The sequence below is a fragment of the Chenopodium album genome, chromosome 14 (genome assembly GCF_948465745.1).
Source record: "Chenopodium album chromosome 14, dcCheAlbu1.1, whole genome shotgun sequence".
In the NCBI taxonomy this organism is placed as follows: domain Eukaryota; kingdom Viridiplantae; phylum Streptophyta; class Magnoliopsida; order Caryophyllales; family Amaranthaceae; genus Chenopodium; species Chenopodium album.
In genome coordinates, this window is record NC_137847.1 from 41687096 (window position 1) to 41800493 (window position 113398).

The window sequence follows — 113398 nt, forward strand, 5'->3', positions numbered from 1 at the left end:
TGAATTATTATTCTTGATGATTTCAAATCATGCTAGTATTTGTTTAAAGATGAATTTCAGAAAATAAACCATTTGTTTTGTTAATTAAGTAGACGTGAAGAGAATTTATGAATTGTAGTTAGTAATTACAATGCTTATTATAATTTGTTAGTTTTATTCATATGACATTAACTTGGTACCATGGTCATAATATTAGTTGAGTTAATAATATTATAAAACATATATAATTTCATGATTTCTATATTAAATATAGATTTTGTGATTTCGTTCATTCAATTATAGGTGATATTATTCGCCTACATGAAAATGGAATATGTTTGAACGATGTGTTAGTTGAACATGGAACTCTTGTATACATAGACCTGAAGTTCCTTAAAATTATGAGCCAGAATATCTCAACTTTAGAAAAGTTGACATAATTTCTTTTAATTTGGTGGTTATTATAGATACCACATTTTGGGTGAGTATTAATAATTCATAGATTACAAGATTCCTACTACTCCCAAAAATGAATGAGAAATATTTGTAGGATTGAGATGATACGTGCATATTTCCGTGATGAATATAATTCATGCAAAAGTTATACGATGTGCAAATTAAACATGATTGCACAATATTTATTTAAACAATAGATAGATGACATTGTGGGAAACTTACTTGAAAAATGTATTACTACTTATGCCCATAGTTTTAAGAATTTGTAATATAGAGATTGTTTCGGGTAAAAACAATGGGACCTTGCCGAAGGTCCAATAAGGTGGTGAAGACTGGGCTCGGTCCAAGTGATGATGGACCGAGGATTTCCTGCACAGCAAACACACGTAAACTAGCCTCGGGGGTGTTGCCGAGGAAGGCCCCTCCGATGTTAAAGTTAGTACAATGTGTAGAGAGAGAAAGCTATGCAAGAGAATTAATTGCTTGAGGCTTTTTGTGAATGTGAATGAATGTACAAATGTAATATTGATGGCTTTTATACCTTTGCACATATGGGAGAAATGGGCTTGGGCCCAATTGACTTGCCTTGTAGACTGATCTTGACTTTAGCATCATTTGGAGAGTTGAACCTTGACCTTGGGCTTTTAATTGGATCATTTAATGACTAGGCCCAATTGGACTAAATTGGACCCAAACAACTTGCCCCCTAGACCCGATTTGGAAGAATGACGGGTCGGGTTTAATTAATCAGAAAAAGGAGGGAAGTAAATGATTTAATTAATCCAAAAGATTTAAATTTAAACCGCCATTAATGAGATAACGGCTGATGGATGAATAATTTGTGGAAGTTGGACGAATAATGGGTAGTTAATCATTGGGACGTGTGTTTAACGGTTACTTAGTGAGGTATTTAAGAAGAAATTAAAAGCGCGACCCCTCAAATTCCATTTCTGGAGATAAAACTAAAGAGGCGCACTATCTCTCCTCACTTCTTCACAAACACGAACCCAAAATTCTCGAGAGAACTCAAAAATCCGCATCAAAACTTCGCCAATTCCCCGAGCATTGAACCTGGAAACTGAAATCCGTCACTACCATCTTGTAGATCGGCAGATTCCGCTTCGGAACAAGGTAATTTATCTCGAACTTAGTTTGATTTTCTTCGATTTGAACTCTTTCCCCCTCTTTTTCGACTTTTTTCTTTAAAAAATCAACAATGGTGAGAGGAGTTAGAGGAAGGGCCCGTGCTCCAAGAAGGGCAAGGCAACTTCCCGACCCTAGGAACGGAACGGGAACATGAAATGGAGAGAGAATGGGACCTGACCCTGCTGAGGGGATTAGGGCGGTCCCAATATCATCGGCACCTCCCGAAGGATCGGAGGGGCCCAGCGTTTCTGGTCGGGACGAAGGAGTTCCCGCCAGTCTTTGGCCTGTTCTCCCTGGGTATCAGGAGTGGGAGGACCCCGAGGTTGCCTCGGCCATGATAAAGAATACCCCTTACTCTTGGTGGGTAAAGAGCGCCGAAACGTGTCGGTTCGCTGAGCAAATTGAGTTGCATTACGGCATTATGGAAGCTGATGGGTATTGGTGCCGAATGCCTGTCGCATCGGACGGGATTCATCGCCCACCCTCGGGGTATGTGGGGGTGTACACTAGACTGCTCCAGTATGGGCTAAGGTTCCCATTGGACTTATTCGTCCGAGACTTGCTGATACATTACAAGGTCTCCTTGTGTCAGCTAACTCCTGTCAGCATCCGAAGGGTGATGACATACCTCTGGGTCTGCAAGTTCATGAGATATAACCCCAACTTGCACTGTTTTAAGAAGATCCACAAGCTGGTGCCGAACATCCAGAGTGGACATGGGGATCACGGTCCTGGGTGGTTTAGAATCGAGTCTCGGCCAGGACATCTGACAATGTGGCCGAATGACTCTTCGGACAAAGAGTGGAGAGGCCAATGGATTTGGGTTAGGGCACCCACAGATCCTGACCATCCTCACGTCTTCACCACGCCGAGATACCTCTCCAACCCTGACCCAGAAATGCTCAGCCTGGGTCCCTTAGAGAACGATGGCCGAGGTGATTGTAACCTTGAGCAGGCCAACATTTTTGGGAAGGCTGAGAACCCAGCTAGGAGAGGTCTTCTGAAGACCATTCCAGCAACTTGGCTCCCTGATAACCACTACATCTTTCAGGAGCACATGCTTGCTGCTGTCGGCCTCAGCCGAAAGTTCGGAGATGGTAAGCTATTTCGGCTGAGGCTGAAGCCCTTTCTTTTTATTTTTCGCTTTCGCACTTAAACTTTATTCGCTACTTTGATGTTGCTGAACTAACTCGTGTTCATTTTCTTTGTTCAGTGCTGAATGAGGTCACTGCCAAGGTTGACTACAATCGCCTCGGCGTTGACCAAGCAAGGACCATCTTGGACCGAGCCCCTTCTATTACTCCGTCCAAAGATCGCCCTGTCCATCTGAGCTATACCCACTCCCAAATTGAGTCTTCAGACCACTATCTGCGGCAGAAGCCTTGGTGGAAGAAGAGAGATCCTTGGAGTCAGCTCCTAGACGAAGAACTTGAAGCTGCTCGTACTGCCGAAGAGGTTGCACGAGCTGTTGAAGCTTTGGAAGGCGGAGAAGGGTCCTCTAGAGCTACTGAAGAAGAAGACGAGGCTTTGCTGGAGACCTCGGTGAGTTACACTTAACTTTTTAGCTTTGAAATTTCTTTTCTTTTTTTTTTTTTTTTTTTTTTTTTACTCACACTCTTCTTGCCCCCCTGTTTTTTGCAGTCTGAAGGGAGCAAAAAACAGAGAGAAAGAAAAGCTCCTGTTCGTCCCGAAGATCAAATCCGGGAAGACTCCGAAGAGTCGGATATGGAAGAACAGCCCCTTCGGAAAAGGAGGAGACGGATGGCCATCATCGACCCTCACGACTTCCAAACGGGGCCGATGTCAATCGGCATCAGCATCAGGGAGCCTGAGGAAGGCGGCGAATTGCCGAGGGTTCCCCCACCACCACCACAATCTCCGCCGAAGACCCCTTCCCCACCTCCTGAAATGGAGGTGAACCAAAAGACTCCCGATCCCAAGGGAGGGGTCCCAGCTGAGGGGTTTGTAGATGGTGCCGAAGGGCACAATGTTGAAAGTGCTGAGAAGCCCTCTGCTGAGGGTTTCTCAGCTGATATTGCTAGGGAGGTTGAGGTTTTCGTCCTCAACCCCGAAGAGGAAGCAGAGGTCATCATCATCGACTCTGCTGAGAAGGAAGAGAAGACTGCTGAAGAAGAAGAAGTTGAACCTCAAAGGGTTCAGGATGCTCCTGAGTCTTCCTTCCCCTCCTTCCAGACGCTGCACTCTGGAGAGATGGGGTTCTCGGCCCCCCGAATTCCAATTCCAGATCATATTTGGGACATCATATGGGGCCAGAACCGAGAAGGTACAGAAGCCTACTTCGGCAATTTTGCTGGAATGTCCGAAGTAGACAGGGCAAGGGCCTGGTCGCTGAAGGCCACTGCTGGGATGGGTGAATCCAGCAAATCTGTCCCAGACCCTGTAAGGGCGAATCAACTGCTGATGATGCAGGTAAATCCTTACACTTGCTTCTATTTTTCTATTCAGCTCTTCAGCTCAAAGTTATTGTGTTTTTTTTTTAACTGAGTTGTGCCTCTGCTTTCAGTTTGTGCACAATCAGACTCTCACTGTAGAGCTGATAGACACCCTACAAGATAGGGTGGACGATGCTGAGCACGCCAAGAAGGTGGCTCTTGAAGAGCTGAAGCTTGCTCAGCTGAAGCAGGCAGCAGCTGAAGAAAAGCAGGAGGGAGAGGAATACGAAAAGAAAGCTGCTGAAGCCCTCCAGACCTTCTGCGCTGCTATGGAGAAGGAGTTTTTCCCCCCGCTAATAGAAGGGGAGAACTTTCTCCGAGAGCACATGGGAGTGGACGTTACCAAATTCAAGGCTGTCATTGAAAGCCGAATCAGGGATGGAGCTACTGCACAGGCTGAGGTGCAACAGAAATTGGAAGCTTTAGAAGCCAGTAGGATGGCTGCTGAAGAACAGCTCCAAGCCCAAAACATCCAACTCTCAGAGGCTGCTGCTGCTGTCGAAGCTGAGAGAGCCAAGCTTCAAGAGGCTGAGGATCAGCTAAGGGTCAAAAGTGACGAGCTGACCCAATTGAAGACTGAAGCTTCAGAGGTTCAGCAAGAGCTGAACAAGCAGAAGGGTGCCTTTTCCAAGCTCGCTGAAGAGCTAGATCAATCCAAGAAAAGCTTGGAGGAGGTACAGAAGAAGCTAGCAGATGCTGAAGGCCTGCTCAAGACCCGCATTTATACTCAAGAAGAGTATGAGATGGGATTCAAGAACGGGTTCAGAGTATGCCGAAGACTTTGTCTCCATGATGAGCCGAATCTGGACTGGTCCCATGTGCTGAGTGGGTCCAGGATCCAGAAGATCCCCATATGAAGTTCCCTACTCAAGCCAAAGCTGAGATTCTTGCAGCTGAAGAAGCTGAGGAAGAAGAAGAGAGGAGGGAACTCAAAGCTGAACAGCCAGAGAGGGAAGCTCAGCAGGGTGCACGACCTGCTTCATCTGATGGTGGAGATGAAGCCAGCGTTGCTGATCAGTCTGATCCTCAGGCTGAAGCATAGGAACTCGGGCAGTCGTCTTCAGAATCTTGCGGTTCATCATGCGCTCAACTTTAGACTTGCCACTTCTGAAATTTTTTGCCTTGTTTTTTGCTTCAGCTTGCCTTGATGTACAAACTGCTTTATTTTTTTTGTATTGTACTTCGGCAGCTGTATTTTCCGCTTGTGGGCGGCTGCCGATATTTCATTATGCCTTAGACAATTCTGAATTCTGTAGCTCATTTTCTGAGCATTTGAACTTTATCTGATGCATTTGTCTTCAATTACTTTGCCTTATTTTGAATGCTTTACTTTTTCTTCAAAAATTTGCTAAGTACAAAGCTTTCAGCTCGAAGACTTCTGCCGAAGATAAACTTGCACTGCTAGTGCTTCTTGCCCCCTTCAGTAATCTGAAGACTCGGGTCTTTGGATTACTGAATTGGGTTTCTGTCTATCTTTAAAAATGGATATCTGAAACACAAGGCCAACTGAAGGCAATGTTTTAGATCGTGGCTCTCTGGGATACGAGGCTCAGCTAAGGCAATATCCCAGACTTGTCCACAGATTCATGTCTTTGGAGAACAAGTCTTACTGAAGTTTAACTTCAGCTGAAAGACCAAAGTTCTTTAAAAAAGACAAGTTTGTCAGCAATCTGAAACCCAGTTACCCGAAGGCGAAGGTTTCAGACGAAGCTAAATAAAAATTTTCTAATATTTGTCGTTATCCTTGGTTTTCTTTCTATCTTTAAAAATGGATATCTGAAACACAGGGCCAACTGAAGGCAATGTTTCAAATAATGGCTCTCTGGGATACGAGGCTCAGCTAAGGCAATATCCCAAACTTGTCCATAGACTCATGTCTTTGGAGAACAAGTCTTACTGAAGTTTAACTTCAGCTGAAAGACCAGAGTTCTTTAAAAAGACGAGTTTGTCAGCAATCTGAAACCCAGTTACCCGAAGGCGAAGGTTTCAGACGAGGCTGAATGAAAACCCTTAAAGAGTAGATAGAATGAAGAAAACTTGAAAGAATAAAAAGTCCCAAAAATAATAGGAATGGTGGCTCTGAAGCCTTTCATTAATAACTCAAAATGTACTTACAAAGATTGTTATGCCCCGAAGGGTTTACACATGGTATTTCTTAAGCACATCAGCATTCCAGTGATTTTTCAGCTCAGTTCCATCTAACTGACGAACTCTGTATGTCCCTGGCTGAAGCTCATCATAAATTTCGTAGGGTCCCTCCCATGCAGCTGAGAGTTTCCCATGGATTCGGCCTTTCTGAATTGCAGCAGCATTCCGAAGGACAAGGTCTCCAATTTTAAGAGGCCTTGCATGGACCCTTCGGTTGTAAAACTTGCTGATTCTCTGCTTGTAGGCAGCCATTCTATCTCGGGCTGAGTATCTTACTTCATCAAGGAAGTCGAGGGATTCCTTCATAAGTTGCTCGTTCTCAGCTGAGAAGTGGTGCACTCTTAAACTTTCAGAACCGATTTCCACTGGAAGAACGGCTTCGGCACCATACACCAGCTCAAAAGGTGAATAGCCCGTTGCCTCTTTTTCAGTTGTCCGAAGTGACCAGAGGGTTCCTGGGAGTTCCTCTATCCACTTGGACTTTTGGTCTTCAACCCTTTTCTTCAAGGCGTTGAGGATTTGTTTATTTGCAGCTTCGGCTTGGCCGTTACTTTGTGGATGACACACTGCTGAATATGCCAGTTTGATGCCGAATTGATCTGTGTACCGCCTCAGCGGTAGATTATCAAATTGCCTTCCATGATCAAAGACAAAAACCCTCGGAATACCAAAGCGAGTAATAATATTCTGCCAGATAAATTTCCTGACAGTTTGCTCTGTGATACTCGAGGCTGCTTCAGCCTCAATCCATTTGCTGAAATAGTCGATGCCGACTATTAACCATCTTTTTTGGTAAGGTGCATCTGGGAAGGGTCCCAAAATATCCAGCCCCCACTGGGCAAATGGAAGCGGATTAAGGATCGGCTGAAGGTCTCTAGCTGGCTGATGGATGACTGGTGCGAATTTTTTGACATTTCTCGCACTTTCTGACCAGCTCCTTAGCGTCTGAGATCATGGTGGGCCAGTAATATCCGGCCCTCAATGCCTTATGGGCTAGGGTCCTTCCCCCGATGTGGTTCCCACAGATGTCGAGGTGAATCTCTCGAAGAATGTAATCCGCATCTGTTTGTCCCACGCATTTCAGCAATGGGGCTGAGAAGGATTTTTTCAGAAGCTCTCCTCTGAAGACGATGAACCTTGAGCTAGTTCTCTTCAGCTTGGAGGCCAAAATTTTGTCTTCGGGGATTTCTCCCTGAAGCTTGAAAGCTAGGATGGGGTCCATCCAGCTGGGCTCTGGGTCGGCGCAGCACACTTCAAGTGCTTCGTCGACACTTCTTTCTCGGCGCACTTCCACGTATACAGATCTGTTCAGCTCGGTGAGAGTTGAACTGGCAAGTTTGAAGAGTGCGTCGGCTTGACCATTCTGACCCCTTGGGATCAGCTGTATTTCGAAAGTTCTCAGCTTGGCAATAACTGACTTGATCTTGGCAAGATAAGCTATCATGGAGGGCTCTTTGGCCTCGTAGCTGCCACCGATCTGATATGCAACTAGCCGAGAGTCTATTTTGAGACAGACATGCTCGGCTTCCAGAGAGATGCACAATTCTAGGCCTGCAATTGCTGCCTCGTACTCAGCTTCGTTATTCGAAGCCTTGAAAGAAAATTTCAGTGCATACTCAAAGGATTTGCCTTCGGGAGAGGTTATCACTACCCCTGCCCCCGAACCATTTACGGTGGAGGATCCATCCGTAAATACGGTCTGGATTTTCTTTTCATCGTCTAGCGTCTCTTGGCACGAGCATTCGACCAAGAAGTCCGCTAGAGCCTGAGCCTTGATGGCTGCTCTCGGCTGGTAGCTGATGCTGAACTCAGTGAGCTCAAAAGCCCACTTGGCCAGCCTACCGGATTTTTCCACTTTGCCGAGAACTTTTTCCAGCGGCTGATCAGTAAAAACCACTATCTGATGGCAATCAAAATAGGGCCTCAACTTCCGAGCAGCTACCACTACTGCAAAGGCAATTTTCTCAAGCAGAGGGTAGCGAGTCTCGACATCCGTCAGAGTGTGGCTGACGAAGTAGATCGGTTGCTGAACTTTATTTTCTTCCCTCAGCAGCACCGCACTGATGGTAGCTGGGCTAACAGCCACGTACAGATACAAAGTTTCTCCCTCCACTGGACTAGCCGGAGTTGGGAGCTGAGCTAGATGCTCCCGAAGCTGCTTGAAGGCCTCTTTTTGCTCTTCTTTCCAAACGAGCTCTTTTGTTTTTGGGAGTTTCAAGGCTTTGAACAAAGGTAGTCCCTTGTCCGAAGCTCTAGAAATGAACCTCGAAAGGGCTGCCATTCTTCCGGTGAGCCGAACGTCCCTCTTTGTTTTCGGCTCAGGAAGATCAAGAGCTGCTTTGACTTTGGAGGGATTGGCGTCAATCCCCCTCTTGCTGACCATGAATCCAAGGAATTTCCCTGACTTCACGCCGAAGACACACTTCTTCGGATTCAGCTTCATTTGATGTTTTCTTAAGGTGGCGAAGGTTTCAGCCAAGTCCTTAACATGGTCTTCAGATTTCTTGCTTTTGACGATTGAATCGTCGACATAGACTTCCACGTTTCGGCCTTTTTTATCGGCAAAAACCTGATCCACCAGCCTTTGATATGTTGCCCCCGCATTTTTCAATCCAAAGGGCATCATTTTGTAATTGTACACCCCGGCGTTCGTGACGAATGCCGTCTTTGCTCGGTCGTGGGGTGCATGAAGATCTGATGATACCCCGAGAATGCGTCCATGAAACTAAGCAAGGCGTGGCCGCTCGTCGAGTCGACTAGCTGATCGATTCTCGGCAAGGGATAGAAATCCTTCGGACAAGCCTTATTTAGGTCCGTGAAGTCAACGCACATTCTCCAGGTACCATTGGCCTTCTGAACCATCACCACATTTGCCAGCCATTCTGGATATTGACAAGGCTCGATGAAACCTGCATCCAGTAATTTTTTGACCTCGGCTGCGATGTCTCGGTTCTTATTTACGGAGTAATTCCGCTTCTTTTGCTTAACTGGCCGACACGTTGGGTCGACGTTAAGCATATGGGAGATGAGGTCTGGACTTATCCCAGGCATATCAGCTGCCGAGAAAGCAAACACATCTCTGTTGTCCCGAAGGAGTTGAATAAGTTCACAACGGGTGTTCGGATCAAGGTCCATCCCGATTGTTACACATTTCTTAGCATCTCCTCCGGTCAACTCGACCATTTCAGTCTGGTGGTCCATGTCCATTGCTGATGGACTGGACCCTTCACAATCTGGCCTGCTGTCTATATCAGCAGGCGTCCCAGACTTTTTTTTCTTCGGCTGGCTCCCTGTGTCTTTCGGCTCAGATGAAGAGCTTGCCCTCTCTTTTTCTGACCCTTTTTCTTTGGGTACAGAACCTTGCGCCAAAGCACTTAGGTCTTTCGGCTTCTTCGTGCTCGGCTCTTTTTCTTTTTCTTTCTCCTCCTCATCCTCATCATCGTCCTCTGGCCGACTAGTGGATGGCTTGAGGTAGTTGCACCTTCGGGCTTCCTTTTGGCTGCCCTGGATCCTTTCGGGGAAGCCGTCGTCTAAAACGTATATCATCAGCTGGTGATAAGTTGAGACAACCCCTTGGATCTCGTGAATTATGGGTCTCCCCAAAATCACGTTGTACAATGAAGGAGCATCAATGACCAAAAAATCGGTCATGACATTCCTAGCTGCTTCGTCGCAGCCGATGGTGACAGGAAGTAGAACCTTCCCATCAGGATAAGTTGAAGCCCCATTGAATCCGGATACTAGGTAGGATACCGGCGTGAGGTGCTTGGGCTTCAACTTGATTTGATTATAGGCCTTTTGGAACAAAATATTTGCCCCGCTACCACCGTCAATTAAGACTTTGCTGACGTCGTGGTTGGCCACCGTGGCGATGATCACCAACGGGTCCTCGTGAGGGTACGTCACCCCCCGGCAGTCAACGGCTGTGAACGTCATGTTCGGCACCGGTGACTGGGGTGGCTGTATATCAGCATGATTCACCTGATGGGTCAAAGCCCTGAGGTGACGTTTGTCCCCCTCCGAGAGCATGCTCCTCCCGAGATAACATGGATTGGAGGGAATTTTCCTTCCGCAGTTTTGCTGTTCTTTCGGGGGAAGTCAATTTCTTGCCGAGAGTCTTTCTCAAGCTTCTCGGCTTCTTTTTTCTCGCGGTGATCCGCGATATATTTTTTCAAGTACCCTTTCCGGACCATATCCTCGATTTGGTCCTTCAGCTGGATACATTCTTCAGTGTTGTGTCCCGGTGATTCATGAAACTCACACCACTGATTTTTATTCTTGCGCTGATACCACTCTGGGAGCGGTCTCGGCTTTCTGTAACTCTGCTCCTCCTTCGTCACACTGTAGATCTTAGCGCGCGGAAGAGAGAGCGGAGTGTAAGATTCGTATCTGCCCGCGAAAGGAGCAGATTTTTCCTTCTTTGACTCGTTGGCCGAAGATTGTTCCGAGGCTTTCGCCTTTCCCTTTGCCTTCTAGCCTTGGCCTTCAGACGAGGGTACTTATTTTTGTTTCCCTCCTCCAGATTGAGGTTGGGTTTTTGCTTTGTTCTACTCCTCAGCTCGGATGAACTTGTCTGAGGCATTCAATGCCTCCTCCAAGGTCTGAGGTGAATTCATGACCATGAAGTCGGAGAACGGCCCAGTTCTGAGACCGTGCTGAAGGGCGAAAACTGCCAGCCCTTGATCCAGCTGAGAAATGCTGGATGACTCGTTGCTGAAGCGAGTCAGATAGTCTCGGAGGCTCTCGGCCTCACCTTGCTGCAGGCCCATGAGCTTTGCGGTAGTCTTCTCTCGGCGATTTGCCGTGGAAAACTTGCTCTTGAACTTGGAGGACAGATCGTCCCACCCAGTAATTGAGCCTTCTTTAACTCCCTTGGATATCCACGCTTGCGCGACCCCCTTGAGAGTGGTTGGAAAATATTTGCACCAAGTTGCTTCGGACCTGGGGCAAAGATGCATATGAGCCTCGTACGAGGCAATATGGTCCTTCGGATCCGAAGTTCCATCATAAGTAATGTGCGATGGGATTTTTACCGTCGGCACATGGGACTCCAATATTCATTGCTCGAATGGAGAACTGGAGGGCAGCATCACGGCTTTGCCCTTATTCCCAGCCAGAGGGACCGCGCTCCGCCCTCTCAGAGAGGTAGAAGTGGTTTTCGTCCCAGGCTGGGAGGTCTGGGCCTCGGCTACAGGGTAGGAGAGGCGACTATGCACGCTCCGTTCCCTATCGCCGAGCCGGTCGTGAACGCTTCGGCGAGCAGTTTCTGGCCGAGAGGCAGAACTGCTGCTTTTATGGGTTCGGCTCGTGGTGAGCTGAGTGGAGGAATCCCTGAAGAAGTGAGAGTTCCTGTTTCTCTCCCTCTCGGTTCTCCAAGTATCCTCTTCCCATTCGCCAAGCTCCTTGAAGGAGGAGAGTTTCCCCCCCTCCTGGCCGATGCTCCTCCGCTGATTTCTGGTTTGCGGAGGGGTTCGGTCGCATGGAGGTGGCATGTTTTGGGCCTTCATGGCTTCCATGAGGACCGCTAAGGCTCTCGCTACCTCCTCCGAGTTGGGCCCTGTCAGGGGTGTCCTCGGCTGAGAGCGAGAGTAGGTGCGAATACTCCGGGATTGGCTCCGGGCATGAGATTGAGTCCTTTGGGTGGACCAGTTGTCCTCATTTGACCGAGGCGGGCTCGGCGGATGATTGGACTGGATGATAGGAGATTCGGATCTCTCCCTAGGCTCCTCATGAGAGTCGGGTCCCGCGGAGAGGCTCCTATCCCGAGGAGGAGACAGGCTAGAAGTGGGGCGTTCCGAGGGACCCCCTCCTAGTGACTTTCGGCGCTTTCTCAGAGGAGAAGCACCGTCGTTTTTGTTCTTGCGATTCTTAGCCATTGGAACTAAGATTGAGGTAGAACGATTGAAATTGGCTTAAAGATTCTTTGAAAGTCTTCCCCACAGACGGCGCCAAATTGTTTCGGGTAAAAACAATGGGACCTTGCCGAAGGTCCAATAAGGTGGTGAAGACTGGGCTCGGTCCAAGTGATGATGGACCAAGGATTTCCTGCACAGAAGACACACGTAAACTAGCCTCGGGGGTGTTGCCGAGGAAGGCCCCTCCGATGCTAAAGTTAGTACAATGTGTAGAGAGAGAAAGCTATGCAAGAGAATTAATTCCTTGAGGCTTTTTGTGAATGTGAATGAATGTACAAATGTAATATTGATGGCTTTTATACCTTTGCACATATGGGAGAAATGGGCTTGGGCCCAATTGACTTGCCTTGTAGACTGATCTTGACTTTAGCATCATTTGGAGAGTTGAACCTTGACCTTGGGCTTTTAATTGGATCATTTAATTACTAGGCCCAATTGGACTAAATTGGACCCAAACAGAGATTAATATAATTGGGCAAGAGTTACGAGTTGACTTTATAAGAGTAATTTTACTATGCTTGATACATGCATTGCTAAAAGAATTTATGCCTTAAAATTTGGATAAGATTTAATGTTGGATTCATTTTATGCCCCATATGCAAGGATTACGGGGAGATTGTATTCATTCCATTATTTTATGTAATCCTTGCACATAAATAATAAAATATATTGATGGTCAGTTTGATATATACATTAACTTAGATTTCAACGATTTATTAAATAGAAGTGGCCACATGTTAATTAAATATTTTGAAATGATACCATCCTGAAGATGGATATAAATAAATGTCATTGATCATATACTAATAGTAAATGCTCCAATTAAAATTGATGTCTAAGAAGGACAACACCAATTGCTGATGAACCTATAGCGTGCCTGAAGTGTGATAGATCAATGGAATCTAAAGATAATTAAGTATCTTCGAAAATGAAATGAGCCACTATTGACAATGACAAATTTGAGGAAGTGATAAACTACATTACATTTCTAGAATAAATAACTTTTAGTAAAATTCTTATGTTCCATGATTATATAAAAGACTCCAGAAGAGTATAAAATATCCAACAAGATTAACATATATCAAGTTTATAGTTTAAACTCCAGTAGAGTATGAGTAATTATTGGATAAAATATTAATCGATTGTCTTGCCAATTGTATAAAGAAACACATGTTGGTGTTATAATATCACATCATATTCATGGCCATGCATAAATTAAGTTTAATAAAGTAATCACTAGCGTTGGAAAACTGACCAGAGTCCAAATTTAGAGAAGTGATTGGATGTGATAATTCAATTAGGCCATCCGGGTTTAATAATTACCCGTTATGGAAACCTGAAGTTTCATTTGATAATGTGCTGACGTTCTCTCAATGTTAGATATATGAAATGAATTGAGTGGCAAGACATAACATTGAGATTGAGCTATATTTGGATTGTGATTCATAATAATTATTATTGATGAAAATTTCAAGAGTTAATAGGTTTTGATTTCTAATATAAGAGAGTAATGGGTGACCAGAAGTTCACTAAAATAACTTATATATTATTGTCAACTATTAGGTGACCAGAAGCTCACCAAATATACTTTTAATATAATTCTTCTGAGAGATAAATTTTGTTAATTATGATCCTCCCATGAAATGAATTTTATTGAAAATTGTATAATAAGTTGGTGAAGAATTGTGATGCCCCTATATATGAGATATTATACCAACTTAGGGGAAGAATTGGAGTAAGTTGGCAAAAAAAAAAAATATAATTAAACTGATGATCCCTATATATGTAATGGTAATTTGAAATGTTTTATAGCCAACTTTCGTCCATATGTTATCAAGATATGTCGCACATTGAGATAATGCTTTCCAATTGTATATACTTGAATTACTACACCTGAAGTGTAGATTGTATAATCGGTTCCTAAATAAAGATGTGATATATGGCAAGATAGTGCAGTTGACACTTTTAATAGTGTAATAGTATATTAATACCAGGTGTATGAAATACTCTTAAAGTTGTGTAGATATCTGAATTTTTACAATAGATGGCCTATGATGTAAGAAAATTATGATGGTACCAATGAAAAATGTATTCAGATATTATTGTCAAAATAGCATGCAAATTAAAATTGTACCTTGAGGAATTATATGATGATACCGATATATGATGGAACCGATAAATAATGCATATGCATGATATAATGGACTAGTGAACAGGGGATGTGGAATATATGTCCATTTTAATGTCGACATAATGATAATAATTAAAGTTATCATAGACCAGAAGTCCAATGAAATATGGATTTTTAAAATCCACACTGTACAGTGTCTTACATTATTTCGAGTCCTATGTATATTCATATGCATGTGTGAGTCATAGGTTACTGGATTATTCATTGCATATGTTCGAAGTTGTTAGATGCATTACTTATTGTATTATTTGTTTAATATGTTATCATATTTTCTATGTTTCATATTGCATGCATTACTTTCTATACAATAATTCTGGTGTATTCAATGTTCATTCCAAGTATATTAAGACATATTTACAACTTTGATGGAAAATGAGAAAGAGATATTTATATTCCAATGGGCTTATAATTGTGATGAAATTATTGATGACGCCGATTTAATTGCATGTTATGAATCATGTAAGAAGAAGAGTTCTTGAAGAACTTATGTACGACGCATTTATATATCCAGCCCTACAAAATTCATATTTTGAATATTCTAATTATTATTAAACTTTTAGTCTATGTGATTAAATCATTGACATCTCAACCTGAAGTTTGAGCATATAAGTGCTAGTAATGAGAATTACTATTTGTATATGAAAGAGAACTATCGTATTAATTATAAATATTCTAAAGAACCAACAAGATACTTATGCGTGAGACTGTTTTATCATGGTCCAGAAGAACCATGATCAATGTATATAATTGCATGTGTTATATTATTATTTCATACAAGATTGAAAAATCAACATTAATAATATCATGTGTTGCCATATTATTATTAAGGAATGTTTACTCGAATAATAATGATCAGCAATTTATATTATTCACGCCCTCCAGAAGAAGGCATAAGTATAATGAATATGGAAACTTTAAACAGAGATTTCGAATGAAATGTGGACAAACACATATATTATTGTTATAGGTTTGGTGATATGAAGACTCACTTGTTCGCGTAAAGATTTGAAGATTTGGGAGGATCGATAATCAAGGAATGATACTATTCTGCGTCATGTGAGAAGACTCCCAACTATATTGGATTCATTGCATTAGAGGACCTCAAGTTGAGTATTCATCAGGGGGAGAAATTACGCGTTGCACTCTTTTTCCCTTAACCATGGTTTTTGTCCCATATTGGGTTTTTCCTGGTAAGGTTTTTAACGAGGCAGCATTTCGAGTGTATTACGAAAAATGTTATACTCTTTTTCCTTCATTAGGTTTTTATCCCACAGGGTTTTTCCTAATAAGGTTTTAATGAGGCACAGTCTTCGATAATGGACATCCAATGGGGAGTGTTATGAAATATTTGTGGATGACCATTATATTCCTATATTCTCTAGAATATTCTAGATCTAGGGTTTAGTGTTCTCTAAGAAAACCCTAACTATTGTACATGTATATATATCTGATTCCTCACTCAATGGAATGATTGATTGATCGATTCTCTCCTCAATTTCTCTCTCATTCTCTTTATTTCACTAATGCAATTCTAACAATATTGTCATATCCTAATACATTTTTTATGGCAAAGATAATCAATGATAGATTTAGTAAAAAATTCACCTTGATTCAAGGAAAACTAAGCTTAATTATTGATTGCTACAGTTTTTTTCTTTCCAAAAAAAAAAAAAAAAAAAAAATACTACGGTTCTTTATTTTTAATTTTTTTTCTTTGTTTTTTTTGGTAGATAATTGTATTTTTCTTAAATGGCCAATTAGTGTGTTTTTTTTTTCCTTATAGTTGAGATAATTAAGGATATTTTTTGTTAAAAATATCCCCAAAATAATGCTGACTAGGATTTTTTTTTTAAAGAAAGAAAGTAAATTAATTACTTTTTTTTTTAGGAAAAGCCTAGCTAGTGCATTTAATTATTAAGGGACAAAGAGTCCGAGAGTACATATGGAGGAGAAATCACACCATCTGTAACGCCCCACGACCTCTTTCAGTTTTTAATTTTCTTAAAAGAAAAAAAAATTGAGGAAATTTTTATTTTCTTTTTATCCATTGGCAACTTAAAATTATGCACATAGCTTCAACGTTCAATAATGGCGGATGATTACTCACGAATTTATATGACTAATAAAAATTAAAACACAAAATGAACCATACCACACAATTAATCCCAAAATTTTAAAATAAAATTCGTACTCATGATTATTTTATACAAATTAAATTGATTACAAACTATAGTTTATACAAGTAAAAAAAAATAAAAAAATTGAAGCATTCGAGATTATTATACATTATCATTGATTACATATGTACTTTGATAATTTATGGTTATGTTTTGGATGAATAATGAAGGTTGAAGATAAATTTCCATTAAAATAGGTTAAAGATGAAGTCTAGCTGCCATTGAAAATGGACAAAATTATCAAAATGGGGATGAATTTATACAAATTTTTTTTTAACAAAAAAATTTATTTTGGAAGACTCACTTTAATTTTATAATTTTGAATGGTTGTTTACATAATATAATACTATAATATGGGGAAAAAAGTTACTCTCTAAAAGTAATGAACCAAACAACACTTTGCTTACAAATTGCTGACTTGTTATGACTTAAATGATGTGTAACTTAGATTTTTTAAATTTTTTAAAAATGTAATATTCAAAAGTTAACGTTTCAGATTTATTCTCTTATTGTACTCGACCATAGTCGTCTATAGTCGACGACTATGATAGAACCATCCAAGAAAAAGGTGAAACTGCGAGTTAAATGTTAGCTCCTAAGCAAGAGTATAAAATGCAAGTTATATGCTGCCATCTATGCGAGAGTTTAGAGTGCAAGTTAAGTGAGACCACCGTTTCCAACCCCATTCTCAATCCCCACATTTATTCCTCTTCCCACAAAACAAACAAGGGATTATAAATTCGTGCGGAGTACCATTATTTTCCCATTCCCAACTCTCAATTCCCATCAGACAAACACCCAAAAGAAAAGAAAAAAAAAAAAAAAAAAAAAAGGGACAAAATCCAATGAGTTTAAGCGGGAAACTCATTATTAAGTAAAGCAAAAAGATTAAAAAAATATAAATCTTTCCTAAAGTTTCGATCTTCATATTCATTCATAACTACTTTTCATTTCCTCTCTTCAAAACCCTCCTCTCTCAAAAAACCCCAATTAAAAAATCTCAAAATTCTCCCATCATTCTTCCTTTTACAATGGCAGGCCAATCTCAATCTCGAACAACCAAACAGCAACAAAAGAAAGAATCAAATACTACTACTTCTTCAACACCTCTTAATAATAATAATAACAATAATAATACTAATAATGCAGGAAAACCATTACCATCAATAGGATCATCAGTAATCCCAATCATAAACAAACTTCAAGACATTCTTTCGCCACTCGGTTCCGATGAGCTCTCTAAAATCCCTCTCCCTCATGTTGCTGTAGTTGGTAGTCAAAGTAGTGGCAAGTCTAGTGTTCTCGAATCGCTTGTCGGTCGTGACTTTCTTCCTCGTGGTTCCGATATTTGCACTCGTCGTCCTCTTATTTTACAGCTTGAGCGTCGTACTACTACTGCTGTCAATAATGATATTGATAATGATAATGACAATAATAATGGTACGAGTAATGGTAGTAGTGGTAGTGTTGGTGTCGTTGATGATGATCGAGAGTGGGGGGAATTTCTTCATATGCCTCAGTCTCGGTTCTATGATTTCGCTCGTATTCGTACTGAAATTCAGGTTTGTGTTTTTGGTACTTCGTAATATTATTTTTTGATCGTTTAGGTTTGTAATTGCTCTGTCTCAATTTAAGTGTAACATTTGAAAAAATAATTCAGTGCTCCGTGTATAAATTGGGACAGAGGGAGTAACAAACCTAACAACTTATACGTGTTCGTGTTAATGAATTTAGTTTAAATGTTTATATGTTCACAAAATTTAGTCAATTTGATTAATTAAATGATTGAAACTTCTAAAATTGGGTGCTTTCTACAGCTTATATTATAATTTTAACATTTGATGGTTGGAATTATTGCTATGTCAACATTTTGCAGGATTTTGAAATGGTTATTATGCATTACATTTGTGTGACAAATTCAGAATTTTCAGTAATTCACTCATGATTAGCAATGAAAAGTACTTAAATAAGTGTGAATCCTACTTATTTATGCTAATAATAATCCAATTTAATCATATGTTTTCAACCTATATATGCTAATAATCCAACAAAGTAGTGTTCAATTGTGGGAATCCAACCTATATATGCTAACAATTCGATTCCGTTTATGCTACTTATTAATTGTTTATGTTTGTTATAGTTTTCCTCGATCTTAAATCATTTTATTGATATACGGTATTACAATTGTGTGACAAAAACAGAATTTTCAGTCGTAATTCATTCATGATTAAGAGAAAAGTACTTGAATTGTGAATCCTACCTATATATGCTAGGAATTATTCAACCCCATTTTTGTTTTAAAGCTATACTTCCTCTGTTTTTTTTTACTTGACCTGTTTCTTTTATCACGCTTGCCAATGCAAAACATTAATGATCAATAACTTTAATTCTACAAGAGTAAATATAATAAAAGTTATATATTATGATAGTACTAATTGAGATGAATTTAAAAATATCCTACATGAATATATTTTTTCTTACATATTATTCACAAAATACGGTCAAAGGAGGGGTGGTGAATAGTGTAAAAGTCAAAGCGGGTCAATTAAAAAAAAAACGGAGGAAGTATATGCTATCAATCCGATACAGTAGTTTTCGATTGTGGGAATCCAAACTATATATGCTAACAATACAATTCCATTTATGTGACTTATCTAATTGTTCATGTTTGTATCATAGGCCTGTCAGTATTTTTGAACTTTTTCTTGCTATTATATCACTTATTCTCGCATATATCCCATTTTCAATGTTATGAAAATATTAACAACTTGACAACATATTGCATTTGGAATCAACTCGCTAATTTAAGTTAGTAAGCAACCATATTGCTTAATGTGGGAAATTATCTAGCATCCGTCATGTGGTTGCAGGCTGAGACGGAGCGAGAAGCAGGAAAGAATAAAGGAGTTTCAGACAGGCCAATAAGGTTAAAGATTTCGTCACCAAATGTTCTGAATATAACACTGATTGATCTGCCAGGGATCACTAAGGTTCCTGTTGGAGATCAACCTACTGACATAGAAGCCAGGATTCGGAAGATGATAATGGACCATATTCAGCAAGAAAACTGTATCATTTTAGCAGTGAGTCCTGCAAATTCTGATTTGGCAACTTCTGATGCCATTCAAATGGCCAAACAAGCTGATCCCAAGGGTACTATATATATATATATATATCGATCATTTAACATTTAGATGCCTATTTTGAATATCTTGTCTGATTCCACTCCCATTTCGATTTTATGGCAACTTCATAGAATTATTTCATGCACTTTGACAGGTAACAGGACAATTGGAGTCATCACTAAGGTACTTTTTGCGCGGTTATATTTCTCTGTTTATAGCTAATCATGTCGAACTTTGAAGATAAATGTGTGACATATGTTTTGCTGCAGCTTGATATCATGGATAGGGGTACTAATGCTTGCAACTTCCTCCGTGGAAAAATTATCCCCCTTCACCTAGGTTATATTGGTGTGGTTAATAGAAGTCAAGCGGTATATGTTCCAACTCGACTTATTTAATATGTTGTCTGTTCTCTGTATCTAGCTTTATATGGTGATTTTCACCATGAAGGTCTTGCTTGGACAAGATGATGTATGAGACTTCATTAATCGAGTATGATTTCTGTTTTGTCTTATGAAAACTGCAATAGATACGTGGGTAAGTAATATGCAATTCCCCCCCCCCCCCTCTTATGTATGCTTATAATCTCTTGTGCAATTTCAGGACATTAACAAGAATAAAAGTGTTGGCGAAGCGCTTAACTATGAGGAACAATTCTTCCAGGATCATCCTGTAAATCTTTGTCTCCTAATCTGTCTAATACAAGTAGTTGTTTTCATCATATTGCTTTCAGCTCATTGGATACCTTTTAATATTGAAGGAGTATCATAGTATTCAAGATCGTTGTGGCATTCCTCAACTAGCAAAGAAATTGAATGAGGTCATTCTTATCTCTTGATTAGTGTGCGATTTTTTTTATTATCCTTTGTCACCATACAAACCTGTCTTCTGTTTTTTTATTTCAGATTCTTGAGCACCATATAAGAGCAACTCTCCCAGCCTTAAGGTCCCAACTTCAGTCATATTTTCGAGCTATTGAAGGAGAAATGAGGACATATGGAGATGCCATGGATTCCAAAGTGAGTTCAACCACTCTTTCTAATTACTCAGTCAATACCCTTTATCGAGTTCAGTGTATCATGCTCTTAATTATGCTCACAACATCTAGTCTGAAAATTGCTTTGGTCCAAGAATGCAGGGAGATATTTTGCTTCAGAGTTTCTTATCCTATCTATTTTTGCATAGTGGCTGTGTTCCTTGTTTAGAATTGGTGCTAGAAAGATAGTTTCTTTTTGTAAGAAATTGATGAATCATTAATTTAGTCTATCATTTTGTTTGTTCAATTACCAATCCAGCTTTTCTGATGACATTTTGCAGGAAAAACAAGGAATAATTGTGCTGGACATCCTACGGAGCTATAGTGATGGTAAACTTACTTCCTTTTTCCTATCATCACCTCTACTCTGAAACATAAAGGAGAGTATTTGTCTGTGTTGCTTGGAGCTTCAACCTAACCAAATTTTCGGTCTTGAAGCTTTCATATACATCAATGTTTATTTTGACACTTAGATATTATATATTTGACCAAATCCCTACAGATTGTTGATGTTATAGTCTATTTTGAATTCTTGTTTTGAGTAATTGTCACTTGTATACTATATTTTTATGAAGTATATGCTTTGGCAACAGCTTTCTCTTCATTGATTGAGGGAAAGAACCACGAGACATCAACAAAAGAGCTGACAGGAGGAGCTAGGATTCGCTACATTTTCCAGTCAATTTTTATAAAAGCCTTAGAGGTATGAAAAATGTTTCTGCAGCTTTAACTCTGGTATTAGGAAATAGAAGTATTTGCATAGCAAAAATGGTGGTATGTATTAATGTTCAACAGTCATTCATAACTTCGTTTTCTGTTTGAAGGAAGTCGATCCTTGTGAAGATCTATCTGATGAGGATATCATAATTGCAATTCAGAATTCTATGGGCCCAAGAAATAAATTATTTGTTCCAGAGGTGAATATAATTCTGGAAATGTGGCAACTACTTGATTATCTGATTGTAAGTTCATGAACATATCCATGATAGCATAAATTTTCATGATGTTTTTCAGGTGCCATTTGAAGTTTTGATAAGAAGACAAATCGAAAGGTTGTTAGATCCTAGTCTCCAGTGTCTTCAATTTGCATGCGATGAACTGATGAAGGTTTGAAGCAAATTTAGTCTATTTGCATATAGTTATGCTAGTAAGTCATCATGCGTTCAATGCATGCTCAAGTTTTTGGGAAATTGAAATTACATTTTGATGCAGATGAGTCGCTGTTATGAATCAAGGGAGTTGAGAAGATTTCCAGGTTTAAAGAAGCGTTTGGATGCAGTGATGCTGGACTTTGTCTGTGATTCAATGAAACCTGTGGAGAAGAGGATTGTGGACACAATCTTCATGGAGGTTTGTCTTATCACATATCTAAAGTTGCCACACTATATACTCTGATGTGTAGCTATATGCCTGTATCTATGTGGACATTCATAACCACAGTAATAATTATCTCAATTACTTAGAGATTATATGATGTATGCTTTGATCTCCCCAAAATATCCGCTTTATGCAAGAACAACACTGCGAACTTGAGTGTAAAGTTGTCATGATCTGGCTTGTGCTGCCAACTCAATCACCAAACTGTTTTGCCATGTGCCAACTTTAATTAAATTAAATGAGTGGAATAAATTTGGATGAACTATGAGACGAATGAACTTCAATGTTTAGAGTCTATTTCCTAGATTTCTTACCTTAATCCCATTAGCAGTGGATATTTATGCAGTCTTAGCATGGTGGGAGAATCTAAGAGAAACCTGGTCAACAACATCACTCTTCAGAGTTCAGACTAATGGGTGTTTGTACATGTGTGCCTGATTCTAATTTTTATAATGGTTTGTCATATTCTCCGTTTCAGGCTGATGACATAAACACTTCTCACCCTAATTTTATTGGTGGACAAAGGGCAATAGAGGTTGCAAAACAGCGTATCCGTGCTTCTAGGGTACAATGCTCCCCATCTTTAGTGAGCAGCAAACATATTGTATCCTGTCTGTGGTTAATATAATTGTCTTTAATGCGTATCATCAATGGCTAAGGTTGCATTTTTGCTTGTGATGTTAGGGTGTTGTTGATCTTGACCAATTGTCTTCACCAGATCGTTCTGGTCAGAACTCTCAGAAGTATCAATCAGTGGTGGTTGAGAGATCTGGATCAGCTGGTAAAGTCCTCATAATGAACATGCTACTTATGCAAATTTTCTGGTTGCTAATTATCCCATGAGACCGTCTCAATAGATGAGTTTTACTAAACCACCAAACTTCTAACCTCTTTTACTGGCTTCTGGTTATCTTTGTTAGACTTTCTAACTAAGATGGTTTTTGTATGCTTTTCTAAGTTTCTAACATATTATTGTTACACAAACTTCTCATCTTTCTTCCGTGACTTTTGCTAATTTCTGGTTCTGGTTTATGTGATAGGTGGGCAGACATCTCAAAAGAAAGCTTTTACACATGCAAATAATAATTCCATGCCGGATCCTTCAACAACATTTTGGGGCATGCCGTTAAAATTTTGGAACCAGTCATCCAATGGAACACCTATTGGAAATGATCGAGATAAATCTGATAATGCCTTTCAAACTCCGTCATCAATTCAGCTGGTAGAGGTATGAAGCCTTTCAGTTTGTGTATCTCTTGTCGTCCTTCAATGTTTTTCTTCTTGTCGGGGGATAACATATTGGTTTGTGTAAGTGCAGCCTTTAGCATCCATAAGGCCTACAGAGGATCCAACAGAAGATGAGCTAACAGAAGTACTAGTAACACGAATGCTGTTGAAATCTTACTTCGATATTGTCAGAAAGAAAGTTGAAGATGATGTTCCCAGAGCTATAATGCACTTTCTGGTACAAGCGCTTAAACTTTTGTTATTCTCTGGATTTTTTGATTTTTGATTCCCAAGTTTATGGTCATCTTTAACTTGCTCAGGTCAATCGTATAAAAAGGGACCTTCATTCGACCTTCATTCAGGCCATTTATAGGTACTTCACTCTCATCTTAATTCATCGAGCAGGATGGATGAACTCAAACAAGTTGGTTGGTCAATAAATTTCTCATATTCTCATTGAACGAATGAAGAGGCTACAAAAAAAGACTGATTGTTTTCTCTTATTCATTACTACCATTTCTGAATCCTTAAGTGATGAATTTTTAAGCCTTGGACTTTTCTCATGACAGGGAAGAACTATTTGAAGAGTTATTGGAGGAAAATGCTGAGGTTGTGAAGAAGAGAAAGCGTACGAGTGAAATGTACAGGGTGTTGAAGCAGGCTATTCAGGTGTGTATTGTAATATACTTCCTCCGTTCCATTTTACTGTTATACAAGTAGCTGTTTAAGGCTAATAGGCTTTGTTACGAGTTTGTAGCAGGAAACATTAGTTAATGCATCAGCATTTAGTATTCACTTATTTTGACAAAGGTATATCTGGAGTACAAGGATCATGTTATCATATCGAAGTATAATGATTCAAATTGTTGTTTGTTTGATGTTGCTGCAGACCCTTGACGAATTCGAGTCCTACATTCCATCATCGAAGCCAAGTAGCTACCAAAGCCAACCACAACAAAGCAGCAGCAACAAATTTTCAAGTGTATCATTGTCTAAGAGTAAAAAAGCTCAAAGATTATACTACTCAATGGAGCAACATGATATTGTGTAACTTTGCTCCAATTAGGCAGATATAAAAATTAGACAAACTCTAAGCAGCCTTTTAGAACAAGCATGTCGTCTTACAAAGATTTCTTCTTCTTTTTTTTTTTTTTTTTTTTTTCCAATTGTTTTTTGTAAAAGGGCAATGGTCCTGTCATAATGAGTTTCATTCTAGTCATGGGCTCATGGCTGCTTGTCTTTGGATAGGAAGGGTTTGGTCATGACCCAACGCATTTTAATGGTTTGCCATATATTATAATTTATAAGTCATTTTATGCACTGATCCAACCCATATGCAATGCCCATAATGTTGGACCGTATTATGATTGTGTGTTTCCATTATTATGTTGTAACTAATAGAGTGGTCCGGATACAACTTACGACGACTCAACTATGTTTCTCCTTGTGGCTTTGTTTTTATGTGTGTGTTGGCGTTGTTGTAAACATTATAACCTTACTAGTGTAATTGGCGTTGTTGTAAACATTATAACCTTACTAGTGTAATTGGCGTTGTTGTAATCATTATAACCTTACTAGTGTAATGAGCGACTCTTAAATCAAATTGACTTCATAGTATTTACAAATGCACATTTAGCTTTCCATATTTCCTATTATTGTAAATTTGCAAACTTACATCAAATTAAAAGTGGCCTAATAGTAAGGAGAAAACCTTTCAAATTTGAAGTTGAAGGCTCAATCTCCTGAAAAACACTTTGAACTTTTGAAGGTTAGAAACAATACACCCTTTCTCTTATCCTTCCTTTATTGAAAATCAAATTAGAAGTCTAGCACTAGATCTCGCATATAGGTTATAAGGTCGTGTCAAGTTCAAGTCAACTCCTTTAATAAACCGGTTACACACTCTGACGTGAACACGGCCCATTTAATTAAATGGGTTAAGACACTTGACTTGAACTTGACCCAATAATAAATGGCTAACTTGAACTCGACCTACTTAACCTATTTATTTGAATAAGTCAAACTTTGTCTCAACAACCCATGTAAGAAATTGGGCCATTGCCTCAATATTTAAACTTTTGATACTTTTGAACCATTAAATTAAGTCATAAAATATGTCACTATGGTGACAAATGACAATCTATCTATTACCTAGTCTATACCTATAAACACCAGAAATACTAAATTAACAGGTGGCAAAGCTATCTCTTCTTAAAAATTCGCCATATGTCATGATTTTAAAAAAAAAAGCCTTTCATTTTATCTTTATGTTGAAAAGAAATTGTATTGTTTTTCTTTCAAATATTAATTTCTCACTTAATAAACTTTTCAACTTCTTAAAAAGTCTTTTAGGGTTTAGGGTTAAAAGAATAAAAGAATAACATACAATGAAGAGTTTTAAGAATTTTTTTTTTTTTCCCTTCAAAAAATTCTTCTTAAAACTCTTCATTCTATATTAATTTTTTTAATTCTGTATAATTTCATCTCCCTCTATAGTTAAGTTATATATCAACTGTGATATTCTACATTTTAGTTTTTTTTTTACTTTCTTCGAAATATGTAAATACTTTATATCTATAATTGTAGACACCTGATTGTGTTTCCCCAAAAACCAAACCCAGTGATGAGTACTTTTCACGTCATTGAATATCGAACGAGGTGAAATGTTGAAGAGTCTCGTGAATTCTTTTGTTTCTAATAAAATAATTCATTTCTATTTTCGAAAATCATTCATTTCGTATTCTATTTATGAAAAACATCAATCCAGTTTAGTTTGGTCTATAATATGGGTCCAATAATTGTGTGTAGTTGGATGGGATTTGAAAAGACATTTTCAACAATATATATTATGAGTCCAATTTCCGAGTTCTAATAAGGAAGTTATGGCCGAAATACTAAACTGGGTCCTAAATGAGTTTTATGGGCGGTCCAATGATCATGTGGAGGGTCCATTAATTTTAATTGTATTCCTAAAGTCATTAGGATTTATCTTAGTCTTCTAGAATTATCTAGAAGGTTATTTTGAGTTCTAAGGGGATTAGGATTAATAATTATTATTATCATTGATTCTGAAAAGATAAAGATAAAGTACGGACTCTAAGTAACCTAATTCGATTAGGAGAAGGACTTCGTACGGAAACTTTATTGTACAGCAACCATCGCGCCGCGATGGGTTATCACCATGCGATGGGCTTATCGCCATGCGATAGAGCTATCGTGTCGCGATAGTCCTGTCGCGTCGCAATGGAGCTAATTTTACTGCGAGTCAGATTCTGACTCTTTTCTATCGTTTACAATCGATTTTTCTTTATATAAATAGGGTCTTATTCCTTTGTTTTCAAATCACCAACAATCATCAATCTTCTCTTTCTCTCTCTGAGCTAAAGCTGATTCTTTCTCTCTTTCTTTTTAGATTTTCAAAACTTTTTCATACAAATACACCATACATCCTTCACGAGACTTGAATACACCTATCCAACCTCGAAGTTGCCTTTATACCTCGACGTGAAAGGTTGATAGTTCTGACTTCTGAGGGTTTGGTCCCAAATCTAATTTCAATTATTATTTTGATTATTTGATTTAATATTTTCATTGAAGTTACTAACGTGTGTATTGTTTTGATAGAAAGATGTACGAGACATCAAAGTAAGTAATTAGATTACTTCTTAATTATTCTTTTAATATAGAAATCATGCTTATATTATTTTAATTCCTATTATCATGTTAGGATGCCTTTATTGCTTTCTACTATCATATTAGGGATAAAACTTTGATTTTTAATGTTTAGTGACATGCTATGATTTGTTATTAATCATGTTAGTATCGTGCCTAGGATCTTGCTAATATTATGTTTAGAGAATATTATTGTTATGATGATTTGTTGTGTCAAAACATATATATATAATCATTTTACGTAATTTGTTAATTCACGAATGTTTCATGTTATTTGTTAATTTATGAATTGTTTCATGTTATTTGTTAATTTACAAATATTTCATGTTATTTGTTAATTTACAAATATTTCATGTTATTTGTTAATTTACAAATTTATGAATAATTTATATATAATTTGTTAATAGTTATATGTTGCTTGATATTATTGTTATTGCTTGATCACGCCCTTTCTTGCAGGTTTAAAGGGAAGTTGTACTTGAAATCACGCTTAATAAGATAATTAATAATTTTATTTAGGCTAATGTGATTTTAATTCAAGTGATCGTCAATAATAGATTTATTTGTGCATTAATAATCAACCAACATAGATTAAACAGGTTTAGCATTAATTTATTGGTTGTTTGTTAATTGGAAAACACACATGAATATGAGAAGAACAAAGTAGAGGCCTATTTAGGGTATGTTCAATCTCTTTTAGGTTGGATTGTTACCTTCATCTCCGAATATCTAGTCATGATTCAGGACCAATATGGAGTTAGCGATCTCTGTGATCGTGAAGGGGTGTAACCTTCACCTCGTGGACGGTTTATAAGTTTCTAAAACTTGTTGGCGACTCTTTTACTCTAACTTCCTTTCCTTTGAATGCTATCACGCTTGAATGTATGATCACAGTGGGATTCAAAGTTGGGTGTTTGAAATATTCCCTATAATAATATTTTATTTTTATTAAAATTTCCTAATCATCAAAATACATATTGTTGTTTTATATACATTATAAGCATGGTATTAATTGAAAATAGGAGAAAACTCATTATTTAAATGCGACTTTTGATGTTAATTTCACTCTTTAAAAATTATTATTATGAGATACTACATATGATATTTTACGTAGTAATAAACTAAACATCGAAACAAACCTGGTCGTGCATAATGCACGGGCCATAAAACTATTTAATTAATTACACGAAGATTACAATAACATGTAATTAAGTTTGTAATACTACAAAACCATTCCCTAATTGGGTTGGGCCTGTTTTTTTTATTTTTTTAATATTCGCTTCGTTCTAGTAAATTGTGTACATTTAATGTTCATACGCTTCCCAATGCACTTTTTGTATCGTGAATATCTATAATTTTCTACCATTAAAAATTATAAGGATTCAACATTTATAATATACACATTAAGACGAATCAAACAAGACTCACATGACTATGTTTATATGTATACATCTATACTTAGGCCCCATTCTTTAGAGCTGCTCTGCTATGCTTTACTCTGCTCTGCTCTCCTGAGCCCTACTCTGCTCAAATCAAATCTGCTCTGCTTTGTTCTGCTCTGTTCTATTCAAAAGAAATCTGCTCTGCTCTGCACTGCTTTGCTATGCTGTACTCTATTTTCAAATAATAATTAATAATAACAATAATAATAATTAATATTCAATAATAATAATAATTAATATTGTATTGATGATAATAATTTATTATTTTGAATAATTATAATAATTATTAATAAAATAAATTTAATAATTATTAATATTAATGATAATTAATATTTATTAATCATAATAATAGTTATCATTATTAATATTTAATAATTCAAACTATTAAGAATTAATATTTAATAATATTATTAATTAATAATTTCTAATAATTATAACAATTCTTTCAAAAAATAAATAATAATAATAACAATTAATAACAATTTCTTTTATAAACATTTGATATTAGAATCACAATGTGTATAGTAGAAAAATTATATGTATGTGGGTATTGATTGTTAGTTCATTGAGTTGAATTATTTTTCAAATCTTTTCATACAATTTAAGAATTAAAAAAAAGAGGTTGTTTTCAAGTAGTACTTTGTATATCATTATTATATTTAGGGTATAAAATATATGATTAAGACAAATTTATAAGTAAAATCATTATTACTCATTAAATCATTTTATTTTAAATTTTTTGTGAAATAAATATAAGTAAACCGTTGTCTTTTATCTTTCTACTATTAACATATGTTAAATATGGTATACGTATATTTATGTTTTCACTCACCTAAATCAATGGTATATGCACTTAGTAATAGTAATAGTAACAATAATAGTAATAGTAATAATAATAATAATAATAACAACAACATTAATAATAATAACATTAATAATATTATTAATAATAATAGTAATAATAATAATAATAACAACAACATTAATAATAATAACATTAATAATAGTAATAATAATAATAATAATAATAATAATAATAATAATAAAAATAGTAATAATAATAGTAGTAACAATAATAGTAGTAATAATAATAGTAGTAGTAGTAATAATAATAATAATAATAATAATAATAATAATAATAATAATAATAATAATAATAATAATAACAACTTTAATAATAGTATTAATAATAATGTTGAAATCTGCTCTGCTCGGCTCTGCTCTGCTATCCTGAAATCTGCTCTGCTCTGCTGAAATTTAATCTGCTCTGCTCTGCTGACCCCTGCTTTGCTCTGCCCAGAATCTCAAAAGAACAAGGCCTTAGTATTTTAAAAAGAAGACCATTGAAAAAACTCTCATGACACTTCTTCAAAACACTCCGGCAATACGCCACATAGGACACGACACTCCAAACCTTATATGCCACGTGTCATGCTATCTCCTTCATCTATACTTAGGGTCTGTTCTCTTCAGCTTATTTTCAGTCCAGTTCCTAATTTCCTTCTTTCATAAAATATTCAGTTTAGTTCAGTTCAATTCAGTAAATGAGAATAGACCCTTAGTATTTAAAAACTCTAACCATGATACACACATGTCTCCATCCTATGTTCTCTTTTCCAATCCAATGTGTCACATGCTCACTATTCCAATCCAATATGCCACGTGTTCACTATTCTAATGCAATGTGCCACGTGTACAAATCAATGTTTAAATGGAAAGTAATTGGTCATCAAATTATTAATATTAATTAAGAATTTAAAACTTATAATAATACTACGTAATACTTCATCTGTTTTTTAAGTTGACATTTTTCTATTATCACGCTTGCCAACGCATGTTTTTAACGATTAATATCTCTTATTGTCAACATTTTAAAATTATAAAAAATGGATATTAATAAAATATACATTGAAACGATTCAAATAAGATTTCACATGAATATGTGTTATTGTATTTATAAACCACAAAAGCGAGTCAAAGCGTATTGTGTGAATAGTGTAAAAGTCAAACGATGTCAACTAAAAAAACGGATTATTTAGAGATATTAGTTGGGGTAAAAGCTAAACTGTTTGGATTTTATGTTAGCTAGAAGCTTTGACCTTTCATTCCACCTATACAATTTACACCACAAATGTAATATGGAGTATCTATAAATTAAACCAAAAACCCACCATAATCCCGTGGCGATTCCCACCATCTTCATCAGCAAAACCACAAATAATTCAACACTCTTCCTCTTCATCTTCCCTCTTCAATTCCCACAAATTAAATTCCTTTAATCATGTTTTCGGTTACAAATTCTGAACATAATAATGATGTATGTTAATGATTTTTTAGTATTTATTCACTCATATGTCGATGCAATATTAATTCTATATAACGTAGTACCTCCATCATCAAATTCACATGCAGATTCACATATGGTAAGTGACTATCAACTTGTGCCTTTTTTAATTTTATTTTATTATTAATATTCTTATTTTTGTAAAGATTTTATATTTAAATTTTCAATGAAAATGAAATAAAATTTAAACATGCATGAATTTTCGTTAATTGAAACCCCAAATTGTCAAAATTGGAAAATTGTTGTTTGCTTTTGTAGAGAGCTTAATGCAAATTGAAGGTGGTTGCTAGAGGTGAAGATGTTTTACTAATTAATCTCATATTTTGTTTAAGCTTTAACAATTTTGGGAATTGAATTATGTATGTATTAGCTAATCCGAATATGGATTGTTTGTTCTCGGTTTTATGGGTTTGTTTTCTCTGTATGATGCCCATTAAGGGAGACAATAACACATCACCATATGGTCTTTAATGAGGATTGTCAAAGTACTTTGATCTTTAAAAAAAGTTGATAAATTAGATAACGTTGGATCCACTGCCTTCAAAAAAAAAAAAAAAAAAAAAAGGGTAACGTTGGATTACTAGATAAAGAGAATATTTATCAAAGAGCATATCTATGTATATTGGTCTTAAGTGTGCTAATTTGCAAATGCTCATTCTTCCCGCATTTCATTTTCTTGATTTCAAAAGTAAAATCTAATGTACTTATTATTTTAGTAATCACCAAACACCGTTTTTTCAGTCTATTTACGGCTAGCAAACCCACTAAACCATTTTGCTACTAAAGTGTTCTTAGTGCTAATTGTGTATTCTACCTTTCTAGACAATGATATCTAATTGATAGACAAGGCCCAATGAAAATAAGCCTAAGTCCAATATTCAAAATTTTAATTTGTTTACAGGAATGATGAGTCAATCCCGAAAATACAACCACTTGAAGAATAAGAAAATCCACATGAGGCAAATTCCACGGCATACAGAATGGAGGAGACAAAATATGAAGACATGACGAGAAAATATGGATGCTACAATATGAAGAATGTTATCTCATTCAGTCATTCTCCAACTATCCTATGTAAACATGGTTACTTAAACATATATTCAATAATATTTTGCCAATCCAACTTCCTAATTATTGATTGCTTACCAATCCAATGAATGCCAACTTCAACATGTTATCATAATGCAAAACAACAAATAAAAAGATAAATAAAAACTAAAACTAAACAAAACGTTAAAGTTATTGTTCCTCACAAAATAACTCACGACCAAAAACCCCCCAATGTCTCCATACTACTATTTCATGATTAAATAAACTACATGCACCAAAAAAAAAAAAAAAAAAAACTAATAATAAGCCCGTACATTTTACAGGCCAAAAGACTAGTTTATACTTATACATTTGACCATTTTTTGTTTATAAATTTTTTTGACCGCCAACCTTCTTAGTAAAAAAATCAATGTCATCTCATTTCCTTCTTCCTTAATTATGCAAGGGCCATTAATATCATACTCCATCATCTCCTCTCTCAATTCAAATCAATAGTTAACTCAACATTAGATTTCACGTAATGACGTATTTGAAAAAAAATATCGATTAACAAAGATAGCCCGGACAAGGCCGGGCCAAAAGGCTAGTTGAAAGTTATTTAGACAATTCACTCCACTTGTGAATAGTGAAATAATCAGAAATGTACACAAATTACTAGAACAGAAGAAGTATATTTTTAGAAGTATTAGGGTTTATTTGTAAATGGGTTAATGTGTTCATACGTCAATCCAACCTGGTTGTAACTTGTTTATATAAATAGGTTATATGTGTAAATTTTCTATTTAGAAGCCTCAATCCAGTGGAGCCACATTCAATCAAGTGGAGTCCTTTGACCCTTTTAAATAATTAAAATAAACAACTAATAAATCTTGAAATGTTATGAAAATCTTTAGTAAATTTTGACCAATTTACCTAAATAAATCCTATAAAATGTAATTTATACCCAGTTGAATTGATTTTTAGATTTTCCACTGCCTCAACCCAAACCCAACATGTTTATATACGGGCCGTGTTCGTGTTAGCTGTGTGTAGTTAAACGTGTTTAGACCCTTGATCGAAACCCATTAATTCGTGTTGATATCAGACCGCGTACTCATGTCATGTCAACTTTTGCAAGCTCTATTCATCAAACCAGTTGAGATCGGATTAATCGAGCTAATATTTCCACTTATGCTTGGAGATTTGTTTTAGAAACAAAATTCATGGTTTCTCACCTCAAAAAACATTATTTTCCCCTTGAAATTACAAAACTACTCAAATTTTACATAAATTACTTCAAAAAGTTACTCCCTCCGTTTTAATATGATAATCCCACATGGAATCAATCACTTAAAATAAGAAAAGGAGAATATTTGAAATCTAACATTAAAGTAAAAAATAATTCATAAATAGTTTTACCTAATTTAATTTTTTTGATTTTTTTTTAAGAAATCATTAGTCATAATTGCATAAATCAAAGAAGTACTTTCTTTAAGTCATGTAATCAATTCACAATCAATTAATTCAACCAATCAGAATTTAATACGTATAAATAGGAAATAAAAACTAAATTAAAAGAAAATACATTCAATATGGATATATTTTTTTAAAACTCCTAAAATAGTACATAAGACTAACAAATTGACACGAAGGGAGTACAAGCTTTGCCTCTCAACTAAACCTCGGAATGTAACTCGACAACCCCACACTAACCGCGAGCGCATAATTTCGATTTCGGTCTAGTAGCTTTATTCAAAATCTCTCTTTTTCACAAAGTAAACCAGAGTGGTCACTAATCACTGCAACTGAGCGGCGAAACTTGCTATTTTACGCTGTAAGTTCATATTTCCTATTCAATTATACTCCTTTAATTCTTATATAAGACTTGTTTCAATTTTAAAGTAGTTAATTTTAACTCAATTTATTTGATCTTATGCAAATTATGCTATGAATATATTATCTCGATATAATTCTTGTTTAAACCCTTTAATTTCACATAATTCCACATTAATATGTCTTGAATTTCTGCTAATTATGCTGATTTGAGTGTATTAATACTCCGTTTGTTCTTTAAAGTTGGAATCTTTTTTTGTGGGAAGCAATTGATAATATTCCTTTTCGCACTCTAATTAATTTGTGAAATTGTGGTTGATAAATATCAGATTATCATTTAATTTGGCGTTTGATCACGAATTATCAGTTCAAAAATCATATCTGATACAATAAAGAATGATACTTTATGTTGAAGTTGTTGCCTTTATTAGTCAATGAATGAAGGGGTTTTGCTCTCTTTGTCAATTCCAATGTTTTTTCCTTTACGTATACATGGTACCCAGATATATATGCAAAATTCCAAGTTTTAGTGCTTATTCTCCTGTATGAAAAGCTGAATGTGTTGGGATTATGAGATTAGTTATATTTTGATGTTACTCAAATAAATAGTGTCTAATAGGACTTGGCCATTTTGTAGTAAAAAGTCAAGTTTTTAGTTAAAAAGGAAATATATGAGTGTTATATCATGTCCAACACGACAAATAATTTTTGAGGCATATGAGGGTGTCGAGGTAACTTTGTAATGCTTTGTATTCTATTCTTTTAGCTTACTCTTATGAGATTTATCATTGGTAGATTGTCCGCTTGTGATTCTTAGTTTTGCTTTGAATTAGGCTGTGTTGGGTTGAATGTAATCCATTTTCAATGCAAAATGATTTCTAAGGAAAACACTTTTCAATGGAAGATACAATTGCAAAATTAGTTTTCTTTTGTTTAAAGTAAGAAAAGACAATTGCAGATTTTCCGCGGAAACAATTTATCCAATGCCAGCTCAACTGTGTAATTCTTGTGCTCTTATGTAGAAAGGCGAAATTCTTGCATTTAGGTGCTGTTTATGAATTTGCATTATGCTCAAATAATATTTGTTATGGGAATGTGGGATTGTGATGTTTTATTAATCTACTTTTCGTTTGTGTAAAGATCTAGGATACCATGTATAAGACATGATTATTGGTGTTGTCATTAATATATTGCTTCTATTCTTGAATTTTGTAAGAACAGAGTGAGTATATTCATAAGGAAGTCATATGCTAATAGTATATTAAAATCAGCTACTTTGTGGGGACTTATATTATGTGGTTTTAATTTTTTAAATCCTTGTGTGGCTTTGTTATATTTACAACAAAGTAGTATAAACATGGTATCCAAGATTAGGGTTTCTACCAATGGGTTATGTTTCATATATGTCTGTGGGAGTTATGCAGTCCGGATATGATCATAGATATTGAAATTGACATTATGTTTAAAAACCATATTTTATGAGTTTGTTGGGTAGACGTTTGATTTACAATGCGTTTTGTTGGGATTAGGAGGGCAAACGGAAGCACAAAATGATATAGAGAAATAAATAGATAAAAGATAGCAAGAAGAATAATAAGAGACACAAATTTAACATAGGAAAAACCCTCAAATGAGGTAAACAACCCACCAACAACGAGTACTAATTATCCAATATATGAAAAAAGGGTATGAGAGTACAACCCCGAAGGGTACAAGAGTATGGTATGACTGTCTAGATTATATTGGATCTAATTCTTAAAGAGATCTAAGAAACTCACTAATGAGCTAGTAGTTGTGTGTCTTGTGTCATGTCTTCAAAGCAAGAGGAATATAATGGATATTTATACTACAAATGTCTTGACCTTGGAGGGCAAGTATTATAACCTTGGAGGCCAAGGGTCTTCATGCCTTGGAGGCCGATATTGTAAGTAGTAATAATAACTTGTTTGTGACATGTACCCAACACGTTTTCCATTGCATAATGATCATTATCTTAAAAGTCCAATGTTGATTGTTCATATACTAATTTATGATAACTTCTGTTTTCTTGGTGATGTTATTAATTGCTTACTTCCTCAATTACAGATAGATAGAAAAAGTGGTTACAGGACAGAGTCACTAGAAGACTTTAAGACTGGCTGCATGACATACCTGAATGGCAGTTACATTGTCCCACAAGAAGGAGATCAATCTGACTGTGATACCAACCTTGATGATTATGACACAGATGATATCGACATTGATTTGATACAGATGATGATGTGACTGATGTAGGTAGTGATGATAACCAAAGTGAAGGACCCCTGTGGCTCGGTTTTGTAGAACTGCCAAAGTAAATATAAACTCTTCTTCGTCATTCATTTCCCAACAAGGCTGGTGGAACACCGGTACATACCCATATCACGGTCACTCAGCTTTCATTCAGCATTGCTTATTTGAAGTGACATATATTTGGTTAATTTTCTGTGATGATTTGTTTCGTAACTAGGCTTGGTTGGACCCAATTCATTTGCCAACTGGAAAATCATGTCTTTGCGACTTTTGTGAAGAGCCTTTACAATTTGTGCTCCAGGTATAATTTTCTTTCAGTTTCCTGCATGCTTTGGGTTCTATTCAATTTGCACTGCTACGTGTGCAGTTTCTCGAAGCATTTTGGCTAGGTTATTAGGATCATATGATGGATATATGCAACTGGATTTTACTGTAAAAATTAGAAATCTAAAAGAGCTTAAATTATAATTCTTTTTCCATATGGTTCAGGTTAATGCACCAATAATTGGAATTGAATATGCTCACTATCGAACGACTATTGTCTTTATGTGCTTATCAATGGATTGTCTCAACAAAGATTAGCATGAACAAAATTTGAAGACTTGAGAAGCAGTTTCTTGAAGGTATTTTGCTTCGAAAATTTTCCGTTAACAGTGTGTGAATATTTTCCGTTGCAACTAGAAGGTAAGTTTTAGTCTTATTTTGTAGTCCAGGTATGCCAGCATCAGTTAGTGTGATAGGAAAATCATGTAACTAGTGTTTATCGAGATTCCTTTATTTAATTGTGCTTTCTAGTTAGGCTGGTGAAGCTTAACACTTCTAAGCATTTATTAAGATATTTGGTTCGCTAATTAATTTTTCCGTCCTTGTTTCAAAGGTGTTGGTTAAGTGATGGTGAACCTTTGTGGCCAGAGTTGTGCGGAAGACCATCAATAACAGACATTCCTAAATGCAGCTACTGTAATGGCCCTATGCGATTTGAATTTCAGGTTAACCCTTGCCATCTTGTCGCTTCTGAATACTTTGTTGGAAATTAGTTATTACATGATTAGCAGTATGATAAATTCCCACAAAAAGCTCTGTTAAGTTAAGGTGTCAATTATATTTAATATCATCTTTCCATAAAGTAAAGTAGTGACATAATATGAAATTCAGTGATAAACCATTATTTGTGACAGCTATTCTCATTTGTTCAGATATAGATTTAGCAGTATTTCTGTGGCTGTTTATCTCTAATTATGAGCAAAATACACACATCAGGGAAACAGCGATTCACTTGTAGAATTACGCCATTTTGTATGAATATCTATTAACTTGCCTGACATATAAGTTTTTCAATTGAATTCATTGTCTCAGATTATGCCACAGTTGCTGTATTATCTGGGCACTGAACCAAAGGAAGATCCCTTTGCAAAGTCCCTAGATTGGGCTACTATTGCTATCTACTCATGTGAAGCTTCTTGCGATTCTGATATTAACTACAAGGAGGAGTTTCCTTTGGTTCAGCTCTATGAGCAAGTATCCAATCAGACCACGTGACTTACTATAATTGGTAGGCAACTTAACTTCACTGCAACTAATAATTTCTATGCTACGTGTATTATCTATTGGTTTCTAGGGTCTTTTTAGTAACTGTTATCTGTTCATTTGTTCATTTCATGGGATATGCTGTTCTGATATTATTCTCGGCTGTTAACTATGGGAGAATCGAATGAGAGTTCTTATTTTTTATATAAACTCTGAAGTGATGAGAGGTAGCTAGGTAGTCACCCACTTCCATATCCTTTGGTCTGATTTTGTTTGTTTGTTTGTTAATGCTTATACTTTCGTACTTTAGACTTGTTAAGGGTATAAAGCATGTAAAGCATATAGGAGTACCTTAAAGCACATTTATGAGCCATGTGGAAGCAATGAGGAAGGCGTTAGGTCTGTTGGCTCCTTTTTATATATGCTATCTTGCCTCACCAGCAAAGAGCGTCATGATCTGGCATACCCTCAAAGAAGTTGGTGATTTCGCGGTCATCTACACACCACTACTAACGAGAACTATCAGTCTCCATTGTCCTGCATAGCCATTGCGTGCTACATAGCCAGTATAAGTTAAGCTTTTTGGGTTCAGATTTTGGCCACATTAACAACACACTTAAAATTGGTTTTACGCTTTATAGTGTAGTTTTATACTACTTCTATAACAACTTTGTTCAGCTCTGCAAGCAATTTGTACTTGGAACTGCTAATTGAGTAATGTTGAAAATAATGCGAATGTTAACTAGTTTGTGTAAGAAAAAGGTATATAGATATGTAAAGTTTGCCTGATTGCAAGTATAAAGAATGACTTAGATGATCAAAGTGTATGCTTAGTCAAATTCTTGAATTATATTGCTTAATTTATGCAAGCATAGTTTAATTTTGGATGCAACATTATTATTATATGTATAGCTACTTATCTATTTGCTTTAGCTGTAGTAAGAGACTTCTTTGAGTCCCTAATCGCTCAATGTAGCGCGCATTAATAAGTTTACACTGGTGTAATTAGAATGAAAAGGAGCATAAACAAGATACGTAGTAGCAGATCGATTAACATCAGAACTCGAAAGAGCTCATAAAAAAGAACATTTATAGATGGATAGATAAATCTTTATTCAGCTGCTTAAACTCCTTGAAACACAGGCCATTCAAAACTTATTTAGGCATGAGCAACAACTGTTTACTTTGAGCTCTTATTGTTCTCATTAATTGATGTGCGTAGCGAAAAGCATAACGATTGTGCTAGATTTCTCTCCAAAACTATGCCCATTAATCAAGTTTCTTCTTCAATCTCACTACAATCAAGGGTGTGTCAACCAACAACCTCTCTTCCTTCGCTAAGCCTATCCTCTCCTCTAGTGTAGTAAGATAAGGCTAAAAAACTGTTTGACCTCTCTTCCTTACGTTATTTTTCTTCCCAAATCAAATATATCGCATTATCAAAGTAATGCCTACTACATATATGTATTTAACTCATTAAATTCCTTTTGTTTCTATTAAAAAGAATGCTTTGGGGTTCACCCTAAATAACATAGGGACTTGGGGAGTAATAAAACTACTTCGTAATAATGTTGCCTATGTGGGTCAGTCTAGGGGTGGTTATTGAACTCTGCTTTAGCTCGGCTCGTATTCATTTAAGTTTATTCAAACACGAGCCGAACTCGAAACTTAACAAACCGAGCTTCATGAACATCTTGACCTATAATTATCCTTAGTTTATTTGTCTTCTTTATTGTTATTTTTATGATTATTTTTTATTTTTTTTTTAGTTTATTTGAGTTTACTTGGAGTATTAGCTTATTAGTGTAATATATTTTGACCAGATATATTTATAGATTCATACATAATATAGTATTTCAATATATAAAAGAATAACCGAGCCTATTCACGAGCTTTTCGAGCTGAACTAGCATAACTCGGCTCGGCTCATAAAGGTTTCGAGCCGAACTTGAACTTGAGTCGAGCCGGGCTTTGACCGAAATTTGACTGTGCCGAGCTCGAATTGTTCAGGAACAGGCCAGCTCGTTTACCACCCCTAGGTCAGTCTAAATGAGTAGGATGGATCGATATAATAACATTTTGTTTGACCTCTTTGACCCCAACATTCAAGTTCATCACGGGTGTGAGCTCAGGAATTAATTACTAGGCCAATTGGCCAAAAATATAGGCTTGGCCCAACCTGTGTTAGCCACAAGCTCGCAAATGAACACCTCTTGTGTGAAACCGAATGTGAATATGTTATACTGAATTGGTTCAACCCCTAATTAGCCGCCATAATACTTCATATCCAAACTAGTTTTGATCAAATCATCAATCCAACTAATCTCGTTTCTTTATTAATTGCTTTGTTTATATTTTTGGGTGATAAACATTTTAGTAAAAATACATCCAATATAATTTAGGCGGGTAAGTTTAGTAGGCCTATAAAACCCCTCTCTTCTCCCCTCATATAACTAATAAGAGTAATAACTAACTCTGTTATACTATAACTAACTTCATCAAGAAACTACTAACTAAAATTTCCTTTCTTTTCAACCATGGCCAAACCTATTGATTTAAACCAAGAAATAGTCATTAGTTTTGAGATAATCCCATCACAGAAAGTTCTTCACCCAATTGCATCACTATGTGATAGGAGCTTTAACACAAATGGTATAGGAAGGGTGGACATCACTGAAGAAGGTTTTGAGATCACGGTTCGCGACGCCAAAACTCAAGCTGCTGCTCGTCTTCTCTGGAAGTCATCTAGGTTGATCAACTTCCATTGCACCAAACCCATTCTTGGCAAGATTATTCAAGTCATTGGGATTTATGATATCGTGTTTCATGCTGTGTTTTACCATCATAAAACCATTACCATTCTTCATCTTGATGGGTCTAATAAGCTAACCTTCATACTAGGTAACTATTTTTATATATTCTTCTGTTATTAATCAGGTTTCATATTAGTTCAAGATTATTGTTAATTTTCCTGTTTAAAGAAGTTCTTAAAACAGAATTTCCGATTTCTTCTGAGTATGTTTAAAGTTTGAGGAAAATAATGATGATATATATGTACAACTTCATTTTTCTTTTGTATATTCTCTTTTACAATGCATGCATGAATCATTTCATATATAAATTTATACTAGTTACTGATATAATTTCAATATTGTACAATATTTGATTAGTTGAAGAAACCCATGTTATAAATGTTCAAGTTTAAATTATATGTAAATTGGATTAGTGTTCTTTAAATTTGTTACTTGCAATCTCATTTCTTGAATTCAATTTTGAAGCGAAGAGTTTCCTGGGTTTTTATGAATTAACACTTTACTAAATCACTAGAAGAATTATCCATGTGATACAGATTTGGGTATTCTTGATTGAATGCAGAATTAATTTGGAATTCTTAGGCTTATAATAATGGAACTTCTCATGATAACTTCAATTCCATCCATTTTAATTAGTTTCTTTATTTCATACCTATTGTGTTAAATTACTTATTTCAATGAACTAACTATGTTTAGTAATAAGTTAATGAATAACATACTATCTCACATATAATACAATATCAAAAGCTGACCATGTGTTAAGAACTGAATGTGGCACTAAGGAAAATCGAATAAATTTCGGATTTTTGACATGTTGGCTGATTGTTGAGATTCTGATGATTTTCCAGGAGAAGATCTTGATTCAGAAATCAGTGTAGCATTTACCGAAATGAATACTGAAATTGAGAGGATTCCTAGCATCAAAATCTTCTGTGAGACTGTTTTTCCATGTCTATCGCAGATGATCTTCGACCAACTTGCTATAGTTAAGGCGCCTAAAATAGGTCCTTACCATAAACTCAAATGTATAAGTCTACCATGTCATCAATTTAAAGTCTTAAACCTGTTTCTAATCTGTACTTTTTTCGTCGTCTAATCAGTTTCAGTTTCGGTGAACCTGCCAAGAACATTTGTGACAGCCAGAACTCCGCAGACTAATTGGATGTATAAAAATCCAAGAGTACGTAATGTTCAAATCTCATATCAAACATCATTTGATTAACTACAAAGGACTGAAAAGAGTTATATTAATTTTTTTTTTCTTGTGGGTTGCCCAGGTTAATGATCAAATGGCAGCAGGGAAGAATCATCATGTATGGTTCAATTCGCATCCGTTGTCAGTAATGAGGTTTGCATTATTTGTAGAAGGTCCCTGTCATATATATTTTCTTACTGAACCAGCAAAGACTGTCATGATCCGAATTAGCATCCCAGAGCTTGGTGATATTGTGTTCTTCTGCAAAGCATTATATAGCATTGGAAACCATAAGAAGTTGTCATTTTGTCCTGAAGGTGAAGCCATTATTGCTACACAGCCCGTATAAGTCAAGCTTTAATCGGTTGTGTATTTGTATGTGTCAGTTTGATACTCTTATAACAACTTTGTTTGGTTTCTACTAAGTACTGATGATTGACTGGGTATTAGTGAAGTTAAGAATTCCTAGAATGTGGAGGTTGCTTTGTAACAAACATATTAAATAGTTTAGATATGTAGCCTTTTCCTGCTTACAAAAATAATAAAAACTGCTGGTCGAGATGGTCAAGTGTATGCTGCATCAAATTCGATCTTGAATTGCTTGCTTTGTGCAATTCTATCTTGGGTGAAAAATTGTTATACTATTATAGCCATGTATCTGCTTGGTTTAGCTGTAAGAGTCCTCTTTGACACTTGAAGCAGAATGAAAAAGGAACATATATAAGCTCCCTGCACAAAAGCATATTTATTCTGAAGCTCATGGAAAGCTCAACTATATAGAAGGAATAAATTCATTCATATATTGAAGTAGCCTAAGCATTATCATGACCATTGGTGCTTTCCATGCAAATACATATAAGATCGTTACTGTTACCACATACCAACCAAATGAAATGTTAGGATGAAGTACCTGAGACAATGTTGGTGCTCCAGCAGGCTTTTTCTGAGCTTCTCGGGTACAGTAATAACATTAAGGAATCATTCCCACAAACGCAACCATTATACCCAAAATGTTCATATGAATAGATCATGAAGTAAGATATAGCCAATTGCCAAAACTAGGCATGTTTTTAAATGTCCCAGCACCTGATAGATGTCTTCCTGATTACAAGGAAAGTACTGAAATTAACAGAGACAGAGATCAAACAGGAAAGAATGATGAAAACCTGAAAACAAATACTAGGTCTTGTCATTCATATGTTAAGAAAGCAACAAAAAGAGATACATATTAATTCTAACCACTACTTGTGTTGTATATTTAAAAGCAAAAACATTTTGTCAAAAGCCTATCAAGAAACGGCCCAGTGATCAACAAGGTTGCTGTTCGGTAAGGACTAGAATGATACAACTATACAAGAGCTGAGTTGAAGAAACTTTAAACTTTTTTTGGATTGTATTAGTCATCTATGATAATATGGTTATTGGTTAAGAGATTAAACAAGAGATTCATAAACGCAGCGACAAAGCTATCACACAAACAGTTGACGAGGACACAAAATTAAGCACACAAGTCCTCATAAACAGTTGGCCAAAATGAAATGTAACTAAAATGCCTTTGCAGAACAGCAATACATCTACATCAAGCTGTCTTTGCAAACAAAATTATTCATCAACAATACCTCTTTCCACATCTCTTTTCTGGCGTCATTGTCGATCTCCAAGATCATCTTATGTGATAATCCTTGGTTATCATCAACAGTTAATCACTTAGTTTCCTCCCTTCATTACTTGGTTTCCTCCCTCTCCTCAGGCCTGGCTTTCCCATTCTCTCTCTTTGTTATGCATCAATAACAAAGCCCATAAGTTTACCAGAATTTTTTCCTCGGCAGATAGTTCTTGTAACAAGTTCAGCAAACCATACCAGAGCTAGGACCATACAACCTGTCAACAAAATATTTAATAGTTGATCCTACACTTCAAATTGTGAGCACAGACACCCAAATCATTCTGTGTAATACCCTTCAACTTTCCGACTTCCAAACGGTCTTCCTTAAGTTGCAAAGAATCCCCTAAATCAATTTGAATGAAAGACCCTCCAGGGAAAAATAATTTGCACAGGATTGAAGAAAACTAGATTACTGTCCTCCTACACCTCGAAGCTCAATTCTTATATGACCAATCACAAGTTATACTGTAAAAAGATATTTGGATTCTTAGATTAAAATACGTTTTGGCACATCTCTGACACATGCTACACTTATATAGAGTGGGACTGCAAATTGATCAAACATCTTTGTTCAGTTATGTAATGTCTTCTACTCAGTCAGAGAAGTCAGAGTGATGGGCAAAGTTAGATGTAGAAGAAGGGGAAGGATTACTACAATTACAACAATTTCAGAAAGGATACAATCTGTGCAATACAGGTAGTGACCACTGCAAGGAAAGATAAAAAAGAGCCCAGTGCATTCAGCTGCAGATCTATAACTATAACAGTTGCAATCCCCACACCTATATGAAGTACAGCAAGAGAGCTCTGTTTGCTCTGACTGCATGAAACAGATAGATTCACAACTTTCGTATGTTACAAGCCATATGCTAGCACCAATAACAATATCAGCGTGCACTAGAGAAATAATTATATCAGGGACACTAGTGCTTCTACAATTTCAAGGTATATGCATGAACATAGAATTTTCATTATCTTACAAGAAAGGTTAATGTAATTCTCAAAAGGTGAGCGCTTTTGATGATTAAAGGTAGTGTGACTTTCTAAAGCCAATACATTTACGAGCATTGCTCTGAAGGTGAGAACTTAATGTATTTGTCCAAATGTGACTCTTGCAGCTTGCTTTCTTACAGACGATAATAAGCTATAACATCCTTTATTTGGTATTGGGCAGCTTTTTCAAGGACCATAGAAGGCTGGATTATGTAAGGCAAGGTATTGTATATGTGAATAAAAGCATGCTTTGAAAACTATTTGAGTGTTCTTGTAAAGAACTGCAAGATTTTCACATAGTGGACGGAATAATCAAATTATATAAAGAAATGGAAGTTTTCTGTGTTTTCACACAGGCATCCATTTTCAATCATCTTCCACTATAAGTGTTTTCAGAAGGCTCTTGCAAACAAAAAGCACCAACTACCAAGGTTTATCACTTGCAGTTTTGCCAATTAAGCTAATTTCTTCCTTAAGAATCCTAACAGCTTCTGAGATTCCATTCTCTTGAAAAATTCTCTCTGAAATCTCTTTAGTTCATTCTTTTATAACAGGACTCGTGGCACGCTTTGTAGCACTCTTTAACACATTAACACCTTCACTGATGCTGACATAGTCACAATTGTCTGGAAGCAAATGATTTCTTCTCAAGGGTTCTGGAGCTACTCCCAACCTACACCTCCTTTCAGTCGAGTAGAATTGATCCAGCATAAAAAGACATAACTTGGGGTATTCCAGCCTTAAGTGCAGCAGCAGTGGCAACCACTACCGCCATGATGGATTGCAATTGCACATTTCTGGAACAGCCAACTGTAAGGAAGTGAACCAGAAAAGCAAAACAAATAGCCATTGCACAAAGGAACCCCATGATTTGGGCTGTAATTTTTACTAATAAATGATGAGCCCTAGTCAGTAGCAATAAATTGAACGACCACATCCAATGGTTCATATCCAGCTGTTAGAAGAATGAATCTACACACGATAATCTTCACAGTAGCTAGCAAGATACAAAGTAGTGCTCTATGATTTCTCAAGAAACCCATTTTAGCAAACTGAGCTAAAACTTATAAAGATAAGAGGTGTTGACTGATTAGCATTAAGAAAGCTGTGAAGCCCTGTATGAATCGGACAAAGTTCCCCTCTTGAATAAAAAATATCTCCACAACTGCTACATGAAAACTGCCACTTGGAAGGTGACGACCAAAACCCAGGAACCTGACACTTTGAAGGCCAGTAATCAGGACACTCCACCATCTCTTTACTGAAACCAAACAACAATAAAGGAGATGACGGTCTATCATGCCACATAGGATGACCTGTCACTGGGTTGGTAAAAGGCAAAGGACTAAGATTCAGTGCGCCTCTCCATGATCCCCAGTCTTTAGAAAAAAGTGGCTACGTACCGTGCATCACATCTTTCCATCAAAGTTCACCACGAGAAGCCCTAGCAGGTACCGGTAAAGAAGTGGAAGTTCCCGCCTGAAGTGCCTCTTAAATGAAGAAGGAGCAGTGTAATTTACGACATAGGGAGCCACCAACAACACATTGGACATGTAACATTTAAGCGAGACTCTATCCTACCAAAGCAAAAAAGTTGATCAAAACAAAGTCACCATCCAAGCTCGGGTCATCTCCAAATATACTTTCCATAATTGAGAGACATTCTTGTCTATGTTCCCTTGCAACCATGAGTTTCCGGCCACTGAATGACATAGCAAGAGAGTTATCATCCTTCTTATCATTTTTTGGAGGAGGAGGAACATGCGGAGAAGAGATGGAAGCGTATCTGATGAGTGTCATTTCTGACACTATTTTATATATATGTTCCTTAGATTTTGGATAAGTTCCTTTAGCATTTTAGTGTTTTTATTTAGGTTTTTGATATTTTGTGGTTTGTTTCTCATTTGTGTGTTTTTATAGGTTATTGAGTGGTTTTAGAAGGTAAAAAGATCAACCAAATGAAGGTATCAATGCGGAGTGCAACTGGAAGTTCCAACCAAGGAACTTGAGAAACTGACGGAGATGAAAACAGCTTGCTGGGCACGTTTTGTTCGTCTAGGTTTATTGAATCTACAAATTTGGGAAATCTTGGGGAATAATTCACAAGATCTACAGCTGTTGGAAAAGATAAATATGAATGAAAAGAAGATCTTATCAATTGATTAAGATATGGAAGAGATATATTTTTCACAATTTTATCTAATTACTTTCCTTATCTTTGAAAGATTCCCAATTATCTCTTAGCCTATTTAAAGCCACGAAATCATAGAGAAAACAAGCGAGACACTGAAGAAGAGACGAGAGAGAAGGGAGGCTTCACTCCAAAACCCTTCTAGGGTTAGGAGTCGTTGGTCACTCTTCGTGATACATTGCAGCGAAGGAATTCGGAGTTGCCTGAGAGGAACTCAGATCCGAATCTGAGAAACTTGATGGGTTCTTGTTTCGTTTTCTTTTCTTATCTTTGTATTATGAGTCCTTAGCTTGTTATACTCAGTAACTATTAGTTTGAAGCCATGTATTAAGTATTTAAGACGAGTATTGTTGGTTTTAATGATTAATGCTTTAGAGTATTCTTGAATTATTGTTTTGTTCATACAAATGATGATTTCTTATAAGTAGGTGTACAACTATTTGTTTGGGTCTGATTTCTTTTGCTAATTAATACTACTAAGTCCGTAATTGCTTGGGAACATTAATCGAGTAGCAAACAATTGTAGAGGAGGATGTTCCACTCTATTAATTGAAAAGTAATTCTTGATCGAGGCCAAATCACGTAAGTTCCGGAGTGTTGTGGTTGTCTTGGCCTGATGTTTTCCTAGTTCTTAATGCTGTCATCAGGTTAAATTCCTTGCTCGTAGTATAGGGGTTATCTGTTGGTTAGGGTTAGTGAAAGTCGTACGGGATCTAACCATTACTAAGGGAAAACAGAGGAACTTGTTCCATAAGTCAAGCTATTCTAAAGGGTTAAGTAATAAGTCCGTGATTATACATTTGCATGGTGGATTTTTATATGTAGTTGCTGAGTATCCAAGTTCCTTATCTGTTCTTGTTCTTATTAGTTTAAGTTCCTAGTTGTTAGTTTATCTTTATCCTTAAACACCCCCCAATCATTTACTTCGTTGTTTTGAGTCTTTGTTAAGTGTCTTGGATCTTATTCTTAGTTATTTGCAAGCACATTCTTCGTGGGATCGACCCCTACTTCCGCTAATTACAAGTTAGTAGTCTTAGGGTAATTATTATTAATTTGTGTGCGTTTCGACACCGCATCAGTATCTTACATTACTTTCAGCCAAGTGTGCAGCTATTTCCTAATGGGCAGAGTGACTGATGAAAACCACATCATACTTTCGTCGGTCACATGCAGCAATAGGGTAGACATCACCCTTTGTGCCAAACGCCATAACAGCTGCAATCGGACTGCTTTTTTCGGTTTTCCCCTCCATATATAACTAATCCTACTTCAACTTGATAAGTTTTAATGAAAATTGAGAACAAGTGTAAAAGCTCGAATTCCATCTATTGATTTGCACATCCATATATCTGGTACAACATCAAAAATCCAAACATTTTTCAGAGTTCAGAATACACTTTATCAAGCATCAAAAGCCACATCATGTTAAATAGTGATTCATGAGAATTTAAGGAAAAGTATCATCACACGTGTGTTCAACTAATCTATAGAAAAGGCGTATGTTGTCAAAAATGATGGTAGACAACACAATTCATGTGCTATTCGAATTTCGCAGAGATCCTAAACAACAAGTCCATAGTCTAACCAAGTGCTATTTGATATTCGTAGAGATCCTAAACAACAAATCCAGATTTTAGGACGGTGCGAATAAACAACTTAGTGACTGATAGATGTTATAGACAATTGAAAGTTTTTCTGAATTCTGTTGAAATAATAAAATAGAGATGAGAGAAGGGAAAGAATAATAAAGGTTGTATTCAATCCATTTAAAATTGTACTACATTGCAACATTTATATAGTGCAAAATATAACTAAAAATAAGGAACATAATCCCATGATCATTGATCATGCTAACATTAACCCCCACTAAACTAACCCACTACTATTATGACTCCACTAACATTAGGAGTTAACTAACCACTAACAATTTGAAGCAAATATTCCAACACACCCCCTTGCTTCAAATTGGATTACAATGACTATTCGATTTTCATGCTTGATCTCGACGAAATTTTCTTTTGCTTTTACAGCATTTTGTGATGCACATCTCATCACCCACACAATTTTGATGGTGCACATTATCACCAACATGATATTCTGGGAGCACTTCTCTCCGCACAACTAATCCTCGACATTTTTTTATTGATGCACTTCTCATCAATTACTTGATCTTGTTGATGCACATTATCATCAACTTACATTCAATGGAGCACATCTCTCCATTAACTCTCTTTGACATTGTCCTCCAATTGACCATGTCACCTTGCATCATACCAAACATCTTTGGTATTATCTTGGAAACCATCTATGCATTGATTACGACTTCCACACCTTCATGGGCTAAAAGGGAACCCATCAACACACCACACTAACCATTACTTCCATGGTTAAACACACAAAAAAATACTCACAAAAATATTTCACTCGAAAAATATTGCTCTCAAACAATGAGATCAAGCTGCGTTGCTTGTCTCCTTACTCGATATTTTTTTTAATACTCTCTATCTCTCTCTCTCTCTTTTTTTTCTTTTTTCTTTTCTTCTTTTCCTTCCCTTTTTTTTTTCTCTTATCCCGGATCTAACCTGAAGCTCTTGATACCATGTTGAAATAATAAAATAGAGATGAGAGAAGGGAAAGAATAATAAAGGTTATATTCAATCCATTTAAAATTGTACTACATTGCAACATTTATATAGTGCAAAATATAACTAAAAATAAGGAACATAATCCCATGATCATTGATCATGCTAACATTAACCCCCACTAAACTAACCCACTACTATTATGACTCCACTAACATTAGGAGTTAACTAACCACTAACAATTTGAAGCAAATATTCCAACAAATTCATCATTACAATTACATAAGTTACTGACTAAAAAATCCCACAACTAATACTCCATAAGATTATAAGAAGCCTTTTTTTTCAATGCAATTCGACTTATAATTTACTTAAAACTTAATAAAAAAAATTCTTTTTTGGATTGCATATATCTCATCAAATTCACCCTGTCAATATATTTGGGGTTTTTGCAAGTTTATTATTATCAAAAATTCATACTGACACTATTTCTGGAGTTTCAAACATCCAAGTACCATCAAAAACAGGAAAAAAAATCTAAAAATTATACCTTTATTTAAATCATGAAAGTAAAAAATAATTCTCCTTATTAAAACATTTAATAAATAAATAATGAAATACTGTACAGATAAATAATGAAGCTGGGAATAGTTGCATTCTTGCATACCTGAAACTTCATTAGCCACTGTTATTTCAACTGGGTTTGTTTTGCTTATCTTCTTCGTCAGTAGCAAAAACATAAGATAAGAGAAAATCACAAATTTTAAGATGCACCACCACGATGCACCTAGAAATAGGTGTACCACGCCTATACTTTTGAACATTTAGTAAAAAAATTTAAACAATTGTAAATTTTGTACATGTAGTAAAAAGTTAAAAATATCTGGACATCACAAATTTTGAACATTTAGTTAAAAAATATGAACAATCGCAATGCATCACGCCTATAATTTTGAACATTTAGTAAAAAAATATGAACAATCACGAATTTTGAACATTTAGTAAAAGAATCTGAACAATCACGAATTTTGAACATTTAGTAAAAAAATCTGAACATCGCAAATTTTGAACATTTAGTAAAAAATATCTGAACAACCGCAATGCACCACGCCTATATTTTTGAACATTTAGTAAAAAAAATATGAACAATAACAAATTTTGAACATTTAGTAAAAAAATCTGAACAATCGCAAATTTTGAATTATTACGAGTAAGACAAATTTTGAAAGAAGTTTGTCTGACTCGTAATAATTCAATAGTTTTGTAATATAAACTGAACATTTACTGTATACAAAATGAACATTTCTTTATAAAATATAAACACAAAAATTGCATGTTTATGTTCAGTTTTTGTGACGTGTTCATATTTTTTTTATTACATGTTCATTTTTTGTAAAATTTTCAATTTTTTTTTTACTAAATGTTCAAAAGTATGGACGTGGTGCACCTATTTCTAGGTGCACATAATACTAATTGTCCAATGTATGTATCCATATAGTCTAGGCATGTTCTCCCTGTTTATTTTCAATTCAGTTTAGCTCAATTCCGTTCAATTCACAGTTGTTTTTCAACCGAAACAAATACTCCCTCCGTCCAATAATACTTGACACAATTTTCATTTTCATCTGTCCTACAATACTTGGCACGCTACTTGAAACCACTACTAAAAAAAAATATTTTCCCGCATTTTCTCTCTCCTCACCTACGCCACTCCTACCTCACTTTACTGTTTTCTTACAATATAAAAATACAAAAGAGAATCTTTTATATAATAAACAAATATTTTAAATGGACTTACTTGTATTTTTCTTAAACTACGTGTCAAAAGTTTATAGGACGGAGGGAATAGACCCTAAGTAGGGTATTGATTAGACCTGTCAAATTCAAACCCAACCCATAACCTCGACCCAAATCGTCTATTATTTTTGAGTTTTGACAAAAAAAATTCGACCCAAAACCTGTTTTGACCTAAGAGCGTTTGACCCTTTAAAGAGTCTGTTAAATGGGTTTTGGTTAGGGTTAACCCGTTGGGTTAAAACTAATTTTTTTATCTTTCAAAAAGTAATTCTTAAATTACTCTATTACTTTGAAATAAGGAGAAAAGTATTTTTTTCTAGTAACATTTTCAATGCTTATGGCAATTAATTACTGATGAGTGTCATTTACGACACTGTTTTATGGTCATGTTCCTTAGATTTTAGGTTAGTTTCTTTAGCATTTTAGTGCTTTTATTTATGTTTTTGGTATTTTGTGGCTTATTTATCTTTTGTGTGTTTTTATAGGTTATTGAGTGGTTTTACGAGATAAAAAGATGAACCAAATAAAGGAGTCAATGTGAAGCATAAATGGAAGTTCCTTCGGAGGAACTTGAGAAACTGACGAAGAAGAAAAGAGCTTGCTGAGCACGTTTTGTTCGTCTAAGTTCATTGAATCCACGATTCTGGAAAGTCTTGAGGAATAATTTACAAGATCTACAACAGCTAGAAGGAAGATATATTTGATAAAAAGAAGATCCTATCATTTAGGAAAAGATTTGGCAAGAGATAGAATTTCATAGATTTTATCTAGTTACTTTCCTTTTCTTGGATTTATTTTCCATATTTTTTAGGGATTTTACTTGGGGAATAATTCTATCATAATTCTATAAAACCCCAGAGTTATTTGTCCATTCACCATCCATTATTCATTCATCTCTCACTTGTGTTCACGTTTAGAAGAAACCACCTAGAGGAACTTGACATGTTTTTCTCCAAAAACCTTTCTTCTTTGCTCTGTAACATGAGTGAGTAGCTCTTTGTTCTCATTAGTAGTTAGAGGAGGCCATGTAATTATTATTTGAGACAAGTTGATTTGGTTTTGATGATTAATAATTAATGTTTTGGGAATATTCTTGAATTACTGTTTTGTTCACATGAATGATGATTCTTATAAGTAGGTGCGCAACTATTTGTTTGGGTTTGATTTCCATTGCTAATTAATACTACTAAGTCCGTAATTGCTTGGGAATGTTAATGAAGTAGCAACCAATTGAAGAGGAGGACGTTCCGCTCTATTAATTGAAATGTAATTCTTAATCGAGGCTTAATCACGTAAGTTCCGGAGTGTTGTAGTTGTCTTGGCTTGATGTTTTCCTAATTCTTAATGCTATCATCAGGTTAAATTCCTTGCTCGTAGTATAGGGGTTATTTGTTGGTTAGGGTTAGGGAAGGTCGTACTGGAACTAGCTATTAATAAGGGAAAACAGAGGAACTTGGAAAACAGAGGAACTAGTTATCTTAGATTAGCTTTCTCATATCAACCCCCCCCCCCACGAATCGTGTTACTCTTGTGGAACTTGGATCTGGTGACTTGTTACTTTAGACTTACTTTCCTCGTGGGATCGACTCTTACTTGTCCTAGCTATTTGTTAAGGTGAATAAGGTTTAATTTTGTGTGCACTTCGACAACACACCAATTACCTATATTTAATAAATTACAAAAGAATATGCTCTAAAATGAACGAAAAATTAATACCAACTCACTTTTGAACAAGGATAGCATATATCTAAGCTTTTTTTTTTAAAGACTTTAGTAATCTAATGGAATTTTATAGTTTAGAGATTGGAAAAAAAGTAGATTTTAAGTAAATGAAACTCAAAATTAATATATTAAAAGCAATAAAACTCAACCTTAAAAAAAAAAATACTTACCTTTTAAAACCCATTGGGTTGACCCGAACCCGTTCCTCCGGGTATGGATTGAGCAACTTTCGACCCGTAACCCGTAATGACCTAACCTAATATGTCCAACGACCCAAAGCGACCCAACCCTAACCCGACCTGTTAAATCCTTTTGACACATCTAGTATCAACCTTAAATAGTGAAGTAAATGGATTGGACTTTAACTTTATGGTCAATTAGCAAGTATATATAGAAGTAAGTAGATTCAATACTCATTATGTATTTCATACTACGTAGAATGTTTTACATCTTTATTAATTTAATTATAAATAATGCGTTGTAAATAATACTTTTTATATTATACGAAGTAACATATAAAATCAATATATAAATTTTTTTAGCTGTTCACGAGCCTAGCGAGAAGAGTTATAACTTGCTCAACTCAACTCGTAAAGGTTAAGTCAAGCCGAGCCGACTCCAGTCGGGCTTTGATCGATCTTTGACCGAGTCAAACTCGAGCTACTCGCAAGCTGCACCAACACGATTAGCAGCCCTAAGTCTAACTAGGCTTTTCTCTTTTTAATTGACGTTAATAGAGAGTTTGCATCACCAGGCCAATTTCTACATTTTCGTTTCCATAACCCATTGGACAATTAAGATTAAAAAATAGGAATATATCACTGGAGAGGCAAACATTTGTCCGGTTGTCCCATAAACAACAAGATATCATTACAGACTAACAATAGAGCCTTGCAAGGCTAAAAAAATTTTCCAACAAGAAAATAACGAGCCAGCCCTAGTTAATCTTTATGATCGATGAAATTTGTCAATCTAATGGCATTATTGTAATATTGGTGAGCAGTACTTGCCACCACATGAGTGAAGTTAACGGCTGATTTAACGGTTGTTTTGCCTTTACCCCCATCGACACCACCATTAAAACTCCCTCCCTTGAAAAGCTTCGTAATTCTTCCTCCATTAAAGCTTCCCAGACCTCAACCACCATTGAAGCATCTCCAACACCAACACCAATGAAGCTTCCTCGACACCACCAATACCGTTGATGCTTCCCAGATCTTCACCCACCTTCCCGGCCTTAAACGAAAACCCTATGAATAAAAGGTGAAATTAAGGGGATGGTCAACCCCATAGGATAAGGGTGACCATGTCCTCTGTAGAAGCTCCATCAATTGACGAAATAAGTGATGTCGGCAGCGAAGAAGGAGGAAATAGCAAATTACAATAATTAAGATGGTGGTTGTGGTGGTGAAGTGAGGTTGAAAATTATAGAGTCGGAGTGACATTTTTGAGTTAGAGAAGGAGTAAGGAGAGAGAAGGATGGAGAAAGCAATAGGAAAGGAAAGAAAGAAGAAAGTGGAAGGAAGAAGCTAAATTGATAAAAATATCCCAAATAATTCTTGGAAATATCGAATTTACCCTTATCATTAACATATTTTGTCAATCATAAAGATTAACAACTTATATTTCCTCGAAAATAACTTTATATCAAAATCTATCAGGAAAAGAAAAATGCATCACAATAACATAAAAGAAAGGTCCAAGCAGCATATAATGATGGATAAATATTAGAGCTGAATACTATGTGTAAATAATGCAGGATAAAATATGCAATAACGAACGCCTAATCAATTATGTTAAAATGTGCAGGGATTGCAGATCATTGGTTAGTTAACTTCTCAAAGACAATAAGGCATGTGGGAAAACCTTAGTTGCTCCTTCCTTCTATGAGGATAAAATTCCAAATCTGTCTGATGATCAATAAAAATGGTGTCACCGTGGAAAGGTAGTCCTACACGATCTGGAAAGCGCTATCAGTGGACGAAGAATCATCACCATCTACATGGTCATAATATTGTTGTACTAATTATTGAAACTCAGCCTCTAACAATGTATAATCTTCTTCATGTTGTACTCTTCCTCAGATGACATGTCTTGGTGATGGAACATGAGCATCTCAAAGGATGCATAATAAGGCCGCGGATGCTTCTGCAATAATCCTACAACTAATGAAGAATAACCCGGTGGTGGTCGCTGTACAAATTTTGCTACTGAATAAGGACTCTCTGTATAAGCCAGTATAGTTTTAACACTAGGAAACTAGAACGACATCATTTCTTCTATAATCAGATCTTACCTCGCTATGGCTTGCTGATCTCCATAGTTGGCAAACACGATTGTCTTGTTCTGCCATATCACCATTGGACTGTTTGCTATGACTCTGGGAACTACCAAAGATTTTAATTTGTTTCGAGACCCTGTAGGACCATACTTATTTAAACCCAAAATATGGATGCCTACTCTTGTAGTAGTTACACCCTCACCCTCGAGCATTGCATCGTCGACGTAATATATGGTAGGGTATACATCATTGGAGCCTTGTTCCAAAAACCTATTGGAATAGTAACGCGTTTCATCAGCATCAAGCATAGGTGTCTGCACAAACACCTTATCAACGAAGTCGAAGAAGAGAAGAAATTGAAAAGAGGGGGAAAGACCTCTAATACGCTCAGTCATTATCCAATGGTGCTTGTGACCATTAGAAAAATAACGAGGAGCTTTACAAAATGGAACATCACCATACCCGATGCTGTCCAAACTACTGACATCAACCTGCCTCCAAGAATTAACATGAAGAGAGTATAATAGCACGGTCAATTTGCGCTCAGTTTGTAATCATTGGTTACGTGGTTAAACTCGAAACCATAATATGAAGGTGGAAACCCTTTAAGACGGAACTCTAAAGACTTCTCTAGGTGCGTCTTCCACAACAACCACACTTAATCAAAGGAATAACCAACAACTCTACCGAATACCAATAAGAAGAGACCATTACATGGACCATAAATGTGATGACCATAGAATATATCTCGGTGATTGCTACCAAATTTGGGGGGTTCATAGGAGGCCACGGCAGGTTTAAAATTGAATGCAGTTTCACATGTAAGTTGTTCGTATGAAGTTATGGATATAGAACGAGTAGGTGAAAATTCAGTTAAAATACAATCATTACCATGATTGTGATTACTATGATTCAAATTCAAAGGAGCAGCATAATGTTTGGTTGCAAATTTAGAGGAAGTAATAATAGAATGCCAATGCTTACAAACACATATAAATCGAATCAATGATTTTACAGGATATTTAGCCAGTATGTCAACCAACAACTCCTCTTGCAATTCCATAATCTGATCTCCTTTGAAATTACCTAAAATTATAGATTAAATACATAAGTAAAAATTCCATAATGATATTGATTGTATGCAGTTATATATGTGGATATGAAAAGATACCTTAAGGAATTAGAAAGCAAGGAGATATAGATCGTGAGTGACAAAAATGGCTCAAACATATTTCAGCATAATATAGCTTAATGGAAATATTCGAAAACCCTTGAAAACACAAGTCAGGATCCGCGATGTCCCATTTCTTATATATATATATATATATATATATATATATATATATATATATATATATATATATATATATATATATATATATGGTGCTTAAAAAAAAAAGATAAAGAAACTGATTGAAAAAGAATCTCTTATAACAAAACTGTTAACATATACTACCTCCGTTAAATGTTATGTGCAACTTTGGGGTATTATTTGTGAAATATAAAATGTTCCAAAGTTGCATATAACATTTAACGGCGATAGTATAATAAAAATGCTTTTTCTAAAATATTATTTAAAAAAATAAAATGAATTATCGATCATAACTGGAATAATTAAAAATTAATAAATCGATGCATGTACTAATTAGAGCAAAAATTATATAACTCAAACCAAACATGTCTTACCTTTCTTTATTTTTATTTATTGGTAAAAAAATCATGATTTAAGAATAAGTTAGATAGAAACATTTATTTTTATTTATTGGTAAACAATTTTGGCATTTCCTTCTCCATTTGTGTGACTCTTATAATGGTCCCTTGCTTGTTGGAAGTGATTTTAACACGATATTAAGCTACGATGAGAAGGATGGGGTGAAAACATTGAAAGGAGGGCCATTGATGACTTTAGAGAAGCCCTTCAGGATTGCAATTTACATGACCTTGGTAGTAGTGGCCAACGTTTCACTTGCGAGCGTGGGTTAACTGAGCAAACCCTTATCAGGGAACGTCTTGATCGGTATTATATCAATAATACTTGGCGCTCTATGTTCCCAAATGCACAAGTTGAAAATTTAGTGCGTTGTAAGTCGGACCATAATCCGATTTTGATGAGATTGCACCGTGATAAGAGTAAGAAGAAGAAGGGTGAGCTCGGTGTTTTGAGACTATCTGGCTCCTTGATGCGATATGTGTGGAGATAGTGAAGGAGGCATGGGAGGGGGATGCTAGGATGTCTGTCGAGGCTAGGTTAAGCCTCACTCCCAAGGCTCTCAAGAGATGGAGTGGCAAAAAAAATTTTGACCTTGATAATAGAATAATTGATGTGGCTAAAAATCAATTGAAGGAAGTTTAAAACGAGGGAGTTTCTACTGCCAACACTGAGCTGTGTGCGGTATTAAAGATAAAGCTTGATGATCTTTTTGAGAAGCAGAAAGCATATTGGTATCTTAGGTCTCGGGCTTCAAAAATAAAATATGGGGATCGTAACACAAAATACTTTCACCACAAATCATCTCAAAGGAGAAAACACAATGAAATTAAGGGCCTATTTGATTCGAATGGAGAGTGGTGCAATGATGAAGATGACATTGAAAATGTTGTTGAGAATTTTTACTCTAAACTCTTTGCTTCTTCAGGTCCTTCCATTGATGAGTGTGAGAATGTTTTGGTGGTTGTTTCTCCTTCCATTAATCCGGCTGACAATGAGGTTCTTCTCAAACCATGCACTAAAGAAGAGGTATATGCAGCTTTTAGTGCCATGCACCCTTGCAAAGCCCCAAGACTGAATGAACTTCATGCCATTTTTCACCAAAAATTTTGGCATTTTGTTGGTGATGCAATTTTTGTTCGAGTGAAGCAGATTCTTGATGGTGAAGTCCCCTTAAGTTCAGTGAATAATACAAACATTGCCCTCATTCAGAAGGTGAACTCCCGTACTTCGATGACTGAGTTTAGGCCAATAGCTCTCTACAATGTGATGTACAAGCAAGACTGCTTCGAAGGAAATTGTCATGCACTTGAAAGATATTTTACCGAATGTCATCTCGGAAAATCAGAATGCCTTTGTTTCAGGGAGGTTGATCACAGATAATGCCTTGATTGCAATGGAGCTTTTCATACTATTAAAAAGAGAAGTACAAGTCGCACCGGAACAATATCCATGAAGCTTGATATAAGCAAGGCGTATGACAAAGTTGAGTGGTTTTTCCTGGAAAAATTACTTCTCACAATGAGGTTTGCAGAGTCCTAGGTTCGAATTCTCATGAGTTGTGTCACCACTATATCCTACTATTTTATTATTAACAGGACTGCCTGTAGTAGAGTTGTTCCTTCTCAAGGTCTCCGTCAAGGGGTACCCCTATCCCCCTATCTTTTTATAATCATTGCGGATGCATTTTCTACTACAATTAAAAAGGCCTCGGATCATAGACTAGTACATGGTGCTGGTGCTAGTGGACATGGGCCGAAAGTTTCTCATCTCTTTTTTGCTAATGCCAGTCTCCTCTTTGCTAGAGCCAACCGGGAGGAATGCTTTAAGATAGTTTATGTACTCAACGTGTATGAAGCAGCTTACGGGCATCAAATTAACTATGAAAAATCGGAGGTCTCTTTTAGAAAAGGTGTGTGTGAGTCGAAGCAGGAAGAGTTAATGCAAATGTTAGGGATGCGGTTGGTCAATGAGCATAAGAAGTATTTGGGTATTCCGACAATTTTGGGAAGATCGAAAAGAATGATTTTTGCTGCATTGAAGGATAGAATATGGAAAAAATTAAACGGGTGGAAGGAAAAGTTAATGTCACAAGCTGCTAAGGAGGTTATGATAAAAATCAGTCATCCATGCCATTCTTACATACCTCATGGGAGTATATTAAATTCCTAGAAGCATAATTGATGAAATTGGATCCATGGTTGCAAAGTTTTGGTGGGCCATACATAGCTTCATCGCAAGGTGCACTCGCTAAATTGGGATCGATTATGTCAGCCCAAGTGTCTTGGAGGGCTCGGATTTAGGGATATGGCAGTGTTCAACGACGCGTTGTTGTGGAAACAAGGTTGGCGAATCATCTCCGCTCCGGACTTTCTCTTGGGTTGAATTATGAAAGGCAAGTACTACCCTCATTGTGACTTTATTGATGCTTTAATTCTTTGGGTTTGAATGGAAGCTATGCTCGGCATAGCATTTGGAGTACGAAAGCTCTTGTGAAAGAAGGGCTTATGTGGAGGGTTAGAGATGGAAGATCGATTGACATGTACTCCGGCCCATAGGTAGCGGATGAGCAGGGGAAATACATCCTCTCTTCGAGAGTTGAAGGCCTCATCAAGGTGTGTGACTTAATTGATCGATGAACAACGCAAGGACTGGAATTATAAGCTACTTGCTGCTAACTTTGAGACCCGGGATGTGGCTTGCATTATGCAAATCCCCATTAGTATTCGAATTCTCAATGATCAACTAACTTGGACCTTTTCGAATGATGGTGTGGTATTCGGTCAAGACAAGTTACCTTCTAAGGAAAGGACGTTAACGTTGGGTTGACTGGAGGGAACGACGGGGCTCTTCGAAGAGCAGATGTGTTGCTTTATTCCTAAGACAAAGGCCTTGATGTATGTGTTTATTTGACGGGGCCTTCTCCTTTAACACAATGTGGGTTGTCTGACTTCGTTCCTGGTCGGGTAGTCGGTTGTGGCTCAGCGAAAGCGGGACAAGTATGGAGCGTGTTGTAGGGCTATTGGCTATGATTTTCTACCTTTGTCCTTTTCTTCGTTGGAGGAATTAGAGAAGGATGATATTGCATTGTTGAAGCGGGTTTAGGCGTTCACTAAAACTCAGGATATTGGTGCTCGTGCTACTGCTCACATCTTCAACAGGATCGGGTTCGCTATAACTAGAGGGGTGGGAGGGCCAGATTGTATCTCGGCTCCCCAACAAATTCTCGTTAATTGATTGACTTTGTAGGTTTTTGTTATAATAATAATAATAATAATAATAATAATAATAACAACAACCACAACAACAACAACAACAACAACAACAACAATAATAATAATAATAATAACAAATGTTTCCCAAGAGTATTTAACAAAGTTTTTACTAATTTCTTGTAAATTGATTGACTTTATAAATTTTTCCCAAGAGTTATTTGGGTAAAATTGTACTCCGATAATGTCACTTAATAACTCTTGGGAAAAATTTGTTAAATACTCCGGTATATTATTTATGCTTTCTAAATCATCATTGTGCATAGCTTAACTAATGAGTTCAAAGATCGTAACATGCAACCTATTTCTATTTTGCTAATTATTATTCTAACCTTTTTACTTATTTATCTTATTTCTAAATGTACATTTTCATAAGTTTTTAGTAGCCTAATGCATTATATTTGAACGAGTATTGCTTCTTTTGAAGCTAATAATGTGAATAATATTTAATGTTATACCTTATAATAAGCTTTTTGGTAAGTTACTAATGAATAATTGATAGCTATATTGTTAATCCACGCACGCAAATATCATTGTGGAAGACTGAAAATGGACCTAACAAACAAAATAGCTATGACTTCTTGTAGAGTACATTAGTATATGTATATACTATTTCTCGTACTCCCAAACTCCAACAAATCCTGGCTCCGCCACTGTTTGTGGTTTAATTTCTAATAATCCTCTTTACAAATATATGAGTTGTGATTTTTGGACATTATAATGTTAAATGATTATTTTGTCCATAATGTATTATTAGTTATTCGAAAATTTGTAAATTAAAGTCATTTAAAGTTAGTATTTTGCAAATTGCAGCCATTTTTTTTAAAAAAAAATTATTGCAAATTGCAGTCCAAAAGTTGTTATAAATTGTAAATTGCAACCTAATTCAATTTTTTCATCGATTTGCATGTCGAAAAATATTCGGTTAACGTTTTAGCAGTCATTTTAGCCCTTAAGAGTCCAAATTGAGCTTGAATTAGACATAAATTAACGTAAGTGCCTTGTTTTTATAGCAAAAAATAGTTGTCCACAAATCGATACATTTTTGTTACGCAAAACGAGGCACTTACGCTATTTTTTTTGCTTATTTCAAGCTCAATTCGAGCTTTTTTGGGATGATATGGTCACAAAACCTTAACTAAATATTTTTCGACACGCAAACCGATGAAAAATTTGAATTGAATAGCAATTTACAATATATAAGAACTTTTGGGCTGCAATTCGCAATTTGTTTTTCAAATGGCTACAATTTACAAAATACAAACTTTAAATGGTTGTAATTGGCAAATTACTCTATGATATATAATTATTAGTTTATAGACTAAAGTGTAATCCATGAAATATATGTGTGATATTACATGGTATGGTTATTTTTATCTCTTTGTTTTATGCTTGTGATTTGAACTTGGTACTTAGAAATATGTTAATTGGTTTTATTTACCAATTTGTTGGTATATTAAACATATGTATTGTTTTGTTCATTGAGAAAGTAAATGTTAGGCTATTGTTTTATATTAATTTCTATTAGCAATATGTTGAGTACCTAATGTTTATATGCCTATGTTGATAGATAATTCATGGTTATTTAAGACTTGTTAAATTGTAGGTTTTATAAGTTTTACAATGAATTTTCTGCAACATTGAGTATGATATCAAAGATTGTTATTTTTAAAAAATAAATACATTGATATGTATTTTTCTTGTGGTAATTTTGATCATACTCAATGCTAAATGCCTACATTGCATTATCAATGATATTTCGTGAACTTAAATTAGTTTTACAATTTCTTGAGTGAGTGAAGTTTGAATAGAATCATGCAATATTATTTGTGAAGAGTTTTATGCTTTGTTCTCTAAGAGTACTATTTATTTTAATGGTTGTTACTCTTGAGACTTTTAGGTGTATTAAGCTTTCATAACTCTTGTTGGGTGCAACCTAACTAGTACTCTCTCGATATTCTTTGGGTTACAATATTTTATTTTTTAATGTGTTAACAAAGTTGTGTTAACATTATGAGGTAAATTTTGAATTAAAATATGTTGAAATTATTATTTTCAATTCAATAGTTAAATTATTTTATTTCATTAGTGTTACCTTAATAGAGAGTTTTCAAGAGTTATTAATTCTTAATTCTTATTGCATGTTTTATTCATTTTTTGTTCTTTCTTGGTTCAATTTGGTTTAGTATTGGCATTTGTTTAAAGAATCATTATTGATTTCTTTATGTGTGGAAAGTGATTATGAAGAATTTTATTTCTTTTGATGCTATGTCTAGTAAATCTCCACATGATGCCAATATGATTCAAGTAAAGAACATGTATCCAAGTGTGCTTCAAGAGCTCAAAAGACTTAGTGGATGCAAAATCACTACAAGTGGTGGTCATTGGGTTGTTCATCATTAAACGCTAAGGTAAATTATAAGAGGCAGCATGAAGGTATGTTCGTCACATATTCCTTTGTCCATAATTAACTAGGTTTTGATTTTAAACCTAATTTTGGCATGTGGGAGCCATAATTCTATGATTGTATAGAATTTTATAGTAGGAATTTAGTCCTTATGTGCCCCATGTGAAAGGAGTAGAGTTTACCATGTCTAATTTTAATACTTAGTTGAAGACTTTAATCGTCCAATGTGGGGGATTTTTCTTGGTTGTGGCTGTGAAACATCTTAGTTTTGCTTTTTTAGTAATTTTTTATATGCTCCATGATTTTGTGTGTGAATGTTGGGTTATCTCCATGTACCACAATAATTTGCATCATTTACTATAACAATTTGTTTTTAGCAAATTTATGCTTATGTCGTGTTTAAATGATAAGTGATTTGGCTATGCATATTGTAACTATCATATCTCTTGATTGCTACATTCCTATATTATTATGTATTTATTTTGTTTATTGAGTGAACAGCTAGATTATAAAAGAGGAATAAGAGACATAAATAATTTTAGTTTCTCCTCTATTTGATGCAAAACACGAAAGTGACTAACTTTGCTAAAAACAATAATTTTTGTTTGCCTAATGTTAAGACAGTATATTTTTAACTTAGTGGATTCCGTGAGTGAACAGTTACCTTGGAAGAAACCATTGAGAATAATTTAGATTTTATCTAACATACTTAGAGCTTGACAACCTTATAAGGAGTGTGCTTCTTAATATTTCTTCTAAAGGTTTTCGATGTCATCATTTTACCAAGTTTTGTTGGAAGCATTCAAGACTAAACTTGTGAGTAAAGGTTACTTTGTTTTTCTTGTCTTAATGGAATAATGTAAGTCTTACTTATATGACTTAATTATTTTAGGGAAATTCTCAATGGTAACCACCAACTTTTATTTTTTCTCAGTGGTAAAGTCTAAAATTTATTATTTTTGATGGTAATCACGAACTAATATTACTTAGAAAATAGTAACCTAAGTTAGACAATTTGCTACTTCCTTAACTATAGTTTAGCTATTGAAATGCAAAAAGACACAATTACCCTAAAAAATGACCGCCCTCACCCTTCCCCCTAATTTTCTTCCTTTCTCTTTCCTCCTTCCAACATCAATGGTAGCAGACAATGAATCCAGACGTCAATTAGAAAAGAAAAACACCCACATCCAAATTTTCTTCCTTTCTCTTTCTTACTTCCAAATCAATTGATTCCAAACCCTGACCCTAGAATCAAACCCCCAAATTCTCAATTTTACCCACCTGAAATTTCTCGAAGACCTCCATGAACGCGAAGCTTCAATCTCAGAACTTGAGTCCAAGAAGAAATTCGACATTCCCGAGGTCGACAAACATCTAGATGAATCCACGCCATTGTCGGATGTGGGCGTTTTCAAAGAGGTGGGCGTTTTCTAGGTGGGGAAAGGGAGGAGGTGGGAGGGAAAGGGAGAAGGATAAGGAGTAGTTCGGGCGGTGGTCTCTACTGCGACGGTTCAGGTGAGTGACGCTAGTGGCTTGGTAGTTAGGGCAGCGCGGAGGAGAGTGAAAGATATAAGGGGGAAAGAGAAGTGAAACAACAGTCTCGTACTGTTGATATCGGCGGCAATTAATAACCGGTAATTAGTTCCGGTGACAACCTGCGACTCACTTTTGATGATTTTGACAATTTCCGAGGTGAGAATTGGATTGTTCGTTGTGTTTCGCAACCCCGAGGACAGCACCGATACATTTTTTGACGACGGATACGGCGGAGATCACAGCGAGGAGAAAGAAAACGAAGAGGAGAATGTTGTCGTTCGATTATCGACATTATTATCTGGATTTTAGGATTTTTTTTTAAATAATGTGAAGGGTACTTATGTAAAATCATAGTTACTTAACCAAGATTAACCTTTGTTAATTGTTTAATGATATTTTATTTTCATTAATGTTACCATTTGCTAAGTAATATTAGTTTGTGATTACCATTGAAAATCAAAAGTTTTAGTCTTTACCACTGAGAAAAAATAAAAGTTGCTGGTTACCAGAGAGAATTTCCCATTATTTTAAATCATTGTCCTTAAGTTAAGTTTTCCTTTAGTGGTTGAAGTTTGTTAAGCATTCTAAGTGATGATGATTTAAGTGAGTTGGTTGGGGAGTTCCATGATGAAAATAAGAAATGTAAATTGAATTACAAGTGTATGTTGAGACTTTTACCTATGAGATGGTACAAGAGTTTGGGTAGTACCTTGTGAGAATCTAGTATTTGTGACTAGGTATGCTTCTCACTACTTGCTTTATTATTTTAAATGTGGTGGTATTAAGAATGAATCACATGTATATTTGTAGTTAATAACATTTTTGAACTTCTTATCTTTCCAATTTGTTAAACAAATTTCATGAATTTGAATTTGACAATGTTTTATTATTTTGAGAATAATAATTATGATGAGTTTTTGGTTTATCCAAAGTGTCATGCATTTTTCGTGATTGGGAAGATTTTTGTGATGACATGGTATTTGTTGTTCATGTCATCATTCAAGTGGGATATGTTTTGTATTTGCATGAATTGTGTATACTTTAAACTATGTCTTTATTGGTGTATGCTAATACATTTAGCAATGTGATAGTAACATGCATTGCATTTTATTTTAACATAGCATATATTTGTGAAATAGTTGAAGTGCAATATTTTATAAATTTAATAATGAATGACTAACATTGTTCAAATTTGCTTCATCTTTTACTAAGTATCTTTTTAGGTACAAAAGTTGTAAAATACATTAATTTTTGGGAAAAGTTGTGCAAAAACTTTTGCAAGGCAAGTGTTGATAATTGGTGGTTGATGAAGTAAGTTCACTAAGGCGGGTATGTTATTTTCAAGGATTGGACTTGATTGAGTAAGTTTTTGAAATTTCAAGTTTTAAGTTGTTTTGTTACTTTATTCATCTAATAGTGAATGTGACATATTTTTCTAAACATTTGTGCAGATTAAGTTGATGTTGGTAATATGCTAGTTTTCCTAATTAGAAAAGTATTCTGGTAGAAATAATTGTGCACTATGGTAAGGAAATTTGGGACATGTAATAATCTTTGATAGTTTGTGAAAATGTCACGGGGAATAGGCCTTAAGCCCACGTGGAAAGATTAAAAGCATTACTTTCCTATCCCTATGACACGTGTTGTAATGCTTGATTGACGTTAAGCTCTTTTGAGTTCTTAATGAAACAATAAACCATTTGGGCTGATGCTATTTGAGACGCACTTGATTTATCAATCGTTTGAGGTTGAGTTCTTAGACTCTTAATGAATCTAAATGTTTCGGTCGACGCACTAAAACTTTGGAATCAACAATGTTTATGATTGTTGTGACTTGTGAGGTTAAGCATTGTGCTCTTAATGAATCCATGGTCTTGTAGGGGTTAATAACTATGATGTAGCATTTGTTGAGTTCTAGTGAACATGTTTTACCCCAGTGACTAAGTACTATTGAGAAGCGTTTGTGATTCACCTATGTGGCTGTGAAGACTAGCCATATTTTATGGAAAACTTGAGAAAATATCTTAGAGCCTCCACTAGACCTAAGGTTAATATGTTTAGCTATAAAAGAGCGTATTTGTTCGCGAAGTTCATATAAATTTTGGAGAGATGTAGGTGTTGTGGGGTTTATGCACTAAATCTTGGAGTTTTAAGGTTCGTCCACGTACTCCATGATCAAGAGTCTTAAGGGTTTCAAGGTTTGTCCACCCATAGACTTGTAGTTTATTGCCTCATACCACCAAGCACTAGACTTCAAATTACTTATGTAATATCTAAGTGTTATGTACTAATCTTCTCTTATGTCCAATATGTTTCTTCTCATCTTTTTATTAGTTTTGCTTTTCCTCCCTTTAGTGGGGAATTGTTGGAGTAAAGAAAGTAAAAGTCATATTTTTGGTTGATTGTGGTCTTTCTAGATCTTGATCAGTTTACTCCACAAGTAGGTTGTGATCTACCATGTTTACCCACATCTGGGTTGTGGAGTAGACCTTTTTATGTCTAGATTCATTCAACAATAACATGTCTACTGGCTTTCTCCTCTTCCTTTGTAATCTCTTTGTAACTCCCTTGTTTATTTGATGGTCTTTGGTGATTAATCTTCATCTTTAATCTGATTAATTAACTTTTGGAGGTCGAGGTTATATTTGTCTTTTTATCTTCCTTGCATAGTGATATATTTCTTGGAACTCTTTCACAAATAATACAACATATAGATTATACATATAAAAAAGAGCTAAACACATTCTTTTTCTTTGGGCATAAGTTTATATGGATTCACCTCTCACCCAAAAGTGTCTTTGAGTGAGAGTGGTGTGTAACCTTAAGAAATATATCGGCGATACAATGTGTACCCCGGTTGCACAAGAATTCGTTTTCAAATTCAGTGACGAAATGTCACGCCACACCATTTTTCCTTTGATCAAACAAGCACATTATTCTTATATTTTTGTAGCCTTTGAAACACTTATTTTACAACAATGCATGCATTCATTTGTATTTTTTTTAAAAATTCAAAAAAGAAAAAAATAGAAATTGCAAAATCATAGTAAAGGTTGAATTTCATCGCAAATTATGATACTTAACACTTTGTTTGGATAAAAAGAAAAGAAGGGAATAGAAAGAGAGGGGACAAACTCTCCTGTTTATTTGGGTAAAGCCGTTAAGGATTGGGGGAAGGAAGGGAAAGGACATAGAGGGATCCATTTTTCCCCTCTCTTAATAAGCATAATCCCTCCAAATTTAAAGAGATTTGGAGGGAAAATGAAGCTCACCTCCCCTTTCCTTTCTTTTTCATTCCCTTCCTCCTTTTTCCCTCCACTCCCCTTCCTTCCTTATTTGCTATCCAAACAAAGCGTTAAGAATGAAAAAAGTCATAGTTAAAAAAAGAATGTTAGATATTGTTTTTTTGTTGAAATTCAAACCAAAAAAAAAAAATAAAAAAATAAATAAATAAAAAAAGAACAGATTATAATTATAAGTGAAAATAATCTGATTAAATTAAGTAAATTTAGAAGGCAAAATTAATTAGGGAAATTTTACATGGTTAGCCATAAAACAAAAAAAAAAAAAAAATTCATTATGGTTAATGTTTTCAAACTAGAGTGCCACGTGATAGAATTTAAAAATAAAAAAATTTCTTCCACATAGAATTTTTATTTCAAGTGGTCACGTCATGTAAAATTTCTCAATAAATTAATCTCATTGACACCAATTTTGTGGTGTTTTGCAATTATATATTGAGATCAACATATATCACTTATTGGATTAACACCAACTTGGTACAAATATAACTAAATAGACATAAATGGCACTGAGTAACCAAATTTATTTAACTTTAAATCCTCACATATAGACATTCATTTGCTTGCAAAAGTTCTTACTGTGTTGGAAAAAAATTATTGATGTGGACTATTTAGTGATTTTATATCAATTTTATTCTTTTTTAGCAAGTTGATGCCAATTCAACGAGTTATACAAGTTCGTGTCTGGTTTCAATGAGTGTAACTTTGCCAAATTGAAAACCTAACTAAAGAACATTGAAGAGGTATACTTTGAATCTTTCCATGGAAGAAATATGTGAAACGCCTAGTTATGCGGAGCATAAAACTTCAAAAGGGAGAAGAGAGATAAGGAATGAGTTGGGCTTTCATTTTGGGAAAATATGTACCACGTGAATTGCTTCCCTAGGGAGTGCGTCTGTGTAATGCATTATCGTCAAATTAGGGGTAAATACAATGAGCCTAACAAATCAACTTTGTTCCACATACTAGGTTAATTTCCATACTTATTCCACAACAATATTAGCTCCATACTTCCTTCAATCTAGCAGGGGGTAGAGTAATTGTTCATTTTATAACAAAATATTTTCACCAAAACAAATTGACGCTAAAGTGATATACGATGTATAAAACACACGGATGAGAACTTCGAAGATCATGGTACAAGGTCGTAGACTATGCTTCATATCTCACGGCAAAATTTGTCTTTTATTTTTGTAATTTAGGATACACAGATGTATGTGGTTAAACATTATTGCATCAGTCCTTTTTTCAACCAATTTATCTTATCCTTTTAATTTGCATAAATTTAGTTTTTGTCATAAACTAGCTAATAAAAGTTAAATTTTGGGAAAATTTGTTAGAAAAAACCTTTTAAAAGCACAATTTTGCGAAAAAAAAAATCTTGTAAAAGATTTTTGGTTAAAAAAAATAATAAAAAAAAAGTTCATTTTATTTGCGAGAGGAAACCTATTTCCTTAATCACCCTCTAATTACCTTAATTTGACTCTGATTTTTTATTATTTCTTCTAATTAACTTCTATCCACCAAATTATTTCTTCTAATTAACCTCCCCTTCCCTCTCCCATTCCTCCTCCTTCCTCCACCCTTTCCCTCTTCCATGGCAGCAACCCCCTCCCCCACTGAACCCGCTGCCTAGATCCCCCCACCTCCGGCGTCCTCCTCCACCGTCGAACGACCCTCCCTTCTCCCTTATCACCGTCGGCGACAACCACCTTCTTGATTTTGAAAACCCCTAGAAAATCGATTTGGTGGTTTTCAATTTTGTGCATCTTGCTTGCTTGTAATTGATGCTTGTCTTGGCTTTGATTATGTATGTATGCGATGTTAGGTTGATTTAGAAGCAAATTACAATTGTTTTGGATTTGATTTGAGCATGTTTGAGTAGATAAACACCAAAAATTCGAAGGGGGGTTGATGGTCGCCAACGGGGATAAGGGGGGAAAGGGAGGGTCGACTAGCGGTAAATGTAGGTCACCGGAGGTGGAGAGATCTGAGCGGCAGGTCTGGTGGATGAGGGGGTTGCTGCCAGGGGAGGGGGAAGAGAGGAAGAAGGGGAAGGGGTGGTTGGTTGGTGGTAGGGGGTAGTGGTTTTTTAATATATAAATTAAATCTAATTGGGTGGGTTAGAGGTTAATTAGAATAAATGAGAGAAAATTATAGTTTAATTAAGTTAATTAGAGGATAATTAAGGAAATGAGTTTCCTTTCGCAAAAAAGGAAAAAAAAAATGAACGTGGTGGTTTTTTTAACAAAAAAGTTTAAAAATGTTTTTTTTTTTTGTTTTTCCCTCAAAATGGTTCTTTTAAAAGTTTTTTTTTTTTGACAAACATTACAACATAAACGAGCAAAAGCTATGGTCAAATGCAACGGTTAAATCTAATGTAACGGTTTAATGCAACGGTCATAGCTAGCTCAACGGTCTAATGCAACGGCTATAGGTAATGCAACCGAATTTTTGCCTATTGCAACGGTTTTAAAATAACCGTTGCAATAGCTCTTCAAATGCAACGAATTTTTCATCTATTGCAACGGCTGTATAATGACCGTTGCATTAGTTGCTCCGTATAACTTATTAGCATGTGCGATTGTGCGTGCCTTTCTTGAGCAAAATTACGGAGTAGTAAAATAAAGAGTACCCAAATAAGCTCGAGAAACCCAAATAGGAAAAATGAAATTTTAGTTCTCTCTCCTCCATTGAAGCCCACAACTCTCTCTCTTCCAGTGAAAAGCTCACACTCTTTCTCCTCGATCTGATGAAGCTTTCACTCTTTGCATTCTATCTCCTCTTATGAAACTTTCACCCTTTGCATTCTCTCTCCTCCATTGAAGTGTGAATTCTCCTTGGTACTGTTCACAATCTAAATCCTCCATTGAAGTGACGTCTTAGCTTTCTCCTCTATTGAAGCAGATTATGAGCTTTCTCTTCATTTGAAGCAACATTTGAGGTAATATTTTCAATCAATCAAAACCAATTTCATCATCTAGGGTTTATCGCTATTTAATTGCGTCATTGTATTCAATTTAGGGTTCAAAGCTTGATTTGAAGCACAATTGATTTACCGCTATTGTTTAGCTTGTTTCAATGCTAAATTTGTTCCTTTTTTTCGATTTGTTCATTCTTTAGTCAAGAAATTGAGAAAAAATGGTAATAATTTTTTAAATTAGAAATGCTGACCTTAATTGGTTTTATTCTAATTTTTGTGGGGTTTGTTGGATTTTTTTTTCTAGGTTTATGATATTTGTTCAATTGTTGATTACAAAAAATTTGATGGGTAGGGATTTGGTAACTGATTTTTCTTCTTTTCCTCCTGTATTTCTCTATTTTGATTAATACCTCAAAAAATGTCCTTCAAAATCTCAAATTGCTAAAAGATCAAGGAAAGGAAGCAAGGAAGAAGGGCTAAACTAGGGGCGTACTACTCATCAAGAGAGGTAACAAGAAATATCCCTTAGATTAGGATTTACTTAGTTTTGGGGATGGATTGATGATTAGAAATGCCTAGGTTTATTGTGTTTAAAGAATAAGGAAAGAAACCCATTTTTGCTATAATTGTACTGTGGGATTGGGTGTGTTTTCCTAGAGTTTTTCTTATGCTTTTAATGCTTATTTTCATGTGTAAATCATGTATATTTGATGTTTATGCCTCTATCAAAAATTTTAGAAGGTTTAACATGATTTTTAATGAGTTTTGAGGTGGAAATTTGGGTTAGGACATAAAGGAAGGCTGCTGTAATTTGTGCTTGTATTGTGGGTGTTAGATGCCTTGTATGTGATCATTCTGTGCCTTTTAAGCCTATAATCTTGCTTGGACTTATAAGGTTACTATACCCTAATGTAATGGTATGATTTACAAGTGTTTTAGATGAGTTTTAAGATGATTTTATGCACTTGGAAGTCAAAAAATGTGGTTGTAACATTCCCCATGCTAGCCGTGTATATACGTTGTGGCTTCTAGTTTTGCCCAAGTTTTAATACCTTAAATCATGTCTAGTCAAGCCTATTATGTCTAGTTAAAGTTATATAAGGATTTAAGTCTGGTATATTGTAGTTGTTATGGTGTTGTGAGGAACTTGAAATATGAGGTGAAACTATAGCTTTTATTTGAGTCTTGGATGATAGAACTTGTACCATTGTGAACTAAAAAGATACTACACTTAGATGAGCATGTATATGTTTGCTGGCCGTGTGACATATGTATATATTTGGCATGCTTAATTAACTATTTAGTTCAACTTTTGCCTAATAAACTTCTAGTAATATTGGACAGTTGTTTAATTTTATGTAGTGGTGTGTTTGCTTTCAAGTGGCTTGCTTTCTCGATGATGAAATGGTTCCAACATGGAATTAGTGGGTGAATGTGGTCCTCTAAGGACAGTCTGAACAATTTATAGTGTAATACAAGGATATCCATGTCCTCTGTGTGATGATCTTGTCTATAGGTATGATGGCTAACTAAGATAAAATATCAGGTGTTTGTGCACTGTGATCACTACAGAATGAGTGAATTGTAGGTGCTTGTAAATATTTTGTCCCTTGAATATTACAAAGGGGTTGAGTAAGGCGAATCAATTTTTAATATAATTTTTGGATTCAATGCTTCCAACATAAGTTCTTTATGTTGATGGGAGGTTTGTAAGGTATATGCAGTTGTATATCAATTATTGGCTAGGTGTTATTAGAGCTTTTGCTAATTCAAGCATGATTTTCAAGATGACATGTTCTCTTTTTTTTTTTTTTTTTTTTGAGGGAAGATGACATGTTCTCTAATGTCATTTAATTTGATTGTTTTTTGTATATATAGGTACATGATAAACCACATTGAGTAGAGGAGGAAGAATGATATGATTACTGGTGGGATATTCTTGGTCGACGATCGTCAAAACTCATACTTCATTTTGAATTTACTTAATGTCCATATATAGGTTTATATATTAGTAGAATGTTATGTGAACTATTTAAATAAGTATTTTCGGTATAGAATTGTTTAGGTAAAACAATGTTTGTATAGTATAACATCAATGTACGGAGTCAATTACTAGCAAGAATAAATCGGTTGTATAAGTTTGTTTACATTTTTTTTTTATTATTTGTACTTTGTAGTTTTATTAATTGTCTTATTTATTGAATAATAATAATAATAATAATAATAATAACAATAATAATAATATAATAATAATAATGATAATAATAATAATAATAATAATAATAATAATGTGACGGTTCTAAAGAAAGCAATGGGTGTTGCACTAGAACTAAAATACCATTGCATTAGGTCTGCTGCAACGGTCTGTAAGAGTATAAATGAAAGGTTGCATTAGGTGTTATTGACCGTTGCATTCGGTCCTGATGCAACGGTCCATGGCTGATGGCATAGGACCGTTGCATTAGCTTAAATGGACCGTTGCATTAAATCTAGTGCAACGGCCGCAAATGCTACGGTCCACTAACCGTAGCAATAGGTCTATAGCAACGGTTTTTTACCCTACTGTAACGGTTTTTAGGGGTTGCATTTGCTCGTTTATGTAGTAGTGAAATTTCGTGAGAAACTATCTAATAGAAAATATGTTGTAAAAACTACCTAATAAAAGCTAAAATGTTGTAATGCCGAATTTCCAATGTTGACCTAATTTTACGGTGTTGATCCACCTCAAAACACCCACCAATCAAACCACCGAGGGGGTTGTTTTTCAAGGTTGTAAGGTTATTTTTGGGATGGTTGGAGGATATTCCGAGTTGGTGAGCTTAGTTTCGTGTTTTAGCTAGAATTGTGGTTTTTGGGGTTAGAGGTGGTAGTTTTGGGGTTAGTAGGTGCTTTCACTGTGGTAGAGGCGATTTCAAACAAGTTGTGTTGGTTTTTGGAATAAAAGCGATGGATTCTTGGGTGTTTTGAGGTGAGTCAATGGTGAAAATCTGGATGAGGTAGTACTTTACAATATTTTACCTTTTATTAGGTAGATTCTTACAGCATTTTATCTTTTTAGGTAATTTTTTACAATATTTTCTTATTAAGTATTTTCTCATAAAATTCGAATTTTATTAGATAGTTTTTGACAAAATCATAATCCAACCGCAAGACATATGTGGCACCTATTAGTGCGCTAGACTTGTAAGTAATAAGCCAGCAAGTATTACTTGGTCCCCCAGTAGTTATAATCATGGACTTTATAACTAATTATTAGCAATAAATAAAATGAGATTCATACAACTGCAGTCTGCAGCAATTAAATCTTATATTCCTCTAGCTACGCAAGTTTTCTTAACAAACTGTACATTATGCAATGATATGATCATCGATTTTAAGATGATTCTGACATTATTTTAAGGACGACTTATGACCCCCTTGTTAAATTTATTTATTAGTGTTCTTTTTCTTTTTACAAATTTTCGCCTACACGACCGTTGTATTCTTTTTCTTCTTTTCATTTTTGTTTTTGGTTCTCTGTGTCAAATTAATTGACATTATCAAACTTAATACATATGTTATTGCTCTATTTGGCTTTACAGATAGTTTTTATGCAATTATATATTACTCTGCATTATATTTTACAACACATTTAATGATAAAATTTGTTTTTACTCCCTTTTTACTGTTTTTTACCCTATAACCGTCAACTTTTAATTACTTTGACCATAATAATAGATAATATAGTTATGTGTAGTCTTATTGGATTTGATTGTCTAATTGTACAATTTATTAAGGATAAAACTATATGTATCTCTTAGGGCTGCATATAGGAAGCTAAAAGTGGAAAGAATAGACATTAAATAAACATTTATTACACCAATTTACTTGTAAATTATCAATAAACTCCCAACTTAATACTAAAAGAAGAAGTATATTAAATGCTTAAGGCTGCATATAGCATTACCCTTTTATTAATATCATTTTTTATATATAATTTTCACCCTTATAAAAACGGGAGTTATACATGTTTTAACATTGGTCTTGAAAATCGTGAAAACTTGGGACAAAGGGAGTAATACCTTACCAAATCTATGGTCAAACTTAATACTCCCTCAGTCCCCAAAAGAACGACCCTTTTGGGTTGATTTCGCTGGTATTAAAGAGTTAAATAAAAAGAAATAAAAATATATTGGAAAGATAAATTTACATGAGGTTTGTAAAAAAGCGAGAAAGTATTAAAAATACATAAAAAAAAAAAAAAAAAATTATATGTGGAAGCTAATTTTGCACAATTAATGTTGTAAATTGGTGGGTATTTTAATGCAAATGGGTTGATCATTTTGAGACTAAAATTAGGCCAAAAGAGTCGAACTTTTGGGGATGGAGGGAGTATATGAATAGTAAAAAAAGACTTTACGCAGTAATTATTATTTGAAGGTAGAGGAAAAATCTCAGTTGATATGTATTATTACTATTTATATAGGAGTTTATTATTTGGGAATTTGTGTTATAATTGTTCCTTCTACTTACATTCCTTTCAAAATTCTATAGTAGTTATCTTTAAAATGACTATCACTATTCTCAATTTTTGGTAGCCGATTTTTTATTAATTTAGTTTTTTTGATGGTTAAAATTTGTTACGAGTAATTTTTTTTTTTTGTTTTTTAATTTTTTTGGAAAATAATTTTTTGAATTTCTTTATTTTTTTAAAAATTTAATTTTTACAGAAAATTGAATTTTAAAAAAAGAAAAACATTTTTAATAAATTTGACTAACAAAAGAAATAAATAAATCAGATAATGAAAATTAAGTATATTATTAGTCATTTTAAGGATGATGATCGTAGAAACATCCACATCCCTTTTGTTTCCATACATATATTGTTAGAAAGGAATCGGTGGAATTTAAACTGAAAGTGACGCAGAAAAAACCATCAAACCTACCTTTTTCTTATCCTACAAAGCAGTTAGCACTCATCATCAAAGCTAACAACCCTCGCCTCCAAAGCCTCCAATCATTAAAAATTTGGGAATTGATTAAACTAATTGAAGCAAAATGTTTTAAGGTCATGTGTATAGATAACATATACGAACTACAAACTTACAAAGTACTAATTAGGGTAATTTGAGAAAAAGTGTAGATTCGGTGATTGATGAGTGAGTGTAAATTATGGATAATGTTCGTAAAGTGTATACTCCAAAAAAATAATTTGGGAAGGCGTAGCTAAATGTGATTACTAATGTAAGAAAAAGTGAGCAAAACGGTAAATATATTGTGAGGTAAGAGGAGTAAGGTAATAAAAGGGTTTCGCCAAAAACAAGATAAAATAATACGGAGTAGCATTTAAAGCTTTCAAAAACAAGTAAAAACATCTACAAAACCTTTTGCATGCACCCGGTTTACAATAATTTTATTGTACATCGAACATTTTGCAAAAAGTGACCCTTTTTTCTTATAAAAGTGACCCTTTTTTTTACAAAAGTGACCCATATTTTTATAAAAGTGACCCTTTTTTTCACAAAAGTTACCCTTTTTTTCACAAAAGTGACCCTTTTTTTTTTTTACAAAAGTGACCTATATTTTCACAAAAGTTACCCTTTTTTTTCACAAAAGTGACCCTTTTTTTTTACAAAAGTTACCCTTTTTTTCAAGATAAAAGGCAACGAAGAAACAAGATAAACAACTAATTTTAAAACAGTAGCAAAACAGAATAGTGCTAAAAACCTTGAAGAAAGTGAATGACTCGATTAGAGAGCTAGAGAATGATCATCATCTTCTGTTCTATGGCAGTCACATGCATCTTTTATACAATCATCTTCCTCAGATTCATCATCTTCAATCTCATAATCATCCTCATCGTCAATCAACTCACATTCATCTCCACTAAATCAAATTCAAACTTTTCATTCTTCCAAATTTTCAGCAAAAATCAATCAAATTCAATAAATTTCACAAATATCTTCAAATTCAGCAAATAATTTATCATTTAAAAAAAAAACAAATGAAAATTGCTATACCTAGAAGATGGAGCAGAATCGGAATCGTCGCCATTATCGTTGTAAGAAGATGAAGAAAGATTAATCAAGACGTTCTTTCCTTTGTTGGTTGACATTGCAAATATTATAGCATTATAGAGAGAGAAAGGGAGGAGAATTGAGCGGCACGCGGAGTCCAAACAAGCCGATTTACAATATCATTATTGTAAATCGGATGTTAATAAATTTTTGTGTGAAACATCTATTACCTCCATTTTATATTTTTTGCAACTTTGAAATATTTTATATCTTACAAATAATGCCAAAAGTTGAAAAAAACATAAAACGGAGGTAATATAAATATAACTAAAGTAACAACCATTGACATCATCCCCTATTTAAATTGTACATATGTCAAGTTGTGGTAAAAAAAATTTCCCGCCTAAATCAATTGCTGACATCATATTCTTATTTTTATTTTTACTTATTTTTTAAAACCTTCTTATTTTTTACCTAAAATTATTAAATTATATATACGAAGTATATTTTTTTTGAAGACAATTATTATAATATGTTATTTCTATTTATTTTTTTAAATTATTATGGATTTATAAAAAACTATCTGGATTTCAAGTATAACTACTCTCGGTTTAAGAGTACTCCGTATTGTATAATTTGATTAAATTTTTACTATCTTTAAACTTATTTAGATCTAAATACCATTGCAATTAATGGTTATGTTCTATAATTTTTTTCTCATATGAGGTACATATATAAAATATATTTATTTTAAAGAAATTTATTATGTCATGTGACGCAGTCGGAAAGGTAGAAAGAAAAGCAAGCGCTAATCCTTCGCGAACAGACAGATTTACAAGCGATAAATCTGTTAAAATACTCCGGAATCCACCAGAAAAGAGTAAAACTCTTGGGAATATTATTAAAATGTCAAAACTGAATATTAAAGACGGCTAAAACGTTTGAGTAGTCTAAACAAAACCCTAATACGAAAATAAAATAAAATTAAAATCCTGAAACTGTTTAAACGCTATTTTCGGGCCTTAAACGAGCCCGGGTGGCTTAAAAAGCCTGTCAGTCAAGCTTTATGACGTTGCACTTCTTCGTCAAACCGAGAAGCTAATCTCTCTACGTCAGTCTCCTCCACCTCCAAAGAACTCGACCCCGAGTTCTTATCTTCATAAAGTATCTCATCGGCGTGGTACTCATAAATGTCAGCCACATTGAAAGTGTTGGATATGTTCATATCTTCCGGAAGAGCTACCACATATGCATTGTCATTGATCTTTCTCGTCACTCTGAATGGACCATATTTTCGTGGCTTAAGCTTGCTATAAGTGCCAACTGGGAACCTCTCCTTACGCAGAAACACCATGACTTCATCTCCCACATTGAAAACCTTGGATCTCCTGCGTTTGTCAGCAGCATCCTTATTTTTCTGACCAGTGGCATGAAGTTTAGCCTTAACAGCTTCTTTGACCGCAACTATTTCCTCGGCCATTTTTCCTGCCGAGCATCACTTAACTTCTCACTGAAATAAGCTACGGGCCTTTTCTCTTGGGACAAAACAGCTCCAATACCCACCCCACTGGCATCACACTCGACTTGGAACACCTTATCAAAATCAGGAAGGGCTAACACAGGGGCATGACATAGCTTCTCTTTAATCAATGCAAAACTGCGATCCTGCTCAGCTCCCCACTTAAACTTCCCTTTCTTCAAACACTCGGTGATGGGTGCAGTAATAGTGCTGAAATCTCTGATAAATCTTCTGTAAAAAGTTGCCAGGCCATGGAAACTACGAACTTCAGTCACTGATGTTGGTGTGGGCCAATCTCGGATTGCACTCACCTTTTCTTCATCCACTTAAATTCCATCTTCACCAACAACAAAGCCTAAGAAGAGCAATTTGTTGGTACCAAATGTACATTTTTTCAGGTTAATGTACAGTTGGTTTTCGTGTAATACTTGCAACACTTGTTTCACATGCTCGAGGTGTTCTTTCTGATTTTTGCTATAAATCAAAATATCATCAAAATAAACCACCACAAAAGATCCAGTAAAAGGGCGAAGAACCTGGTTCATCAACCTCATAAAGGTGCTAGGAGCATTCGACAAACCGAAAGGCATCACCAACCACTCATACAAACCATCCTTGCTCTTGAAAGTTGTCTTCCACTCATCCCTAGGCCTGATTCTGATTTGATGGTATCCACTACGCAGGTCTATCTTTGAAAACACCTTAGAACCTGACAACTCATCAAGCATGTCTTCCAGTCGAGGAATTGGAAAGCGATAGTTGATAGTTATTTTATTGATGGCTCTGCTATCAACACACATTCACCATTGGTTTCCTTTCTTAGGGACAAGAAGGACTGGAACAGCACATGGACTCATACTCTCTCGAATGAATCCCTTTTTGAGCAAGTCTTCAATCTGCTCCCTTAAAATTTCATTCTCCTTGGGGCTCATGCGATAATGAGGGAGGTTTGGTAGGCTACAACCCGGAATCAAGTCAATCTGATGTTGTATATCTCTCATGGGAGGCAATTCATTAGGTAGTTCATCGGCAATCAAGTCTGAGAAACCGTCAAGGATTTCTAACACTTCTACAGGAATGGGTGTTTCTTCCTTTACAGCGCTCAATAACCCCTTAATAACTATTGGACAGAAATAATTAGTCTCCTTTACTGCCTCAACAAGCTCCTTGTCATTATAAGTCATGACTAGGAAATTTGTTTTTCTTCCGCCTGGGTTATTGTCAAAGTGCAACACAGGAGCCATAGCAATTTTATGTGTACCCCAAGTAAACAACATCACATTATCCCTTCCCCGATATGTAACATCATTATCAAATTGCCAAGGTCTACCAAGCAAAATATGACAAACATCCATATCAAGAACATCACAAATTACCTCTTCCTTGTAGTGTTTCCCTATGGAGATGGGAACTCTGCAAGTTAATGAAACTTGAACCCGTGACCCTCTACTAACCCAACCAAGGGTGTACGGCTTCTCATGAGGTTCGGTGGGCAGCTTCAAGTAGTCTACTAACTTCTGTGAAACGAGGTTCTCCGTGCTCCCATTGTCCACAATAAGATTACAGATTTTATTCTGAACTGAACAGTGTGTCTTGAACAAATTTTTGCGCTGCCCTTCATCTTTAGAAGTCAAAAGGACCCTTTGCAACACAAACTGACCCTTTCATCAGATTCCTCCTCTGCAAATTCGACATCAGCATACTCATCATTTTCTTTTCCAAACTCTTCTCCATCTCCTTCTACCACGGCAGCTACTCTTCTGGTTGGACAAACATTCGATCTGTGACCTTTGCCATTACAGCGATAACATGTATCACCGCTAGGTTTGGCATAGGGATTGCTCTGCTTCTGAAAGGTTGTTTTACCCTGCTGTGCACTGCTAGAACTACTTTTATTGCCAGGGTTGTCTTTAGTTGCTGCACTCTTTTCATTATCACCTGCTACAGAGTCAAAATTACTCTGGGGTGAGTACCTTCTAAAGGACGAGAAGTTTCTAGGGGACTTCTCCATTAATTCGACCTTCAAAGCCAAACTAGATGCTTCTGCAACAGTCCACACGGTCTGCAATCCCATCTTATCCTGCAAGGAGCTCTTCAAGCCACTAATGTATCGAGCTACTTTCTGATTTTCGGACTCTCCCAAGTCATTGCGTTCAGAATAACGCAAAAACTCCGTAGTGTATTCTGTCACAGTTCGTTTTCCTTGAACACACTCAATATACATCTTGTACAGAATTTGCTCATAATCTTCTGGTAAAAAACGCTCCAACATCAATTGCTTCATCCTTCGCCAAGTCTTTACTGGCCCCTTCCTTTGTCTTTTCCTCTGTACAATTAGTTTATCCCACCAAACAGCAGCGGTGCTTTTCAACCTAATCGCCACCATCTTAACTTGTTTGTTTTCGGGAACTTCCATCACTTCGAAAAACCTATCAACATCAATCTGCCAGTCCAAAAATTCCTCTACTCCCAGGGTTCCATAGAACAAAGGGATATCAGCCTTCACTCGGTAATCATGCTTGTGGTAATGATTACCTTCGTCACTTTGTACATCATCATAGGACTCTTCTTCCTCAGAACTCGAACTATCTGCAGTAATGGGTCCTTTGCCCTTATTGCGCAGAACCCTATTCGATTCCTTCCTCCTGTCTCCTTGCTGGTTCATCTTGTCCTGCATATCATTCATCTGTGTAGTCAGAGCTGTCATCTGATTAGTCAAAGCAGTAAGGGCCTTGGTAAAAGCCGAGGTAACACCTTCAAGATCTGCTTTGGTCGCTGGTTCACCCATGGCTGTTCAAGCTTCAGAACGAAACAGGAGAAAGCCTGCTCTGATACCACTTGACGCAGTCGGAAAGGTAGAAAGAAAAGCAAGCGCTAATTCTTCGCGAACAGACAGATTTACAAGCGATAAATCTGTTAAAATACTCCGGAATCCACCAGAAAAGAGTAAAACTCTTGGGAATATTATTAAAATGTCAAAACTGAATATTAAATACGGCTAAAACGTTTAAGTAGTCTAAACAAAACCCTAATACGAAAATAAAATAAAACTAAAATCCTGAAACTGTTTAAACTCTATTTTCGGGCCTTAAACGAGCCCGGGTGGCTTAAAAAACCTGTCAGTCAAGCTTTATGACGTTGCACTTCTTCGTCAAATCGAGAAGCTAATCTCTCTACGTCATCATGCATCGCACAGGGCTAGTTTATCTAACCTAGTAAAGTATTAAAAAAATTAAAATTTTTCTAAATAAAAATTTTATACTCGTAATATGAAGTATGTCTTATCAGAATTCATCAACCTTGTATTTTCTTAATAAAAATTTAATTTCATCTGAATATTTTTAAGAATAATAATTTTACCAGTAGATAAAATAAAATAAAGTAAAATTAAATACATAGATTAAAATTGAGACAAACTTAAGGTAGAAAGAATCCCGAACATAACAAAAGAATATAATTAAACCCTCGTTGCCGTTCTAGTAATGGACAAACTATACGTAATGTATCATGTATGTACGTGTAAATTATAAAAACTTTTTTTGTTTTTAATTTGCAAGGTTGGAAGGTATTTGGAGGTTCTTTAAAAAAAACTACAAGGGGTTTGATTAGATTTTGAGAATATGAGGTTTAGAAAGAAAAAAAAAAAAAAAACAGTTAAATTTTTACATAGAAGTCTTCTAATCATTTGTTGAAAGTCAAATAATGTTAAATTGCTTATCAATGCAATCATTTATCATCTAATTAATAGTTCCATAATATTCAAAGGAAGCATTAAATATCCGATGATTGTTACTCCGTATCCTTTTTTCCTCCAAACCTGTTTATGGTGACAAACAACTGCGTGCATGGGTGACAAACAACAACTCCGTGCTATAAATACGTAACAGTTACACATGCATTTTAAGTATGACTAGTAACCTTTTTTAAGCAAGCAAATTCCCTTAAAAAATGTTGAGAGTTTCAGCTATTTTTGTTCTTGCTTTTTTTTGCTTTGCTTTGATTGCTAATGGAGCACCAACAGTACCTTGTCACTTCATTTTTGGTGACTCATATCGGATGCCGGAAACAACAATGAGCTCAGAACAATGGCTAAAGCCAATTATCCACCGTATGGAGTTGATTTTCCTAGCGGACCTGGAAGGTTTACCAATGGCCGCACTATTGTAGATTTTATCCGTAAGCAAACACTAGCATTCATTCCTTTGATTCTTATATTACTATGATAAATACACTAAGGCTTTGTGTGTTTGGATGATTAAAAAAAAATTATATGGATTTTTTTTTTTTTTTTAAAGAACACAATTTTAACGGAAAACATGATTGTGAAAGGGGTTTTCTTCTGTTTGTTAGATTATAGGATAAATTATGGAAAAAATGAAAGAGAAGGGAAAGATAAAGGATAAAAAATAGAGAATGGAAGAGTAAAGAGGAGATTGTGGCAAACTTTCTTTATAAAAAGAAAATGATTTCTATCAAAACAAACAAAAAATGATTTCTATCTAAACAAACAGAGCCTAAAGGAATCGAACTTTATCTAATTTTAATTTGTTTATTCCACAGCTCAATTTTTGGGGTTTCCAAACTTAATAAAACCATACAGCAATCATACTGATCAAGATATATTAAGTGGTATCAATTTTGCATCAGAAGCTGGTGGAATTCTCATGGAAACTGGATCAAACTTGGTATTTTTTTTTATTAAATTCTAAATGCTTTATTCTTGTTTTCCTTGTTTATTATATTAAACAGAAAGGTAAAAAAAAAGTAGTATGGAGTCCTCCCTCTGTTTCCGTAAGTTGTTTACACAATACAATTATCTAATACTAGATAAAAGTCTGTGCGATGCACGGTTTTTTCATGCATAAATTTTTTGAAAGGATTATTTTGAATTAATAAATAAATTACAAATAAATAATTTAAATCCTAAATCATTATTCGTTGTTTGTTAAAAAAAATCTACGCGTTGCTTTTTACACTTTAAATTAAATTCTCAAATTTCGTTAATTTTGTTTATGTAGCGATTGAATTTTTTAAAGTTTAAAAAGATTACTTTCTTCATTATATCCCATAATATTTGATCAACTTGCTATTGCGGGTTAGAAAAGAATAATTATTATTTTTGTGTAATTTAAAATGCAACCAAATATGAAATTTTAATTCTCACAATTTGAGATCGTTCACCAAATGTGTTGTAAAATTTTTCATTTGAAATTTTTTTTTTAATTTTTTAAATAATTTAAATCATAAATAATTAAAAATGTGAATTTTATTTTATTAGCTGACTCACCAAATATCATTCATTAATTATTATGTGGCTTTACTTTTTTATTCTAAAAAAATACTCCCTCCACCCCTTTTGATAGTCCCTTATGGACAAATTTTAGTCCCAAAATGTTCACCCCATTTGCTTTTTTCAACAACCATTAATATTAATTTTTTTTACCAAAATTCCCTCCAATTTGCAACAATATTTGTGCAAATTTAACTTTTCCATGTAAATTTAGCTTTCCCACGTACTTTATTACTTTCTCTCTCTACTTTTTTGCATACTCAATGTCAATTTACTTTTTTAATGTATTTTAACTATTCTTATTTGTGTTTATTAATTCCCTTGAAAAATGCCCATAAGAGACTATCAAAAGGGGACGGAGGGAGTATAATTTGATTTTATTATATATATTATCATTATATATTTTTAAATAATTTAAATCCTAAATCACTATTCGTAGGCTTTTTTTAATTTAAGAGGCACATAAAAAAAAATTTAAAAAAAAAAAAAATTTCAAATCTTATTCGTTAATTTTCCTTGTGTGGCAATCGATTTTTTTAATTCCAAAATAAAATGTGAATCTTTTTTTTTGTTGGTTGATAACTTGGTATACGAAGTAATGTCTTGTTCATTTGCCCGTGTCATGCACTTTATATATATATATATATATATATATATATATATATATATATATATATATATATATATATATATATATATATATATATATATATATATATATATATATATATATATATATATATATATATATATATATATATATATATATATAGGGGAGGGATCCGGTAAGAACCCCTCCTTATATAAGAACCCTAGTGTATATAAGAACCAATCTAATCCGTACGATTAGCTTGAATTAAACGGTCAAGATTAAAGGAAATCTAGTAATAAGATAATACTCCATTTATATTCTAATTTTCTCTCTCCTCCCACAAAAACATCTCGTTGTTTTCTCTCTCATAATTTTCTCTCTCCTCAAACCCCCAAAAACCTCCATTATTAGAGCACATTGAAATAATATTTCAGCGATTTTCAGTCATTTCTCTCGCAATTTGGTAAATTAAGGTATGTTTAATTTATTCAAGCAATTTAAGTTTAGCGATTTTGTTAATTTATTTTTTTCGACTTTTTAAGAAATTTGTTATGAAATTGCATCAATTATGTTTGATTTTTGTTTTATGTTTGAAATTGCATCAACATTTTATTTTCTGCTATTCTAGGGCTCGATTTCTGCAATTTATTTAGTGATTTTTTTTCCAGTTTATGGTTTGAATTTTCAATTGCAATTTTGTTCGATGTTTTCCAAATTTCCAATATTTTTGTTACTCAAATTTTATTTGATTTTATACAGCAATTTTGTTCAATTTTGTACTGTAATTGTCTGAGGAATTTGATATTTTCATTTAACATGTATACCTGTGGAAAAAATATACTGGAATGTTTGGTTTTGATAGTTCATTATTAGAGTTCATATGAGATTGCAAATAATATTGAAGCATTTGCTGTTAGTTGCACAAATTTAGTCATTTAGGTTAGTTCATGTAAAAATTAGAGTATTATAGTAAGAAATTAGGTTAGCATTGCAGTAGATAAATTTGCATTATATTTTATAGGAATGGAATCAATGGATGAACATCCAACAGTCAGACTGATGTAATTTACTTGATAATACTTCCTAGTAGTACTGTAGTAGTTGTGTTGGGTAATTTGTGAGCTATGGTGGTTGTTGTAGTGATAATGGAGGCATTTGAGTTTCTACATGTGATCCTTTTCCTCTACTTCTATAGTTATATGGGAGGGTAATGTGTTGATCTATACCAAAAACCTATTAGCTCAAGTGGTAGAGCACTATGCAAACTGCATAGATAATGTAGGTTCGAATCCTACCTAGGTTATATTTATAAATAACTATATAAAAAAAAAACTTAATCATCGATCTCTCCTTATAGCCTAATTATTTTTGTATATAGGAAAAAAATTAGATCATAATTCATAATGTAATAATTTAGAACATAAGAAATAATTTTAGAACATATGGAAAAAATTAGAACATAGGCTCAAAAGATAGGTTTAGAACATAGGAAGAATTGAAATTTAGAACACACATAAAAATTTAGAACATAGGAAGAATTGAAATTTAGAACACACATAAAAATTTAGAACATAGACGGAAAAACTAAGAATATAGGAAATGATTTTAGAGCATAGGGGAAAAAAATTAGAACATAGGCTCACAATATAAGTTTAGAACATAGGAAAAAGTTTAGAACATACACCAAAAAAATTTAGAACATGAAAATCTAAAATCGAACATAAATAAAAAATCAAGCATAAATCTAAATGTAGAACATAGGGAAAAAATTTAGAATATAGGCTCAAAAGATAGGTTTAGAACATAGAAAGAAATTTAGAACATACATAAAATTAGAACATACACGAAATACTAAGAATATAGGAAATGATTTTAGAGCATAGGGGAAAAAATTAGAACATAGGCTCAAAATATAAGTTTAGAACATAGGCAAAAGTTTAGAACATAAACAAATTTTTTTTGAACATACAAAAAAAATTTAGAACATGAAGTTATAAAATCGAACATAAATCGAAAATCAAGCTTCTTATGTTCTAAATTTTTTCTGCATATGTTCTAAATTTTTGTTTGCTTATGTTCTAAATTTTATTTTCTTATGTTCTAAATTTTTTCTGCTTATGTTCTAAAAATTTTCCTATGTTCTAAATTTTTTTTCTATGTTCTAAATAAAAACTCTTCAAAATTACAGAAATGCCATTACTAAAGGATCATTTTAGATGGTTAGATCAAAACAAATGAAGGGTTGAGATTGGTTCTTATATAAAATTGGGTTCTTATATAGAGGAGGGTTCTTACATGAGCCTTCCTATATATATATATATATATATCTAATTCCTAATCTAGGATATTAAGATTTTTGTAACTAAATTATTATTTTCTACATTATAATTATTGAATATCTGGATAAAGTCTCTAATAACATATATAAGATAAATTTTCTTTCTTTTTTTTTTTAATAATTTGAATTCTCAATCGCTATTCGGATTTTTAACTATGTGACACTTGAATATAAAATCTTAAATCTCATATATACCAAATTAAGCCTTTGCAATGCACTGATCTCAATTAATAATTTAAATTTAACATTTAATATTCAATCATAATTACAAATATTAATACAAATTTTTTTTTAATTTTATACAATTAAAAGTAACACATATATAAACACTACATGTCTTGTATAATTTTCTTTTAAACAACAAAATAAACTAATTTTTGAAGAAAAAATAGAAAGAAAATAAAGTATGTAAAGCTAACTGTTTTCAAATTGTGTACACGATAAAAATGATGAATGACCATCCACCATCATTTGTAAATCAATTGCACATTGTGTTGCATACTTAATCCCGCCTTTTGCAAAATTAACATTTGTGACTGACTTGATCACCGTTCATCGCATCCAAGAATTTAAAGATGTTGAACTTATAGAATTTGATTAAGACACTAGATGGGTTGATATAGGATTGAAAAAATGTTGAATTTAAAGTGGTGATAAAATTTATCATTAGTTATGATAAACTTTAATATGATAATTTTGTTAGTGTAGTATTTAATCTTTTAATGGGATAAATGATAAATGATGAGTGGAAGATTTTTTTTATTTTTTTTATTTTTTGTTATTCGTTATTTTTACCTACGTGGAAAATTCTTAAATCTCATTCGTCTTAGGTGGCGAGTGAATTTTTTAAATCTAAAATAAAACATAAATCTAATTTTTAATTGGTCGAAATAATACCTTTGTTATGTGGCGCGCCAAATGCTTCCGAAAAATGCCTACTATATATATATATATATATATATATATATATATATATATATATATATATATATATATAAAGAGAAAGCACTTTTTCGTCGATAATTTTTGCTTTTCCTGAAATACCCTTCTATTTTTTAAAAATTATATTATTTACCCACAATTAAAAATTAATTTTTTAGAAAAAAAAAAAACTATCCTATCATAACTACCCATAAACACAAACCATTATTTTAAAAAAAAATAAAATAAAACATAAAAAAATAAAACATAAAAAAACCCTACCTATCATAACTACCCTATAATAACTGCTCCACTTCTTTCACATAAATGTATATCTTCAACTGTTCTTACTTCCTATAAAAAATAAAACCGCTCTTAATTTTTTTCTTATTTTTTTATGGTTAATTTCTTTTTTTTTTCTTCTAATTTTTTATATGGCGTGTACCTCTTAGCTTGTATGATATAATCTAATATTTTATCAATAAATATAGTCAACTAGACAAAACACGTCTATATTTACTATAACTTTTTTTGGTTTGTCTCAATTTATAATTTACAAAAACCAACTTTTATGAACCATATATTAATTTTAGAGTTTTATTTTCAACTACCATTCAAAGTATTATTATTTCATTTTTAAAAAAAATATTAACGGATACCTACCCAATTTACTTAATACCAGTATTTCATAATAAAAAAAATTAAAAAAATAAAAAAATAAATAAAAAACTACCTATTATACTACATCATTATCCAATAACTTTTTTTAACTACCCAAATATTACAAGGAATATATCTCATAAACTAGCACAGATAATTGAGTTATATAGGTTGATGAATCTAAATGGATTAAAAACAGTGCGAAAAGCTAAATGAAGTGTAAAAGCTAATTGCTTAAGGTTTCTACAAGTGCTAGTTATATTCTTGTATTTAGCATATATTTCTCTGCCATTTTAGGGTGATCGAATGTGGATGGATCGACAATTACAAAATTATATGATGATAATCGCAAGGCTTCAATCAATGGTTCAAGGTCCAGTAGCAAACTACTTAAACAAGTGCTTGTATACTGTTAATATTGGTAGCGATGACTACATCAACAATTACTTCATGCCACAATTGTTTCCTTCTAAGAGGCTCTTCACACCTGAACAGTTTGCCAATCTACTCGTTGATCGATATCGAGCACAATTACGGGTATTTTCTTTGTTACTCCTCGCTTATCCTATCCAAAAATGAAGTTAAAGAGGCAATAAAATGGTTCAAAAACCAGCTAAACCATTCAAGTACTTGTCCCAAAAAAAAATGAACATTGAGTTAAGTTAGTCGTTTGATATGGTATAAAATATATTCCTGGGCCTCAACCATAAGCTTAAGCTTTTGGTTGAGATGGTCCACTAACATGGTATCAAGAGCCAGCGTGACACAAAGGTCACGAATTCGAATCTCATCCACCCCTCCTTCAAAGTGGAATTAATTCGCACCAGGTATGGGTGGGCTTGTGTTGCATCCACATTTCAAGCCCAAAGGGCCTTTCATGTGACGGGGAGTGATAGAGTATAAAAACATATTCCTGGGCCTCAACCATTAGCTTAAGCTTTTGGTTAAGTTGGTCCTCTAACATGGTATCAAGAGCCAGCGTGACACAAAGGTCACGGGTTCGAATCTCATCCACCCCCCACTTTCAAGTGGAATATTAAGCGCAGGGTATGAGGAGGGCCCATGCTGCATCCACACTTCTAGCCCAACGGGCTCTCGTGTGAGGGGGCGTGATAGAGTATAAAACATATTCCTGGGCCTCAACCATAAGTTTAAGCTTTTGGTTGAGATGGTCCACTAACATGGTATCAGGAGCCAGCGTGACACAAAGGTCACGAGTTCGAATCTCATCCACCCCTCCTTCAAAGTGGAATTAATTCGTGAACTCATGGGTTTAAATCTCATCAAAAGTTCTTTTCAAAATGGAATATTTAACATTGGGTATTATTTAAGTGAATTTTACAACTTAAGTATAATAAATCTATATTTTCCAATTACCCAAAAAAAAAATGTTATATTCCAGATAAAAATATAACAAATTTAATTTAGCAATGCAAGGTCCCGTATTATTAACCATTTATTATTGATTTTCCCAAAATATGGTTATATTTATATTTATTTGTTTATTGTACAAGTACATTTAATAAACAAAATTATTATGTTAACACGTTTTTATGTTTATTGTGCGATAGGTGCTATATAATTCTGGAGCAAGGAAGTTTGCCATTTTTGGTTTAGGTCAAATAGGTTGCACTCCAGCTGAAAAGGCTAGATTTAATACATCAACACTACAATGTGTACAAGAAATCAACGACGCAGTCCAGCTTTTCAATAATAAACTTGTTACACTTGTCGACTCCTTCAATGCAAATCTCTCTGGGGCCAAATTTACGTTCATTGATTTCTTCGCCATCCAAACCTTAAATCCTCTTCCTCCTGGTAAGTCAACGAGACAATTAATGAATTTAAATGTAAAGACGTACTTTTAGTACGTATTATATCTATATACTAGACTGTTCCCGTGCTAATGTAAGTGATAAACAACTATTGCAGGTGTTATCACGAACTCATCTTGTTGCCAAGTGAGGACTAGTGATTTCCAATGTGTTCCGTTAAGTCAGCCTTGCGCAATTCGGACACTATATTCATTCTATGATGGACTTCATCCAACGGAAATTCTGAATAAACTGATTGCAACAATTTCATATAGTACTCCGGTTCCTGTGTTTGTTCATCCGATGAGTATCAGTCAGTTAGCTATCAGTCACTAAGGGCAATATACTGATACGTAACAAAATTGGCTACTTGGAAGTTAGAATAAATAAATGTGATTACTTCGCATATTTGCAAATGTGTTTTTCTTTGTTATGCTGCAAATAATTTTGGCCTTGTAATGATAAATTGACAATGGTCCGTTTGAATTGAAATATTTGTTTTTATAGATCATTTTTCTAACCTGCCCTATTGCACAGGGCCTCATATTTAGGGCCCCACAATTGTGAAAATTAATAGTGAAAGGCCCAATTATTCTTATGTTGGAATGCGCTCTTGATGGAATAAGTTTTAGCTGTACTATGTATAGGGTGCTTATCGAGCGAGTCGATCACGAGCTGAGGGGTGCTCGACTCAACTCGAAAACTTTTTACATGTGCTCAACTCGTGCTCGCTAAAGTTTCGAGCAAATAAAACCTGCTCGACTCGTGCTCGTTAAAGTTTCAAGTCGAGTCGAGCAGCTCACATTCTGCTCGTTAAAATTTTGGTCCTTCTATTATTATATTCCTTTATTTATTTTTTGTTCAATTAATATTGTTTTCCTTATTATATATAGATTTTATTAAAAATTTACTCTTTCTTTTTTTATGATATAAATTAAGGCTTAATAAGTGTCAAATTTGTTTAAAGATAGTAACTTGTTGTTTGCAAATTCTATATTAATATTATATTATCGAGTCGAGTTAGAGCTTGCTCAACTCGTGCTCGTTAACATCTCGAGTCGAGTCGAATTCGAGTCGAGCCAACTCGAGTCGAGTTTTGACCGAGCGTTGAACGAGTCGAGTACGAGTTGCTCGCGAGCTGCTCAACTCAATTAACACCCCTAACTATATACCCTATAAAATAAATAGTTCGGAAAAAATTATAAACCCTTAAAAATTAGGAAAAATTGCAAAGAACAATACAACCTTTGGCTCATTTTTTTTAATAATACAACCTTTGGATTATACCTGAATAATACAACCTTTGGGGGGTCTTAATTTTAAACAAGATAAAAAACTTATAACCTGTTAAACCGGTTGTCCAGGAAAGGTGTCGTAATGTAATTGCTCTAAAAATTATTTTTTAAAAAAAAATTAATAATTAATTTTAGAATTTTAATTTGTGATAAAAATTGTTTTTTTTTTATGTCATTAGATTTAAATTTTTTAACAAATTAAAAAAAAAAAAAAAAAAAAAAAAAAAAAAAAAAAACCCACGCAGCCACCACTTCCCCACCACGTAGCCAACTCCTCTCCCCCTTCCCCACACGCAACCCTCCCCAGCGACAGTATGGCCTGCGCCCAACTCGCCCACTGCATCATCGTCGTTCATCGCCATCAATCAACACCAACATCAACAAGCATCAAGAAATCACGACCGTTGGATTAATTAAATCAATCGAATTGGAGCGTTTGGCACGGCTGCTGTTCGATTTGGAGCATTTGATATGTTTGGTTGTTTGAATTGGAGCGTTTGATGTGTGTGGTTGTTTGAATTCGAGTAGTGTTTGATGTGGGCAGTGATATATATGGTTTATTTGATGTGTGTGGCTGGCAGTGATGGTAGGGGAAGAGCAGGGGAGTTGGTTCGTGCGGTGGCTGCAGTAGTTGAAGTGGGCAGGGTAATGGTAGTGTAATGGAAGCAGGTGAAATTACAATTGTTGGTGGTCGAATTTTTGGTTGCTGGTTGATAATCGGTGATTGCAGGCTGTAGAGGTGCGAATTGGTGGATGTGGTTGTGTGTGTTGCTGAAGGTACGGTGTTGGTCGCGACGGAGCTGGTTGCGGTAAGTTGTTGCGCGAGTTTCGCTGGCTGGGGTGGCGTGATGGGGTTAAAGGGAAAGGTAGAGGGTGAGGGTAGGTCAGTCGGCGGTGGGGAAGCTGGGCGCCTGCCGACCGGCGCTGGGAGGGCTGTGTGTGGGGCTGTAGGGGAGGTGGCTGCGCAGTGGGGGAGGGGGTGGGTGGTTCTTTTTAATTTTGTTAATAATAATAATAATTACAAATTAATAATAAAATAATAATTAATTAATTAAATTGACAAAACCAATAAAAACAATGACACGTGTCACGGTAACCTACAAAAACAAGTTACCAACAGGTTATGTCTTGTTTAAAATTAACAACACCCCCTAAAGGTTGTAATATTCAGGTATAATCAAAAGGTTGTATTAAAAAAAAAGGGCCAAAGGTTGTATTATTCTTTGCAATTTTTCCTATTAAAAAAGAACATTTATCAAACAATCATTATATTGAATAGCTAGACCATACCTAATAAAATGAACATTTCATAAAAACATATGAACACATTTAAAAAAACGAACATTTACACTTTGTTTGGATTGAAAGAAAGGAAGGGAAAAGAAATTGAGGGATAGATAATGTTTCATTTAGATAGCAAATGAAGAAGGAAGTGAATTGGAGGGGAAATAAATGGAGGGATCAAATTGCAAGAAATTAGTCTCTCCAACAAAGAGGAGATTTGAAAGGAAAACTCTTCATTCTTCCTTCCCCTCCCCTTTCCTTCCCATCCCTTCTCCTCCCTCCCCTTCTTTTCCTCCCTCCTAATCTATCCAAACACACTGTAAGTATTTAAAAATGAACACGACAATAAAAACTTATGAACATTTAGTTTATTAAAAATTAACATGATTTTCATATATTCATATAGGTTCAAATTCATTGTATATAATTATAAACAAAAAAAAAGATAAAATAAATTGTTAAAATGTATTCATTTTTTTTTGTACTAAATATTCATTTTTAAAATACTACGTTGTTTTATTATTTTTTTACAAAAATTATTATACAATTTTGATTGTAATTATTTTAGCTCTAAAATATAACCATCAACCTTAAATCTAATCTTGATTCACCATAGAGAAAATTATTATCAATCTTAACATTATAGATTAGGAATCACAAATGCAAAATTGATAAAAATCAACAATTTATAACACATCCCTTTTCCGTTACCGGAGTTGGGTTTGGGTGGGAAAAGCCAACTTTTTTTTATTTAGTGGTAAAATAAAACTTTAAATTATGTAGGTGGTAAAAGCAAATAAGTCGTTTTTTGGAGGTGGTAAAAGTCAAATTTTCCTACTAATAATAATAATTAATATTTAACAATAATAAAAATAATTTTTAATTAATAATAATAACGCGATAATAATAGTTATAATAATAATAATAGTAATAATAATAATAATAATAATAATAATAATAATAATAATGCTGAAATCTGCTGCTTTGCTGACCCATGCTCTACATTTTTATATTTCTCTCTCCTACTAATAATTAAATATATTCCCACTAACTATACTACTCCATACATAATAAAAAATTCTCCTTTCGGTCCCCAATTGATAATTTTTCTAAAACTTTATGTCAACCCTATGTTGCGATTATTATGAATTAGGAGGAGTAAATATTAGTGGAGGTGTAAATTTTAAAACTGTTGATAAGAAAAATAAATATTAGTAAAACAAATAAAATAACAATTTTTATTAAAATAAAGTTGATAAAGTCATGGAATTTCTTTTATTGAGTACTGGTTGGATCGCCGCGTGCTACGCACATGTCAAGCAACGTGAAATGCAAATATCAAATCAACGTAAGATTAATGTAATGACTAGTCACATGAAAAAAAAATTAGACAACATTAGGATATAATAACATTCTATAAAGACAAATTAGCATTATATGTTAAATTTGTTAAAGACGGTAAAAGTTTTCAAAGAAAGGCTCTATTTTGTTCCTAATAATTTTCACAAATTCTAGGAAAATAAGCTCTATTAGCATTAATAAGGTTACGTTTTCTTTACATGTTATGTACGAAAAAAATAAACTATTTTGGTTGAATTTAAATGTTTTTTAGTGCTAAAATAGTAATAATTTTGTTATTCAATAATTATTTTCACTAAACTAAAATTATTTTTACTACTCCTTATCTAAAAAATTATTTTTCACTAATCTAATATTGAATATGCTCTTTGAAATCAATGAGTTTTACTGATTGAAATATTTATTAAATCTTACTAATTTAAGGTAGAGTAATCTAACTAAGAAATTAGATTATTTTATCTGAACATAATTGAACTTAGCTAAAAATGCATATCTAAATTTATTAACTTATTTTAATTATAATTTAAATTTGAGTAACTTTTATTAAAATTTAATTTTTCTAAACTTATCATATGTAAACTTATGGCTCGTTCTGTTCACCTTGTTTTCACGTATTTCAGGTCTAATAAATTTAGATTAGTTAAGTTACGAAAAAAAAAAGTTTTGATAACTCAAGCACAAATTAAAACTAATATAAGTTTTAAGAAGTTCAAAATAGTTTAAGTACTAAGTTCAGATAAGTTTATTTAAGTTTAAATAAATAAAAATCAGGTGAATAGAACATACCCATAACTAAACTTGTCTGAATTTATTAGACTTAAAATAAGTAAAAAAAAAAAAGTGAATAAACAGATTCTTATAATACTTAGTACATCATTTTTTAAGAAAGTTTATTTGCAATCATTTGTAATGAAGTCATCCTCATCTATTGTTCACAAACTAATTTATTACAAACTTTGTCTCCAAAACAAATAAATACATCCTTCCACACCAAAAAATTTTCCCTAAATGAAAGTTTTTTTTTTTTTTTTTTTTTTTTTTTTGCAAAGAAATTTTCTTGATCACCTTTAATCAATCATATCCCCAAATTGAAAGAATTACACTTTAATTTACTATTTTATACCATCTAAAAATTATGCATAATACCATCTTTATTTACCACCTTTTAAAAATTATACATAAATAAATGTGATCATATATGATTTTGTTAGATTATTCATCTCAATATTTAAATTAAACTTATAATAATATATACCTAAATATTATACTCTCATCGTTTCACAATGAGCTTTCCATGTGAAATTTTCTAACTATAAAAAATGACTGAAAATCTTCAAAATTCTTCTCCACATATAACAGCAAATATAGTCATATGGGGTTAAATTTGTTCTGTTCATCTCGTTGAGTGCATTATTAATATCTTATTTTTATAATTTTGCTAATGAAACATTAAAGATATATTTGCGAACATAAATATATACACCTTATTAAAATCTTCAAGTCCTTCCAAAATGTAAGAAAAAACATGATCAAGTAAAGTTCTTATTTAATTATCTCAATATGTACTTTTATAATTTTAATAATTAACATGTTTTTTTTTGGTGTGTAAAGTGTCACAGATGCAGGTGGTGAGAATCGATCCTAAGACAGGGAGGGAAGCTCTAACCACTTGAACTATCCCTCACTCTCATTTTTATTAACATGTGGTAAAGATATAATTAGGGCTTGTTTGGCATGATTTTTATTTTTGGTTCTTGTTTTAAGTTTTCAATTTTTTTGAAAACAAAAAACCAAAATTAGGAAATTTTTTAAAAAAAAAAAGGTGTTTCCACTTTTTTGTTGTCAATTTTCAAAAAATTATCATGATCTTAATAAGTTTGACTAACTTTTTATTCATCATATGACATATATCATATGATTTTAAAAAACAAAAAACCAAAAAAAAGAAAACCTCAGTGATGCCAAGTTAATAGAAAATGTTTATTGATAAATGCGTCAAAAGAAAAATAAAAATAACCCAATGGAATAGAAAGAATACTGAAGTATATAAATAAACACCAAGTCACATTAATTACAAAAATGGTAACTAATGATTGTTTTTTTTTATTTTTTAAAAAACTAATGATTTTATAATTAGAAGGGCTACAAACACAAGCTTTGTAAGTGAATTGTCCATAAAAATGTAATCCATACTATTACATCTTACGTAGTGCTTTAAGTTTAATTGTATGAAAGTCTTTATATCTTGCAAGCAATTACATTAAAACATTACACTTTCTCCGGTTTTTTTTTTAAAAATCGCAACATTTGCAAAATATACTTTTGCACATACTCTTTTGACCGTCTTTTGTAACTTTTACACTGAAAATAAAACATTAAAACTGCGTGAGATCTTGTTAGATTTTTCTAAAATATATTATCATAATATCAAAATTTTTAATTTTTTATCACAATAGAACTAAAAATATGTAAATCATAAGATGTATATACACACATCATGCAAGTGAGCATGTGTGCCAACCCCTCTACCACACCGCTCTTTTTAAGAATAATTAGTAAGAAAAGAAAGGTACATAAACCCCTAAAAATTAACAAAAAAATAATAAGATGATTTTAATAAATGAAATTAACCCCTAAAAATTGAAATGAGCTTCATATGAACAAAAATAAACTCAATTAATGAACATAAACCTAAACCAAACAAAAAATTTACAAAAAAAAAAAAAAAAAAGAAAAAAATTAAAACCCAAAATAACGAAAATAAACAAAAAATATAAGAAAATAAACAAAGTCATCTACAATAAGAACAATTAGTAGAAAAGAAAAGGGGAAAAATTGAGTATGCCTTTGTTTCTATGTTTTTGCTCCTTTGAAAAATTACGGGTCAAACACTAAATACTCTAAATCTACAAGAGATAATAATATATTTTGGATTCGTCTCATTGTATATTTTACTAATATGTACGGTAGTTTTTATAATTTTTACAAGGCAAATAAAGACAAAACTGCGAGACCCCAAAAAGTGGAGCAAAATAATAGAGAACGAGAATGTACGAGTGTAACATGCACTATTTCTACTCCGTACCTCTGTTTCACTTTTTTTTTTTTCAACTTTGAAGGATGCACGGACTCATAGACAAACTTTGTTTGTGAATGTAAGATAGAGAGAGAAAAATAGAAATGCATGTGAAAAGGAGAGAGATATAGAGAAATGACAACCTAAAAAGGAAAGAAAACATAAGTTGCAAATATTGTGTAGCATCATTTTTTGGCAAAAGTTGCAAAAAATATGAAACGGAGGTAGTAAAAGAAAGATAGTAGACTTAAAAGTTTGTTAAAAGTTGTGAATCTGAGAGGAAAAAATAATAAAAAAAAAGTAGTAATGAGTTTTAGTGGGGACCATGATAGGAGAGAGAGATATATTATTAAAATGTAAATTTTTACCAAAAAATGTAACAATTATTAAAAAAAAATTCTGCATTTGATAAGTGTAAACTTACTACAATACAGAGGAGTAATATGTAATTTATACTTATTGATAATTAAAGATACTATTGGTCAAAGTTTTATATCAATATGTATACCAAGTTATAATACACAAAAAAAGGAAGGAGTAATGGTCATATGTAGGGGGGAAAAAAGATAAAAAAAAAATGTGCATGATAAACAAAATGATCTCCCTTCAATTCATAATGATCTTTCTACTTAAAATCAAGTGAATATAAAAATGAAATAGAATCTATTAAATTTGTTTCTAAGGAAAAAAAAAATAGGCATATGAGGTGTAGTTTGATTTATATCAGTGGGTACAATATTAATAACCAATTTTCATAATTTATGCTAACGTAAAATTAAAATAATTGGCAATAAAAAAATTACAATCAAAATAAATACGTAAATAGGAAAATTGTTGTAAAACAGACCGACTAATATAAAGTAGTAAGCTAAGGTGTCCTATACGGCTATATCTATAATGTCATAATAACTATCCATGTAATAATATAAAGGAGAATACTTTCAAAAACAATTAAAGTTTATCACATCATATTAGTTGGACATGTTTGGTATTATGATAAAACAATAAACTGTAGCATTACCGTTTTCAACCAAACCCACTATAGCCAAACAAAACAAAAAGAATAAATAAAAAAAATTAACAAAGGCACTTGGGGCACGTGATGAGATACAACACACTCAGCAAAAAACAAAAAGAATAAATAAAAAAAAATAACGAAGGCACTTGGGACATGAAAGGAAATATTGCAAAACAATACACTGTACAAATGCCCTTTTTGCCCAAATTATGTTTTTTCTTTTTAGAATGTTATAGATTTAAACAAATGGTTGGTAAGTACTTATATAATTGTATATATTATCCTCTAAAAAATAGGATAGGATGGTAGTTTTTTATGTAATTTTTAAAAATTTTGTTTAGGATAGTATTTCCTTTGTTTTAATTTAAATGTAACACCCCTTTTTGACACAATTACTTTGTATTATTTATTTAAGAGTTGATTTGATTGGCATATATAGACGACCGATTTTATTAAAAAAAAATTAACACCAACATTTGAAAAGGGTTGGTAAAAACGTCTATAGTTTACATTGTATTATTTGTCCGTTTACATTGCTTAATCTGTTACTCAAAGCATGTTCCACAAACGTGTGTTGCCTTTTTTAAAAAAAAAAACTGAAGAAGTATATTCTTTTTATTAAAATTAATTAATATTCCTTACTTCATTATTATTAATCTTCATTTCCAACTCTTCAAAAAATTAATCGTTTGGAGAATTTAGATATGCTTTTTTTTTTTTTGAGATACAAAATCATTTTGAGATTATATTAATAACTTATTACAATCCTTCAAAATAAAACTTTACTCCGTACGTAAATTGTCCATGTGGTACCTGGTTTTTAGTGGGAAAAAATTAATCTATAAAGGTTTCACTCAAGTGTCTGATAAGACTTATAATTGCAAACTTTAGAGTCGTCACCTTATTTTTATCTGAATAAGGACGGATTTTAAAACAGTCAATTTTAAGAAATAAAACTAAAAAAAATTAACTGCTAACTCCATAAGAATAAATAAGGTAGAGGATTCGGGGTTTAGTTTAAGAGAATCGAACGTCTGGAACTTGTCTTCCCTTTCTTTCTAAGGAACAGGCTCTTACTATTGCGTTGTTAAAAATCAAGTTTTAAGACATGTTAATCACATAAAACAACATAATAATTAATACAAGGTAGGTTTGAGCACCAAAGTTGCACTACGTACCGATCATAGTGAGATTTTGAATTCACTCACGGATCAAAACCTTCGAAGTTCGGACCGATGCCATGTTTTAAGTAACCAATTCCATTGGGTTTTTAATTTCGATAGTTGACATAAACGTCATTTTTGTAAGTGGGATTTTTGTGATTTTTGACGGATTCACTCATAAAAGTAAAATGAACCACCTTGGTTGAGGAAAATCACCCTAATTAGTGATCACCAAAAATGTCTTTTGAACAAGACAATCAACAAATGCGTCCCAAATGACGACTTTTTTAGTGGATCAAGGTATTTTTTGGAGTGAAACTGTAAGGGTTCACTATATAATCTCACTTTAGATTTAAAAACACACTCAAGGGTAATTTTTGTAAGGTTTTAAGGGTTATGTGTTTAGGCTTAATGGAATTGACCAAATAAAACACAACACCTGTCAAGGCCTTACTTCCAAATAAAAGGGAACAATAAACTATTTAATCATATTAGATTGTCAATTAATCCATCGGGTAGTTACAATGGGATATAAGCTTATTTTTATGGAAATGGATAATTGTCACATCCTTATACAACTAAATAATTAATCTTAACCTCATGCTTGGAAATGAGGCCATAACCTTATATTAACTATTATTAATTGTTAAAAACAAACAAGCAAAGTTATGATTCATTCTTGTGTTACAAAAGGGTTTAAAATAAGAAGGTTCACAAAATTATAAAAGAAAATAAAGTTTGTTAAAACTTTTATTTTTAATGTCGACTTAAAATAAAATTAAAGCCCTTAAGACATCATTTATTTCGATAGTCATCTTTAAAATAAGATTAAAGATTTTTAAAACAACAACATTTAGAATTAAAGTTTGTTAAAAAAAAACTCTTATTTCTAAAATCATCTTTAAAATAAGATTAAAGCATTTAAAACTCTTAATAATTAAAGTTCCATAAATGAAAAATACATAATATAGTGTAATATAGGTTTCATGACACCATTAGTTTCTTAAAAATAAATTAATACAATTTAAAAAAAAAAACAATTAAGAGAAAAAACGTGCCTTTTTCATCTCTTTGATAGCTTAAACTAAAAAAACCATTAAAAATCATAGAAAAATCGAAAAAAATATTGTGAGATACGGTTGGAAAGCTCTTGAAAAGTTCTATCACTTGAGCTAAATAAATGGAACTGCTTCTGGACGTAAGGGTTGTTTCATAGGCCATATTTGGGACGTGGTAAGTAACTCTTCACTCTTGAACATCCTTTACATAAACTTTTAATTCCTTAGGTCTTTAAGCTCACTTTAAGAAGTACATTATTCTTAAAAAAAAAAAAATTTAGGCACACACATGAATGTATTAACCTTTTATATTTTAAATGCATTAGAAAGAGATGCAATGCAAAATACAATTAACCCTCCCCCACCCCCCTCTTTGTAACCTATCACCTCACTAATAGGCTTGACTTTCTAATGTGGAGTAATGAAAGATTTAGGGCTAATTTAGCACCTAATATCGTCATTACCCCTATTGATATCATCACATGGAAACAAACACATTAGTTAGCATTATATTAATAATTAAGGAAATTAAGAAAGGAATAAAGATTATACCTTGAGCTAGATGTAGCAATATTTGGATAACCCTTCTTGCTTATCAAGGATTAAAAGATGGTAACTCCTTAATTAAAATAAAATAAAAGAGACTAAGTGATATTTTTTGGAATTTTGAGATATTAAAAGAAATTAGTGCAAAATAAAGCTAATGAACTTTTTTTTTTTTTTTTTGATTTTTGATTATAGAAAATAAACTTGAAAAATAAAACTAAATCTTGAGAAATAAACTTTTTTTTTTTTGGTTTTAATATAGACTTGGGATACTTAAGCACTTAAACTAATATTTTTTAACAAGGATAATAAAGAAAAATAATGCTTGAACTTGAATATTTTTGTGTTTTTTTTTTAGGAATTAAAGATAATAACAATACTTAAATAAAATAAAAATGACAACTTAATTATATGATGCTTTTAATAAGCTAATAACTTAAAAATAAAGTTTAATTAGAGAGTTTTTAACTAAAGCAAAAGATTAGAGGAGAATTTTTTAGAGAGAATTAGTAGGAAATTTTGGTGTGTTAAAATGAGAAAATTAGGGGGATATTTATAGGAAAATAAAGGGGTTAATTTGTAAATAAAAAAAGTAAATAAATTATAATTCAAGGATTTTAATGGTAAATATCAAGATTTTGGTAATAATGAGAATCTTGATATTAAATTCTTTCGTTTCATATGTAACAAACTACTTAATCTGTTTTGCAACACTTAAACTGATAAAATAAAGAAAACCGTAATTAAATCAGACTCTAATATTCATATAATAAAAAGGTTCTAAAATGCCAAAGAAAATATATAACCAAGTCATGTCACAACTCAAAAATACTCACGTGGTATACGTATGGCAGAGTGCTTAAATTTATTTAGTGACTATTATACTCACCAAGGCACTAAAACAACACTTATAAAGTAAATATCTCCCTAAGATGTCAACTCTGAAAGTTACACAAAGACATTAAGTTACAATACTAGTAGGGGTGGACAAAATATTTTCACAGCTTATAAAAAAATAAAATAAAAAAGTAACCCTTGCCCTTATTAGACGGTACATATAAATTTACCCAAGAACATTTAACCATACGACAAAATCTTATACGTACGAGCATGACAAACAATGACCCTTACTAAGTAAAGTAATGTAAATCATATAAAGTCATATAAAAATTGACGTGGTCAGAGTAAAAACATACTATGTAAAACCATATAACAAAAAAGTTGACATGGTTAAGAGTAATAATTATTAAGTTATTAGGTCATACGACATAAAGTTAACATGGTCAAGAGTAATATATATCCCTTAACCAAATGACTTCTTTTTTTTTAAAAAAAAAATGAACTCTTATCTTATCTTAATCTACTAAAACACAAATTTATATCTATCATAGTTGTATTATTTTCAACATTGGCGATGACAAGATATACAAAATTAAATCAAAACAAATTGAAGAAACGAAAAAAAAAGTCCACCAAAGGGGACATGATCCCTAAAATAGCTTCACAATCATAAAGTACTTGTAACTAAATGCTACAAGCCTTTACTGTTGCTCCATGCATTCCATCCTCACGAACTGCTACAAACTTCATGCATTCACATCTCTACTAATTGCTACAAACTCACGTTAACACTGTAGCCTCATGCATTCCTATCTCCACTCACGTTACTATTGCAGCCCCTTGCATTCCTATCCTCATAATATGCATGATCTCTGTCACTCCATGAGTTTATACCCTTTACAGTCCATATTATACTCCAACAGCTAACAAAAATATATTGTGCTTCCTTATAAATTTCGGCCATTATCAGTCTGTTTTACTCCTATCCACATACACGCTTCCTATCAATATATGATTATTGATTCAATGGATCCGAATTGATATTTATCGGATCCAATATTAATATCGGAATAAAAAAAGACAATACTATTTTAGTCTGCGGTAATAAAAAAAAAAAAAGGGGGAGGTCCCTTTAGTACTGTGACATGTAGTACCTCTTTAGGTGTGGGAATGTTTGTCATTTCCCTACATTGGTTGGGTATGAGTTTTTAGAGTAGTGAACTTTATAGGTAAACTGGCCAAATAATAGAATATTGCACAAATCGCAAAAATTACTAGATAAAAGTATCCTAATACTCTAAGTGAACATACTAATATACTTACTATAATTTAAAGGAGTAAATGCTTGTTTATAAAGAAAATGACATATTTCCCTGGCGAGACAAAAAATATTGTACTTTATACTATACGATTATTATACATATATGTATAAAAATACAGTATAAATGCCTACTTTTTACTATAAAAAGAAAATTACCCCTTATCAAAAATCTCCACTCACCACTTAATTCTTATCTTCTTCCATCTTCCTCCTTACCTGAAAAAACCAAACAAAAACCACCATTAATTTCGGCTACCATGTTTCAAGATAACTAAGAAGATCAGCCTGTCTTTACTTTTGAGGAAGACATGAGGATGATACGGGCGTACTTCATGTACATTGTAGGGCTAGTGGTCCTCCAAATGGCTGCATTAATTTACTTGCTAATCCACAAGTAAAGCCCGAAAATTACTTCGGTGGAACAGGGTAAAAATGCATGTGGTGTTAGCTGTACTTTAATATTTTGTAATTTAGTAGTTTAGAAGTACAAGTTGTAACATGTATTTTGGAAATTATGAATGAAAATCATTATTATTACTTGTTTTCTTCGTTTTAAATAATAATAAAAAAAAACGTCATTAAGTTTATAAAAATATTTAGCAAAATAATAGTAATTATTTGCAAAAACAATAACTATAATAATAAAAGATAATAATAGTGATAATTACAAAAGTAGGATCAAAATTTGGTGTTTACAGTCCATATGAATTTGTCGAGATTACCTACCCTAAAGAGAATGAGAAAATCATTATCCTAATTTTAACAACGTCTAATACTTTCAAGTTTGTTTTCTTGTGATATATAGTAGAATGCTTGGTTTTTTTTTTCAAAGATACTAGAATGCTTGTTGGGAATGAGATCAATAATAAATTTAAAGTAGTGGGTTAATATAGACATACAACACGTTAGTTTGAAATTGCATTGGTATGTTATCGAAATTTATCGAATATTTAGCGAAAAAATTTAAAATATGCTTCGAAAGATATATATATATATATATATATATATATATATATATAATAATAATAATAATAATAATAATAATAATAATAATAATAAGCCCATGTGATGTGTGGTTACAAATACATGTTTTATTTATGTGATAAAATTTGTTATATTATTCGTTGTATGTAAAATATTATTTAATATTTTTATTTTTAAAAAATTGTGAATTACCTTTCATTCATTATATATTTAGATAAAAATCCTAATATCAAAACATAATATTTTATATTTAATTAATTCAAGCTTTAAAATATCATTTGCCAATTTTGCTAAATTCCTAATAGCAAAAGATAGTTTTTTTTATATTTGATTAATTTAACCTTTAAAATGTCATTTTCCAATTTTGATATCCTAAAAGATAATATTTTATACATAATTAATTTAAACTTTAAAATTTCATTTGTTAATTTTTCTTATGTGACATTTGAATTATTTAATTCTAAAAGAATTAAAATATCTCTTATTTAATTTTTTACAACTAATATACATATTAGATTTTATTAAAGTATGATATAACAGATTATGTATATACATTTTATTAATACATACAAACTATTTTTTATTAATGTAGTAAAGGCCTAAATTTTGAAGTTAGCAAAGTGCTCCTAATATGTTTAAGATGGCTCTATCGGTATGCAATATCATATATATTTTTAGTGACATTAATATTAAACTATATACTCTCTTAATGCATGGTTGGCTACAATACATAGCTTGTAGTAGCTTGCAAAAAATATATAATAGAAAACTTAAAATTTGCCATACACTTGTCACATTATTGGTGGAACTTTTATTTTCAATAAAGCACTTAACAAGGAAGTACTAATATAGGTTTGATATGTATTTGTAAATGCATAACTATAGAGAATATTTCAATCATCCCATACTTGAGCCCCACTATAATCATACACTTAAGCATGGTGGCGTCCAAAGGGAAGGAAGCTAGAGTAAAAGAGTCGCCAACAAGTTTTAGGAACTTGTAAACCGTTCACAGGGTGAAGGTTACACCCCTTAACGATCTAGGAGATCGTCAACTCCAATAGGTCTGGAACTATGATTGGAAGTTCGGGGATGAAGGTACAAATCCAACCTAAAAGAGATTGAACTTGCCCTAAAAATAGGCCTCTACTTTATTCTTCTCGTATTCATATGCGCTTTCTGACTAACATGCAACCAATAGGTTAACCCTAAACCTGTTTAATCTATGTTGGTTGAATTTAATGCACAAACAAAACTATTATTGGCGATCACTTGAATTATAATCATATTAGCCTAAACAAGATTATTAATTATCTTATTAAGCGTGATTACAAATACAAATTCCCTTTAATCCTGCACGAGAGGGCGTGATCAAGCAATAACAAATAATAACAATATAATATCAAGCAACATAATAACAATCATCATCATCATAATCTCACTCTCAATAAAGCTTAATAATATTAGCAAGATCCTAGGCATGATACTAACAAGATTAATAACAAATCCTAGCATGTCACTAAACATAAAGATCAAAGCTTTATTCCTAGCATGATACTAACATGATATTAGGAAAGAAAATAATTAAAGCATGATTTCTATACAAAATAACTACAATTAAATCACTTACTTGGATGCCTCGTATCTCTTTCTTATAACAAAATACACACGTTAGTAACTTCAAGGAAAATAATAAACAAACAATCTAATCAAAGAATTGAAATAGGATTTGGGACCAAACCCTCAGAAATTATTAACCTTTCACATCTAGGGCGAAGGCAACTTCAAACTTGGCTAGATGTGTCTAGAACTTGTGAATGTGGAATTTTGTAAAAGGGGAGGTTTAGAAAAGAGGGAGAAAGCTTCTAGCTTTTAGAGAGAGAATAGAGATGGTTGTGAATTGTTAATTATCGATTATTGTTGATAGAAAAACGGAGGAGATACGACCCCTATTTATAAGAAAACAGTCCGAAAACGATAGAAAATACTTCAAGTTCTATACGGAATAAAATCGGAATCTATCGCCAGGCGACAGACATCAGCGCCAGGTGACAAGATTAGCGTCTGGCGACAGACATTGTCGTTTGGCGCTAATTAAAAGATAAAACGCGCTTTTGTACGGAATCCTCTTTTTAATATGATTAAGCAGCAAAGTCCCGTGTTTATCAAATTAAAATCAGGTTTATTATAAAACACTTATTTTATTCCAAATAAAACTCTTTAAAATATAATCATCAATCCTAATTCCATTAGAATTTAAAAGAACCTTCTAGATATTTCGAGAAGATTAAAATCAATTCTAATAACTTTAGGAATAATAATTAATAGGCCCTCCTCTAAATCATTGGGCCGCATATAAAAATCATTTCGGGCCAAATTTAGTATAATCCATAACTTCCTCATTATTCATCGGAATTGGGCTTATAATATATCGTTGGAAAGCTCTTTACGAGCCCAATCCAACTACACTATTATTGGACCTTTATTATGGACCAAGCTAAGTTGGACTGAATATTTTCATAAATAGAGTAAGAAAAGAAATGTTTTCAAAAACAGAAAGAGAGATATTTTAATAAAAACATCCACATCACTAGACTTTTCACACTTTCACCTTGTTCGATAATCATATGACATGAAAGGTATTCATCACGGGTTTGATTTTGGGGAGACACATTTGGGTGTCTACAATAACAAATATTAAAATATTGAAAAACACATGGGGTGAGAAAAAGGAGGGGAGAGATTGGTAAGTGGGACCATTTTACATGTACCACAGAATACTTATATAATATCATGATTATGTAGTGATACTACACGTAGTTAGTACCATTGAATGAATATACATTACCACTACTTATATACATAGTACCACTGAATGTTTAATGGTACTATTTGATCATTGAGTGATACTATTGATCACCCAATGATACTACTAAATTAAGAATATACATTTTCATGAAATGACCCCCATGCCCCTTGCTATGCGTTTAATCTACTCATACCTCCTCACTAACCTCCCTTTGAAAGGCCTCTCACGTAACTTGTTTAATTAATTTGGGCTATAATAGTTTGAAAGTGACACTTTTTTTCTCTCTCTAGTGGGAACAAGCTTGTAGCTAAAAAATTAAATTGATATAGCAAGCAAGTCCCTATAAGAAACAATTGGAGTCTCTAATGGTATGGTAAGCTACCATGCTTTGAAACTTGCTTTGCCAAATCAATTTTCAAGGTACAACACATTTTAGTTTACAAAGTGTTCAGTGAGCTACAAGCCTACACAACTTCTTTTAGTGTCCTAATATTGAAAGAGGAATTCCCGGAATGAATGAGCTAGAAATCGTTCACGCGTGCTCTGATAACATGTTAAACTTAAGAGTTTAAAGAGGAAGAAAAGAGAAGAGAGAAAGTGTAGCCATAGAAATTGTGCTTAATTTTGGAGGAATAGAGAAGAATGAGAGGTTTTTTATTTTTTTTTTATTTTTTTTTTTGACACAAAGCACACTTTATGAAACTACATTATGGAAATGAGAGTTTTTATTTACTATAGGAATGAAAATTTATAACTAGTATATAGATATAAAAAGTTATACATCTACTTATACAGTTAGGGCCTCTTAAACCATGTATAGTTAGATTATTGAGCTAAGTGTTTATAAGCCCGAATTAGTTTGTATATATATACTCTTCTCCACACTAATACAACTCAAGAAAAACAATTCTTAACATGGTATTAGGCTAGTTAAACGCTTAAACCCTAAAACCTAATTTTTTTTTCTAAACTACTCTACTCTACTGCTCTCTAACAATGGTGGACGACGGGAAGATTGATCCCTCACCCCCTTTCTATCTTGGCTCAGGTGATCAACCCGGAAACTTGATTACTCACGTGATCTTGAAGGGTGATAATTATTTGGCGTGGTCTAGGGCGATTACTTTGTCGTTAAAATCTAGACGAAAATTTGGGTTTATAGATGGCACCATCTCCTAACCAACCGAGAAAAAGAAAATGTTAGACTAGGAAACCGTGAATTCAATGTTGGTTTCTTGGATTTTGAAGGCTATTAAACCGAAACTAGCGGCCTCTATGCCCTATTTTGAAGAGGTAAAGAAACTTTGGGACTACTTGGAGAAGCGATTATGTGAAGCGAATGGCCCTCGCGTGCAGCAATTGCGTGCGGCTATTACTAGTTGTAAGCAATCCAAAACAATGAGCGTGGAGGATATTTACATTACTTTGATGGGGTTGTTCGATGATCTCACTCGCCTAAAGCCTCCTCATGGTTGTGAACGTGGTTTGTGCACTTGTGATGTGACTGCTAAATACGAGTTGGATAAAGAAGAAGAAAAGTTGCATTAATTATTAATCTGACGATCGCTTTGCTATGGTGCACACCAATTTACTTTCCCAGCAACCACCTGCTACCTTAGACCGAGCTCTTCAAGCGTTTCCTCAAGAGGAGCGCTCTAGAGGTATTGCTCAGGTCAAGGCTTAATCGGTGAAGGAAGACACTCACGTTTTTGCTCTTCCACCTGATCGTTCGAAGGGTTCCTCTATTCTTCGTGATAAGACTAAGATTCTTTGTACTCACTGTCAGCGTTCGAGGCACGACAATCATGGCTGCTTCATGTTGCACGGTTTACCCTGACTGGTGGATTGAAAGATACGGCAATAAGGGGGGCTCGTCTCGCAGCCAGCCAAGCAATCAGTCCTTCGCTGCCTCCTCTGCTCGTAGCAAGGCTGCTGCTGCCCCTACCTCTTCGTAGCCCCTTGCTGCTCCTTCTATTCAAGCCAATGCTGTGGGAAATCCTCCTGGCTCTGATGGGTCTTTGTCTCAGGCAAAAGTCGATGTGGTTACTCTCTCTTCTTTGGCTGAAATGCAACCTGAGCATGTTCAGATTCTGCTTAATATGATTAATCACCGTTAACAAGATAAGATGATCGGTGAGTATTCTTTTTTTTGGATCATCGACACAGGCGCTTCTCACCATGTAATCGGCGATGAATCCTGCCTAACAGATGTAACTTTTATTGTGCCTTGTCCAATCGGCCTTCCCGATGGTGCACAAGCTATTGCTACAAAGGCGGGTCGTGTGTGCCTTGCCGATGGAATAACTCTAGAACATGTTTTGTTTGTTCCGAAATTAAATTGCAATTTAATTTCGGTGTCTAAAATGATTGATGATTCTCATTTCTATGTACGATTCACTGACTCTTTATGTGCTATACAGGACCAACACTCGGGGAACTTGATTGGTGGCGGTGAATGAATAGATGGACTCTGCTAATTCCGGCGACTTCCTACAGTATGTGTGGTGACAAGTTCAGACATTTCTACATTTGAGCTTTGGCATCGTCGTTTGGGGCATCTGTCGGGTCAAGTTGTCAAGTTAGTGCCTGCTGTTAGTGCTAGTTCTAGTCGAAAAATTTTAAATAAAGCATGTGATGTTTTTCCTCAAGCTAAACAATGTCGGGATAGTTTTCCGAATAGTGATAGTAGAGCTAGTCGTATTTTTTAGTTGATACACTGTGATTTATGGGGGTCGTATAAAACAGCTTGTACTTGTGGTGTCCACTATTTTTTGACTCTTGTTGATGATTTTTCACGAGGTGTTTGGGTTTATTTGTTGAATGATAAAACTGAAGTTTATTCTTCATTTTGTTCTTTCTTGGATATGATTAAATGTCAATTTGATGTGACTGTTAAATGTGTGCGGAGTGACAATGGTACGGAATTCAAACACATGATCCCGTACTTAAATGACAATGACATTCTTTTCCAAACTTCTTGTGTTGGTACTCCCCAACAAAATGGTTGTGTTGAGCGCAAGCATCAACATATATTGAATTTGAGTCGTGCTTTTATGTTTCAAGGCAATCTTCCGATTGATTTTTGGGGTGAATGTGTTCTAGGGGCGGTGTATTTGATCAATTGCACTCCCTCTCGCCTTTAGGACAATAAAATACCGTATGAATTGTTGTTTGGTAAAGCACCTAATTATGATGAATTGCAGGTTTTTGGCTCACTATGTTATGCTTATAACCAAAAGGCTAAGGGTGATAAATTTACACCTAGAAGCCGCAAGTGTGTGTTTGTGGGTTATTCTCATGGCAAAAATGGTTGGAAGGTGTATGATCTAGAAATAGGTGATATTTTTGTGTCTCGGGATGTCAAGTTTCATGAAAACGAGTTCCCTTTTGCTACCCAATATGATAATGCTGCTACTGCCGTCTCTAATGATAATGGTGGGGTTGATGTCGATTTTTTAGACGACCTTGAAAATTTCTTGGCTGTTGGGGAAGCAGTGCTTGACACCGAAGCTACGGACTGTCCAGTCCGCAGCCCTACCGCGGCTCACAGCCTCCACCGTAGACCTGCCGCGGCGCCCAGCCAGAACCGCAGCTCACCTGCAGCTGCTACTGACCAGGTAGTTGCCTCTGGTGATGCTGCTGCCCCTGTTGATGCTGCTGGCAACACTGTCCGCATCACAGAGGCAAATGGTGTTGCTGGAAGCACAGTCCGCATCACTGAGGCTTCGTTTGATAGTGCCTCTACCTTTGATCTTGGCCGTGGTCTTCGTCCTAAGCAGCCACCGGGTTGGTACCGAGATTATGTCGCACATATTGTATCCACTACGAGTCCATCTCATAGTTCATCGTTTGCCGGCTCCTCAGATACTCCTTATCCCCTAGCACATTTTATGAATTGTACTAAATTTTTGCTGGCCATCGTACATTTCTTGCAGGTTTGGATGTGGGTTGTGAGCCTCGTAACTTCAAGGAGGCCATGAGAGATGCAGGTTGGAGAGAGGCTATGCAAAAGGAGATTTCTGCCTTGGAGAACAACAATACTTGGGTGATGGAGGACACTACTAGAAATAGGCTAAATTGCGACGGAATACTTACGACGGACATGTTTTTCCGTCGTTAAGGTGGATATTTTCGACGGAAAACATTTCGTCGCAATTTAGCGACGGAAAATTTCAATTACGAGGCATTTTTCCTCGTAAAATTTACGACGGAACGTCGTAATTTAAAACTTACGACGGAATATTCCGTCGTAAAGTGATTTGCGATGGAATATTCCGTCGTAATTTTTAAATTACGACGGAATTTATTTCCGTCGTAAATTTCGTTGTCATTTTTTGAAAATTAAAATTCTATCCTCTATCCTTGACCAAAAAAAAGGGGGAAAGAAACGCAGAGAGAGAAAGAGAAGCAGCGGGAGGAGAGAGAGAGAGAGAGAAGGAGAGAGAAGAAAGTCGCGGCGGCGGTGCCGCTTACCCATTACGCCGGCGACGGCTGCAGTCGACCCACGCCGAGAACGAAAGAGAGAAAGAAGGGTGAAAGAAAGAGAGAGGAGAAAGAGAACGGGAAAGAGAAAGATAAGGAGGAAGGGAGAGCTGTCGAGGAACCGACCTGGTGGTTCCCGGCGAGCCGCCGCGTCTAGGTAAGTGTGTGCAATTGGTCAATTAATTTTTTTTTTTTTTTGCAAAAAAACCACCAACAGCTAACATGTAACCACCACAATGCAGCCTATGTGCCGCACCTCCGTCCCCTAGCCGTGACTGAACCACCTGGCCGTGGTTGTTTTCGGCGACGCCACACCTCCGCCTGACAGTAAGTTGCCTTTGCTTTCCCCTTTTTTTTCAATTTAATTTTGTTTACTTATAAACCCTTAATTATTTTATTTTTTTTAATTTTGTTGTAGGATTTGTACAATTTTGTTGGTTTAATTGTTAAAAAGAAGTGCAGATCTAAAGGTTAGTTACATTACAAACCCTAATATAATGTATGTGTGTATCTTACTTTGGTTGTTAGATAGTGTGTTGAATTATAATTAGAATGTATTCAATAACTTTTAGTTTGGTTAATTAAGTGACATTGGTCATCTCTTATAAGTAATTAATTGTTCCCTTCTCTTTAAAAAAACAATATAATGTTAGTTTGGTTTAGTTTAGTGTAACATAATGTAGTTTAGTTAAGTTTATGTTAATATAATGTGTTTTAGTTTAATTTATTTTAATATAAAGTATCTTATTGTAGTTTAGTTTTTTTTAGAAATATGTTAGTTTAATTTAATATATAAAACGGTAGTTTGGTTTGGTTTAGTTTAATATGATATATTAGTTTACTTTGGTTTGGTTTGATTTGTTTCTCTTGTTTAGTTTAATCTTGATATATTTGTTTAATATTATGTATGTTAGTTAAGTATATATATTTTTAAAAAAATCATTTGCATAATCATATGCCTAGATACCCGTTCAAGGCATACACATTAGGAGTATGTCTTGAATAGTCCCCGGTTGGGACTGTCCTTGTACGTTTATTCTCACTTAGGTGGTGAATGTATTCCTTTGTTTTAATTCTAAGGAAGATCCTTGCTTGTCATTTCTCTACAATGTTCTCTAGGTACATATATAGGTGTTTCTAATCGCCTATATTGTGTACTTGGGGAACTGTAGGGAGATGCTGCCGGATTTTCCATAGAATTGAAATTCTGGCATACATTCACTAGTGAGATTGAACGTACAAGGATGGGTTAGGTTGGAGTGATAAGGACCCTTGGAAATCATTTCTCTTCTCATTTGCATTTCCATAATAGTTTGATCTATAATGAATATATATTGTGCTTATGACTAATGTGATTAATGGTATATGTGTTAGTTGTGTAAAACTTGTAATCATGAAACGAACAGAACGTAGTTGGATGTACGAAAGGAAGGTTGGGAATTCTCAGGTTGCACGTGATGACGAGGATGAGTCAATGGAGGAAGAGGAGGCACATGATTTGGGGGCCTCTCAAGAAATCGTCAATCGGAGACAGATTCCTAGGCATGTACAAGGGCAACAAGAGCAACAGGAACAGGAGCTACAGGACCCGCATCCTAATGACTTGCTAGAGTTGGACCCTTCCACACTTTGGTGCGTATGTATTTGTATAATGAAATATCCTTAAATTCGTATTTACTTTGATAAAGAGAATTTGTATTACTTTAACCATGTTTTGTTCACTTTTTGTATTACTTTAACCATGTTTTGTTCTCTTAATTTCTATCCTTAGGCACTTAAAAGTATGTGATATTGGAATGTTATAAGAAAGAACGAGTCCATTTGCTTGAAAACTTAGAAAATAGGCATGGTTTTAGCCATATAGGCCAAATTTGGATGATTTTGGATGAGTTAGGGTCGATATTTGACATATGTGCTTAATTCTCTTAATTTCTATCCTTAGGCACCTAAATGCAATTGATATTGGAATGTTAGAAGAAAGAACGAGTCCATTTGCTTGAATACATAGAAAATAGGCATGGTTTTAGCCATATAGGCCAAATTTGGGTGATTTTGGATGAGTTAGGGTCGAAAAGTGACTTATGTGCTTATTTCTCTTAATTTCTATCCTTAGGCACTTAAAAGTATGTGATATTGGAATGTTATAAGAAAGAAAGAGTCCATTTGCTTGAAAACTTAGAAAATAGGCATGGTTTTAGCCATATAGGCCAAATTTGGGTAATTTTGGATGAGTTAGGGTCGAAAAGTGACTTATGTGCTTATTTCTCTTAATTTCTATCCTTAGGCACCTAAAAGTATGTGATATTGGAATGTTATAAGAAAGAACGAGTCCATTTGCTTGAAAACTTAGAAAATAGGCATGGTTTTAGCCATATAGGCCAAATTTGGGTAATTTTGGATGAGTTAGGGTCGAAAAGTGACTTATGTGCTTATTTCTCTTAATTTCTATCCTTAGGCACCTTAATGCAATTGACATTGGAATGTTAGAAGAAAGAACGAGTTCATTTGCTTGAATACATAGAAAATAGGCATGGTTTTAGCCATATAGGCCAAATTTGGGTGATTTTGGATGAGTTAGGGTCGAAAAGTGACTTATGTGTTTATTTCTCTTAATTTCTATCCTTAGGCACTTAAAAGTATGTGATATTGGAATGTTATAAGAAAGAACGAGTCCATTTGCTTGAAAACTTAGAAAATAGGCATGGTTTTAGCCATATAGGCCAAATTTGGGTGATTTTGGATGAGTTAGGGTCGAAAAGTGACTTATGTGCTTATTTCTCTTTATTTTTATATCCTTAGGTACTTAAAAGTATGTGATATTGGAATGTTAGAAGAAAGAAACCTTACCTTATATTGTTGGTTGTTTTTTTAACAATATTTTTTATTATCTTCAATATTTTGTAGGAAACCTACTTGAAGAAACAAGGAGTCAGGGGATTCAGAAGAGTCCCAATGAGTTGTACTGGGAGTCGGTGGGTGGGCGCAATATGAAGGGGCGTGTGAAGGGACTTGGCCAAAGTGCAGAGCTCTACTATGGCAAACAGATGGGTCGAGGTTCCCGTTCTTCACAGCAATACACGCCGTCTGTCATTTCTCAAATGCAAGACCAGATGGAACACAGGGTGCAAGCTCTCCAAACTCAAATGGAAGCCCGAATGGCTGAAATGGAGAGGAGATACAAGGAGAGTATGGATAAGATGATGAGTCGTCTCACCAACAACGACTCATGTTCCACCATTCATCCTCAGCATCGAGACCCTAGGGACGACCCAGGTAGTGGTGGAGCAGGCCAGG

At 34.1% G+C, this 113398-nt stretch overlaps 5 protein-coding genes and 1 pseudogene across 5 annotated transcripts; 4 read left to right on the plus strand and 2 right to left on the minus strand.

The window, feature by feature from the left end:
- The first annotated feature begins 17496 nt into the window (after positions 1-17496).
- LOC145578074 (dynamin-related protein 3A-like) lies at positions 17497-24281 on the plus strand. The gene is made up of 19 exons (XM_081635471.1): positions 17497-18027; positions 19336-19618; positions 19745-19773; positions 19860-19961; positions 20194-20262; positions 20351-20410; positions 20496-20609; positions 20908-20956; positions 21220-21329; positions 21451-21543; positions 21641-21733; positions 21839-21976; positions 22482-22568; positions 22688-22784; positions 23044-23231; positions 23322-23468; positions 23551-23603; positions 23800-23899; positions 24120-24281. The coding sequence occupies exons 1-19, from the start codon at positions 17497-17499 to the stop codon at positions 24279-24281; spliced, it is 2505 nt and encodes an 834-aa protein (XP_081491597.1).
- Positions 24282-34221: 9940 nt separating this feature from the next.
- LOC145578075 (uncharacterized) lies at positions 34222-38038 on the plus strand. The gene is given in 8 exon segments (XM_081635472.1): positions 34222-34281; positions 35636-35747; positions 35798-35937; positions 36039-36122; positions 36311-36402; positions 36476-36478; positions 36699-36810; positions 37178-38038. Coding segments are annotated over 8 exon segments (786 nt in total). The 3' UTR covers positions 37361-38038.
- A 38754-nt stretch (positions 38039-76792) lies between these two features.
- Positions 76793-77215, minus strand: LOC145578076 (uncharacterized). Its single transcript, XM_081635474.1, has one exon. It carries the CDS (start codon positions 77213-77215, stop codon positions 76793-76795), a length of 423 nt encoding a protein of 140 aa, XP_081491600.1.
- Positions 77216-78054: 839 nt separating this feature from the next.
- On the minus strand, positions 78055-80042 carry LOC145578078 (uncharacterized). The gene is made up of 2 exons (XM_081635475.1): positions 78915-80042; positions 78055-78828 (listed from the first exon to the last, which is right to left on the minus strand). The coding sequence occupies exons 1-2, from the start codon at positions 80040-80042 to the stop codon at positions 78055-78057; spliced, it is 1902 nt and encodes a 633-aa protein (XP_081491601.1).
- A 1160-nt stretch (positions 80043-81202) lies between these two features.
- Positions 81203-89205, plus strand: LOC145578079 (GDSL esterase/lipase At4g18970-like; annotated as a pseudogene).
- A 17413-nt stretch (positions 89206-106618) lies between these two features.
- LOC145578080 (uncharacterized) lies at positions 106619-107170 on the plus strand. The gene is made up of 2 exons (XM_081635476.1): positions 106619-106699; positions 106871-107170. The coding sequence occupies exons 1-2, from the start codon at positions 106619-106621 to the stop codon at positions 107168-107170; spliced, it is 381 nt and encodes a 126-aa protein (XP_081491602.1).
- Positions 107171-113398: the final 6228 nt, after the last annotated feature.

Bases quoted from the DNA above. Each gene is read 5' to 3' on its own strand.
- LOC145578074 (XM_081635471.1), top strand. From the start codon at position 17,497: ATGGCAGGCCAATCTCAATCTCGAACAACCAAACAGCAACAAAAGAAA. The intron at 20,263-20,350 runs GTAAATCTTTGT...TTAATATTGAAG, and splicing joins AATTCTTCCAGGATCATCCT to GAGTATCATAGTATTCAAGA. The intron at 20,610-20,907 runs GTGAGTTCAACC...GACATTTTGCAG, and splicing joins GAGATGCCATGGATTCCAAA to GAAAAACAAGGAATAATTGT.
- LOC145578076 (XM_081635474.1), bottom strand. From the start codon at position 77,215: ATGGCCGAGGAAATAGTTGCGGTCAAAGAAGCTGTTAAGGCTAAACTT.
- LOC145578078 (XM_081635475.1), bottom strand. From the start codon at position 80,042: ATGGGTGAACCAGCGACCAAAGCAGATCTTGAAGGTGTTACCTCGGCT. The intron at 78,829-78,914 runs GTCAGTTTGTGT...TGTTCAGTTCAG, and splicing joins AGGAGGAATCTGATGAAAGG to AATAAAATCTGTAATCTTAT.
- LOC145578080 (XM_081635476.1), top strand. From the start codon at position 106,619: ATGGTGGACGACGGGAAGATTGATCCCTCACCCCCTTTCTATCTTGGC. The intron at 106,700-106,870 runs GTGATCTTGAAG...TGGATTTTGAAG, and splicing joins CCGGAAACTTGATTACTCAC to GCTATTAAACCGAAACTAGC.